Below are 121,896 nucleotides of genomic sequence, written 5' to 3'. Positions count from 1 at the left end.
TGAATGAATGGTTGCAACTCGAGGACTTACCTGCATTGATTGCCTAGCTGCTAATTCATGATTTCACTTTACAGGCGGTCCTCGACTAAACAACCAGAATTGGGACCAGAATTTCCAACCCTTTGTTTTTAGTAGCATTGTAACTTCAAACGGCTGCTGAATGAATGGCTGTATGTCAAGGACAACGTATGTTTCCACAGATTGGAAAAACAGGCATGAGAAGATGACCCCTGTACCTAGTTTCTGAGGTGCGCTGTCCAGGTCACAGGCACATGTAACAGTGGTTTACTGCAGGGCTTTTCAAACTTTTCAGCCATCGTACCACTTTTAGGATATGGCAACATCCGAGTACCACCAGTCGCCTAGCAAGGTGTCAAAAACTTGATGACCAAAAAAAAAGAAAAAAGAAAAAGGGAGTCCTCGACTTACAACAGTTTGCTTAGTGACTGTTTGAAGTTATGAGGAGGGGGCTGCGGGAGGAGGTGGGGCTGGGGCGACAGCACGCGTGCCCACAGAGAGGGCTCTGAGTGCCACCTCTGGCACGCGTGCCATAGGTTCGCCACCACTGGCCTAGAGTTTCTATATAGCCACAAACAGACTTAAGTTGAATCCCTCTGGAATTCCGGTGGCCCCGCTGACGCCAAGATAATGCATTAGTTGAGTAGATTCCTGTGAATAGGCATGATTAGCAATAAATTCATAAGTTGTTCTGTACCAGCCTGCTACCGGCCCTGCAGAAAAAGCAGGGACAACCCCTTTACAAACGGCAAGAGGCTGGAATAAAGCCTGCCAAATTTATTAACATAAAACAGAGCAAAACAAGACACCAACCATGAAACAGGAGCTAAGAAACAGGAGCTATTCAAGCGGTTGCCTTCAGCAAACCAGCCCTCCCACGCATTCCCCTTTTATACAGTTCAGGGCGTGGCTTCTCTCTGCCTCCTTCCGAGGTGCCCCATGGCCTTCCTTTGTTTACTCCTGATTGACTGCCTCCTGCGTCGGGCGTCCTTGAACAGGGCCAGCTGTGGGTCATCTTCATCCACGCTGTCAGGCTCACACAGCTGGGTCTCCGTCGTGACCAGGTGGGAGGGGCCTGGCTGAGGGCTCTGCAGAGCCTCAAGGCCATCATCAGCAAGCTCTTCAACACCCCCCTCCTCCTCCTCTGAGTCGTCCGACCCAACTGCCGAACCCACAGGCTGACCCTGAATCACAACATAAATGCAGCCCTGATCTTTCGGTCCTGATCTTACGTGCCTAACATATCCTCTCACATCCCTGATCCTCGTTCCTAGCAAATAGTATACCTAGAACTAAGGAGACATTTCCTGACAGTGAGAACAATTAACCAGTGGAACGACTTGCCTCCACAAGTTGTGGGTGCTCCATCACTGGAGGTTTTTAAGAAGAGATTGGACAGCCATTTGTCTACTATGGTGTAGAGCAGGGGTGTCAAACTCAATTTCATTGAGGGCTGCATCAGCATTGCAGTTGCCCTCAGGGGGCCGGGTGGGTGTGGCCTGGGTGGGCGTGGCCTACTGGGTGGGCATGGCTAGAGTGCGTATGGCCTACTGGGTGGGCGTGGCCAGCTCTACATCGTTCGCATCAAGGGTGCCTATGAGGGCCTGGGCAGGAGTGGGACAGATCTGAGGGTCTCTGGCAGAAGGAGGGTCTCTGGGCTAAGGCAGTGGGGGCCGTTCCCTCACTGTTTCCAGGATGGCTTCGCGGGCCACATGAAACCACTTCGCGGGCCGGATCCGGCCCCCGGGCCTTGTGTTTGACATGTCTGGTGTAGAGGGTCTCCTACTTGTGCAGGGGGTTGGATTGGAAGACCTCCAAGGTCCCTTCCAACTCTGTTATTCTGAAGTTCTCTCTTGTTCTCCAGACATCACCACGAGGCTGCATTACTGCACATTTTGATTGTTTGGAGTGTTGCAGATTTCGGGTTGTTTGGACTATTGCATATTACAATTACTGATGCCAGTATTTTTCATTTTCACTTCTTTCCCTTAACATTTTATCAGTAAAGTCTCTTTTCCCCCATCTTGTATCTTTTTTTTTCAAGTTCTCAGGTTAGCCACGTAGAGATGAAATGTACTAAGAATGCTCTTCAGTTTGCCTGCCGTACTGGTTGAACCAGATCCCCTTAACTTTCTCTGTTTACTCAGTCAGTTGGCTGCCTGGAAACGATTGATCACAAATACTATTAGTGACTGAGGGCCACAGTGAATCTATCTTGAATGATTTGTGTCTGACAAACCGACTTGGGCAGATCAGAGCAAGGAATCGGAGCCCGTAATCCTTTCTAAAAATAGGAACTGCACTAGGGAAGGAAGAATCTCCACGCCAGAGGTTGAGATCATGGTGAAACATGCAAATAATTGAGACGTCCTTTGCTCTCTTACTTTAAAGGGGTGACTTTTAATACTTCTACTATACTAAAAGAATTAAAAATTGTGTGTGTGTTGGGGGGGGGGAATTGTGTGGAAAGACCAAGGAGCTTAAAGAAAGGTGAGGGTTATTCAATTCATGTTCATAAAAAAGAACAAGTGGGTTTTCTGTACCTCCTTCCTATAGGAAATTGATTGACAGTAAATGAACGCCAATGCAATTCAAAATGAGTTCCACATTTTCCTGTTCTCCCTTCAGCCAGCTTTCCTGGAATATATATTCCTTCCTTCCTTCCTTCCTTCCTTCCTTCCTTCCTTCCTTCCTTCCTTCCTTCCTTCCTTCCTTCCTTCCTTCCTTCCTTCCTTCCTTCCTTCTTTCCTCCCTCCGTGCCATTGTAACTTCGAATGGTTGCTTATCAAACGGTTGAAAGTTGAGAACTACCTGTTGCAGCTTGTTCCACATTAGAAGACTGTGCCTTTAAAAAAAAAGTGCATGCACTTTCCATAAAGAAAACAGAACTGTAGCGTGAATTATTATTATTTTTAAAAAGGGTGAAAATATTCCTTGTAATATTTGGCTACACACACCACTTTGGCTACACACACCAGGGAATGGATGACTGTGTGCCCCAGCTATCTCTTCCATAGCATTTTTAAAAATTAATCATGTGCTGTGAAATTGCTTTTGACTCCTAGCAACCAGACTGATTTTTTTCTGCAGGATGATCGAACTCTAAGCTGTTCTTTCAAGTCTCCCAAGGGTGAAATTCATTGGCGCTCGAACTGAGTCTATCCGTCTTGTTGCTGGCTGTCCTGTTGTTCTTCTCTTTCCTTCTTCCTCTTGCAGAACTAGAATCGCCATTCTTAAAATAGAATTTCTGTTTTAAAAGTGACGTTAGGCAGAAGTTGGAGCTTTGCATTCTTTTCCCTCTCTGCATTCTCATGTCTGTTAAAAGCTGCATCTGCAAAAGAATTATGGTTGGATGAACGTAGGTGATGATTCTTTGCGCCGTAGAGAAATGTCGCCTTTCTCTAAAATATCCCTTTAAAGGACAACAGTTTCAGGGATTTATTATTATTAAGGTTGGTCGCACGTTCAGCCAGATTGTTAGACTGGATTTGGCATTTTTATCCACCTACAGGTAGTCCTCAACTTATGACCACAACCAAGCCTCAAATTTCCTAAACAAGAACAACAACAATTGTCAGTAGTAACCAACCTCCTCCTCTCCTCTTCCGAATATAAAAGTAATACCGGTATAGTTTAAAATGGATTCTGTGCTAGGAATACAGGTAGTCCTCAATTTACAACCACTTCTGAGCCCAAGATTTTTGTTGCTAAGCAGGTCAGTTGTCAGTTGGGTTCTGCCCAATTTTGCAACCTTTCTTGCCACAATTGTTAAGCAAATCACTGCAATTGATCAGTGAACCGTGATGGTTGCTAAGTGAACCTGGCTTCCCACACTGACCCTGCTTGTCGGAAGCCGGCTGAGAAGGTGACAAATGATGATCACGCGATCCCAGGACAGGGCAAACTGTCATAAATACATGCTGGCTGCCAAGGCCCCGAATTTTGATCTCATGACCTTGGGGATGCTCCAGCGGTCATTAAGTGTGAAAACCGGTCGTAAGTCACCTTTTTCAGTCCCGTTGTAAAACTTCGAACCGTCCATAAGCACTAACGTGGTGGTAAGTCAAGGACTACCTACCTACAGAGAGTTTGCCTATCAAACTACAATTCCCATGGTTCCCTTGGAAAATAGGGGCTATTTCCTATGCTTTTCCAAATCTCTTCCCGTTGGCAGTTACAGGATAGGATCTGCATGGGTTTGACTGAGACTGGAATAGTTTTATTGTTGTGTCTTCCGCCACAGCGTTATTCTCACGTTTTTCCTCCCTTCAGATGGCGGAGTATAAGCGAGCGATGTTTCAAGAAGATGAAGTCCTGGATGCCCCCGGGGACGGGAGCAACACCTCTCCGGACAGCATAGAGGTAGGGCGAATGGTGGAAGGTACAGCCTCAACTTACAACCATTCATTTAGTGATGGTTCAAAGTTGCAACGGCAGGGGAAAAAGTGACTGGTGGCTGTTTTTCACACTTAGCCCCAGTAGCCCGGTTCTCAGGGAGAGACTGTTTTATTACTAACAGTGGCGGTGCAGTGGTTAGAATGGAGTATTGCAGGCTGACTCTGGCCACAGCCTGGAGTTTGATCCTGACCAGCTCAATGTTGACTCAGCTTTCCATCCTTCTGAGGTTGGTAAAATGAGGACCCAGATGGTTGGGATCAATATGCTGATATTTATAAACCACTCAAAGAGTGCTGTAAAAACGCTATGGAGTGGCATAGAGGTAGTCCTCAATTTACAACAGTTCACTTAGTTACAACAGCCCTGAAAAAAATGACTTAGGACCGTTTTTCACAGTTACGACCATTGGAACATCCCCATAGTCAACATGAACAAAATCCAGACGCTTGGCAACTGACTCCTGTCTATGACGGTTGCAGTGTCCTGGGGTCATGTGATCCCCTTCTGTGACTTTCTGACAAGCAAAGTCAGTGGGAAGCCAGATTCACTTAACAGCATGTCACTAACCTAACAACTGCAACCGTTGCAGCCGCCCCATGGTCACGTGATCAGAACTCGGGCACTCGGCAACTGGCTGGTGTTTAGGAAAGTTGCAGCGTCCCGGGGTCACGGGATCACCCTTTGTGACCTTCCCCTCTGGCTTCCAACCAGCAAAGTCGATGAGGGGAGGCCAGATTCGTTTAACGACTGCATGATTCACTTAAGAACTGCAGGGATTCGCTTCACAACTGTGGGAAAAGGAGATCGTAAAATGGGGCTCGTTTAACGACTCTCTTGCGTAGCAATTGAAATTTTGCACTCCCTTGTGGTCGTCATGTGGTTCGAGGACTATCTGCACTTCAGGGCTTTGACCCCCTCCCCTCCCCACAGCCTGAGAGGCTGCTAGGTCTCTGCAGTGTGATCTTTATACATCCCCTGTCTTCTTAGAAGTCCCTCTGATGCTGCTTGGCAACACAATGATTGTGTCAGAATCCATTTATATCATATTCATAAATGGAATGTTTCAAACATTATTCCATGGATTCTGCCATCTCCCGAAGAGAAGAGAATGGATGTGTATTGAACCGGTATTAGGCATTTCAAAGGAAAGGAGAAGCCTTTTGAACTGGGGAATCAAAAGGGAGGGCTAGCATCTGGCTTTTGTCACAGAAGAGAGCAATAAACATGAAAGGTCCTAAGTTCCTTTTTCCCACGAGAGGGATGATACGAGAGAAAGGATGGGGGACTGACCAAATGGGGCTAAGGGGGGTTAAACCTGGAACTCTATATAAGGGTTAGTTCGTGGAATAATATTAAGTCCTGTCTCATTTCCTACAACCAAGCATGTCATAGTAAAGATTCTTTTTGGAATAGACTTGACTCCAAGAATTTTGTCTTCCTAAGACGTGGTTTGGGGTGGGTCCTGACATATTGTATTAAAGTAATAAACCCATCACTGTCTGGACTGCCAACATAATTGCAGCATTAAAAGCCTGGTAAAGCATGAATGGAAGGGGAAGAAAGAGAGTTAAGAATAGCTTGTTGAAAAAAGCTTGCATAAAGGACGGGAGCTTTGCTCAAATCCTTGACTGGCCCCTGAAGACACCCAATTTAGGACTGTGACTTTATCCTTTAGCAAGAATTGTTTTATGGGGCAGACATAATTCTCTATTGCCAGTGGCAGAAGTTTCATTTTGGATGCGGCTGGGTTCAGCATGACATGATTAAAAGGGAAGCTAAACAGATCAAGCCTTTCGCCCTTTGTGCTAAGCAGTTTAAAGGCAACAGGACAAATCATTGGAGCAGTGCTTTTTTTGTAAAAGAAAAAAAGGTGCCGGAACTCGCACACGTCATACAACCCGCCTTGCCTACCCTACAAGGTTCCATCCAAAAAAGGGGCCGGAACTCCGTTCTGAGCGTTCTATGAGAAAAAAAAGCCCTGCATTTGAGCTTAAAAAAAATGCAACCTAGAATTTCACTAAGGGTGAGAAGCCTCTCCTGAGATACAGATCGTCCTCGACTTCCGACAGTGACTGTTTGAAGCTACAAGGCCCACTGGAAAAAGTGACATATGACCATTTTTCACACTTACGACCGTTGTAGCATCTCCACGGTCCTATGATTTACATTCGGACGCTTGACAATTGCTTCATATTTATGACCGTTGCAGTGTCCCTTGGGGTGTATGTCACGTGATCCCCCTTTTGCATCCTTCTGACAAGCAAAGTCAGTGGGGGAAAAGCCAGATGCACTTAACAACCACGTTGCTAACTTAACAACTGCAGCGATTCACTTAACAACCGTGGCAAGAAAGGTCGTAAAATGGAGCAAATCTCACTTTAACAAATTTTTCACTTATAGCAACGTAAATTCTGGGGTCAGCTGTGGTCCTAAGTCAAGGACTACCTGTACTGCTTTTACAAAGCGTAAAGCTACATTTGGCAAAAACGTAGGTGGCAGCATAATACAGGTAGTCCTCAATGTGCAACCGTAATTGAGCCCAAAATTTCTGCTGCTAAGAAAAGCAGTTGTTAAATGAGTTTTGCTCCGTTTTACAATCTTTTGTGCCACAGTTGTTAAGCGAATCACTGCGGTTGTTAAGTGAATGATGCATTCATTCAGCGAATACAGCCTCCCTGTTGATTTTGCTTGCCCAAAGCCAGTTGGAAAGGTGACACATGGTGATCACATGACCCCGGGACAGTAGAACAGTCATAAATACATGCCAGTTGCCAAGCACTTGAATTTTGATCATGTGACCACAGGGATGCGGCAGTGGGCGTAAGTTTGACAATGGTCACAAGTCCCTTTTCTCATTGCTGTTGTAACTCCAAACAGTCACTAAGCAAATGGTTGTAAGTTGAGGACTACCTGTACCCTGTCAATCCCTGATCGGGTTTCTAGGTCTTAAGAAGCCCTAATAAAGCTTGTGTGATGCTTGGCTTAGCCTTAGCCTGTTATTCAGAGCTCCGATTATCAGTGATGTGTTTGGACTGGATATATTGGGAGAATACAGATTTAAATTTAAATTTAAATGCAGAACATTTCAGTCCCACAGCGATTGAAAAACAAAGAAACCACAGCTTAGCCTGGTGGATGAAGTATGTCAGTGTTTCTCAACCTGGGCAACTTTAAGGTGGGTGGGGAATTCTGGGAGCTGAAGTCCACTCGTCTGAAAGTTGCTAAGGGTGAGGAACACTGAAGCATGTTAGTAGACCGGTACTTTAATTATATATTCCATCTCTTGTTTCTTTTCTGTTTGCTCTTTGGGTCTTGTCGCTTCTTCGACTTTCGAGGTGGGCTTCCGAAAAGGTGATGGCCTTTTGCTGAGTCGCCTTGGCTCCCAAATCCAGCTGAAGTTGGTCTTCTGGGTGATTTCCCTCTTCGTGGCTGTTCTGCTTCTGAGTACAATCATAGCCATGGCCATCCAGTACAGTAAAGGTAGGTCAAGGCCAGCGGCAGCTTTGGCCACCTTACCACGGACCACATTCTCCCTTCTGCAGGCAGTCCTCGGCTTAACAACCATTCGTTTAGTTACCTGGACTGGAAAAAAAGTGCCTAATGACCACTGTTCCCCCTTTGCAGCATCCCCATGGTCACGTGATCAAAATCCAGATGCTTGGCAACTCCTATTTACGACCGTTGCAGAGTCCTGGGGCCGCGCCATCCCCTTTTGTGACCCTCGGACAAGCAAAGTCAACGGGGAAGGCGGATTCCCTGAAGAACCGTGTTGCTAATTGAACAACGGCACTAATTCACTAAACAACCGTGGCAAGAAAAGTCGTAAAGTGGGGCAGAAATGCGCTTCACCGCTGTCTCGCTTAGCAATGGGAATTTTGGGCTCGATTGTGGTCATAAGTGGAGGACTACCTGTATCTCTCCTTCAGACTGGAGCATCCAGAGCACCCAAATATTCTGATCCTGCTTAGAAGGGACGTGCCAGAGCAGGGAAGGTGCAGAACGAAAAAGACCTGGAAACTTTTTCCATTGGTAGAGTCCATTCAGCTGACCACCGATCTATGCACTGGTGAAATGGCTTGTGGATGACAGAGAAGCACAGCTAGTCCTCGACTGTCACATTTCCGTGGGCCAGCAGAGCTTTTGTCCCATTTTACAACCTTTCTTGCCACCGTGGTTAAGTGAATCACTACAGCTGCTGAGTTAGCAACGTCGTTGTTAAGTGCATCTGACTTCTCCTTTGACTTTGCTCACCAGAAGGCCGCAAAAGATGATCCCATGAGCCCAGGACACGGCAGCCGTCATAAATATGAACCAGTTGCCAAGTGTCTGAATTTTGATCACATGACTCGGGGGGGGGGATGCTGCAACGATGATCGTCTGAACAGCAGCCACGCGTGACTTTTCCCACTGCTTTGCTAACTTCGAAGGGTCGCTAAATGAACCGTTGTACGTCGAGGACTACCTGCATGCTCCTTTTCCATCAGATCTTGGCCAGGGCTGGGGTTGCTGATGGCGTAACGGGAAGCCCCCATTCGCAGTGCAGCAAAGGAGCGTTTGAGAGCCGTAGGCAGGGGAAAGCAAAAGGCTGCAAACACAATATCTGCCTGACAATGAATCTGCCTCCTTGGGGCTTCCGTTGAGGCCCTGTGCTTCAGGGCTCAGGAACAGCTTTCAAGAGGCCTTTCGAGCTGGCTGGGAACCAGTGTGGGGGACACACTCACACCGTTTTCAGTGAGGTAATAGCCTCCCAGCCATCGAAGATGAGCGGGTAATCCACACTTAATGACAAGACTGCACACAAAGAATTCTTTGTTAGGACCCCGGCTGTATTGAGCACAACCCAGCCAAGTTCTGCTTAAGCTCTTTCACACGTGTATACACACACACACACACACACACATATGTACACACACTCACACACTCACACACACAAACATCCCTTTCACTCTAACGTATTTACCCTCCCTCGACAGGAGCAGGAGAGGTGGGGGCTGTTTAGGAGACAAAATGTGGCTTCAGAAGTTGTTCGTTCACATGTCGTTTCTCCCAGGGAGCCTCTGTTGTGCCTTCACAGCACCCCTCTTCCTTTCCATCTGAGCCGTGCCTTATGGTTAGGCAGGTAGCCCTCCCACTGCAGGTGTTACGTAGTTAAGGTAATGAAATGTCTGCAAGAAAACAAGCAAGCTCAGAGAGCACCGAGGACACACACACACACACACAACCATATGTTTGGTGACCGTTCGAAGTTAGACAACAGCACTAAAAGTGACGTACGACCGTTTTTCATACTTATGACCATTGCAGCCTCCCCAAGGTCACGTGGTACAAATTCAGGCACTTGGCAACTGCCTCGTATTTGTGACGCTTGCGTTGTCCTGGGATTATGTGATCGCCATTACGGCTGTCATCCAAGGCGCATCCTGCATAATACCCCCTTTTTCTGCTCCTGTTAGCGGTAATAAGTGCTTTAAATTCAGGTTTATTTATTTATTAAATTTCAGTGCTGCCCATCTTGCAGTTCGGGGTGACTCTGAATGGCTTGCTATACCATAAAACACAGGAATATCAAAACAACTATAAAAATATCAATATAAATGTTTATTTATATATTTGAGTACAAAACATTACAAACTATTAAATCGTCCTTCTCTCATCTTTTTATAAAATTGGGGGGGGGGGCGGCTTTCTCCTATTTTACGGGACCTGTGCTAAGTTTTGAACTTTTTAGAAATATTCCCCAAGCTTCTGCTCTATGTGTTTGCAAAGATGGTAATAAAGAGGCAAGGAATAGGATAAGTTTGAAGTTTTCCTTTGTGAATGGTCTGATTTCATCATTACCTAAAGGTATCTTGAAAGCTAACCATGGTTCAGTTTTTCACACTTAGCCCCAGTAGCCCGGTTCTCAGGGAGAGACTGTTTTATTACTGACAGTGGCGGTGCAGTGGTTAGAATGGAGTATTGCAGGCTGACTCTGGCCACAGCCCAGAGTTTGATCCTGACCAGCTCAAGGTTGACTCAGCTTTCCATCCTTCTGAGGTCGGTAAAATGAGGACCCAGATGGTTGGGACCAATATGCTGATATTTATAAACCACTCAAAGAGTGCTGTAAAAACGCTATGGAGTGGCATAGAGGTAGTCCTCAATTTACAACAGTTCACTTAGTTACAACAGCCCTGGAAAAAAAATGACTTAGGACCGTTTTTCACACTTACGACTGTTGGAACATCCCCATAGTCACGTGAGCAAAATCCAGATGCTTGGCAACTGACTCCTATTTATGACGGTTGCAGTGTCCTGGAGTCATGTGATCCCCTTTTGCGACTGTCTGACAAGCAAAGTCAAAGGGGAAAGCCAGATTCACTTAACAGCATGTTACTAACCTGGCAACTGCAATAATTCACTTAACAAGTATAGCGAGAAAGGTTGTAAATTGGGGCAAAATTTGCTGAACAAATGTCTTGGTTAGCAGTAGAAATTTTTCGCTCAGTTGTGGTCGTAAGTCAAGGACTACCTGGGTAAGTCCAAGTGCTATTGCTATTGCTATTTCCTGGCCTTCCTTTTTTTGTGCAAAGCAGACTGCCCCCACCATCTATGCCTGTCTTTCTGCTTGTGAAAATCCCTGCAGCGTTTATTGTACATGGTTTCATATCTCTACAGAAAGCCAGAGCGATTGCTGGATTTTTGAAGCCTCTGCTAACAAAGGACGGTTTGTGTCTCCTGCAAGAAGCTGAAAGACAATTCCTAGTAATTAATGAATAAAGAAGCTAGCTGATTCTCTGCAGCACGACATCACTGGGCAAATAAGCAGCCTGCCTTTCTTTAGTGCTAAGTTTATCCACTGTTTGTCAGTTTGTGGACATTTTAAATTGTGTCTGTAATTTACTTGTTTGTATACATATAAACAAGTAACTCGGTTTATTTATTTGGCCAAGTGTGGTTAGACACAGAAGAAATTTGCCTCTGGTAGAGAAGTACCCCGCGTACCCGGGAAAACAGCAGAATATAATAATAATAATTATCCTAAAGTGTACAGCCCATATAATGGGGAAATAAAAAATAATAATAAAGGGGATAAATAGTAATATTGTGGCTACACACTATTGGGTTAACATACGTGCACATTAGGCAAAAAAACCCTTAGAGTCAAGTCTTTTTTGGCGTCTCTTAAGGTGGCTCAGTGGGTTAGGACGCTGAGCTTGTCGATCAGAAGGTCGGCAGTTTGGCGGGTCGAATCCCGAGTGCCGCTTAACAGAGTGAGCGCCTGTTACTCGTCCCAGCTTCTGCCAACCTAGCAGTTCGAAAGCACGTAAAAATGCAAGTAGAAAAATAGGGACCACTCCGGTGGGAAGGTAACAGCGTTCCGTGCGCCTTTGGCGTCTAGTCATGCCGGCCACATGACCACGGAGACGTCCTCGGACAAGCGCTTGCTCTTCGGCTTTGAAACGGAGATGAGCACCGGCCCCTAGAGTCGGAAACGACTAGCACGCATGTGCGGGGGAACCTTTACCTTTACCTTTAAGGTGGCATCAATTTCAGTTGTTTGCTTTTTCATCAGGCTTCTTTGTTCATCTTGAAATTATGTCTGTCTTTTAAGACACTGATGTTTGATCATGGTCAGTTAGGAGTTCTCCAAACAGAGGTTTCTTGGTTAACAAAGGTTTCATCTCCCCTTGGGCATTTTTATTTAATGCTGCAAATATATTGACAGACTTTGTTTAAAGTGGCATAAGGCCACAAATGGCTCCCTCTCTTTGGTTTTCAGACTCTACAGGTACTCCTCAATGTACAACAGTTTGTTTAGTGACCGTTCAAAGTTACGACGGCACTGAAAAAACTGACTTATGACCATTTTTCACAGTTACAACCTTTGCAGCACCCCCACGATCATGTGATCAAAATTCGGATGCTTGACAACTGATTCATATTTAGGACGGTCGCCGTGTCCCAGGGTCATGTGATCCCCTTTTGTGACCTTCTGACAAGCAACGTCAATGGGGGGGGGAAGCCAGATTCACTTGACAACCGGTTTACTAACTTATCAACCGCTTTAATTCACTTAAGAAGTGTGGCAAGGAAGGTTGTAAAATGGGGCCAAAACTCATTTAACAAATATCTCACTTTACAACAGTGACTAAAAACCTCCCTAGACATAATCTCCGTGTGTTTCTTCTAGATCCCTTACATACAACTTGCCTTACCGAAGCCTGCGTCATTGTAGCTGGTAAGATCTTGGAAGCCCTGGATCCAGATGTCAAGCCCTGTGACGATTTTTACCAGTATGCCTGTGGGGGATGGATCAAGCGGAACCCACTGCCAGATGGGCGCTCCAAGTGGAGCACCTTCAACAGTATTTGGGACCAAAACCAGGCCATCATGAAGCACCTGTTGGGTAAGATGTGGCTGCCCACAGACAGCCATCGGAGGAGGTTCCTCCCTTCCTGATTCTTAGCTTGAGCAAAAGAAGCAGGTTCTGAATCTGTGTGGCTAAAGAATCTGAAGATAACGGCCAACATTTGACACCTCAGAGCTGGAGCATTGGGAAGAAAAGAGGGGTCTTGAGTTGAAGGCAGGAAAGAACATGGAGAATGCCAGCACAACTGTTTTCTCCTCGGAGGATGAGAAGTGCAAGGCTAAATTTAGACTGAGGAAAATATGGCCATTGGATCTTATATAGTGAGGGCTTTTCATGGTCAGAGAATTGCACAGCTGTGTCCAAGTGAAGCCAGAGATGCCGACACGAACTTGTAGTTTGATGTAAATAAATATATTTTACATTTGTATTTACAGCCAATAAGATAGTCAGGCAAACAGGAGTATTGTGAGGTAAATCACAGAGCAAACACGGCACACGGAAGAAAAAAGGCGGGAAAAAAGGGAAACTCCCCCTCCGCACCCCCATCAACTAATCACAGATGGCCTCATGCAGGAGCCAGCACTCTCCAACCAATCAGCTATAACTGTGGGTTCTGGCTCACTGCACAACCTTTCACTGCTCCAGCTGCTAAATTTAAATATCTTAACAATGGGCACTGAATCTTATATGCTGAGGGCTTTTCATAGTCAGGGAATTGCGCAGCAGGTGTCCAAACGAAGTCAGAGATCCCAACAAGAAATTGGGAGTTTTATATAAATAAATAAAGAGCCTTGGTGGAGCAGTGGGCTAATGCCTCCTTAAGTAACACCAGCTGCCTGCAATTATTGCAGGTTCGCATCCCACCAGGCTCAAGGTTGACTCAGCCTTCCATCCTTCCGAGGTAGGTAAAATGAGGACCCAGATTGTTGGGGGCAATAAGCTGACTTTGTAATAATGCCGCTTGGGGGGGGTGTGAAAGCCCTAATAAGCAGGCATATACATAGAATGAAGGCTACTGCTAAGCTTGTAAGCCGCCCTGAGTCTTCGGAGAAGGGCGGGATATAAATGGAATTAAAAATATATATATATATATATTTTACATCTATATTTATAGCCAATAAGATAGTGAGGCAAACAGGAGGATCATGAGGTAAATCACAGAGCACACAGAAGAAAAAAGGCGGGGGAAAAGGGAAACGCCTCTTCCAGCCCCACAGCAACCAATCACAGTGCAGATTGCCTCACGCAGGAGCCAGCACTCTCCAACCAATCAACCACAACTGGCTTACTGCACAATCCCACTGCTCCAACTATTAGTTTAAATATCTTAACAATGGGCATTGGATCTTATATATTAAGGGCTTATATATTGAGAGCTTTTCATGGTCAGGAAAGTTGATGAGTTGCCTTGATGGGCTGTTAATCTGCTTCCAATTATAGGTGGTCTTCAATTTAACAACCACAGTTGGGACCAGAATTTCCATTGCTAAGCAAGGTGGTCATTAAGTGCCTGATTTTGTGACCTTTTTGGCCATAGTGGTTAATTAAAGGCTGCAGTTGTAAAGTGAATCCAACTTTCCCCATTGACTTTGCTTGTTAGAAGCCGGTTGGGAAGGTCACAAATGGTGATCACATGACTAAACTTCGTAAATACATGCCAGTTGCTAACTGCCCAAGGTTTGTTCACATGAGCATGAGGGGTGGTGCAGTAGTCATAAGGATGAGAACCGGTCATAAGTTATTTTTTTTTCAGTGCTGTTGTAACTTTGAATGGTCACTAAATACTGTAAGTCTTGGTAAGCTAAGGACTCCAACCATTCATTTAGTGACCATTCAAAGTTACGACAGCACCGAAAAAGTGCCATGATTGTTTTTCACACTTATGACCATTGCAGCATCCCCATGGTCACGTGATCAAAATTTTGATGTTTGGCAACTTGTGTTTATGACAGCTGCAGAGCCCCAGAGTCATGTGATCACCTTTTGCAACCTTCTGGTAAGCAAAGTCAGTGGGGAAGCCAAATTCACTTTACAACCGTTACTAACTTCACAACTGTGTTGATTCACTTAGCAACTGTGGCAGGAAAGGTCACATAATGGGGCAAAGCTCACCTAGCAGCTGTCTCACTTGCCCATGGAAATTTGGGGCTGAGTTGTGGCTATCAATCGAGGCCTACCTGGAAATGCAATCTTTAGCCATATCCCTTGAGACGGTCACATCCCTGTCTCTGACTCAATCTGTCCAGCTGTCTGACCCTTTCTTGACCCACATGTGCTCCTCTCTCCAGAAAACGCCACTTTTAACTCCAGCAGTGAAGCTGAAAGGAAGACACAGCGCTATTACTTATCCTGCCTCAGAGAACAGAAGATTGAGGAACTGGGGTCTCAGCCGCTGATTGATCTGATCCAGAAGGTGAGTTCCGGAGTCAATTGGGCACAGCAGGCCTTGTTGGGAAGGTTGGAGGGTTTGATGCAGAAAGTGAGGGCCAAACGGTTCTTGTCCCTTATTGCCTGTGTTCACCCAGCATGTTTGTCAGGACCCACCCCAATCCACGTCTTAGGAAAACAAAACTCTTGGAGTCAGTTCTAGTCCAAAGGGAATTTTTACTAGGACATGCTTGGTTGTGGAAATACAAGACAGGACTTAGTATTGTTTTACAAATTGAAATTTTATAAAGGGTACCCGGTTCAACCCCCCCCTTCCCTCAACCCCATTTGGTCAGCCCCCATCATTCTACTTCGTGTCATCCCTTTCGTGGGGGAAAAAAGGAACTTTGAATCTTTATGGTTATTGCCTTCTTCCTCTACAGAATTAAACGAAGACACAGTCCAGATGCCTTCTTCTCTAACCTTCCGTTTTGTTCCCCCAGTTCAAAAGGTTCCCTTGATCTTTGAAATAACCTAAGGCAGGCTGAATCCACATATGCTCCTCCTTCCTCGGGAGATGGCAGAATCCATGGGGTGGGGGGATAATGTTTTAAACATACATTTATGAATGTGATATAAATGGATTCTGACAATGCTTAATTTTAGGTCAACAAGGACCTGGTAACTTCATTCTCCTAATGGTAGCTCAGCTTGCTTAGTCTTAACTTCCTTCCCCCCCCCCCCGCTTTATTATGTTGCAGGAAGCCAGGCCATTTGGTTAATTTAAGGTTCAGTATTCTGCGTGGATCCCGAAATAAATTAATTCAGTCATCACGTTAAGTGGCTCTGATCAATTCAACCAGAGAATTGTAAAAGCATAAAAAATGGTCTTCTCCTCAAGAGGACTATATAATTTCAGCACCCTGGAGAGCTCTGCCCCAGTGATTTACAAGCTGGGTTGCCTCAGGCTGCAACTATTTGTGTTCAACCATCACTTTTAACATTGGTGAGGTTGGGCAATCCCCAACTTTGCCCTGGATTAATAAGGCTGACCTTTTAGATAGCTGTTTCTGAAGACTTAGATTAGTCCTGCACCTGAAGGCAGGACTAGAAGCAACGGCTGGAAACTAACCAAAGAGAAAAGCAACCTAGAACTAAGGAGAAATTTCCTGACAGTGAGAACGATTAATCAGTGGAACAACCTGCCTCCAGAAGCTGTGAATACTCCAATACTAGAAGTTTTTAAGAAGAGATTGGACACCCATTTGTCTGAAATGGTATAGGGTTTCCTGCCTGAGCAGGGGGTTGGACTAGATGACCTCCAAGGGTCCTTTCAGCTCTGTCCTATTCTATTCTATTCTATTCTATTCTATTCTATTCTATTCTATTCTATTCTATTCTATTCTATTCTATTCTATTCTATTCTATTCTATTCTATTCTATTCTATTCTATTCTATTCTATTTCTAGGTGGTGGAGAAGCTATGATACTAATGGATTGGTCATTCTCTGGGTCCAGGCATTCAGACAATGAGGAGACATATCCTCACTTAGGACAGTATAGAATTAGGTAGGCTGATGGGTTTCCTTAATGTTAGAAGGTTTACTAGCTCAGGGGCATCCAACTTTGCTGACTTTAAGACTTGTGGACTTCAACTCCCAGAATTCCCCATCCAGGCATGTTGGCTGGAGAATTCTGGGCATTGAAGTCCCCAAGTCTTAAAGTTGCAAGATTGAACACCCCTGCTCTCATGATTAGGAGAAAGAAGAAGAAAATTCACGAAGAGAAAATCTGATGTGAACAGATTTTTATTCAGGGTGGCCTGTTGCTCACAGTAGGATGCTGAAGAATGCAAATTACTTTGACACTGGACGCTAAAAAAAAAACATCCATATTATACTTCTATATTATTTCAACCTCTTCTCAGCGATTTTTTTTTGCAAGCAGGAATTGTATGAAAGTAGGTAGATGCATTGTCTAAGTACAATAAGCCGCTGCGCATAAAAGGAGTCTGCTTAGGAGTAGTTATGAAGTGTTTTGAATATTAAAAGCATCTTCCTCACATTCTCTTGAGGAGAATCTGACTTATGCCCATGGCTAGTCACTTGATTAATTCACTCATTCAAGAAAGATCTGGCTCCAATCTGGGTAGAATTGGACTAATTCTATACAACCTGTGGAGGGCAAAGTTTCTTCTTAACCAGATCCAACCTGTGTGTGTGTGTGTGTGTGTGTGTGTGTGTGTGTGTGAGAAAACTTAGCATCCAGCTTGTAAGTATCTTTTGGGGGATCTGTTGAACCTTGGAACAGTCCCTAAATGACCAGTCGTAGGTCCAGGAGTGCCTGTGTACTTCTCTTTTCAGCAATACATTTTTAGCTATAATAATTCTACCTTTTGCCTTGCCCTGGGGTGCACCCCGGATTAATTTAACAAGCTAAAAGCACCTGTGCCTTGTCCTGAAGCTTAAACCTTAATTGAATTTTTAGTGGATTTTCTTATGGGCAATTTGGGCCTTCTCGACCATTTTGATCATATTGAAACTTAGGAAAAACAGGTTGTCTGCCCACAGGATGATCAGGAGTTCATTTTACTTCAAGGACAATTCCAAGATTGTATTCCCCAATTCTGGGCGTGCGAGAATATTCAGCCAAAATCTGACCACGATCATGCCAAAAGATAGAAGAGTATCAGATATAAAACTAGCTGTCTTTTTGTTATAAAACATTATTATTAATTTATCAAAGCATAAAATACGAAGAGAAATTTAAAAAACAGAAAACTGGGGGGGGAGGGGGGGAAAAGAGAGAAAATACGATGTGAAGAGGAAAAATGAAAGAAAAAAGCACCAACTTCCAACTCTTTAGCACAGAAGAAGACAACTTCAACTTTTTACTTTTACACAACAGTATACACTAGCCATTTCTTTAGCAACAAACCTATCTAATCAGCAAAAACAAAATCAAAGTTTCATTTTTTTCCTCCGTTGCAGGCACAAAATCTGCTAAGCCATTTCCAAATAGAAACAAAATTAAATATATTGCCTTCTTTGGATGCAAGAGTCATTTTAACCATCTCTGCTTCTTCTTTCTACGGGGAATAGTATATGCTTCTGTTTATTCATTAATCTTTATAACCTGTCATAAGTTACATTAAAAGAATTTCCTATATTATTTCAAATTTTTTAACCCCGAAGGGAGAAAACACTTTTTTTCTAGTTTTGGATATTTTACAAACTTTAAAAATTATTCAAATATTCTATATAAAGGGAGAAAAAAAACCCTTCATTTTAAATCCAGAACACAAAACACAAAACTACATTAAAGCTTTCATTCAATTATATAAATCGCACCAATAAAAATCCAATTAACTCAAGTTAGCTCATTGGATTTAAAATTTATCAGTTTTAAGTTTATCAGGATGGAGTAAAATCTGTTTCTTCTCTTATTTTCAAATTTGATCAATAAAACTAAGCTGTCTTGAGGATCTGAACATTTCCTAGTCCAGGGGTAGGCAACCTTGGCTCTTTTATGACTCGTGGACTTCACCTCCCAGAATTCCTGAGCCAGCCACGCTGAGGGGAAAGGGAGAGTTTTCCAAGCTGAGCCGTGCTGGCTGAGGAATTCTGGGAGTTGAAGTCCACGAGTCATAAAAGAGCCAAGGTTGCCTACCCCTGTCCTAGACCCTGCCTGGGTTCTTACATTTTAAGATTCCAGGAAAGGGTTTGAAAATATGAGCAAACACTAACGAGAACATAAATACCAAATAAAATGTGGATTCCTGGTACACAAACAGAAAACGTTTCAAGCATCTATGCATGAATAACAGAATAACAAAGTTGGAAGCGATCTTGGAGGTCATCTAGTCCAACCCTCTGCTCATGCAGGAATACCCTATATGCCATTTCACACAAATTGCTATCCAGTCTCTTCTTAAAAACTTCCAGTACTGGAGCATTCACACCTTCTGGAGGCAGGTTGTATCACTGATTAATTGTTCTCACTGTCAGGAAATTTCTCCTTAGTTCTAGGTTGCTTCTCTCCTTGACTAGTTTCCACCCGTTGCTTCTTGTCCTGTCTTCTGGTGCTTTGGAGAAGAGCTTGACTCCCTCTTCTTTGGGGCAGCCCCTGAGATATTGGAACGCTGCTATCATGTCCCCCCTCATCCTTCTCTTCATTAAACTAGACATACCCAATTCCAGTAACCGTTCTTTATGTTTTATCATCCAGTCCCTTAATCATCTTTGTTGCTCTTCTCTGTACTCTTTCTAGAGTGTGTGACTTCACTTGACGTGGCTTGACTTTTTTTTTCCCTATGACTTCTGGCTGCAATGGATTAAAATGGATTTTAACAAAAGCCATGAGTGTTCTATGATTTTGAAATTTAAACTTGCTGCCTTCTCAGATTGGTGGCTGGAATGTCACTGGCTCCTGGAACCAGACCAACTTCATGGACATTTTGAAATTGGTCTCTGCAACGTATCGTGCTTCTCCATTCTTCACTGTTTTTGTGGGACCTGATTCTAAAAGCTCCAATAGCAACATCATCCAGGTAACCCTGTCTTCCCACCTGTTGCAATAGCAAGTCTGCATGATTTACAGAGGGAACAGCTCGCATCACTCTCAGCTTGATCTCACCAGATTTACAGTACTGTGAGTAGACTAGTGTTCTTAACCTTTGTAACAAGGGAGGGTTCCAATCTTGGCAACGTTAAGACTTGCGGGCTTCAAATCCCAGAATTTTCCAGCCAGCATGAATGGCTAGGGAATTCTGGGAGTTGAAGTCCACAAGTCTTAACATTGTCACATTTTGAACACCCCCTGCTCTGTAATTTCAATTAGGAGTAAGGATTTGAAGATGTGCTGGACTATAAGTTACGGCCATTGTTGTTACATAAGGCTGTGCCAACACATTTTAAGGATGCTAAGTCAGAAAGGCTCAGTTCTCACTGAGTTTGGGAACTCAACCTAGGCAGAAGACTCTTCCATCCTTCCTTAGATTTTTAATCCAAAGAAGGAATATGCAAAATATAACGCAGGGAATATTCATGAATTTCCACCACCGGCACCAAGGTTACAACTCAGAAACAGGTTCCCAATGAGAACCAGGTCAGGAGCTCTGAAATTGTTCTGGAGCCCTCAGATTATTTTGAAGTCCATACAGGTAGCCCTCGACGTACGACCACAGTTGAGCCCCAAATTGATCTTGCAAAGCGAGACATTTCTTAAGTGAATTTTATCCCATTATTGCCACAGTTGTTAAGTGAATCTGGCTTCCCCATTGATTTTGCTTGTCAGAAGATCACAAAAGATGATCACGTGACCCTGGGACACTGCAACTCTCATACTTATATGAGCTAGTTGCCAAGCATCCAAATTTTGATCATGTGACCATGTGGATGCTGCAATGGTTGTAAGTGTGAAAAACAGCCACAAGGAACTTTTTCCAGTGCTGTTATAACTTGGAATGGTCACTAAATGAATGGTTGTAAGTCAAGGACTACTTGTAATGCCCTTTTCTTATGTAGCTATGGGGAGCTAGGTACAGGATGTTTTTTCTGGCTGTTTTATAGTCCCGGGCTTTTCAACCAGTGGTGCAGGTACCACCTGGGGTACATGGGCACCTGGCAGGTGGTACGCGACCATCCTAGAAAAGTGGTAGCGGGGGAGGGGAATGAGCTGAACCGGTGGCAGCACCGCACAAGCCTGAGCAAGAGATGGCTGGAGCTGCAGGGCTGTCAGGGCTCAGTGGAAGCGCCGATCAGCTGGAATGTTGCAGCATCTCCAGGGTCTTCTGATTTACATTCAGATGCTTGGCAACTGATTCATATTTATGACGGTCATAATGACCCAGGGTCTTGCAAAGTGACCAAAAACTGCTGCAACCACCCAGCAGATGGGGGGAATAAAAACCAAATACCCCCACCCCACCCCCGCTGCCGATCCTCAACAGAAATGCTCACAACAATGAAAACCTCGGACAGGAGGAAGAGCGCCACTGGGCGGGGAGGCAGGTGTCTTGCTCGGCTGTGGCTTGGGGGGCACTTTTTTCAGTGCCATTGTAACTTCGAACAGTCCCTAAGCGAACTGTTGTAAGTCAAGGACTATCTGTACTTCATCACTTTTTTCCTTTTTTTTTTTGGTCATCAAGTTTTTGACACCTTGCTAGGCGACTGGTGGTACTCGGATGTTGCCATATCCTAAAAGTGGTACAATGGGTGAAAAGGTTGAAAAGCCCTGTAATATAGAGGGGTACAAGTTAGTAGAAGGACAGTCTGACTTCTAGATTGAACTTATTCCTTTTTACCTGTGGCAGGTGGATCAGTCTGGCCTATTTCTACCATCACGAGATTATTACTTGAACAAGACAGCCAACAAGAAGGTAAGGAGAGCTGGTATAGGTAATCCTCCACTGACGATCACAACGGAGTCCAAAATTTCTGCTGCTAAACATGATAGTTATTAAGTGAAGTTTGTCCCATTTTACCACCTTCTTGCCTCAGTGAAGTGCAGTTGCTGAGTTAGTAACACAGTTGTGAAGTGAATCTGACTTCCCCAACCTTGCTTGTCAGAAGGTCACCCAAAAATGACCCCAGGATAATGCAACTGTCATAAATATGAACCAGTGGCCAAGTGTCCGAATTTCAGTCATGTGACCACGGGGATGCTGCAATGGTTGTAAGTGTGAAAAACGGTCATGTGACCTTATTCAGTACTGCCGTAACTTTAAACGGTCGCTAAATGAGTGGTTGTAAGTCAAGGACTGCCTGTATAGTATCCCCAGTCACATTCCAACCCACTTCCCAACAGCAGCATCGCATCAGCAGATTTAAGTGAGGGCTGTGTGTTAAAAATGTGACTAATGTGCATCTACTAAATGTTAATGCTTCCAGTGAATTTATTGCAGTTTACCATGCACATAATAACTTTTATTATACTTTTCAGAGTCAACCAGACTTTAAGAGGCATGGACTTCAACTCCCAGAATTCTCCACCAGCATGGCTGGCTGGGGAATTCTGGGTGTTGAAATTCACACCACCTGAAGTGGCCAAGTTGAGAAACGCTGATCTAGAATGTCTAGACAGAGCAATGAATGCACCAAAGTTTGAAAAAATAGGTACTTATATAGCCATTCTTTTGATTTTGGAGGTTTTAGTCACTTTTGTCCTCATTCCTTGGCAAGGCTTTGGAACGACTGGAAAAAATTATTTGTGTTGCCCTGTTAAAAATGCCAGTCAAATATTGGCTAAATCTCTACAACACTTCAAATCTTGATGCGATTACTCCTGGTCGATTAAATAAACTACAACTAGCTGCATACAGACTCTGCTCAGTAAATGACAAATTGTGGTTTGCAAACCCACAATACTTGGGTCAAAGCTAAGCCACAGCCAAGCAAAATCAGAAATTGTCCAAACCTTGTTAAAATGTTAATATTATTAGTTCTTTCAACAGGAACCATTTGTCTAGGCAGGATGCATCATCTCCCAGGAGAGATTTACAAAGCAACACATGGACAAAACACTCCTGGTTCCTGCAGTGAGCAAGACGGGAGCATAAACAGCCTTAAATAATGAACCTTTTGCATAAAGATGCCTGCAGTTTTTTTTAAAAAAAAAGCAGAAGTGATCCTTTGCTCCTATCAGGTTACTTAATTTTTTCTCCTGATTGCTCACTGGACAGGTTAAGCAGCCCTTGCTCTGTGCTTGTTAACCAATGAAATTAAAACTTTTGATGCGTAGAAAGTGACATTTCAGGCTTCCGGGGAATACTTGACTATGATCAACAGTACTAGCAGTCCTCAACTTACAAGCACAACTCAGCCCAAAATTTCCATTGCTAAGTGAGACAATTGAGGTTTGATCCATTTTACCACCTTTCTTGCCGTAGTTGTTAAGCGAGTCACTGCACTTCGTTAAGCGAATCCTGCTTCCCCGTTGATTTTGCTTGTCAGAAGGTCGCAAAAGGCGATCACATGACCTGGGACACTGCAACCGTCATAAATACATGCCAAGCATCTGAATTTTGATCACCTGACCGCACGTATGCTGCAACAGTCATAAGTGTGGGAAAGAGCCGTACGTCACTTTTTTCATTGCTGTTGTAACTTTGAACGGTCACCAAATCAAAGGGGGTAAGTTAGGGAATAACCATACTCACCAAGCTTCAGAAACCAAGAAAGAGACGCTGAGGTTCTTCGAAGCAGTTTCTTTTATTGGTGTTCTGTACCAGCCTGCTACCGGCCCTGCAGAAAAGGCAGGGACAACCCCTTTTACAAGAAGGCAAGAGGCTGGAACTAAGCCTACCAGATTTATGGATACAAAAGCAAACAAGACACGAACCATGAAACAGGAGCTATTCAAGCGGTTGCCTTCAGCAAACCAGCCCTCCCACGCATTCCCCTTTTATACAGTTCAGGGCGTGGCTTCTCTCTGCCTCCTTCCGAGGTGCCCCATTGCCTTCCTATGTTTACTCCTGATTGACTGCCTCCTGCGTCGGGCGTCCTTGAACAGGGCCAGCTGTGGGTCATCTTCATCCACGCTGTCAGGCTCACACAGCTGGGTCTGCGTCGTGACCAGGTGGGAGGGGCCTGGCTGAGGGCTCTGCGGAGCCTCAAGGCCATCATCAGCAAGCTCTTCAACACCCCCCTCCTCCTCCTCTGAGTCGTCCGACCCAACTGCCGAACCCACAGGCTGATCCTGAATCACAACAATTGGTCTTCAGTTGTGGACAGAAATCTTGCCAAACAACCCAAATTACTTGCGTGATTAAACATGCAGTCTGGTATCCCAAAGATGCTTTTTTTTCAGGAGGCAACTGGACTTCCTTGCTTTTTCTTTGAAGATGTTTCACTTCTCATCCAAGAAGCTTCTTCAGCTCTGACTGGATGGTGGGAATTGGAAGGATTTATATTCCTTGCTGGTCATTTGCATTCTTTCAGAGAGTCGTTGAGGCCACTTGGAGGTTTATTTGTGTCCTCAGGGTCACCTGAGTAGTGCAAATGGGTGTGGAGCCTTCTTGGAACAGCTGGAAGGACTGTGTTGTACGTTGGAGGTCATATCCCTCTCCTTCTATTGAGAGAGGGCTGTTGAATTTTGAATATAAATCCTTCCATTCTCCACCATCCAATCAGAGCTGAAGAAGCTTCTTGGATGAGAAGCGAAATGTCTTCAAAGTAAAAGAAGGAAGTCCAGTTGCTTCGTGAAAAAGTACCTTAGGACAACCATGGCCTGGACGACGGAGAATGTCCATAGACATTTACACTCTGGAAACTCTTAGGAAGCAGCCATTGGTGGTTTGTTTCTACCAAACAAACCATCTGAACATTGCTGCCTTTCCCCCTTCGGGGAATCCAGACTACATTCCATCAGGGAATGTTGAGATCATCTTTGCAAGCTTTTTTTTTTGCTAGAGCTTTTATTTTTAGAGGCAAAGTGGATATGGAATCTGAAAACCAGTTTTCTTCTGTTTATCATGTACTCTGTTCTAATTTGCCTGGTATCAAATTGTTTATTTTAAACGTGAGGTCATTATAACCTGGAAATTTAATTGGACAGCCATGGTGTTGTTCTTAGCCTATGGCTGTTCTGCTTGACTTTCTGCTTCCTTCTGCTGTTTTGACCGATTTTTAAAAGTCTTTTCATTAGCTTGCATTTTGTGATCGTTATCTGTGACCTCCCGTGCAAACTTATATCCCATTTCTCCATTTGGGGAATTCTACCCAGGACAGCTCTGGGAAAAGAGAAAGACGTGGATTTTGAGTCTCCTTCCCTGAAATCCAGAGTCACAAAGCAGGCTTGAAACATAAGAAGTATCTGTAAAATAGTGCAAGGTGAGGAAGGTTTAAGTGAGAAATAAAACCGAGGAAGCTAAAAAAAAAAAGTCTTAATGGGAAAAGGGAAACGTGAGGGGAGACAAAGGCAGGCAACGCAGAGAATTCCAGATGAAATCAATACAGCCAGCTGAGCAAAACTCCCGATTGCTTTGCTGAATCAACTCTTGAACTGCAGCAGATATTCATTGCAGAGAGGATGGGGGAGAGGCAACATCTAGGCCTCCTGTGTGGATGCTCACAAGCAGAAGCTCCAGATGTTCTCTATCATCCTTTCTGCAGTTGACAAGGAGGTTATTCTTTCTTTCTTTCTTTCTTTCTTTCTTTCTTTCTTTCTTTCTTTCTTTCTTTCTTTTCTCTTTCTTTCTTTCTTTTCTCTTTCTTTCTTTCTTTCTTTCTTTCTTCCTTCCTTCCATTTTCTTTCTTTCTTTCTTTCTTTCTTTCTTTCTTTCTTTCTTTCTTTCTTTCTTTCTTTCTTTCTTTCTTTCTTTCTTCCTTCCTTCCTTCCTTCCTTCCTTCCTTCCTTCCTTCCTTCCTTCCTCCCTCCCTCCCTCCCTCCCTCTTTCTTTCTTTCTTTCTTTCTTTCTTTCTTTCTTTCTTTCTTTCTTTCTTTCTTTCTTCTCCTCCCTCCCCCCTCCCTCCCTTCCTTCCACTTTGGTTCTTTACTGTTACAGTCACAACTGGACTGGTAAACTGAATTTAGCAACTGCCCTAATTCTCTTGGAAATTAGACCACAATAGATCCATTTCCCATTTCCACTACTATTTCTTAAACTTGGCTAAAAGGGAAGGGAGGGAGAGAAGGAAGGGAGGGAGAGGAAAAACAAAGGAAAGGAGGAATAAATAGAAGAAAGAAAGAAAAAGAAAGAAAGGAAAGAAAGAAAGAAAGAAAGAAAGAAAGAAAGAAAGAAAGAAAGAAAGAAAGAAAGAAAGAAAGGAAGGAAGGAAGGAAAGGAAAGGAAATGAATTCTGAGTATATCGTGAGAGTTTGCATATCCCTTTTCGATATCCCTTTTCATCATTTTTAATTTCCCACTGGGCCTTTCTGACCAAACTCTGGAATGAACCCCGCTGCCCTCCAGCCCACTCTCGTCCCACGCTCAAGAGGAGCAGAGGGCGGGGTCACTGTTGCGGAATTGCTCCTCTATTTGGCAGGTGTTGTCTGCATATCTGGAGTACATGGTGGAGCTGGCGATGCTGTTGGGAGGAGCCAGAAGCTCAGCGGAGGAACAGATGGGGCAGGTACTGCTCCTGGAGACTCAGTTGGCCAACATCACTGTCCCCCAAGATGAACGGCGAGATGATGAGAAGATTTACCATAAGATGACCATAGCTGACTTGCAGGTGGGTCTTGTCTGGAGAAGGGCAAGAAAGGGCTTCTGGTGGAGTGGGGAACAGAAAGGAAACATATATCAGAGATATATCTGGGGGGAAAAATTAATTTGATGGCTTAAAAGCTGTACCCTAAGATGGGAGAAATTGTGGTTTTAAGTCATACTCGCGCATGTCAAACTCGTGACGTCACGTGACGTTGCGCGACGTATCGACGTATCGTGACTTTTTCCCTCATTGCCGGCAATGGGGAGGGTGCGGTTTCGTCGTGATGCATCCGGCCCGCAGGCCGGCAGTTTGACGTGCCTGTCATAGAGCTTCACTATGATTATTTTTTTTCTGAGGACAAGGGGCCAGGTTGGTGATACGATACATTATCACCGGAGAACTGAAAGTTTCAGACCTATATTTTTGGGCGATGGGGAAAGAGTTGGTGCTGTTGGGAGGGATGTGAAGTGTTAATTAGCGCCACTTTATAACGCCTTGGTAAGACCACCTTTGGAATATTGCATCCAGATTTGGCTGCCATGATATAAAAGAGATTCTAGAAAGAGTGCAGAAAAGAGCAACAAAGATGATTATTTATTTATTTATTTATTTTATTGGATTTGTATACCGCCCTATTCCCGTAGGACTCAGGGCGGTTTACAGGGCAGTTAAAACCACGAATACAAAAAATTAAAAACAATTAAAACAATTAAATTAAATTCAAGCCCCAAGAGTAAATCTAAAACCCAGTTAAATTAACAACCCCACAGTCTGGACTGGAGGACTGGAGGTTAAAACATCTGAAGACCCATTGCAAGAATTGGATATGTCTAGTTTAATTTTTTTAACAAAAGGACCAGGGGGCGACATGATAGCAGTGCTCCAATATCTAAGTAGCTTCCACAAAGAAGAAAGGATGAACCTATTCTCCAAAGCAAATGAAGGCAGAACAAGAAGTAATGGATGGAAGCTAATCAAGGAGAGGACCAACCTAGAACTAAGGAGAAATTTCCGGACAATTATTGCAATTAATCAGCAGAATGGGTTGCTTTTGGAAGTTGTGGGTGCTCCAACACTGGAGGTTTTTAAGAAGAGATTGGACATCCACTTGTCTGAAATGGTACAGGTTCTCCTGCTTGAGCAGGGGGCTGGACTAGAAGACCTCCAAAGTCCCTTCCAACTCTGTTATTCTGTTATTGGTAGGCTTTAGGGGGAAATGGTTCTGTAAACCGTAATGCTTCAAACACCCCAAATGTTTCTGTTTTCCTCTTCGTTTCCCCAACTCCAAATACACAAAAACAAATGAACATTCTGTTCACATCTACCCTGGGCAGTCTCTGGGGACATGGAGTCAGGTTTTATGGGAGGTACATAAGCCATGTGACAAATGGCCTCTAATTCTCTAAAGCAGGGGGTTTCCAAATGTGGCAACTTTAAGACTTGTAGACTTCAACCCCCAGAATTCCTCAGCCCGCCATGCAATAGGCCAAGGGTCCCCAAACCTTGGCAACTTTAAGACTTGTGGACTTCAACTCCCAGAATTCCTCAGCCAGCCATGCAATAGGCCAAGGGTCCCCAAACCTTGGCAACTTTAAGACTTGTGGACTTCAACTCCCAGAATTCCTCAGCCAGCCATGCAATAGGCCAAGGGTCCCCAAACCTTGGCAACTTTAAGACTTGTGGACTTCAACTCCCAGAATTCCTCAGCCAGCCATGCAAGAGGCCAAGGGTCCCCAAACCTTGGCAACTTTAAGACTTGTGGACTTCAACTCCCAAAATTCCTCAGCCAGCCATGCAATAGGCCAAGGGTCCCCAAACCTTGGCAACTTTAAGACTTGTGGACTTCAACTCCCAGAATTCCTCAGCCAGCCATGCAATAGGCCAAGGGTCCCCAAACCTTGGCAACTTTAAGACTTGTGGACTTCAACTCCCAGAATTCCTCAGCCAGCCATGCAAGAGGCCAAGGGTCCCCAAACCTTGGCAACTTTAAGACTTGTGGACTTCAACTCCCAGAATTCCTCAGCCAGCCATGCAATAGGCCAAGGGTCCCCAAACCTTGGCAACTTTAAGACTTGTGGACTTCAACTCCCAAAATTCCTCAGCCAGCCGGCTTAGGAATTCTGGCAGTTGAAGTCCACAAGTCTTAAAGTTGCCAAGGTTTGGGGACCTCTGCAATAGGCAACACACAGGACCCTAGTTATTGCTGAATGGCAACTCCCAGGATCCTTCATTATTAGCCCTGCTTTTTAGGGCTGCTGGGGATTGTAGTTCAGCAGCTTCTGTCATTGGCTGCTGCTGTATGGAGGAATCCCAGCCGTCAATTCTGGGCAATGTTGCAAGTAGCATCTCCTGCAAAAAAAAACCAAACCCCACCCCCCCACTCAGCTAGGCTCGCCAGTCAGTTTTTATACATCGCCATCTTGGATTTAAATGTGCCAAAATGTGATCCAAGGAGCTTCCAGTGGTGAAACAAGGAAAGGAAGGTGAGTTGAACCAAGCGCAGGTAACCTCAACTTATGACCACAATTGAGCCCCAAATTTCTGACAGTTCTTAAGTGAATTTTATCCCCTTTTGGCAACCTTCCTTGCCCTAGTTATTAAGTAACTCACTGCAGTTAATAACATGGTGGTTAGGCGAATCTGGCTTCCCCAGTAACTTTGCTTGTCAGAAGGTTGCAAAAGGATGCGAGTCACTTGCCGAGCGTCCAAATTTGGACCACGGGGACGCTGCAACGGTCCTCGGTGTGAAAAACGGTCGTAAGTCACTTTTTAGTACCGTTGTACATTTGAACAGTCACTAAAAAAAGACTGTTGTAAGCCGAGGAGTACCTGTAGGTGAGAACTGGCCTGAAACTGGACACATTTGGAATTGGATTCAGTTGGGCTTCAGCTGGACCCCAGATGGGAAAAAAAATTGAATTGCTGACGGTGGGGAGAAAGAGCCCCAAATCGTAATGGCAGATTTTCTGTGTCTTTCGTTGACATCCCTCCCCCCCCTTATTCCTTTGCCCTGGACCTTCAGTAACCCCCCCCCCATTTCTGTCTCCCCCTTACTCCTGTTTTTTGCAACCTCATAAACCAGGAAACACGGGCCTTTTGTTACGTAAACCCAGGCACCGTCTTCTGATTAGGATTCAGTGCATGTAGCCACACATTCTGAATGAAAAATCCAGCAGCTTTGCTGATCGGAATCCCAATCAGCTGCTGGGCTGCCTTAAAGCGCAATTCCGCTCTCCAAGGAAGAGAATTGTTGTGCCCACATCCTTGCTGAGGTCACACTTTCAGCAGCGGCGCGAAACACGGGGCAAAGCAATCCCAAAGGCAAACTCCAGACTTCTGAGATTCTCCGCAAACGATGCTCACTTTCTGGGTGAGGTCTGAGGCCTCCTTTTCCGATCTGGACAGAGGGAAGAGCCGTTAAGTGCTGTGGGCTGGATGGCCCCTTGCTGGGGATGACTTAATGCAATATCTCTCAAACCTGACAACGTTAAGCCCTGGGGACTTCAACTTCTTAACGTTGCCAGGTTTGATAGATACTGACTTCATGGATCCTGCACTAAGCAGGCGGATATATTAGCTACCTCTGAGGTCCCTTACCACTTACAGGTTAATCCTCTAGTTATGCCCACAGCTGAGCGCAAAATTTCTGTTGCTAAGTGAGACATTTCTTTTTTTTTTATTTAAAAAGTTTTACAATACATTTTGACTTTAATCCCCCCCTCCCCCACCCCCACCCAACCCTCCCTATCCCTCTCCCCCATTCCCTCCTCCCCCCCCGACTTCCCAGAGCTAAATACAGGGTATAAAATCAAAAAACAAACATAAGCACCCCTATGTTATCAGCAATAAACTATTAATTCTATCTCCCTCTAGCTCATATAAAATGAATACAAACAATATTAATATTACAAATAAAGTAAAAAAGAAAAAGAGGAAAACAGAAAAAGAGCTTTACTCAGAATAGATTTTCTTAATCCCAGTCCTTATTCATATTAATTTCAAAAAAAAAGAAAAAAAACCTTTCACCTACTATTTACATTCTCCAACCTTTCTCTAATTTCTAAACAAATTCTCAGTTACGCGCCAAAAGCGCCTATCTCTATTAACCTTAATAATCTCCAACCAAACTAAACTATGATCAAAAATAATTCTTGCATGTATCACGCCAAATGTCTCGCAGTTCCAAATCATCCTTGAGTTCAAATAAAAAGAGTAAAAAAAAAAAAGGTTTAAGCAGTCTGTAAGACAACTTGTTGTTAATTAGGAGCTTGCATACCCATTCTTAGTTCAACACATACTTTTAGTCCATAACTCTAATATACTTTTCTAACAAGCAAATAACATCAATCTTAAATTGTGTTAAATATTTAAAAAAAACTTTCTTTCTCCTCTATGATAAATTTAATCCATTGACATTCTAATTTAAAAATTTAATCACCAATCTTAACGCTCCAAAGCTTTTGGAGCATGTCTGTCATGACCCCCAAAACTTCTTTGGACCGTGCCCCTCCCACAGCTTCACTGTAAATACACTTTGGAGATTCCATAACTTTCTGCTGGTCTTGCTCTTGCTCTCGTCTCGCTCTTCTTAGGGCGGCACGCGTCATCCTCTGGCCTCCTGCAACATCCGATGAAACTGTATCTTGATCCCCTCCAACACCATTGTCCTCTATCTGTCTATCTGCAACATCTTGAAGCTTTCCCTCGCCGTATCCCTTTACAGCTTCCAAAAATGATAGGGGGGTTGCTTTTAACACATTGCTATAAAAATCACGTGCCTGGGCCACAGTAACCAGACAATGTCTTTTACCTTCATGCGTCACCACCAGTCCAACTGGAATCTCCCATCTAAACTTAATATCACATTTCTTAAGTTCCTGTACAAGAAATGCAAAATCTTTCCTTCTCCTTAAAATCTTCGGAGGAATCTCTTTTAAAACCAAGACTTCTTGCTCAGCCACTACCAATTTAGTATCATAAGCAGCTTGAATGACTTCATCTCTAATTACTCTCTTTGTAAAATAGACCACCACATCTCTGGGTAACTTCCTCTGTCTTGCAATCCATGAATTTACACGAAAAATTTTGTCCATATTTCCCTCAATTTCAGATGCTGGCTGGCCCAATACCCCTTCCAGAGCCTCAGAAATCAGCTGCTTTAAATCTTCTTTACAATTCTCCTTTAAACCCCTGATTCTAATAGCATACTGCATCTGATGATACTGAACAAGGCTCAATTCTCCGTCCATTTTATCCCTTATATTTTCATTTTCTAATACCTTTGCTTCTAATATAGAGTTCTTTTGACTGAGATCCTTCACTTTTACATCCAGCTGTTGCACACATTCAGCTACAGATTCAATCATAGACAACATGTCCACCCTCATTGCTCTAAACTTCTCTTCCATCTTCTTCTCCAATTTCTCCATTTTCTCCTCCAGCTTTTTCAACTTTTCATCCATCATGTCAGACAACAATTGTGAATGCTTTCCAAGAGCATCTTGTAAATCCTTAAGCGTCAATGCCGGAGGAGGTGCAGGAGGAAGCAAAGCTTGCAATGAGGTCTGTTGCACCAGGGAAGACCCCGCACTCCGAAGAGCTTTAGAAGTTTTAGCCGCCATCTTCACCCACTTTCACTTATTGCGCACTTTCACTTTAAAGCTATAAAATCCATTGAGCTAGAGAGTAAAGATAAGAGTCCACATCACCTTGACCTCCTGTACCGCTCTGCCTGCATCTTGACAATCAAAAGTATTCCTTTTGACAGGGGTGGTTGCTAATGCCTGGCTCTGCTCCATAAATCCCGGAGCAGGGGCGCTGCGCAGCTCGGAGCAACCCAGGCTTCGGGGGGGCTCAATCCTTCAGCCGCCCAAACTCTCAGCTCAGGCGGCCCCGGAGAGCTCAACCCCTACCTGGGGCCTCACCCCCTCCTCTTCTCCCGAGGAGGGGGCTTCAAATCCATCTAAACAGCTGATCGGCGCTGTTTACGATGGAAAAACACAGCTGCGGAGCGGGCAGCCCGAAAACGGCTGTCTTCGGCGTCGCGTCGCCACCGGAAGTCCGCTAAGTGAGACATTTCTTAAGTGAGTTTTGTCCCATTTTCTTTCTGGCCACAGTCATTAAGTGAATTATTGCAGTTGCTAAATTAGTAACATGGTTAAGTTAATCGGGCTTCCCCATTGAGTTTGCCTGTCAGAAGTTCACAAAAAGGGCTCAGATGATCCCAGGACGCGGCAACCGTCATAACTACGAACCAGCTACCCAGCATCCAAGTTTTGATCACGTGACCATGAGGATGCTACAACGTTTGTATGTGTGAAGTCACATTTTTCCAGTGATGTGATAATTTTGAATGGTCACTAAATGAATGGTGGTAAGTCAAGGACTAACTGTACTGACATCATTGTGATTTATATGGCTCCCCATCTCAGATTCACGAGTCTGGCAGCCAAATCACACATTCAATGAGCTTGGTGGCTCAGTTTAAAATAAACTGGATACTTGGGGTCTTTGGTGCTTTTAGAGCTTGGGGGCAATGCTCCACCAAGCACTGATGATGTTACCTAGTTGGGGTAATAAAACATCTGCAAGAAAATGACCAAGCTCAGAGGGCACAGAGAAACCCACAGTTCAACCCTGAGTTACAAATTTTTTTCCCTGTCGATAAACACAGTATCTTATGGCAGGGCTCCTTCCTTGAAATATTTAGCTGATGAGATGTATCTGCTAAATTATTCTGTTTTTAATTGTTAATTTTCTTGATTAAATTGTATACCACCCACCAGTGTCTCCCTGTCTGAGGGAGATGGCTGGTTAAGAAGTGAGATAGATAGATAGATAGATAGATAGATAGATAGATAGATAGATAGATAGATAGATAGATAGATAGATAGATAGACAGACAGACAGACAGACAGACAGACAGACAGACAGACACTTAGAAGAGAGAGAAAGGGAGATGATAGATAGATAGATAGATAGATAGATAGATAGATAGATAGATAGATAGATAGATAGATAGATAGATAGATAGATAGATAGATGATAGATACTTAGAAGAGAAAGAGGGAGATGATAGATAGATAGATAGATAGATAGATAGATAGATAGATAGATAGATAGATAGATAGATAGATGATAGATAGATAGATAGATAGATAGATAGATAGATAGATAAGAGAGATGATAGAAAGATGATATAGATAGATATAGATAGATAGACAGACAGACAGACAGACACACTTAGAAGAGAAAGAGGGAGATGATAGATAGACAGACAGGCAGACAGACAGAGACACTTAGAAGAGAGAGAAAGAGGGAGATGATAGATATAGATAGACAGATACTTAGAAGAGAAAGAGGGAGATGATAGATAGATAGACAGACAGACAGACACTTAGAAGAGAGAAAGAGGGAGATGATAGATAGATAGATATAGACAGACAGATACTTAGGGAGATGATAGATAGATAGATAGAAAGAGAGAGAGAGAGAGAGAGAGAGAGAGAGGGAAGATAGTGATGATAGATATAGATAGATAGATAGATAGATAGATAGGAGAGAGAGAGAAAAAAATCAAACATGGGGCTGTGTGGACCAAGCAGACCCCTCCCAAACAGTGGTGAAATTGGTACTCAAAAGTGTATAGTAAAACTTCCTTTCTGGAGAACACAAATTCTTCCTTTGACCTTTCAGCTGCAACTTGAAAAATGAGATCATAAAGCCATTCGCATCGTTTTAATACATTTTAATCCATACGACTTATGTTTTGAGCTAAATCAGATCAGACAGCGGTAGATTCGGCCTCCATTATCCTCCACCCACCCACGCCTCCATGCATCTTCCACACCCCACTCCATATACACTACACGCATAACTAGGTCACTGGAAGACCGGTTTTATATATTCATACAACCTTCTACCCTCGGTTACGTTTTCCAGAGCATCACATGGAGAGATCCGACTCCCTGGCTTACTTTAGAGGTCTACATTTATTTTGTAGATCCAGAAAATTAGGTTAATTCGGTAACCAAGGCGCCGTGCCAATCCACCTATCCAGTTTTTTTTTGTTTACTGTTTTATTTCGCATCACTTGGACACTGCTGCACTGTTGCCAGTAAACGTTTCCCATAATTTCTCCTGTCCCGATTGGTCTGGTTTCCATCACGCCTCTTTGCTTTCAGCCTGGCAGTTGCAAGGAGTGAGCAGCTTTTTTCCCCTCACTTATGGGTTGCCAAGCAACCTGCCACCATGGTAACTGGGAGACAAGTAAAATCCTATGTATTGAGTAGCAGTGATGCTTCAGCCTGAAAAGTGCAGTTTGGCTTATATGGGTGGGGCCAGATTGACTCCTTGGAGGAAAAAAAAAAGCGTGGGGGGGGGAAAAGGAGGAAAAAATATATCTTTGCATGAAGACAGAGCTGTTAACCGGGACAGGAACAAGAGAAAATTAAAATAAAAGCAGTCTACTCCAGAGCTCATCTTTGATGCTCTGAATATCTTTCTTTTTCTTCCAGCGAATCACAGTGCTGCACAAGAGCGAGTGGAGTGGTTTTATTTTTGTTCTCCGGAAGCCTTAATTAGGAAAATGCCCATTAAATAAAGCCAAATGACAGGGGAAGAAAGAACATCATAAAACGTTGAAGCCAGAAAAATCTGTATTTAGTCAGGAGTGGAAATTACGGAATAGGCTGTATTCATCCGCTGGCTGCTCTCAGGATTAATTAATTGGGAAATTGCTCCTCCACCAAACCCAATCTATCTTCAGAGAGAAGATGCTGCCTGGGGATAATAGGAGTTGGAGTCCGTCTATTCTCTGAAGGTGCCATGTTTGGGGAAAGGTGATCCATTTTTTTTCACCATCTCCGGTTCTAATTGCAGTTAGTTGTTCAGATGATTTACCAATTTAAGCTTGAGCCGTTTCTGAATAACCCCTTGTGCCTTTGTTATTTGCTCAGTCGCTGTCCAACTCCCTGCAACCCCAGGGTCCACAACACATCAGCCCCACCCCTGTCCTCCACTGTTCTCCGGCAGGTTTCCCCAATTCCTGTTCATTGCGCCGATGACACCGTCTAACCGTCTCCTCCTTTTGCCTTCCGTCTTTCCCAACGTTGGGAGGGTCTTTTCCCAAGGAGTCCTCACTCGGTGGCCAAAGGATTTGAGCTTCGGCGTCGGTGTCTGTCCTTCCAAAAGAGAGTCAGGATTTTTTTTATTTTTTATTTTCATTAAAGAATTTTACAAAAACAAGATTTTACAATGTATCCCCAAATCCCCCCCACCCCAAACCCGCCCACTTCCCCTCCCCCACTTCCCAGAGCTAAATACAGGATTATAGTTACAATAATCATATTCTAAATAAAAATTATGCATAATATACAATTAACCAAATTCATAATGTGCTTTAACTCCCCTTTAACATAACTACAAACAAAGTACCAATAACAATATCCCACTAAAATCTACTCATAAGCTAAATGGAACTTTTTAGTCCCATATTTGTTCTGAATATAATCTATCCATCTCCTCCAAACTGAAATATATCTTTCCTGTGAATGATCTTTCAAGTAAGCAGAAATCTTAGACATTTCTGCAAGATTCGAAACTTTAAACACCCATTCTTCTATAGTGGGCAAACTATCCTTCTTCCAATATTCTCCCACCAGTAACCGTGCTAACCATCTCCTCCTTTTGCCTTCCGTCTTTCCCAACGTTGGGAGGATCTTTTCCCAAGGAGTCCTCTCTTCTCACTCGGTGGCCAAAGGATTTGAGCTTCAGCGTTGGTGTCTGTCCTTCCAAAAGAGAGTCAGGATTGATTTCCTTTAGGATCGACTGACTGGATCTCCTTGCAGTCCAAGGGATTCTTCAAGAGTCTTCTCCAACGCCACAATTCAAAAGCATCAATTATTTAGCTTTCTCTGTGGTCCAACTCTCACAGCCATAGATCAATGTTAGGCTTTGACCATACAGACCTTCATTGGCAAGGTGTGCCTTTAGTTGGTGGGAATTCTAAATTGCGGAGTGTTGCTACCATTTTGTCATCAGTCCTCTCTTTGTCACACGTGCAAAGGGGAGAGAGGGAGGGGGAGAGAGAGAGAGAAGAAAGAGTGGAGAGAACAGAGAAGCGAGAGGAGCAAGAGGAGAGAGAAGAAAGAGAAAGAGAAGAGAGGAGACAGAAAAGAAAGAAAGAGGGGAGAGAACAAAACAGAGAAAAGAGGAGAAAGGAGAGAAGAGAGAGGAGACAGAAGAGAGAGAGAAGAGAGAGAAGGGGGGAGAACAGAGAAAAGGAGATAGAAGAGAAAGAAGAGAGAAGAAAGAAGAAAGAGAAAGATGGGAGAACAGAGAGAGGAGAAAGGAGGGAAAGAAAGAAGAGAGAAAAGAGAAGAAGGGAGAAAAAACAAAAGAGAGGAGAAAGGAGAGAGGAGACAGAAGAGAGAGAAGAAAGAACAGAACAAAGAAAAAAGAAGGGAGAGAGGAGAGAGAAAGAAAGGGAGAGAACAGAACAGAGAGAGGAGAAAGGAGAGAGAAAGAGAAGAAAGAGTGGAGAGAACAGAGAAGGGAGAGGAGCAAGAGGAGAGAGAAGAAAGAGAGAGAGAAAGAGAAGAGGAGACAGAAAAGAGAAAGAAAGAGGGGAGAGAACAAAACAGAGAAAAGAGGAGAAAGGAGAGAAGAGAGAGAAGGGGGAGAACAGAGAGAAAACAGAAGGAGATAGAAGAGAAAGAAGAGAGAAGAAAGAGAGAGAAAGATGGGAGAACAGAGAGAGGAGAAAGGAGGGAAAGAAAGAAGAGAGACAGAAAAGAGAGGAAAGGAGAGAGGAGACAGAAGAAAGAGAAGAAAGAACAGAACAGAGAAAAAAAGGGAGAGGAGAGAGAAAGAAAGAGAGTGGAGAGAACAGAAGGGAGAGGAGCAAGAGGAGAGAGAAGAAAGAGAAAGAGAGAAAGAGAAGAGAGGAGACAAAAGAAAGAAAGAGGGGAGAGAACAAAACAGAGAAAAGAGGAGAAAGGAGAGAATAGAGAGGAGACAGAAGAGAGAGAAAGGGGAGAGAACAGAGAAAAGAGAAGAAAGAAGAAAGAGAGAAAGATGGGAGAACAGAGAGAGGAGAAAGGAGGGAAAGAAAGAAGAGAGAAAAGAGAAGAAAGAAGGGAGAAAAAACAAAAGGAAGGAGAGGAGAGAGAAGAAAGAACAGAACGAAGAAAAAAAGAAGAGAGAGGAGAAAGAAAGAAAGAGGGGAGAGAACAGAACAGAGAGAGGAGAGAGAAAAGGGGACAGAAGAGAGAGAAGACAAGAAAAAGGGGAGAGAACAGAACAGAGAAAAAAGAGGAGAAAGAAGAGAGAGAGAAGATAGAAGAGAGGGGAAAGAACAGAACAGAGAGAGAGAGAGAGAAAGGAAAAAGAAGGGAGACAGAAGAGAGAGAGAGAGAGAAGAGGAGAGAGAGAGAGAATGAATTTATTAAGCGGTGAATCTCTTCCTGTCTTTCCCCCAGGTTCTTGCGCCTGCTGTTGAGTGGCTGGACTTCATCTCATACTTTCTCGCACCACTAGAACTAACAGAGGCTGAGCCGGTGGTGGTCTATGGGAGGGAATATTTGGAGCAGGTGTCACAACTCATCAATAACACTGACAAAAGGTACCTGAGAGACATTACATCCCTCCAGTGAGGACCAGGATAATGCGCATTCCAAGCTTCCTGCAATTCTGGATGGAGTCCCATCTTTGCACATTGAAAAGGAAGTGTTCTGGCATGCATGGCACAAAGATGGAGAACTTGGGGGTTGTTTAGTCCAATATTTCTCAACCTTGGCATCTTTAAGATGGGTGGACTTCAACACCATGGGTGGCTGAGGAATTCCGGGAGTTGAAGTCCATGCGTCTTAAAAGTTGCCAGGGTTGAGAAACACTGGTCTAGATGTCACTAAATGGCAGCTCAAGCTTGGCATCTTTAAGGTGGGTGGACTTCAACACCATGGGTGGCTGAGGAATTCTGGGAGTTGAAGTCCATGCATCTTAAAAGTTGCCAGGGTTGAGAAACGCTAGCCTGGCTGCTGCTGAATGACAGCTCTCCTTTCAGCCAGTTAGCATAGCCAATGATGGGAGAAGCTGAGCATCTGGAGGGCCACCACGCTCCTATAATACTGAGAGCTAGTCCCTTTAAGTAATGCATGGACCACCCCATCACCAAACATCAACACCAGTCAATTCCACTGTTCTGCGCTGAATGTTTTCAGGGCGTCAGTGACTGCTTGCAGGCGGTTACCCACCTCTAACTACGAGGTGCAGAGGAGCAACAAGGAGAGAGTTGGGCAGCTTTGATCTGCTCTTTCTGAGCTCAGATGCCTTTGGTCGGCCATCCTGAGACCGAATGCTGACCAGCTGGGCCTAGGCCTGATCTAGCATGGTGACTCCTGCGTTCTCATGTTGCTTGGAAAGGCAACTGGACTTGGTTTTTTTTTCCTTTTCTTGAAGATGTTTCGCTCCTCGTCCAAGAAGCTTCTTCAGTTCTAACTGAATGTTTCAAACTCCAGTTGCCTTTTGAAAAATATATATATATATCTTTGGGACTTCTCCCCAATGGGTCCTCAGTTTTGAAGTCAGCAGCAAGAAAAGAGGACGCCATTTTAGTTTTCTTCCCTTCCTGCATTTTTTAGCTTCTGGGCCAACTAAGCAGTCGATGTGTTGACCAGACTTGATTTAAAAACTGGAGCCTTGAGATGCCACCAGTTGTCTGTGTGGGATGGAACACGAGGGGGTTTGAAGCAGACAGATGCCAGGTACCCAGCTCAAATACAGGCCTCCGGATTAGCCTGTCCTTACACAACTTTACACCCTCTAAAATAAACAGTTGGGGAGGCCAGGGTGATCATTTAACTGGTCCTGTTCTTTTTTTTTTTTTAGTGTTTTGAACAATTATATGATTTGGAATCTGATTCAGAAAACAGCTTCCAGCCTCGATCAGCGCTTTGAAACTGCCCAGGAGAAGCTACTGGAGACTTTGTACGGTACCAAGAAGGTAAACAGGTGCTTTAGAGCAGTGATCCCCAACATCAGCAGCTTTAAGATAGGTGGGACTTCAGAGAGCGGTTGGAGGTCCAGCCGATCCGAATCCGACCGATTGCAGTTAAGAACCTTTATAAGGTCTTATCTTGCGGCGATAAGGACGGCGAAGTCTAACTACTTTGCCGCCCTTGTCGCGTCCGCAGATAATCGCCCGGCCGCCCTGTTTAGGGTGACTCGCTCCCTCCTTAACCAGGAGGTGAGAGAGGATCCCTTGCAGGGACGAGCCGAGGAGTTTAGTCATCATCTGGCGGACAAAATCGCTCGGATCCGGACCGGCCTGGACTCTGACTGGGCAGAGTCTGATGTGGAGGAATCAGGCGGTTTTGAGCATGTTATCTGGACTGAGTTCGACCCTGTTTCCCCTGATGATGTGGACAGGATCATGGGGAGACTGAGCTCCACCACCTGTTTGTTGGATCCGTGCCCCTCCTGGCTAGCTTATGCGGCTCGGGAGGGAACACGAGGCTGGTTCCATGCAGTAATAACTGCTTCTCTGAAGGAGGGTGTCTTCCCTGCCGCCTTGAAGGAGGCGGTGGTGAGACCCCTTCTCAAGAAGCCTGCTTTGGACCCGGCTGCTTTAGACAACTACCGTCCAGTCTCCAACCTTCGCTTTCTGGCGAAGGTTGTTGAGAGTGTGGTGGCGCATCAGCTCCCTCTGTTCCTGGAGGAAACTGATTATCTGGACCCGTACCAATCGGGCTTCAGGCCCGGACACAGCACGGAGACGGCATTGGTCGCGCTGGTGAATGATCTCTGGAGGGCTAGGGACAGGGGTTGCTCCTCTGTCCTGGTCCTATTAGATCTCTCAGCGGCTTTCGATACCATCGACCATGGTATCCTGCTGCGGCGTCTCAGGGGGTTGGGAGTGGGAGGCACCGTTCTACGGTGGTTCTCCTCCTACCTCCAGGGCCGCTCGCAGTCGGTGTTGACAGGAGGGCAGAGATCTGCCCCGAGGTCTCTCATTTGTGGAGTTCCTCAGGGGTCGGTTCTCTCGCCTCTCCTGTTCAACATCTACATGAAGCCGCTGGGCGAGATCATTCGTGGTTTTGGGGTGGGGTATCACCAGTACGCTGATGATACCCAACTTTTTCTTTCCACCCCGAACCAACCCAGTGATGCCCTCTCCGTGATGTCCCAGTGCCTGGAGGCGGTTCAGGTCTGGATGGGGAGAAACAGGCTTCGTCTCAATCCCGCCAAGACTGAGTGGCTGTGCATATCGGCGTCTCGGGTTAACCAAGTTATTCCACCTCTAACGATGGGGGGTGAGGTGTTACCCCCCGTTGATAGGGCTCGCAACTTGGGCGTCCTCCTGGATTCACGGCTCAATTTTGAAGATCACATAGGAGCCGTGACCAGGGGGGCTTTTGCACAGGTTCGACTGGTGTGCCAGTTGCGTCCCTATCTGGACCGAGACGCCCTACGCACAGTCACTCATGCGCTTGTGACCTCCCGTTTGGACTACTGTAACGCTCTCTACATGGGGCTGCCCTTGAAGACCACTCGGAGGCTTCAACTGGTGCAGAATGCGGCCGCGCGAGTTGTAATGGGGGTTTCCCGATACTCCCATGTAACACCGCGAGCTGCATTGGCTTCCGGTTGCCCTCCGGGTGAAATTCAAGGTGCTGGTTATCACCTATAAAGCCCTACATGGCCTGGGTCCGGGTTATTTGAGGGAACACCTGCTGCCGGCATCAAACGCCCTTCGCCCAGTGCGCTCCCACAGGGAGGGTCTGCTCAGGGTTCCGCCGGTGAGAGATTGCCGGCGGGTGACACCCAGGGATAGGGCCTTCTCAGTGGGAGCGCCTGCCCTCTGGAACCAGCTGCCGGTGGAGCTGAGGACTGCCCCCGACCTCCGATCATTCCGCCGGGGCCTGAAGACCTGGCTCTTTGAGCTCCCGGGCCCAGGCTGAGGAGAAAATTTTAACTGGGGTTTTTAAGTGTACAGGGTGAATTTAATATTTTTTAACTGGTTTTTAACTTTTGTATGTTTTGATTTTTAATTCCCTGTAAACCGCCCTCAGTCCTCAGGGAAAGGGCGGTATACAAATGTGATAAAATAAATAAATAAATAAATAAACTCCCAGAATTCCTCAGCCAGCCATTCTGGCTGGGGAATTCTGGGAATTGACATCCACCCATCTTAAAGCTGGCAAGGTTGGGAAACACGGCTTTAGAGCAGGGGTTTCCAAACATGGTAACTTTTAAGACTTGTGGCCTTCAACTCCCAGAATGGAATTCTGGGAGTTGAAATCCGCAAGTCTTACAGTTGCCATGTTTGGAGACTGCTGTTCAGGGGAATGAAAGAGACAATTGGGAGTGCCTTCTTCTGGACAGGACCAGAAACAGCTTCCAGTTTGCAGACCAGTGGAGATCTTGCTACCTGAAGTCCATTAGCTGGGTGATCTGAAAACTAACCACTTCCAACCCATCCTGAGATCTTCTGCATGTTGGGAGGAATCTTGGACGGGGATCCACCATTGTGTAGTTTCTTCAAAAAGCATGGATCCTTCACTCACTTGTCCTCTAAAATTCCATTGCTCTACTTTCCGTTGGGCCTCACTCTCTTTCTTTCTTTCTTTCTTTCTCTTTTTCTGGAGTCCTGTACACCTCGCTGGCAAACCTGCATTTCTAACACAGATGACACCTTGGGTTTTGCCCTTGGAGCCCTTTTTGTAAAAGCCACGTTCGACCGACACAGCAAGGAGATTGTGAGTATTTTCAGCCAGGTTGGTGACATCCCACTCGTAGATTACTGCCCTTCTCTAGGTAGCCCCACCACAAATGCTCAGATTGAAAACTGCCCTGTGGTCTCTGTTAGACTCTCTGCTGATGTGTTTGGAAAGCAGCAGGGAAGGAGGAGGCTGAGTTGACATCAAGAAGGGAAGGGATAAGACAGCCCTTCCTTCAATAGTAGCCGATTTATTTACAAGTGGTGTGATTCAGCGTCAGCCTGTGGTACCGGCAGCTGAGTCTGATGATTCTGAAGAGGAGGAGGAGGAGGGGTTTGGAGAGCCTTTGGTGTCAGAGGGAGGCTCTGATGCACTGCAGGACTCTCAACCTAGCCCCTCCTGTCATGTTCCTCATCAGACTCAGCAGTGTGAGCATGAGGTATTGGACGTAGATGATTCACTGCTGGATCTATTCAGGGACTCTAGGAGCAGGAGGCAATCCAGCAGAGCAGAACAGAGAAAGGCAATGAGGCAACTCGGTGAGAGGAGGAGAAGGCAATGAGAAGCCACGCCTTGGGACTGCTGATAAAAGGGGAAGGTGTGGGAGGTGCTGGTTGCTGAAGGCAACCGTTTGAAAATCTTCTGCTAGAGTCCTGGTCTGTTATTCCTGTTTAACTCTTGTTTGAACTTTTGGTTTAACTCTTGTTTGAACTTTTGATTTCTTTGTAAATAAATTTGGTTGGGTTTTTCCAGCCTATTGACTATAAAAGGGGGTTGTCCCTGACATTCAAACAGGGCCGGTCATAGGCTGGAACAGAACAAGTGAGACAGGGAACACATGTGCACACAAGCAATACCATGGGATTAATTTTAATTCTCCGCACTTCTACGGGTAGACCTCTACGCAAGCGAGCCCAAAGTTAAGGGGAACAGTTGTTAAGTGGAACAGTTGTTAAGTGGAAGTTGCCCCCACTTTACGACTTTTCTCGCCAAAATTCTCAAGTGAATCATTGCAGTTGTTACATTAGTTACACAGCTGTGAATTTTTTATTTTTTATTTTAATCCCATTTATATCCCGCCCTTCTCCGAAGACTCAGGGCGGCTTACAATTTAAGCACAAACCAATGTGCTTAGCAATAGCCTTCATTCTATGTATATGCCTGCTTATTAGGGCTTTCGGGGGCCCCCAAGAGGCATTATTACAAAGTCAGCTTAATTGCCCCCAACAATTTGGCTTCCCCCGTTTATGCTAGTCAGAAGATCACAAAAGGGGAAATCGCGTTACACCCCCCCCCCCAGCACATTCCGGTTGCCTAGTGTTTGAATTTTGATCGCGTGACCCTGGGGGTGGTGGAATGCTGCAACAGGTTTAGGGGGAAAAAAATGGTCATGTCCCTTTTTTCCAATGCTGTTGTAACTTTGAATGATCACTAAATGGATTGTTATAAGTCGAGGACCACCTGTGTTTTGTGTATTTCTGGGGTAAAGAATTTGATCTACCAACAGTTTGGTCTGTCAACAGTTTGACTAACTCAAGAAAACGGTGAAATGTAGGCTGAATTCTACAGGTAGTCCTTGACTTAAAACCATCATTTAGAGACCATTTGAAGTTACAACCAGGGACCAATGAAAAAAAGCGACCTACAACCAGTCCTCACTTTTGTGGCCATCGCAGCCTCCCCAGGGTCACATAAACAACGTTCAGATGTTTGGCAACTGCAATGTATTTTCAGGGACTGCAGCATCCTGGGGTCACTTGAACCTCCTATGCCAACCTTCCCAGCCAGCTTCTAACAAGCATGGTCATTGGGAAAAGCCAGATTCGCTTAATCAGGGTTCACTTAACAACTGCAGTGATTCGCTTAATGAATGTTTGGTTTACTTTCTTTACAATTGGAGATTGTCGCATATACCTGCGGTAAAAAAAGAGTCATAAAATTAGGTACAACTCCCAACAAACACCTTGCTTAGCAACAGACATTTTTGTCCTGTTTGTGGTTGTAAGTCAAAGACTACCTATATCGATGTGTAGCAGATAAGATGTTCATTTTGTGTCAGTAACCAGCAGCTTGAGTCACCCAAAATGTTAGAATAGGATAAAATAGGGTTGGATAGTTTGTAGTTCAAGTCCCCATGGCAACCCACAGTTGACCTCAAAAGATAAATAGGGTTAGACCTGATTAGTATTTGTTGTTGTTAGCTGCGAAGTTGTGTCCGACCCATCGCAACCCTATGGACAACGTTCCTCCAGGCCTTCCTGTCCTCTACCATCTTCTGGAGTCCATTTAGGCTCACGCCTCCTGCTTCAGTGACTCCATCCAGCCACCTCATTCTCCGTCGTCCCCTTCTTCTCTCGCCCTCAACCTTTCCCAGCATTAGGCTCTTCTCCAGTGAGTATTTAGAAGGCATTAGTACTTAAGGAGTCTCAAAGCTAGCCTGAAAAATGATAAAAAACAATATAGAATAAGGAATGGCATTGGACAATCTTTGTTTTATTGCTACAAAGTCAGTATTCCTGTGTAGTTACAGGAATTGAACCCCGATGAGATCTTTAATGTTATTGGAAACAAATCATTGTCTTAACATGACAATGATATAAAGGAGACCACCCTAGCAAGCTCTAGCATAGTTTATTTGTTTGGGCCTAGCATTTTTATATTTTATGTTTTATTGATTTTATTGAAATTTCTTTGATTGTTATGAACTGCCTGGAGTCACTGAGAGTAAAGTGGCATACAAGTTTAATTTATTATTATCGTTATTATTAGTAGCATTTTGTTAACTGGGTTTTTTAATCTTTTATTTTACTATGTTAAATGAACAAATCTGTCTATCTATCTATCTATCTATCTATCTATCTATCTATCTATTGTCTGTCTGTCTGTCTATCTATCTACTGTATATCATCTATCTATCTATCATCCATTCATTTATCTATCATCCATCCGTCTGTCTATTTATCTATCTATATCTATATATCTCATCCATCCGTCTATCAATCTATCATCCATCTATCTACCATCCATCCATATCTATCTATCTATCTATCTATCTATCTATCTATCTATCTATTATCTATCTATCTATCTATCTATCTATCTATCTATCTATCTATCTATCATCTATCTATCTATCAATCTATCTATCTATCTTCCATCCATATCTATCATCTGTCTGTTTCTATCTATCTATCTATCTATCTATCTATCTATCTATCTATCTATCTATCCATCCATCCATCCATCCATCCATCCATCCATCCATCCATCCATCCATGACAAGGGTAGTACTGTAAGCTTTGGCTCCCAAATGTTGATCATGTGATCATGGGGGTGCCCCAAGGTCATAAGTGTGAAAAACGGTCATAAGCCACTTTTTCCAGTGCCAGTCACTAAATGAAAGGTTGTAAGTTGAGGACCACCTGAATTAACTCCCTCACATCCAGACCTCTTGACGTGTTTTCTTGCTTTTCTGTAGAGGAACAATAACCAATGAATGAAAAGGAACAGTTGGGTGGTGGAACGAACTGTAGAGGCTGCTGAGATTTTTAAGCTGAGGCTGCAATGGGGAAGATAGAACATCAAAGCATTGAGCTTTGGAAAGATGACCAGGGGACTGGAGGCTAAAACATATAAAGAGTAGTTGCTGGAATTGGATACATCTAGTTCAATGATAAGGGACGTGGTGGCTCAGTGGGTTAGGATGCTGAGCTTGTCGATCAGGTGGTCGGCAGTTTGGCGGGTCGAATCCCGAGTGCCGCGTAGCAGAGTGAGCGCCTGTTACTCGTCCCAGCTTCTGCCAACCTAGCCGTTTGAAAGCACGTAAAAATGCAAGTAGAAAAATAGGGATCACTACGGTGGGAAGGTAACAGCATTCCGTGCACCTTTGGCATCTAGTCATGCCAGCCACATGACCACGGAGACGTCCTCGGACAAGCGCTGGCTCTTTGGCTTTGAAACGGAGATGAGCACCGGCCCCTAGAGTCGGAAACGACTAGCACGCATGTGCGGGGGAACCTTTACCTTTACCTTTAGTTCAATGAAAAGAAGGACTAGGGGTGACATGATAACAATCTTCAGGGGTTGCCACAAAGAAGAGGGAGTCAACCTATTCTCCAAAGCCCCTGAAGGAAGGACAAGAAGCAACAGATGGAAACTAATCAAAGAGAGAAGCAACGTAGAACTAAGGAGAAATTTCCTGACAGTTAGAACAATTAATCAGTAGAACAACCTGCCTCCAGAAGTTGTGAACGCTGCAACACTGGAAGTTTTTAAGAAGAGATTGGATAACCATTTGTCTGAAATGGTATAGGGTTTCCTGCCTGAGCAGGGGGTTGAACTAGAGGACCTCCAAGGTCCCTTCCAACTCTGTTGATCTATTCCATTGGAAATGGGTTAAAACAGTGTTTCTCAACTTTGGCTAAGTGAAGATGTGTGGATTTCAACTCCCACATTTCTCCAGCCAGCCATGTTGGGAGTTATAGTCCAGACATCTTCAAATTGCCAAGATTGAGATACCCTGGATTAGATGGGTCTCTAAAGTCATAACACTTGGATGGCACAAACCTGTTATTCCTCTCCATCCTTACCTTCAGGCCGAGAACATGATTGCCGACATCCGTGCTGCCTTTGAAGACTCACTAAACAATCTTGACTGGATGGACCAGAAGACAAAACAAGTTGCTAAGGAGAAGGTGATTCTGATATGTATTTACGTCAGAGTTTGGATGCTGAGAATGGTCTTCTCATTGTGAAACATTTGTCGAATAATAATAATAATAATAATAATTTAATTTCTATACTGCCCTTCTCCCGAAGGACTCAGGGCGGTGTACAGGGCAAATACAATAAAAATACAGTGTACAAAAGTTTAAAAAGAATTAAATAATGCAGCCCAATTACAATAAAATTAATACAATAATATTAAAATACCCCAAACCCATCAGACCAGGCCGGCTTGTTCAAATAAGTATGTTTTTAGGTCACGGCGGAAGGAGCGAAGGTCGGGAGCCATCCCGTCAATGATTCCAAAGGTCCGGCGCGCCCACAGAGAACGCCCTCCCGCTGGGGGTCGCCAGTCGACACTCTTTGACCGGCGGCACCCTGAGGAGGCCCTCTCTGTGGGAGCGCACTGGACGAAGGGAAGTTGATTCCGGCAGCATGTGCTCTCGTAAGTAATCCGGACCCATGCCATTTAGGGCTTTGTAGGTCATCACCAGCACCTTGAATCTCACCCGGAGGGCAACCGGAAGCCAATGCAGCTCGCGGAGTAGAGGTGTTACATGGGAGTATCGGGAAACCCCCACCAGCACTCGCGCGGCTGCATTCTGCACCAGCTGAAGCCTCCGAGTGGTCCTCAAGGGCAGCCCCATGTTTAGAGAATAAACTGTACCTTTTGGGATCTTTTTTTAAAGTATTACTTCTCTGCAGGGCGTTTTGACTAATTGTGACCATCGGTCAGAATTCTTTTACCTGTACTTGCTCAATGGAAGCCTGTGTTTGCTTGTTATTCATCTGTTCATTTGTTTATCTAGCAAATGAAGTCCTACTGGTTAAGCACCAGACAAGAAAGCAGGAGATCATGAGTTCTCGTCGCACCTTAGGCGTTAAAGCCAGCTGTCACCGCTTCCATGTCTTCCCCTTTTATTTGCCAGAAAAGGATGACACTGTATGTCAAAAATCTTAGGGTTTTTTTTAGTGTTGAATTTCAAGCCAACTTGAAAGTCAGCTAATCTACAGGTGAAACTCGAAAAATTAGAATATCGTGCAAAAGTTCATTTATTTCAGTAATGCAACTTAAAAGGGGAAACTAATATATGAGATAGACTCATTACATGCAAAGCAAGATAGTTCAAGCCGTGATTTGTCATAATTGTGATGATTATGGCTTACAGCTCATGAAAACCCCAAATCCACAATCTCAGAAAATTAGAATATTGTGAGAAGGTGCAATATTCTAGGCTCAAAGTGTCCCACTCTAATCAGCTAATTAAGCCATCACACCTGCAAAGGGTTCCTGAGCCTTTAAATGGTCTCTCAGTCTGGTTCAGTAGGAATCACAATCATGGGGAAGACTGCTGACCTGACAGTTGTGCAGAAAACCATCATTGACTCCCTCCATAAGGAGGGAAAGCCTCAAAAGGTAATTGCAAAAGAAGTTGGATGTTCTCAAAGTGCTGTATCAAAGCACATTAATAGAAAGTTATGTGGAAGGGAAAAGTGTGGAAGAAAAAGGTGCACAAGCAGCAGGGATGACCGCAGCCTGGAGAGGATTGTCAGGAAAAGGCCATTCAAAAGTGTTGGGGACTTTCACAAGGAGTGGACTGTGGCCGGAGTCAGTGCATCAAGAGCCACCACACACAGACGGATCCTGGACATGGGCTTCAAATGTCGTATTCCTCTTGTCAAGCCGCTCCTGAACAACAAACAACGTCAGAAGCGTTTTACCTGGGCTAAAGAAAAACAGACCTGGTCTGTTGCTCAGTGGTCCAAAGTCCTCTTTTATGATGAGAGCAACTTTTGCATCTCATTTGGTAACCAAGGACTCAGAGTCTGGAGGAAGAATGGAGAGGCACACACTGCAAGATGTTTGAAGTCCAGTGTGAAGTTTCCACAGTCTGTGTTGATTTGGGGAGCCATGTCATCTGCTGGTGTTGGTCCACTGTGCTTCATTAAGTCCAGGGTCAACGCAGCCGTCTAGCAGGAGATTTTGGAGCACTTCATGCTTCCTTCCGCAGATGAGCTTTATGGGGATGCTGACTTCATTTTCCAGCAGGACTTGGCACCTGCCCACACTGCCAAAAGCACCAAAACCTGGTTCAATGACCGTGGGATTACTGTGCTTGATTGGCCAGCAAACTCGCCTGACCTGAACCCCATAGAGAATCTATGGGGCATTGCCAAGAGAAAGATGAGAGACATGAGACCGAACAATGCAGAAGAGCTGAAGGCCGCTATTGAAGCCTCCTGGTCTTCCATAACACCTCAGCAGTGCCATAGGCTGATAGCTTCCATGCCACGCCGCATTGAGGCAGTAATTGCTGCAAAAGGGGCCCAAACCAAGTACTGAGTACATACGCATGCTTATACTTTTCAGAGGTCCGATATTGTTCTATGTACACTCCTTGTTTTATTGATTGCATGCAATATTCTAATTTTCTGAGATTGTGGATTTGGGGTTTTCATGAGCTGTACGCCATAATCATCACAATTATGACAAATCACAGCTTGAACTATTTTGCTTTGCATGTAATGAGTCTACTGTATCTCTTCTGGGTGAGATTCAAGGTACTGGTAATGGTGTTCAAAGCCCTTCATGGCATGGGGCCGGAGTACCTTAGGGAACATCTGCTGCCGGCATCAAGCTCCCTGCGCCCTGTGCGTTCCCACAGAGAGGGCCTCCTCAGGGTGCCACCGATCAGAGAATGTCGATTGGTGGCCCCCAGGGGGAGATCCTTCTCTGTGGGCGCTCCGGAGCTGTGGAATCAGCTACCGGTAGAGCTCCGGATGGCGCCCGATCTTCGCTCCTTTCGTCGCGATCTCAAGACGTTTTTGTTTGTACAAGCCGGCCTAGCCTGATGGGGATTGGTGGGGTTTTTTTTATTTTTTGGTTTCTTAATTTTATTTTGGGGTTTTATAATTGTATACCAATTGTTTTAACTTGGGCAATCATTTAATCTTTTTTAATGTTTGTATTTAGTATTTTACTCTGCCCTGTGAACCGCCCTGAGTCCTCAGGGAGAAGGGCGGTATAGAAATATTATTAAATTAAATTAAATTAAATATATTAGTTTCCCCTTTTAAGTTGCATTACTGAAATAAATGAACTTTTGCACGATATTCTAATTTTTCAAGTTTCACCTGTAGTCAAATACATAACATAAAAATAAACACTGCTTTTGTACTGCTTCTCAGTATTCACTTTGTCTGATTCCAGGGTTCTATATAGCTTCAAAACCTGGCCTTAGCACATTTTAAGGATTGGTTGTGGGGCCCTAGGTGCTCTCCAAGCTTGGTTGTTTTCTTGCAGACATTTGATTGCCCAATTAGGTCACATCATCAGTGCTAGAAAGGAGTGGTGTTTGCTCTCTCTTTATATACAACAGGGGTCTTCAAAGTTGGCCCTTTTATGACTTGTGGACTTCAACTCCCAGAATTCCTCAGCCAGGCACACTGGCTGAGGAAGTCTGGGAGTTGAAGTCCACAAGTCATAAAAGGGCCGAGTTTGAAGACCCTTGGTTTAAGGTAATGACTTGGGCCAGTTTAAGATGATGACCTGGATAAAAACATGGCTGACTGAGGAATTCTGGGAGTTGAAGTCCACAACTCATAAAAGGGCCAGGTTTGAAGGCCCCTGATATACAAGCAACTTCCTCTGCCAGTATTGCTGGAAGCATTCTTGGTGTTTCTTTGATCGTGCTGTTGCTTACAGTTGGTTTAGTTGCATTCAAATCTACAGCCTCTTTCTTTCTTTCTTTCTTTCTTTCTTTCTTTCTTTCTTTCTTTCTTTCTTTCTTTCTTTCTGTCTTTCCTTCCTTCCTTCCTTCCTTCCTTCCTTCCTTCCTTCCTTCCTTCCTTCCTTCCTTCCTTCCTTCCTTCCTTTCTTTCTTTCTTTCTTTCTTCCTTCCTTCCTTCCTTCCTTCCTTCCTTCCTTCCTTCCTTCCTTCCTTCCTTTCTGATTTTTTTTTAAATGTTGAGACTGGAAAAAATGCAGAGAAGAGCAACAAAGATGATTAAGGGACTGAGGGCTAAAACATATAAAGAACAGTTGTAGGAATAGGGTTTATTTAATCTGATGAAAAGAAGGACTAGGGGTGACACGATAGCAGTCTTACAATATGTGAGGGGCTGCCACAAAGAAGAGAGAGTCAAGCTATTCTCCAAAGCAGCAGAAGACAGAACAAGAAGCAACAGGTGGAAACTAATCAAGGAGAGAATCAACCTAGAAATAAGTGAAATTTCCTGACACTTGGAACAATTAATCAGTGGAGGGACTTTCCTCCAGAAGTTGTGGGTGCTCCAACACTGGAGGTTTTTAAAAGACTGGATGGCCATTTGTCCATTTGCCTGAGCAGTGGGTTGGACTAGAAGACCTCCAAGGAGCCTTCCAAATTCTGAAATTCCTCTTCACTGGGGTTCCTTGCATTCTTGCAAACTGAGAGTCTCAGAAAATGCTTTTTTTTTCTATGCAGGCTGATGCCATCTATGACATGATTGGCTTCCCTGAGTTCATCCTGGACAACAAGGAGTTGGATGATGTCTATGATGGGGTGAGAACCTAAGACAGCAGCAGGAAAGGCATGGAAATGGTTCAGGGCCTGGTTGGCTCAGAGAAAGAAGGGAAGCTGCTCCAGTTTTCCCTGGCATGGTCCCGGGGGTCCAAACATTGGATCATATGTGGTTGATTCAGCTTGTTGCTTCGTACACTGTGTGTGAAGCCAGGCTTTGTGGCGTGTTCACTGTTGCATGCCTTAATGGTGTTTTTGCACAACGCAGAAGACTAAACTCTAAAATGGTTTGGGGCTAGTTTGTGGATCAGCGTGTTATAAGAAAACAGCTACTGCGGGGATGTCCAATCTTGGCCACTTTTAAGACTTGCGAACTTCAACTCCCAGAATTCCTCAGCCAGCAAGGCTGGCTGCGGAATTCTGGGAGTTGAAGTCCACACGTCTTAAAGTGACCAAGGTTGGACACCCCTGAGCTATTGTTTTAGCAAGCTGCGTGGACCAAGCCATCTCCTGGCCAATTTCTTAAGGCCAAGACGACGTGTGAATAATTTGTGCTTTTGTCTTCAGATTGCGTTAACTGGAAATGCTAGATTTTCTGCATGAAAGGTACGTCCTTATCGCCACTGTAAGGCTGAAATGTGTTTGTCTTTCATCTTCTTCTTTCCAGTATGAGGTCTCAGAAGACTCTTTCTTTCAGAACATGTTGAATTTCTACAACTTCTCTGCCAGGTTTATGGCAGACCAACTGAGGAAGCCTCCCAACCGAGACCAGTAAGGATTCCCTTTTCCCCAGTCATGGCATATGGTAGAGTTAGGAAGTGAGGATGAATACCCTCAGTTTGACACCACGATGCAAGAGGAAGAGGTAGACAACCCCTAGGTCAAAGTCCAACACAGAAGTCAATAGTAAGACCGGGATTCAAGAAAAAGTTCCAGGATCTGTATTAAGATTCAGAGAACGAGACACTTAAGCATGAATCAAGTCCTGGCAGAAGTGAGTTCGTTCATTCGTTCATTCATTTTCATTCTATCTGTCTGTCTGTCTATCTATTTATATCTATCTATATCATCTTTCTATCATCTCTCTTATCTATCTATCTATCTATCTATCTATCTATCATCTATCTATCTATCTATCTATCTATCTATCTATCTATCTATCTATCTATCTCTTTTTTTTTAATCCCATTTATATCCCGCCCTTCTCCGAAGACTCAGGGCGGCTTACAATTTAAGCACAAACCAATGTGCTTAGCAACAGCCTTCATTCTATGTATATGCCTGCTTATTAGGGCTTTGCCCCCCCCCCCAATGCGGCATTATTACAAAGTCAGCTTAATTGCCCCCAACAATCTGGGTCCTCATTTTACCTACCTCGGAAGGATGGAAGGCTGAGTCAACCTTGAGCCTGGTGGGATGCGAACCTGAAATAATTGCAGGCAGCTGGTGTTACTTAAGGAGGCATTAGCCCACTGCTCCACCAAGATCTATCTATCTATCTATCTATCCATCTATCATCTATCTATCTATCTATCTATCTATCTATCTATCTATCTATCTATCTATCAATATACCATCCTCACTAACCAGATTACTAGGTTAGTGAGATCCTTCCTTCCTTCCTTCCTTCCTTCCTTCCTTCCTTCCTTCCTTCCTTCCTTCCTTCCCTCCCTCCCTCCCTCCCTCCCTCCCTCCTATCATTATCCAGACTACTAGGTTAGCCCCACCTGGGGTTGTGTTCATGACAGAAAGAAAACCGTCGCTGATTTTATTTCAGCACTGATGACTCCTGGACAGAGGCTTTTACTCTAGAACAGGCATGTCAAACTCGCAACGTCCCGTGACGTCGCGCGACGTATCGGAACTTTTTCCCATTGCCGAAAATGAGATGGGCGCGTTTTCTCCGTGACGCTCCGGCCCGCGGGCCGGCAGTTTGACACCCCTGCTCTAGAAGTCTCCATGAAAGCCAGCTGGATGATTTGGGGCGTCACCATGAGGTTTTGAATTCTAGTCCCACCTTAGACACAGTAGCTGGCTGGGTGACTTTGGGCCAATCACCAGGAGTTTATGAATTCTAGTCTCACCTTAGGCTTGAAAGCTGTCTGGATGACTTTAGGCCCATCACCAGGAGGCTGTGAGTTCTAGTTCCACCTTAGGCATGAAAGCCAGCTGGATGAGTTTGGGCCAGTCACTCTCTTTGAGCCCATCCCACCCAACAGGGCTGTTGTTTAATGGGGAGAGGAGGAAGGAGCATTAGCTGTGTTGTCCGCCTTAAGCTATTTATTTTATTTTTATTTTTATTTTAATTCCATTTATATCCCGCCCTTCTCCAAAGACTCAGGGCGGCTTACAAGCTTAGCAGTATTTATAAAGTAATAAAGGTGGGATAGAAATCTTAACAAACCAATAAAAATAACACACATAGAAAGTTAGCAGATTTCCATCGGGAGCTTAAGTCTAACCCAGGGGTAGGCAACCTCGGCTCTTTTATGATGCATGGACTTCAACTCCCAGAATTCCTGAGTCAGCATAGCTGACTCAGGAATTCTGGGAGTTGAAGTCCATGCGTCATAAAAGAGCCGAGGTTGCCTACCCCTGGTTTAACCCCTTTTTAAGATGCCAATGATGAAGGAGTTTGGTGTGTCCCCTCTCCCCAAGAAGAAGGCCAGACTTTAAAGTAGAAACTGGCATTAAGGTGTCCTCCAGAGACACGTCACCATTTTGCTAAGCGTAGGTCTGCCTAAACAGGGCCGGCTCCCCCAATTGTTGATTTTTTTTGTGTGGTGCTTTTCCAGGTGGAGCATGACCCCCCAGACCGTCAACGCTTATTATCTGCCTACCAAGAATGGCATCGTCTTTCCCGCGGGCATCCTCCAGGCTCCGTTCTATGCTCACAACCATCCCAAGTGCGTTGGGGTGCGGTGGGGATTGGTGGGAAGAAGAGACTTGGGGCACGGTAGCCTACAGGCACGCTCAGTTTGGTCCTTCTGATTAAATGCTCAGGTTGTGCAGAGAAGCAACAAGGTGTGTCCACAGGAAGGTGGGCTCAAAACGTTAATATGAGTCTGATGGGAAGGTAATGTGTAGGTCTCCCTTCCCTGTTGTAGAATGGAGAACGATTTTTTCTTTCTTTCTTGCCAGTTTAGCTATTCGATCTAAAATCGTCATCTTTTATTCAGTAGATTTCCCCCCCCCCCGGGAGAATCTAGGAATTGGTGCAATTTATGTCGTAAAAATAAATTGTCCCTGTGCGTGCTCTGCAGTTTGGAACAGTTGTAGCTTCCAACTTGTCTTCAAGGGCCGCACGGCGTAGAGTGCATTGCAGTAATCCAGATAGGAAGCGACCAAGGCACGAGTGACCTTGAGGCAAACATTTGTTGCAATATGTAAGAGAGAGAGGGAACTGACCTTCTGCTTTGGGTTCTGGGTGCCTTATTTAACGTGCCTTATTTAAAAGACTGGCCCTTTTCGGCTGTCTCTGATAGGCAAAGCCTGGCCTATTGCTTCACATGTTTTATTTCCTTTTCTCTCTTGAGGGCCCTCAACTTTGGAGGCATCGGCGTTGTGATGGGGCATGAGCTCACCCATGCTTTTGACGATCAAGGTAACAGCCAGTTATTCCACCTGGGGCTTGGATGCTTGCAGCTCACCTTTGCCTTTAGGTAAAGGTAAAGGTTCCCCCGCACATGCGTGCTAGTCGTTTCCGACTCTAGGGGCCGGTGCTCATCTCCGTTTCAAAGCCGAAGAGCCAGCGCTTGTCCGAGGACGTCTCCGTGGTCATGTGGCCGGCATGAATAGACGCCAAAGGCGCACGGAACGCTGTTACCTTCCCACCGTAGTGGTCCCTATTTTTCTACTTGCATTTTTACGTGCTTTCAAACTGCTAGGTTGGCAGAAGCTGGGACGAGTAACAGGCGCTCACTCTGTTACGGGGCACTCGGGATTCGACCCGCCAAACTGCCAACCTTCATTTCATTTCATTTCATTTATTTGATTTCTATACCGCCCTTCTCCCTAGGGACTCAGGGCGGTTCACAGGGCATATATAAATAGCTATACAAAAATTAAAAAAGAATTAAACCATGCCCAATTAAAATACAGCAATAATTGAATAATAAAAAACCAATTAAAAAACCCATATTCCCCATCAGGCCAGACCAGCTAACTCAAACAAATGGGTTTTCAACCCGCGACGGAAGGATCGGAGGTCCGATGCCATCCGGAGCTCAACCGGCAGTTGGTTCCATAATGCCGGAGCACCCACAGAGAAGGCCCTCCCCCTGGGGGCCACCAGTCGACATTCCCTGACCGGAGGCACCCTGAGGAGGCCCTCTCTGTGGGCACGCACAGGGCGGAGGGGAGTTGACGCCGGCAGCAGGTGGTCCTCAAGGTATCCCGGACCCATGCCATGTAAGGACTTAAAGATCATAACCAAGACCTTACCTTCCAGGGTAAGTCGTGAATCTAGGAGGACTCCCAAGTTGCGAGCCCTATCCACAGGGGGTAAGAGCTCACCCCCCATAGAAAGCGATGGAACATTTTGAATGTCCCGGGATGCCGGAATGTACAGCCACTCAGTCTTGTCAGGGTTGAGTTGAAGTCTGTTCCTCCCCATCCAGACCCGAACCGCCTCCAGGCAACGGGACATCACAGCGAGGGCATCACTGGGGTGGTTTGGGGTCGAAATGTAAAGTTGGGTATCATCGGCGTATTGATGATACCCAACTCCAAAACCACGAATGATCTCACCCAGCGGTTTCATGTAGATGTTGAACAGGAGAGGCGAGAGAACCGACCCCTGAGGAACTCCACAAACGAGAGACCTAGGGGCCGATCTCTGCCCCCCTGCCAACACCGACTGCGAGCGTCCCAGGAGATAGGAGGAGAACCACTGAAGAACTGTGCCTCCCACTCCCAATCCCCTGAGACGCTGCAGCAAGATACCATGGTCGATGGTATCGAAAGCCGCCAAGAGGTCTAATAGGACTAGGACAGAGGAATATCCCCTATCCCGAGCCCTCCAGAGATCATTCACCAGAGCGACCAATGCCGTCTCCGTGCTGTACCCGGGCCTGAAACCCGATTGGTAAGGGTCCAAATAATCCGCTTCATCCAGGACCAGAGGGAGCTGATGCGCCACCACACTCTCAACAACCTTCGCAAGAAAGCGAAGGTTGGAGACTGGACGAAAGTTGTTCAATACAGCTGGGTCCAAAGCAGGCTTCTTGAGGAGAGGTCTCACCACCGCCTCCTTCAAGACGGTGGGGAAATAACCCTCACTCAAGGAAGCAGATATAACCGCCTGGAGCCAGCCTCGTGTCCTCTCCCTAGCTGCATAAACCAGCCAGGAAGGGCACGGGTCCAATAAACATGTGGTGGAGCTCAGCCTCCCCATAATCCTGTCCACTTCATCAGGGGTCACAGAATCAAACTCCTCCCAAATAACATTGACAAGACCGCCCGTGTCCTGATCGCCAGACTCTGCCCAGCTGGAGTCCAAACCGGTCCGAATCCGAGCGATTTTATCCGACAGATGTTGACTAAATTCCTCGGCACGATCCTGCAAGGGATCCTCCCTCACCTCCTGATTAAGAAGGGAGCGAGTCACCCTAAACAGGGCGGCCGGGCGATTATCTGCGGACGTGATGAGGGTAGAGAAGTAATTACACCTTGCCACCCTCATCGCTGCGAGATAAGACCTAATATGGGTTCTTTTTTTTTTATTTTTTTTTATTTTTTTTTTTATTGAAAAGTTTTAAAAATACAGTTTTCCTTTAAAAAACCCCCTTCCCCCTCCCTCCTCCCCTCCCTACCTCCCCCCTTCCCCCCCCCTCCCCCCCTCCCTCCTCCCCCCCCACCTCCCCCTAACCCCCCTCCCCCCCCCGGACTTCCCAGAGCTAAATACAAGGTATATATATATAAAAAGGCAATCATAAACAACCATATACTAACAACTATAAATTCTAAAATCCATCACTCTCTAACTTATATAGGATCAAACAAAACTTAGCATTATTAAATATATATAGAAGACAAAATAAAAAAAGAAAAAAGAAAACGAAAGAAGACTTATTCAAATGCTAGATAAAACTTCTTGACCCTATACTTATTCTGGATAAACTCAATCCATTTTCTCCATTCCATAATATAATGTTCTTGCGAGTAATCTTTCAAATAGGCCGAAATCTTCGCCATCTCTGCCAAGTCGGAAACCTTTAAAATCCACTCTTGTATAGTCGGCAGTTCCTCTTTCTTCCAATATTGACCTATCAAAAGTCTTGCTGCCGTAACTAAATTCAACATCAACTTAGAGTCCACAACTGTAGCGTCAACAATTATTCCCAACAAAAAAAATTGCGGACAAAACTTTATCCTCCGTTTAAAAATCTTCTGCATATTCCACCAGACTTTTATCCAAAAAGCCTTGACCTTTTTACATGTCCACCATATGTGAAAATATGTTGCCTCTTCATCACCACACCTCCAACATTTAGGCTGATAATTCGGATACATACTTGCAAGCTTTTTAGGATCTAGATGCCATCTATAAAACATTTTGTAAAAGTTCTCTCTTAAACTTTGAGCTTGAGTGAATTTTACATTCCTCACCCAGATCTTTTCCCACGTGTCCATTGTAATAACTTCCTGAATGTTTTGGGCCCATTTTATCATACAATCCTTAACAAGCTCTGTTTCTGAATCGATCTCTATCAATGCAAGATATATCCGTTTAATATGTGCTGGTCCTTGATTTCTAATTTGCTTTATCAAATTTTCATCAGTCGTTGCAAATCCATTTTTTTGATCTTCTTTCCACCTGGCCTGTAACTGAATATATTGAAACCAAGTCTGAACAACCTTCTCTTCTCGCAAGAAACTATATGATTTCAAGCACCAAATATTCCTTTCCAAACTTAAAATTTCCTTGTAAGTAGTCTCATCATGTTTGAAACCAGCATGTATATTTTCTATTGCGTGTTTTGGGATTGCCCACAATGGTATCTTGCTGCTTAACTTATGTCTATACTTCTTCCAAACTCTCAGCAATGCCTGTCTTAAAATATGCATCCTAAACACAGTATCTACCTTCTTATCATACAGCAAATATGCATGCCAGCCAAACAACAGATCATGGCCCTCAAGATTTAATAACCTCGATTGTGTCAAATTAATCCAATCACTTATTCCTACTAGTGCAGAAGCTTCATAATATAATTTAAAATTAGGCATTTTAAGGCCACCTCTCTCACGAGTATCCTGCATAATCTTAAGTTTAACTCGTGGCTTTTTCCCTGCCCACACAAATTTATTGATACCACGCTGCCATTCCTCCAAGTTAGAGTCTTTCTTAAGAATCGGTATCATTTGAAATAAGAATAAAAATTTGGGCAGGACATTCATTTTCACTGCTGCAATCCGTCCCAACAAAGACAATTGCAATTTTTCCCAACTCTCCAGTTCTTTTTGAATTTTCCCCCATAACTTTTCATAATTATTTTTATATAGCTTTGTATTAGAGGGCGACAAAATCACCCCCAAATATTTAACCCTTTTAACAATCTCAAATCCAGTTAATCCTTCTAGGAGAGCCTTCTGCGAAACTGTCATATTTCTAGCCAAAATTTTAGTTTTCTGTATATTTACTTTAAATCCAGAAACCTTCCCATATTGTGTTATTATCTCCATCAGGTCCACAACAGAGTTCTCTGGCTGGGTCACTGTAACAACCAGATCATCTGCAAATGCTCTCAATCTGTAATCCTGATCTCCAACTTGTATCCCCTTAATTTTTTCCGAATTCCGAATCTTAACCAATAGTATCTCTAATGTTAATATAAATAACAAGGGCGATAGCGGACAGCCTTGCCTTGTGCCCTTCTCAATATTACATACTGTTGTCAAACTATTGTTAACTATAATTTGGGCAGTTTGTTTTTGGTATAATGCCCTAATCGGTTGTAAAAATTTTTCCCCAAAATCCATTTTGTCTAAAACTTTCAACAAAAATTGCCAGTTCAATTGATCAAAAGCCTTTTCAGCATCTAAAAAGATTAGCGCAGCAGAGATCTGGTTGTGCCTTTCCAAAAACTCTAACACATCAACTATATGTCTCACATTGGTTTTCATTTGTCTTCCACTAATAAACCCCGTTTGGTCCCCATGAATCACCTGTTGCAGAACCCTCATCAGTCTATTAGCCAAAACCTTAGCAAATATCTTATAATCTGTATTTAAAAGCGATATCGGTCTGTAATTTTTAACTAAAGTAGCATCCTGGTCTTCCTTCGGAATCAAAGAGATAAAAGCTGTTCTCCAAGACGGGGGCACCTTTCCCCCCCTCTGGATTGTCTGGAACAGTTCCTTTAATGGTTTTATCATCTCTAATTGTAAGTTTTTATAATAGGCCGCAGTCAAGCCATCAGTGCCTGGTGCTTTATCCACCTTCAGTTCCTTAATAGCTGTAAAAATTTCTTCTTCTGTAATCAGTTGGTTAATCCCCTCTTTTTGTACTTGCGTAAGAACCGGGATGCTAGCCTTCTCCAAATACGTATCAATATCTTTTGCATTAATGTCCTCTTTAGTATATAATTTCGAATAAAAATCCACAAAGGCATCCTTAATAAGATTCTGTTGATACACAACCCTTCCTTTATGCTCAATCTTATCTATATTAGATGCCCTTTGTTTTTTCCTCAGTCTATAAGCCAACCATCTGCCTGGCTTATTAGCATTGCAAAAAGTATTATGCCTAGCAAACCGCAGATTGGTCGCCACTTGATCAGCCATTAATTTATCAAATTGTCCTCGTAACAGTCTAATAGCCTCCTTGATCTTCACCTCCTCTGGGTTCAAAATCAAAGCCTTTTCTTTTTCCTTTATTTCATTCTCCAGTTCTTTCCTTCTAGTTTCCACTGCACGTCTATGTCTATTATTCATATATATCAACACCCCTCTCATATAGGCCTTGCTAGCATCCCAAACCATATCCATAGAGGTACCCTTATTCATATTCATCTCAAAAAAATCCTTCATCCGCTGTTTGCATTCTTCCACATTTCTCTGATTTCTAAACAAATTCTCATTTACGCGCCATGAGCGTCTATCTCCTCTTTCCTTATCAATCTCCAACCACACTGGACTGTGATCAGAGATAATTCTTGCGCAGATTTTCACCTTTTTAGTTCTCAAAAGAAGATCATTAGTCAACAAAATAAAATCAATCCTCGAAAAAGATTGGTGTCTATCAGAATAAAATGTATAATCCTTCTCCCGCAAATGTCTCTCACGCCAAATATCTCGCAATTCCAGGTCATCCTTCATTTCAAAAAAAGATTTAGGCAGTCTAGCGTGACTTGGAATGCGTTTAAAGGCTCCAGCCTTATCCAACTGTACATCCATAACTCCATTCCAGTCCCCCATAAAAATAAAGGATTTATAATCCAACTGGGTAAGCTTTGTATGAAGTAAACTAAAAAAGTCAGCTTGTTGTTGATTTGGAGCATATAATCCAACTAAAAGCGTCTTTTTACCTTCAAACAACAGCTCGATCATAACATATCTTCCATGCTTATCTGCTTCAATTAGGTCCGCTGTTAAGGCACTTTTAACATAAACAACCACTCCATTTTTCTTATTCTCTGCAGAAGCAACAAATTGCGTACCCAGCCTCGAGTTCAATAAATACTTTTGATCCAAAACTCTAATATGCGTTTCTTGCAGGCATATAACATCTATCTTAAATTGTTTTAAATATTGAAAAACTTTCTTCCTCTTCTGCGGTGAGTTTAGTCCATTAACATTCCAGGTTAAAAATTTAGTTGCCATGTATATCCTCGAGAAGCTCTTGGACCACAGCTTTGATAGGACTGGTTACTTTAGGCCGTGCTCCTCCCACAGCTTGGCTATGAATGCGATGTGAAGAATCTGAAGACTTTTGCTGATCTTGTTCTTTTATTTTCTTTGCTCGTTTTAAAGCAGCACGCGTCACTCTTTGCTCTCTAGGATCATCCAAAGAGATTGTAGCTTGATCTCCTCCAGCACCATTTTCCTCTGTTTCCTCCTCTTGTTGTTCTTCTTCTCCAGATCCCTTTCCAGCTTCCAGGAGCGTTAATGGGGTTGCTTTTAAGACATTATTGTAGAAATCACGTGCTTGTTTCACAGTAGTCAGCCTATACCTTTTACCTTCATACATCACCATCAGCCCCTCTGGAATCTCCCATCTGAACCTTATATCTCTTTGCTTGAGCTCTTGCACAAGAAATGTATAGTCCTTTCTTCCCCTTAAAATCCTTGGAGGAATTTCTTTTAAAACCAAGACTTCTTGTTCAGCAATCACAACCTTAGCATCATAGGCAGCTTGTATAACTTGATCTCTAATTTCTCTTTTTGCAAAATAAACCACCACATCTCTAGGCAACTTTCTCTGTCTGGCAATCCATGAATTCACCCGAAACACTTTATCCATAGCTGCTCTTATTTCAGATGCTGGCTGGTTCAATACCCCTTCGAGAGCCTCAGAGATCAGCTGCTTTAAATCTTCTTTAACATTCTCTTTTAAGCCTCTAATTCTGACAGCAAACTGCATCTGGTAATATTGGGCATGGCTTAACTCCCTTTCCAACTTGCCTCTTTCAATTTCATTCTCCCGTGCTTTTACTTCTAGTATAGCATTCCTTTGAGCCAAATCATCCACTTTTTCATCTAAATCTTCCACACATTCCGCCACTTTATGCACTGAAGTCAAAATGTCTACCTTCATCACGCTGTACTTCTGTTCCATCCTCTCTTCCATTCTTTCCTCAAATTTCTCCAATTTCTCCTCCATCTGTGCAAATTTATCAGCAATTGATTGATTAATTGATTCCAAAAGTACCTGGGCATGTTTATCCAAGGCATCTCGCAAATCCTTCGATGTCAGCACTTCAGGAGGGTGCAATGCCTGTAGTGATGATTGTTGCACCGGCGAGGATCCTCCACTCCGAAGAGTTTTAGAGGGAGGTTTAGCCGCCATCTTTTAATCCTCAATTATGACGCACTTTCAATTAAAGTTTAAAAAGTCCAACAAGTTAGAGAGTACAGTAAAATAGTCCTCTTCACCTTTTCCTCTTGTACCGCTCTGCCTGCTCCTTTAAATCATAGTCCTTTCATCAGGCAGGGCTGGTTCGCAGACGCCTGGCTCTGCTCCAGGAAGTTCGGAGCAGAGACGACGGCCAGCTGGGAGCAACCCAGGCTTCGGGGGAGTTCGATCCTTCAGCCGCCCAAGCTCAAAGCTCAGGCGGCCTCGGAGAACTTTACCCCTACCTGGGGCCTCACCCCCTCCTCTTCTCCCGAGGAGGGGGCTTCAATTTCGCCCGAACAGCTGATCGGCGCTGTTTCGGGCAAAAAAACAAACAGCTGAGCCGCGGGCAGCCAGGGGAGGCTGTCTTCAGCGCCGCGCCGCCAGCGGAAGTTCCTAATATGGGTTCTTAACCGCAACCGGTCGGATTCAGATCGGCTAGACCTCCAGCAGCTCTCTAGGCCCCGTTTCCGACGCTTCATCTCCCGGAGCTCCGCGGAGAACCATGGAGCTCATTGGGATCTGCACCGGGTCAGGGGCCGCAAGGGTACAACCCGGTCAAGTGCCTCAGTGGCTGCCCTTTCCCAGGCTTCCACTAAGGCATCCGCCGAGTTGTGAGCAATGGAGGCAGGTGGGGACTCCAGCGCCGCTTGGAATCTATCAGGATCCATTAGGCGTCTGGGGCGGTACCATCTAATTGGCTCTGTACCCCCACGGCGGGGGGTGGCAAAACGGAAGACCAGCCGCAGGAGGTGATGATCGGTCCATGACAGGGGCATAATAAATGGAGAGCCCCCACCAAGATCATCCAACCACCGTCCAGATAAAAAAATCAGGTCAAGGGTGTGGCCTCCCTCATGAGTTGGTTCAGAAATTACTTGCGTCAGGTCCATGGCCGTCATGGAAGCCATGAACTCCCGAGCTAGCTCAGATGAGCCTCCCAGGGATGGTAGATTGAAGTCTCCCAAAACTATAAGTTTGGGGAACTCAACCACCAACCCCGAGAGGATATCGAGCAGCTCGGGCAGGGCTGCCGCTGCGCGACTAGGCGAAATGTACACCAGCAGCAAGCCCAACTGCGCCCCCGAACCAAATCTCACAAAGAGAGACTCACACCCAACTATCTGAGGAACGGTGGTCTCCCGCGGACATAAGGTCTCCCTAATAGTCACTGCCACACCCCCACCCCTACCATGAGCTCGTGGCCGGTGTAGCACCCGGAAGCCTGGTGGGCAAAGGTCAACCAAAGGGACCCCACCCTCTGGGCCCAACCAAGTCTCCGTGATGCAAGCCAGGTCCGCGTGCTCACCCTCAACTAAATCCCTAACGAGGGGAGCTTTGTTAACCACGGACCTGGCATTCAGGTACACCAGATCGACAAGCTCAGTGTCCTAACCCACTGAGCCACCACGTCCCACCTTTACCTTCTCTAAATAGGAGACCTTTAATTATGCCTTCCCTCATGGGCCTTTAGGTCCATCACAGACCACGAGAAGCTAATAAGCGCCTCTGTTGGATCTTGTGAATGTCAAGCTTCTTCTTTTTCTTCTTCCGATGTTCTCCCCGTTCCATAACACTTCGAAACGCCTTATCGGTGGTCCTCAACCTACGACCACAACTGAGCCTCAAGTTTCCATTGATGAGCGAGACAGTTGCTAAGTGAGCTTTGCCCCATTTGGCGACCTCTCTTGCCACAGTTGATAAGCGAATCGCTGCCATTGTCAAGTTAGTAACGGGGTTGTTAAGTGGATCTGGCTTCCCCTATTGGCTTTGTTCGTCAGAAGGTCACAAAAGGGGATTCCCGTGACCCCGGGACACTGCAACCGTCATAAATATGAGTCGGTTGCCAAGCATCTGAAGTTTGATCACGTGATGCTGCGGTGGTCCTGTGTGTGAAAAATGGTCGTCAGTCGCTTTTTCCAGGGCCATTTCATCCCCATTATCTTGCACTTTTTTTCACCTAGTCAAGGAGCTTCTATACACCCATACCCATCAAGACACCCTCGCCTTTCTGCATGGCACAGGAAGTCCTTGACTTAGAACAATTCATTTAGTGAATGCTTGAAAACAGTGGCTTAGGCAGGCCTCGAATTGCAAGCGAAAATGGGGACCAAAATTTCCACTGCTAAGCAAGGCAGTTAATAAAGGCGTTGTGCCTGATTTTATGAACTTCCTGACCACGGGCTGTTAAGTGAATCATGTGGTCGTTAAGCGAATCTGGATTCCTCCCATTGACTTTGCTTGCCAGAAGCCGACTGGGAAGGTTGCAGATGGCGATCATATGAAGCCGGGACATGGCAACCATTGTGAATTTACACGAGTTGCTAAGCGCCTAAATTTTGATCGTATGACTGTAGGGATGCTGTGTTGGTCATAAGTGCGAGGACTGGCTGTAAGTCATTTTTTTTTGCAGGGCCGTTGTCCCTTTGAATGATCACTAAATGAATTTTCGGAAGTCAAGGACTACCTGTGTTTAGAACTAGTGAACATCTCTCTTCCTCCAAAACTTCTGAAGTTATCGCGGGAGGAAGAACACCCACTTTGCTGTTATTAAAACTATGTGGTACGCAAGTAGTCTTATAACCATTCATTTAGTGACTGTTCAATGTTACAACCACACTGAAAAAAGGGACCTATGGCTACTTTTCACACTTAGGACCATTGCACCACCCCTATGGTCACCTGATCAAAATTCAGACGCTTAGCAACGGGATCATTTTTGTTTATGGTTGCAGCGTCCTGAGTTCATGGGATCCCTTCTGACAAGTAAGTCGGTGAGGAAGCCAGATTCACTTAACAACGGTGTTACTAATTTAGCCTCTGTAGTGATTCACTTAACAACCGTGGCAAAAAAAACAAAGTTTGTAAAATGGAGCAAGGCCCACTTAACAACTGTCTCGCTTAGCATCGGAAATTGTGGGGCTCAGTTGTGGTCGTAAGTCGAGGACTACCTGTACTAGATGGATACTAGATGGTCCAACAAAACCATTTTATTCCTTTCAGGCCGAGAGTACGACAAAGAAGGCAACCTGCGTCCTTGGTGGCAAAATTCATCCCTCGAAGCCTTCAAGAACCGGACGGAATGCATGGAGGAACAATATAGCAACTACCTCGTCAATGGGGAGCATGTCAATGGCAAACAGACATTGGGGGAGAACATTGCCGACAACGGGGGACTGAAAGCCGCTTACAATGTGAGTAAGCCCTGGGGGAAAATTGTGTACCCCACCAGAACACATAATGCAGCACGGGGAGCAATCTGGTGAACCTCAAAACCTCTTCGTCTGAGGTCCCAATTCCTGGAGGGAAGGGGAAGGATTCACACACTTCCTGAGCCTCGGAGTACTAATGTCCCTGTTGTTGGTTTCACAGGCTTACAAATCTTGGCTGAAGAAGAACGGGGAGGAGAAACACCTCCCCTCGGTGGGTCTTACAAGCCACCAGCTCTTCTTTTTAGGATTTGCACAGGTAAGCCCATCGGGATGTTCTTGCTCTCCCTACTTTTTGTGCCTATTTTCCTGACCAGAGTCTTAAACCTGGTGCCTTCCTCTTAACCCTTTAGCCACCATCTAACCATCAGATTGCAAAAACCCAAGTGAGTGGTCAGATCAAGCCACTGAAACTCATTGGTAGTCTCACATTGCAGTGAACAAAGACATACATTCAATTTTGCTCCTGCTAAGATTGTTGGCCGAGCAGGCTCAAGAACAGTCAGGGAAATTATTGAAGCCTAGGAAATGGCCCCTTGTCAGTCAACAGCAGTGCGGATTTACCACTAGCTTATCAGGTACTTAGGAGCCATTAACACACCAATAAACCAATAGAAGGCACCACACAAATATGATGCATAGAATAGCCCAAAGCATTCATTCCAGTAGAGAGAGACGTTCCCTGAGGATGGGCTCAGAGGACTAAAGCTCTGGTCCCAGTGACTGACCCAGATTGGATCTTGCAATATTATCCTGGATCCTGCAACATTGCCTTCATTTGTGATGATGGGGGATCCATTCAGTCATGCCCAACTCCTGGCGATATTATGGGCAAGGTCTCTCCACATCTTCTGATCTTTCACTACTTCTTTGAGTGGTTCTTTGCTCCGGCTGGTATCAGCTTTGATGGTGACCATAACTTAATGGAACAGATCCCTGGTGCCCGTCATAACTGAACACTCGCTTTGAGCCACTGTTCTGCCCCCGTGACTTTTCTTTTGAATAAGCAGGACCAGGGCCCAGTTTGCCCTAAAACACTTGGTACTGGAATTCTGGAATTAAAGAGCGCACACGTTCCTCTGGGTAGCAAGCAAAGACCACACGCAGCTACGTCTGGATGGGGCTTGAAACCTAAGTCAGCTAGACTTAGTCAGCTTTTTAACCTTTTCACCCATTGTACCACTTTTAGGATATGACAACATCCGAGTACCACCAGTTGCCTAGCAAGGTGTCAAAAACTTGATGACCCCCCCAAAAAAGGGAAAAAAGTGATGAAGTACAGATAGTCCTCGACTTACAACAGTTTGCTTAGTGACTGTTCGAAGTTAACAATGACACTGAAAAAAGTGCCCCCCAAGCCACAGCCGAGCAAGACACCTGCTTGGCCGCCCGGCGGAGCTCTTCCTCCTGTCCGAGGTTTTCATTGTTGTGAGCATTTCTGTTGAGGATTGGCAGTGGGGGTCGGGTAGGGGTGTGTTTGGTTTTTATTTCCCCCCGTCTGCTGGGTGGTTGCAGCAGGTTTTGGTCACTTCACATGACCCTGGGACACTGTGACCGTCATAAATATGAATCAGTTGCCAAGCATCGGAATGTAAATCACAAGACCCTGGAGATGCTGCAAGATTCCAGCTGATCGGCGCTTCTTCTGGGCTCAGCAGAAGCGCCAGGATCAGTGCTGCTTTCCAGATGATCGGTGCTTCTTCAGGGCTCAGCAGAAGCACCAGGATCCGCGCCGAGCTCCAGCTGACAGTCCCGAAGAAGCGCCGATCAGCTGGAAAGCAGCACTGATCCTGGCACTTCCACTGAGCCCTGACAACCCCAAAGAAGCGCTGATCCTGGCGCTTCCACTGAGCCCTGACAGCCCTGCAGCTCCAGCCGTCTCTCGCTCAGGCTTGTCCGGTGCTGCCACCGGTTCAGCTCATTCCCCTCCCCCGCTACCACTTTTCTAGGATGGTCGTGTACCACCTGCCAGGTGCCAAGGTACCACAAGTGGTACCCGTACCGCTGGTTGAAAAGCCCTGTGCTAGACAAAGGAGAGTTTGGGTGAATGGCATCAAGTCACAGCTGTCCCACCTTCCCTCTCCAGCTGCTCTTCCAAAACATAGTAACCGCTCAACCCAGAAGATGGCGCACTACAGGCAGCCCTTGACTTATGACCACAATTGAGCCCAAATATTTTTGTTGCCAGGCAAAACACTTGTTAAGTGAATGTTGTCCCATTTTATGACCTTTTTTGCCCTGGTTGTTAAGCGAATCGCGGCAGTTGTCAAATTAGTAAGGGCAACCTGGCTTCCCCGTTGACTTTGCTTGTCAGAAGGTCGCAAAAGGGGATCGCGTGGACCCCCCCCCGGGACACTGCGACCGTCATAAATGTGAGTCAGTTGCCAAGGGAATTTTGATCACGTGACCATGAGGATGTTGCAATGGTTGTAAGTGTGAAAAACGCTCATAGGTCACTTTTTTCCCCAGTGCTGTTGTAACTTTGAATGGTCACTAAACGAACAGTCTCTAAGTCGAGGACTACCTAGCAGAAATAACAAGAATCAGTGTCTTGTGCTGGCCCAAATCTGGCTCACCTAAAGCAAACAAATCAGAATAACAGAACAACAGAGTTGGAAGGGACCTTGGAGGTCATCTAGTCCAACCCCCTGCTCTCAGGCAGGAGACCCTATACTATTTCAGACAAGTGGCTGTCCAGTCTCTTCTTAAAACCCTCCAGTGTTGGAGCATTCACAGCTTCTGGAGACAGGTCGTTCCGCTGATTAAGTGTTCTGACCGTCAGGAAATTTCTCCTTAATTTGCCAAGTCATTCTGAAGATACAACACAATTTTTTTTTGAAAAAAGCAAAACGCTGGGCTCCTAGCAAGGATTGGCAGTACGTTGGGCAGCCTTGAGCAAAGGCAGTAACCGAGCTTAGATACCCTTGGCTCAATTTTTTCCAAAGGCAAAACAAAGAAGGCCGACAACAGTGTAAAATACAGCGTGACACAGAATGTCGTTGACGCTGCAGCGCGACCTTATTATTTATCCCTTCTTACTAGGTCAGCATGACAGCTGTATTAAATCTGAGCTATAGTCAGCGGATAGAAACAATTGGGATGAGATTAATTACTGGGTGCATAAAATCTACACCTATTCACTGGCTACCAGTTCTTAGCCATATACTCCGCCCGCACTTACGACGACAGGAAGCTCTTATTCGGGAGTATAGTAAGATCCTGCTAAACTCCTCTACCTATTCATGGTTATACCTCTGTTCTTTTAAGAGGTCGACTAAAGTCAAGAAACCCACCACTCCTTACAGCGCTTAAGCTGCTGGCCGAACATCAGAGCACCACACAAAAGTGGATGGAAGTATGGAATAGCTATGCCTCCCAAGATATTTTCGAGCATATTAATCCTAATAATATACCTCCAGGGTTCAACTTACCCCAACACATATGGGTGACATACAATAGAATTAAAACGACTCGTGGGGTGTGTGCGCCGATTCTTTGTATAAATGGGGGAAGACATCTTTAGCGCAATGTGATTGCGGGGCTTCCCGACAGACTATCCAACATATAGTGAGAGAATGCATTAATAGAAAATACCCAGGAGATTTTAAGGACTTCCTCTGTGTAACAACGGCAGCTACTGACTGGATTTCCAAACTCGACATCAAACTCTGAAATGTTATTTCTGGTTTCCTCTTAGGTTTTTTTTACTGCTTCTTTTTAATTGTTTTAAACTGTTTTAACTTGTAAATATGAAATGTTTTTAATATTGTGTGTGACCAGCCATACGCTAAATAAAATAAATTGGGATTATTGGGCCACAGGTTCCTGTCTGATTCCCACCCCTGTCACCACTCAAGGTCACTTCAGCTTGGCTGTGAATGTTTCCTTACAAGGGCATTTTGTGCCATTCCTACCTATGGGGTGCATCTCGTAGGTTTGGTAGTGAATTTAGCTGACATGCGCACGGGGGAATGTATCTTTTCTACCTGCACCCGGCGGCTTCGAATGTTGAACGAAGCTCAATATCAAATAAGGAAGAGCCAGTTTGGTCTAGTGCAGGGGTAGGCAACCTTGGCTCTTTTATGACTCGTGGACTTCAACTCCCAGAATTCCTGAGCCAGCCACGCTGAGGGGAAAGGGAGAGGTTTCCAACCTGAGCCGTGCTGGCTCAGGAATTCTGGGAGTTGAAGTCCACGAGTCATAAAAGAGCCAAGGTTGCCTACCCCTGGTCTAGCGGCAAAGGCACCAGGCTAGAAAACCAGAAGATTGTGAGTTCTAGTCCCGCTTTAGGCATGCAAGCCAGCCAGGTGACTTTGGGCCAATCCTTAAGAGGCTGGGACTTCTAGTTCCAATTTAGCCATGAAAATCAACTGGCTGACTTTGGGCCGGTCACTTTCCCTCAGCCCAATTCCCTTCACAGGGTTGTTGCTGAGGGGGGAATAGTACAGTAGGAGGAGGAAAAGGTATTAGATCCGTTTGCCGCCTGGAGTTATTTGTAAAAAATAATAACAAAGGTGGGATGAAAAATAAATAAATAATTCTTCTGCCCCGCCCCCCCCCAGTCCTCAACTTAAGACTGGTTTCTTTGTTCAAAGTTACGGCAGATTCTGAAAAAGCTATTTATGAGCTGGTTTTGGCCACCACCCCTCCCAGGGCCATGTGACCGTATTTTGGGTGCTGTAGTTACAGGGGGGATATTATTTTACTCTGTGACAGAGTAAAAAAAAAAAGAGAGAGACGCCAGAGGTTCTTATGACAAAATAAACATTTATTCAGGAATTAATCACAGCCTTCTGGAAGTCCCTCTAAACAGACGCTGCCTTCCCCCCCCCCCCAATAAATGTATAATTCCTCACAATGAACAAATCTTCTGAGTAAGAGGTCCCGCCCCTCACGGCAGCCAACAACCAAAGAAGGAAGATTCACACAGAGTCTCGTTCATCATGGTTGCTGCCAGCAAAAAGGGTTAAGTGGCAGTTTTAGTTGAAAACAAAGTACAAAAACAACACTAGGCTTAGTTTATTAGTGAGCACCTTAAGGAAGGGTCTCCGTCTCACATTCAAAGTGACAATAAAGTTATTATTCTGTCCTGTTCTGTCCTATCCTAGTCTGTGGTCACAGGACATTGCACTTTACGTCTGCTTCACTTAAAACGATCACAAGCCTGGTCCCAATAGCAGTTGTAACCTGAGGACTACCTGCACATCCTTACAGAGAGCCAGAGTATTGTACACGGTAGTCCTCAACCTACCACCACAATGGAGCCCAAAATTTCCGTCGCTAAGCAAGACGGTTGTTCAGTGATTCTTCCCCCATTTTACAACCTTTCTTTGGCACCACAGCTGTTAAGGGAATCGCTGCCGTTAAGTTAGCAGCACGGTTGTTAAGTGAATCTGGCTTCCCCGTTGACGTGGCTCGTCAGAAGGTGGCAAAAAATGATCACGTGACCCCCGAGACGCTGCCACCGTCAGAAATGCAAGCCAATTGCCAACAGTCTAAATTTCGATCACGTGGCCGCGTGGACGCTGCAACGGCCGTATGAAAAATGGCGATTAGTCACTTTTTCCAGTGCTTTTGTAACTTTGAACAGTCATTAAATGAACTGTTGTTAAGTCGAGGACTACCCATACATCTTTACCCCCAAGTCAACTTGGTTGAAATTTGGCTACTTCTGACCAAACAAACCCTGTTCTTGCTACGCTTCAGGCGTGCGACTCAACGCCTTTGACCTCCTCGGCACCCTTAACCCTCTGCTCATCCTCTTCCTTCCAATGCAGGTTTGGTGCTCTGTGCGGACCCCGGAGAGCTCGCACGAGGGCCTGATGACGGATCCCCACAGCCCCGACAAGTTCCGGGTCATCGGCACTCTCAGCAACTCGCGGGAATTTTTAGAGCATTTTGACTGCCCAAAAGGCTCTTTTATGAACCCTGGGAAATACTGTGAGGTGTGGTAGGGAAAAGGAAGGAAGGAAGGAAGGAAGGAAGGAAGGAAGGAAGGAAGGAAGGAAGGAAGGAAGGAAGGAAGGAAGGAAATAAGTTGAATCTCTGGCAGTTCCTGTACATACATCTGTCCAACTGTCCCCTGCACAGTCCTGCTCACTTGGAAGCACTCGGCAACCCTGCCTGGATATCTTCAGTTGGTGCAAATTCTCCTCCTTTAGCACCGGGACAAGGAAAAACAGGAGCTCTGCCTTCCTTCCAAGACTACTTTTCTTAGGAAGGAGCAAACGCACCGCTTCCTTCTCTTAACTAAGCCCCTCACTTCTTCCTCCGTGAGATCCGCGGAGAAGAATCTCCAACTCAACTCGTTTAGCTTTTCTTCTCATCTCCAGCTAATTCAGGGGGCCTCGGCAATCCTTTGCGGAGCCCTGGTGCCACCATCCTTCTGCTTCTCTAGGTCAGCTCTGCAGCTTTGCTGTTGGGGGCGGGAGGGGGGAAGGGGGAGGGGGGTCTAGGGACCACACCGAGGAGGATGCTTTTCCCCTTTGAATCTCCAGGTTGGAAGGTGGCTCTCTGGATTCCGTGGGGGAATTCCAACCACAGCTTCCTAGGTTTATGGAAATTACAGATTCGTCAGGGAACCCCTTGAAACTTGACCCTAGAGCCGTGGTGGCGAACCTATGGCACGCGTGCCACAGGTGGCACGCAGAGCCCTCTCTGTGGGTACGCACACCGTCGCCCCAATCAGCTGGATTTTATAAAACCTTTTCATTTCAGGCCTCCGCCGCCGTGTGCCAAAAAAACCAAAGGTTCAGTCAATCAGTCAATTTCAACTTCTCGTGGGGGAAAAAAAAGATCTTGCAAAGTTGGACTTGATTGATTGAACTTTTTAGTCCCATCCAGTCTGCCGTTACCACTGCAGCCACACCTACCCAATGGGCCACGCCCACCCAATGGGCCACACCCACCCAATGGGCCACGCCTACCTGGCACCTGACAATACATAAGTGGGTTTTGGGTTGCAGTTTGGGCACTTGGTCTCTAAAAGGTTCGCCATCACTGCCCTAGAGCATGGATCCAGAGAACCCTACTAGATAGAATCAGAGCAGAATCCATCCCGTTTCGATGGAAATTCTCCATCACCCAGGTCATGGTTGTCCCAAAAGCGCTTTTTCCAGAGGAAAGTGGACTTAACTTGTTTTTGTTTTGTTTTTAATTATTTGAAAACATTTCACTTCTCATCCAAGAAGCTTTTTCGGTTGTGAGGAAGCTGAAGAAGCTTCTTGGATGACAAGCGAAATGCTTTCCAATGGAAAAAATAAATAAAATAAAATGAGAAAGTCCAATTGCCTTTTGGAAAAAGCACCTTTGGGAACAAGCCGTCCGGTTTTACAGATCTGTTCCCAACGACACCAGAAGCATACTTCCGAGAAGCTTGCGGGGAGAACAGGGAAGTGTAATCCTCCTGGATCAGAGCAGAATCCCCCCCAGTTTAGCAGATTTCTTCCCAACAGGCCAGCAAGATACCTGTAAGAAGCTTCTTCCACGGAGAACAGGAAGGTTGCAGTGACCCATGATTACAGGTGTAATCAGGAACCTGAAGGCATCCTATATAGCTAATTGCCAGGATTCAGATGTGCCTCTCGTGCTGTATGTTTCATAAGCCATCTCAGTTAGTTGCTGTCGAGATCTCCTGCAGGGCTAAAGGGTTACAGCAGGGTTTCTCAAATGGGGTTGTGTGAACGCTCGAATGGGTGCCTCCAAAGCAAAGGAGGAAAGAAAAAAAAAAGATCTGCCTACAAAAGGTTTGGAGAAAAAGAAAGTCCTTGCAAGCAACATTCCCCTGCAAGGTGGAATGTGAAGAGGGTTTTCCCTCCCTTAGTCACTAAACCAAAATGCAGCGTTTCTCCGTCTCTGCCGCTTTGAGCTGGGCGGACTTCAACTCCCAGAATTCCCCTGCCAGGGGGAATTCTGGGAGTTGAAGTCCGCCCAGCTCAAAGCGGCAGAGACGGAGGAACGCTGGTTGGAGGAAAAAAAGGGAGGAATAGGGCTTGTCAGCTGACCTAGGCGCTGCGCGAATTTTCCTTTATTTTATTTTAACTGAATAGGTTCCACAGCTTGGAAAGAAAAGAAAAAAAGTTTTGAAAAACTCCTGGTTCGCTGCCTGGCTAGGATTGGCAGCATTTCTCCCTGGTGTCAGGGTGTAATAAAATAAAGGGACCGACTATATTTTTTTCCTGCCAATCAAGCATCCAAAGAAGAAAACAACGGTTGGGCAGAGAGTATTCCCTTGTCGTGCTTCTTTCGAATTGGGCGCAAAGTCATTTCTGTTGCATAGAAGAAAGGAGAGTAAAGGTTGTACACCTCGCCAAAGCACAATCCCACCCAATCACTGTGGAAAGACAAACTGCCTTCTTTTCCCCGCTAGCGTCGCATCTCCTCAAGCTTTGTACCCTTTTTTCACAAAACAGAGGTGCCCCCCCCCCACCGATCGGTTGCTAGAAATCCCGTGCAGATGCAGATCGCCCTCTTCAAAGCACACACACACACACACACACACAAATAAAACATACCCCAAAGAAGTCTTTGGAGTCTGTCAAGGAGAACGGGAGAAGTGAGAAATGAATTCGAACTCGCTTCCGACGCGGTTTCATTTTAATCCTTTTCCAAGCTGGTGATCGAATCCCCAATTAGCTTGGCTGAGAAATTCCAAACTCGCTCCCATCTTAATTGAGCTTGGTGGAGATTAGTGCCTTGGATTAGTGCGTGCGTGCGTGCGTGTGTGTGTATGTATAACTGGGGTGGGGAGGGAGGGCTGCTGTTGATGTCTTTACTATTAAAAGCACTTTCCGCTTGACTGTTTCAAAGTGGACTTCAAAACTGTGTGACGGAATTAAAAAAAAAAGTGGAAAAATCCATTTGAGACTGCGGCACTTTCCTCTTTTCAGCCTAATGGGCAACAAATCAGGAGTGACTCCCGATTGGCAGTTTAGTTACAGGAGGGCCAGTTGTAAATTTGTCCTGAATTGGGGCTATTTAAAGGTAAAGGTAAAGGTTCCCCCCGCACACGCGTGCTAGTCATTTCCGACTCTAGGGGCCGGTGCTCATCTCCATTCCAAAGCCGAAGAGCCAGCGTTTGTCCGAGGACGTCTCCATGGTCATGTGGCCGGCATGACTAGACGCCAAAGGCGCATGGAACGCTGTTACCTTCCCGCCGTAGTGGTCCCTATTTTTCTACTTGCATTTTTACGTGCTTTCGAACTGCTAGGTTGGCAGAAGCTGGGACGAGTAACAGGCGCTCACTCTGGTACGCGGCACTCAGGATTTGACCCACCAAACTGCCGACCATCTGATCGACAAGCTCAGCGTCCTAACCCACTGAGCCACCATGTCCGTTTTGGGACTATTTAAGACCTGCTGATATTTCCATACTGTCCCGGAGCAATGATTTTAGACTCCAGACACAGGCTGATATCGCATTGTTTATTTTCATTAAAATATTTTTTAAAAAAAAGAACAATGAAACCTGAAAGTAGGAAATAATATATTAGAAAGTAGAATGTAGGTAGTCCTCGACTTACGACCACAACCGAGCCCAGAATTTATGTTGCTAAGTGAGAAATTGGTGAAATGAATCTTTCCCCATTTTACGACTTCTCTTGCCACATTTGTTCAGTGAATCACTGCCGTTGTTAAATTGGTAACCCGGTTCTTAAGTGGATCTGGCTTCCCAGATTCTGAATTTGCTGGTGAAAAGGTCACAAAAGAGGATCACATGGCCTCGGGAAACTGCAACCGTCGTAAATATGAACCAGTTGTCAAGCATCTGATTGTAAATCACGTGACCATGGGGAATGCTGCAATGGTCATAAGTGTAAAAAAATGGGTTATAAGTCACTTTTTTCAATGCTGTCGTAACTTTGGATGGTCACTAAATGAATTGTTGTAAGTCAAGGACTACCTGTGTTAGGGCTGGAAAGGACCTTGGAGGTCTTCTAGTCCAAACCCCTGCCCAAACTCCTATACTAGGGGTTTTCAAACTTGGCAACTTTACGACTTGTGGACTTCAACTCCCAGAATTCCTCAGCCAGAGTAACAAGAACAGAATGACAGAAGGGAACCCAGAGGTCTTCTAGTCCAACCCTCTGCTCAAGCAGGAGACCCTATGCCATTTCAGACAAATGGCTGTTCAATCTCTTCTTAAAAAGCTTCAATGATGGAGCACCCACAACCTCTGAAGTCACGCCGGTCCACTGGTATTATCTATTTATATTGAGGAAAAACAGTTCTACGTTAGGGGTCGACTGATACATAAGTGTCCTTTGAGCAGAGAACTCTTTTCCTACTCTGTCTTTCAGAAATGAGGTTAAAACCATTGCAAGAATGAAAACGGGCCTTTCTTTCAGTGACCCTGTTATATCTTCAGTTCGTTAGGCATCGAACCAGGCAGTGTTGAAACAGCAAACAAGTTTATTAACTCAGAACGGAAGCAGCCCTAATGCCTGCTGCAGTTATTTATACGGTTAGCCTCTAGGTGGCAACCAATAGGTTTAAAGTAACAGTTTCCCCGCCCCAAACCTCATTATCAGCTTGGAGACAGCCAGTCTGGCTTCCAGTAACAGCAACCTGTTAAACAATACAGCAATGTAGGTCAGACGGTAAGCAAGTGATTTAAAACAGTTGTGGCCAATACATTACAGACCCTATCCAAATCACAATCTCTCTGTTGAAGTTGACAAGCTGGTTTCTGTGGAAGGACAAATATCGGTATTCAAAGAAAGGTCAGCCTAGTGAGAAAGGCCACGCTCAGTGTGCACAAAAATTAAATTCTGCCCGTTCCACCTGCAAACCTCTGAATGAAACCACCTCATTTCAGTCGTGTTGAGGATAGAATAGAATAGACCTGGAGGTCTTCTAGTCCAGCCCCCTGCTCAAGCAAGAGAACCTATGCTTTCATAAATGTGACCATACCTTCCTGGTCCTTTCAGAGTTTATTCCAGTCCAGACTCTACATGGCTAGTTTCAGCTAAGACCTGATGGATTATATGGAACAGATCTCCCCTAAATTGCAAATGTGAGAATGGCCCTGTAAGCTTTCAGACTTTGATTTCTTCAGAGAAACGCCTGCAAGTGGAATGAACAAGTACCTTTAACAAGGTGGCAATGCTTAACAGAATAACAGCGGGAAGGGACCTTGGAGGTCTTCTAGTCCAACCCCCTCCTCAGGCAGGAAACCCTATACCATTTCAGACAAATGGTTGTCCAGTCTCTTCTTAAAAACTTCCAGTGATGGAGCACCCATAATTTTTGGAGGCAAATCATTGCACTGATTAATTTTTCTAGGTGTCCAGAAATTTCCAGTGTTGCAGCATCCACAACTTTCCACTGGTTAATTGTCCTCGCCAGTGCTTTTTTTGTAAAAGAAAAAGGTGCCGGAACTCACACATGTCATACAACCCGCATTGCCTACCCTACAAGGTTCTATCCAAAAAAGGTGCCGGAACTCCGTTCTGAGCGTTCTATGAGAAAAAAGGCCCTGGTCCTCACTATCAGAAATTCCTCCTTAGTTCTAGGCTGCTTCACTCCTTCATTAGTTTCTATCTGTTGCTTCTTGTCTTGCCCTCAGGTGCTTTGGAGAATAGCTTGACTCCCTCTACTTTGTGGCAACCCCTGAGATATTGGAATGCTGCTATCATGTCACCCTTATTGTGCTGTTCTTTAATGGGGTCTTAGCAGCAACATCGGGATGAACTACACCAAAGAGTCTCCAGACCTCTGACATGGAGCTGTTATTTCCTTGAGGATCTTTGTGGTTTGAAGATTGCAAAGAATCGCACAGATTTTAGTTTTATGTGATTGTTTAAGTGTACATGCTTAGCAGGTTATGTGAATTCAGCCTGTTAGGTCACACTACTGTTCATTGTAGTGTACTTTCAGGGTACAGTATTTTACAACTTATATATTTTACCACTTATATTTTTATTGTTTTCATCGTTTTATAACTTTTATAACTTTCACAGGTAGTCCTCAACCTAAGACCATAATTGAGCCTAATATTTCTGTTGCTAAGTGAGACAGCTGCTAAGTGAGTTTTGCCCCATTTTACAACCTTTCTTGCCAAGGTTGTGAAGTGAATCACTGCAGTTGTTAAGTTAGCAACACGGTTGTGAAGTGAATCTGATTGTTGTTGTTGTTGTTATAAGTCCACCAGTCTTAAATTTGCCAAGTTTGAAGACCCCGGGCCTACAGTACTTGGTTCTCTCGATAGCCGGAGATTGGAGAAAAAAAAACTTGGCCCCGAGGCCTGATGGGATTCGTAGTTCTCAACGAGGGCAAATGCTTATAGTCCCCGCTGCACTGAATCGCGAGACTGAGCGTAGTTCCTCGCCAGAACTATAAAGAGGAAGAAGGCATGCCGGGAGTTGTGGTTTTCAAAGCAAGAAGGCATAGAGAAGGAAAGCTGGCTTTAACGGGCCTAGGAACTTTATTTCCCATGCGTCTTTGCGTCACCATCTTCGGTCGACAAAGCTCCGGTACTGCTGTTTGGTTCGAAAGCGAAAGAGGAAACAAGCTTCGGGTCGCCGATGGCCATTAAGTCACCTTTTTCCCAGGGAACAACGTTGAGCTTTGTAGCAGCCTGGTAAGTAGGACTGCCGCCTCTGGCAATCTTTAAAACAAAGGTGCTTCTGAGCATGTGCAGAGAGTGCTGATGGATTAGGCTCCAGGCAGACGCCGGGGTGGGAGGAAGACCTCTGTTTCCCCAAACTTTTAATTTCTCCTTGGTTTTAAATCAAGGGTCTTCAAACTTGGCCCTTTTATGACTTGTGGACTTCAACTCCCAGAATTCCTCAGTCAGCATGGCTGGTTCAGGAATTCTGGGAGTTGAAGTCCACAAGTCATAAAAGGGCCAGGTTTGAAGACCCCTGTAATTTAAATAAACTGACTTCGCTGGCGTTATTGTCCTTATTTTTCTTTTTCTTTTTTTCTTGATTGTTCTTCTGAGCTGCCTTCTCTGTGCTTTTGTCAGCAGAAAGGTCAAATTTAGTAGCACACGTACATTGCAGAAAACTGAATACTAAATGTCTATTGCTGAAAATTAAGGGCTTTTTCTAGCAAACCTTGCCAAGTTTAAGATGGGTGGACTTTCACTCCGTGCTGGCTGGGGAGTTCTGGGAGTTACAAAGTCCACCCCTCTCTTAAAACGTGCCAAGCTTGAGAAACACCACTTGTATCATCGCTGCAGAGCTCTCCCGAGACATGAAACCTATTTTATAAGGGCAGCCCAAAAATGCCTTGAAAGGCAAAAGAGCAGCCTCAGAATTCAGAGAGAGGATATGAATCGAAAGAGATTTTGCAGAGACAGCTGAAAAACACCCCGAAAGGCAAAAGAAGAAATCTCAGACTTCACAGAGGGGATTTCCACACACACACACACACACACACACAAAAAAGCTGGAAGTCAGCTGGGAATAGTTACAAGCCATGGGCTGGAAAGGAAATGACAAATGAAAGTTTGTAGAATATGGGAAGTCGGTTGACAAATGAGGCTATTATCCGGAAATGAGAACAAATTAAGAAGCGACTGAACAGCCGCTTGTTTGAAATGCTGCAGGCAGGGTATCCTGTCTGAGCAGTGGCTTGGACTAGAAGACAAATAAAGGCCCTTATTCTGAACTGAAAAATACCGTCCAAATGCATTGTACAAATAGATATATTTTAGCCCCTCAGTCTCCAGTTTAAGTTGTTAAATGGAAACTAGATGGAAAAGGAAGATTTCTCTTAGTATAATATAAAAAAAGGTCCAGCAACCTGAGTGGTCCCCCCCCCCCAAAAATGGGCTTGAGACTTCCTGTTCCTCAAGGGAACATTTGACTCATGATTCAAACACAGAGCGGTAATGCAGAGGTAGTCCTCAACCTACGACCACAATTGAGCCCAAAATTTCTGTTGCTAAGTGAGGCAGTTAAGTTTTGCTTCGTTTGACAAGGAATCGCCGCAGTTTTTAAATTAGTAACATTCTTGTTAAGTGAATCTGGCTTCCCCCTTGGCCTTGCTTGTCAGGAGGTCGGGAAAAATGAGGACTTGACGCTGGAAGCGTCGTAAATATGACTCCGTTGCCAGGCTTTCACATTTTGATCACATGACCACGGGGATGCTGCATGAAAAGCAGCCACGTCGCCTTTTTTCAGTGCCATTGCGATTTCAGACAGTCATTAAATGAATAGTTGTAAGTCGAGAGAAACCCAGCCTGAACTAGGGTGTTTATCTGTTTAATATAAGCTCCGGATGGCTCCCGACCTTCGCTCCTTTCGCCGCGACCTGAAAACTTGGTTATTTGAGCTTGCCGGCCTGGACTGAGGGTTTGGGATTTTAAATTTTTAGAATGTGATTTACTTGTTGGGGCTAATTTAATTTAATTTATTTTAACCTGGTATATTGTGTTTTAACTGCCCTGTACACCACCCCGAGTCCTTCGGGAGAAGGGCGGTATATAAATCCAATAAAATAAATAAATATTCCGAGTTGTTTTTAGACTCTTGATAATGTGCTTTCTTTAAAGGTCGTTAAATTCAAAGAAGAGACAGCAGTTATAACATACTCCAGGCAAAATAATTGAGCTCTATGGAAAGATCAGTCTGGACCTACCTTACTGCTTGCTAAGACTTGGTATGCTAATGTATTGGTTCTCCATCTTCCAATTCTTCTTTTGTTTTGGCAAGGGGCTAATGGACTGTGAGACGTCTTGCCATTCCTGGATGGTAGTTGAGTTCTTCTGTGGGTTTATTTGTCTTTCTCCTTCCAGCTTGAGCTTCGATGGATAATTTTCCCTTTACGATAGGAGAAGCAATCTGTTTGGGGTCAAGCCTGGCCTTCTCTGGCCTCTTTTATTACCTGCACAGGAAGAAGGCCAAGGTGGTGTCCAAAATCCAGGTGTGAAATTTATCTATTATTTTAGTTAAACTTGGCAATCTTAAGATCTGTGGACTTCAGTATCCAGAATTCCCTAGCCAGCATGCGGGAAGTCGAAGTCCACACGTCTTTAAGGTTGCCAAGTTGAAAAACATTGTTTTGAAGGATTTCTGATGTGTTCGTTGGTTTATTGAAAGAATTGTTCTCAAGCATTGCGACTCCAAGCAGCATGCCATAAACTAAACCACCCAACACAGTGTAAAAATTCCAATTAAAATCCATCCAGGTATTGTATAATTGTCTTTCCCTTGTTCTTGAGAAAGCAAGAATGGTGTTTGTAGTATAATGTTTATATTTTACAGCACTTTTAATTATTGTTCTGATGAAAGGTACAACATCTTGTAACATCAGCATTATCTTGCATCCTGGTGATTGGCCCAAACCTATCCATCTAGCTTTCATGCCTAAGGCAGGACTAGAACTCAGTGTCTCCTGGTGATTGGCCCAATATCACTAGCCAACTTTCAAGTCTAAGGGGTGGGGGGACTAGATGTCACTGTCTTCTTGTATTTGGCCCAAAGTCACCTAGCCAGTTTTCCTATTAATGAAGGACCAGAACCCACAGTCTCCTGGTGATTGGCCCACCCAGCCAGCTTTCATGCCTAAGGCAAGACTAGAACTCAAAGTCTCCTGGTGATTGGCCCAAAGTCACCCAGCCAGCTTTCATGCCTAAGGCAAGACTAGAACTCACAGTCTCCTGGTGATTGGCCCAAAGTCACCCAGCCAGCTTTCATGCCTAAGGCAAGACTAGAACTCACAGTCTCCTGGTGATTGGCCCAAAGTCACCCAGCCAGCTTTCATGCCTAAGGCAAGACTAGAACTCACAGTCTCCTGGTGATTGGCCCAAAGTCACCCAGCTACCTTTCATGCCTAAGGCAGGTCTAGAATTCACTGTCCCCTGGTTTCTAGGCCAGCACCCCAACCAGTTCGCCAAAGTGGCTCTCGCATCACTGCTTGAGCTTGAGTGGTCTTAATTCAGAACAGGAAAAATGAAACAGCTTCAGGCAATGTGCAGTTCTAGTCCTTGGCCCATGACTTGTGCCATTTGCTGAACAATTGGGTGTTTCATCTGATGTACGTCTTAAGTTCGTGCAGCGTCTTAAGTTCGTGCAAGGCAGTGGTTTGGGTGTGTCCTTGGTAAAGACGTGAATAAGAGCCTTGGTGGAGCAGTGGGCTAATGCCTCCTTAAGTAACACCAGCTGCCTGCAATTAGTGCAGGTTCGCATCCCACCAGGCTCAAGGTTGACTCAGCCTTCCATCCTTCCGAGGTAGGTAAAATGAGGACCCAGATTGTTGGGGGCAATTAAGCTGACTTTGTAATAATGCCGCTTGGGGTGTGTGTGAAAGCCCTAATAAGTAGGCATATACATAGAATGAAGGCTACTGCTAAGTTTGTAAGCCGCCCTGAGTCTTCGGAGAAGGGAGGGATATAAATGGAATTAAAATAATAAATAAATAAATAAGCAAAATGTCTGAGATCCCAAGTCACCTTGGTTCTGGCATTGCCTCTTCTGTTTTCATTTTTCTCCCCCCCCCTCCCCCCCACCTTCTTGCAGGGGGCTCCGAAGCTCCAGGTGGGTTCAGATCTTCCCAGTCTTCTGTCTGCCGCAGGCGGTAACTGCCTCCCCTACGTTGTCATTGAAGGTAAGAATCCAGCATAAAGGTTTGCCAAGATTTGAACAGTGGAACCAGCACTCCAATTGTCCCAAAGGGGTGCTTTTTCAAAGGGCAACTGGACTTTCTCGTTGTTTTGTTTTGTTTGCTTTTTTCTTTGAAGACTTTTTGCTGTGGTAGATTCTTGGACGGGAAGCGAAACGTCTTCAAAGTGGCCCTAAGTTCAATAAATAATAAAACAAAGGAAGTCCAGTTGCCTCGTGAAAAAAAACACCTTTGGGATAACCGTGACCTGGATGATGGAAAAATCTCCATAGACCTTCACCACTCCAATTTCTCAGTCCCTTCTTTTTCCATCTGTCATTGTGAATTCGACACCAGTTATCCTTGCTAGATGCCCACCAAGGAATCAACAAGAATTTACAGTAGGAAAATACTGCCCATTTGAAAAGACCTCGTTTTTCAGTAAATCTTTGGGGACTGGATGTATTTCACTCTGATCCCTCCTGCAGTAGTCTGTTGCAAGTCAGAGCTCCATACCTGGTGATAGGGAAACATTAGAATGGAACGGAACAGAACAGAACAGAATACAGGGAATAGACTAGACTAGAATAGAACAGAACAGAACAGGAATAGAATATTAGGATAGAATATAATACAATAGAATACAATATTAGGAATAGAATAGAAGGATAGAATACAATAGAATACAATAGAATAGAATAGAATATTAGGATAGAATAGAATAGAATAGAATAGAATAGAATAGAATAGAATAGAATAGAATAGAATAGAATAGAATATTAGGATAGAATAGAATAGAATAGAATATTAGGATAGAATAGAATAGAATAGAATATTAGGATAGAATAGAATAGAATATTAGGATAGAATAGAATAGAATAGAATAGAATAGAATAGAATAGAATAATAGGATAGGATAGGATAGGATAGAAATAGAATAGTAATAGAATTAGAGTAGAATAGGATAGGATAGGACACGACACGACAGGACCTTGGAGTCTTCTAGTCCACCCCTGCTCATGCAGGAGAACCTATCCCATACCATCTCAAACAGGTGATTGTCTGAAAAGAAAGTTATCAGCTTACTATATACCTGCCCTGAAGCTGGGAGGCTCAGGAGATGCTTTTTCCAAGCCTTCTTCTCTGTCTCTCTTTCATTTTTGGCTTCAGAGTACAGGAAGTCCTCAGTTTACAACAGTTCATTTAGTCACCGTTCAAAGTAGCAAAAAAAAGTGATTTAGGACCGTTTTTTACACTTAAGACCACTGCGGCATCCTCATGGTCGTGTGAAGAAAATTCAAATGCTTGACTCATATTTATGATGGCTGCAGTGCCGTGTGTGTGTGTGTGTGTGTGTGTGTGTATGTGATATGATCCCCTTTTGGGACCTCCTGACAAGCCAAGTCAATGGGGGAAGCCAGATTTGCTTTACGACCGTGTTACTCATTTAACAACTGCAGTTATTCACTTAACAGCTGTGGCGAGATATATGAGCTGTCCAGTGTGACTACTGCCTGTTCGATGGCCTTCAAGATAGGCTGAAACAGGAAATAAAGATTTGCCCCATCTTTGGGGCCTAGCAAGGTAATCTAAATAGTTAACAGGTATTTGACACATATCTCCCCTTGCAGAAGCTAACAAAGCGAGAGAGATCCTGTGGCTCAAGAGGTAAAAACAACTGCCTAATGTGCAATCAGCCCAGGTTCGAATCTCAGAAGGGTATGGCTGACTGATGAAAACTAATAAGTTTGAAATGCATTTCAGTCTCCCTTAATTCTTTGTTAGTAATTTACATATATATATATATATATATATATACATATATATATAAAGGTAAAGGTTCCCCCGCACATGCGTGCTAGTCGTTTCCGACTCTAGGGGCCGGTGCTCATCTCCGTTTCAAAGCCGAAGAGCCAGTGCTTGTCCGAGGACGTCTCCGTGGTCATGTGGCCGGCATGACTAGACGCCAAAGGCGCACGGAACGCTGTTACCTTCCCACCGGAGTGGTCCCTATTTTTCTACTTTCATTTTTACGTGCTTTCGAACTGCTAGGTTGGCAGAAGCTGGGACGAGTAACAGGCGCTCACTCTGTATATATGTATATATGTATATATGTATATATGTGTGTGTGTGTGTGTGTATGTATATATGTATATATATATATACATATACACATATACACATACACACACACACACACACACACACACACACACACACACACACATATATATATATATATATATATATATATATATATATATATATATATATATATATATATATATATATATATATATATATATATATATATATATAATATCCAGAGTTTTTCATACTACAGTAAAACCCATTTTTTAATTTGCTTGCTTAGAGCTATTTGTATATGCCACTTCTGTCTCAACGGATTCCAAGCAACATACAGACCCAGTTGTTAAGGTTATAACAATACATAGACATTCATAATCTTAACTCCTCTGGCCACAGCTAAACAATTAAATCTCTATAAATACTTCCTTTGCAGGAGGGATCAGAGTGAGATACATCCAGTCCCCAGAGATTTACTGAAAAAAGCTTCATCCCTTTCCAAACCCTGAAGCCTGGGCTGATCTGATCTCCGGCGAGAGAACGAGCTAGTTCAAAAAGAGGGAGAGGGACTGGGAATTTAATGGTGCTCTCCTACCTTTAAACTTTCATTTCTCTTCCCAATTCCCATATCAGCAACCTTTTTCGGCATTAAGCCACAACTGTAGGACCTGCTGAGAATGCTTTTAGCCAAAGTCCCTTCACTTCATTTGTCGTGGCTGATCACACGACCGTGGCGGTCCCGTTTCCCTTGTTGTGGTTTCCTGAAGGTGGGAGAAAAAAATAATAATCGGGGACCGCCGTTCTTCTTTTCCACTTGTTCTCAAGAAAGCCACCCGCTTTCTAGAAGGATTGCAAACATTTGGGGGGGGTCGAAATGAGTCGCTCTGAGCTCACCGGAAGGGTGCTGGGGCCATTTCAACCCACTTAAGGGTGTTCTGGACTTGAAACGGACCGCTCTCAAGTGCAAGGGCTGGCCGATCGTAACCCTTTTGCCTGCCTGTCGTTTAGGAGTGGTCCAGCCAGTTGAAGCAGCTCTCACCAGCCCATACCACAAGGAGCTCCAGGGAGTGATTGAGAGACTGATCCTGAAGGAGCATCGATTGATCTGGAACAGCCTAGCCCGAAGCTGGTGAGCAACCTCTTGGAGAAGCAGGAGGGCTAGGGAAGTAGGCGGTATCCTTGGTTCCTCACATTTATTCCCTCAAGGAAGACAAGAGGGTGGCTTCTCACCAGGGGCCTGGAGACTAAAAACATACGAAGAACGGCTGTGGGACTTGGGTTTGGCTAGCCCAGGGGTAGGCGATCTTGGCTCTTTTATGACTGGTGGACTTCAACTCCCAGAATTCCTGAGCCAGCACGACTCAGCTTGGAAACCTCTCCCTTTCCCCTCAGCGTGGCTGGCTCAGGAATTCTGGGAGTTGAAGTCCACGAATCATAAAAGAGCCAAGGTTGCCTACCCCTGCTTTAGGCCATGTTTCTCAAAGGTGGTCCCTTGAAAATATGTGATCTTGAACTCCCAGAATTCCTGAGCCAACACGGCTCAGCTTGGAAACCTCTCCCTTTTCCCTCAACGTGGTTGGCTCAGGAATTCTGGGAGTTGGAGTCCACGAGTCATAAAAGACCCAAGGTTGCCTACCCCTGCTTTAGGCCATGTTTCTCAAAGGTGGTCCCTTGAAAATATGTGAACTTCAACTCCCAGAATTCCTGAGCCAACATGGCTCAGCTTGGAAACCTCTCCCTTTTCCCTCAGCGTGGCTGGCTCAGGAATTCTGGGAGTTGGAGTCCACGAGTCATAAAAGAGCCAAGGTTGCCTACCCCTGCATTAGGCCATGTTTCTCAAAGGTGGTCCCTTGAAAATGTGTGATCTTGAACTCCCAGAATTCCTGAGCCAACACGGCTCAGCTTGGAAACCTCTCCCTTTTCCCTCAGCGTGGCTGGCTCAGGAATTCTGGGAGTTGAAGTCCACGAGTCATAAAAGAGCCAAGGTTGCCTACCCCTGCATTAGGCCATGTTTCTCAAAGGTGGTCCCTTGAAAATGTGTGATCTTGAACTCCCAGAATTCCTGAGCCAACACGGCTCAGCTTGGAAACCTCTCCCTTTTCCCTCAACGTGGCTGGCTCAGGAATTCTGGGAGTTGGAGTCCACAAGTCATAAAAGAGCCAAGATTGCCTACCCCTGGGCCAGTCTAAAGAAAAGAAGAAATAGGAGAGAGATGATAGCAGTGTTCCGGTATCTGAGGGGCTGCCACAAGGCAGAGGGGGTCAGGTTGTTCACCAGAGGACGAGAAACAATGGTTGGAAACTGATCAAAGAGAGAAGCAACCTGGAATTAAGGAGAAACTTCTTGACAGTGAGGACAATCAACCAGTGGAATAGCTTGCCCCCAAGAAATCGTGGGCGCTCCATCACTGGAGGTTTTTAAGAAGAGACTAGACATTCACCTGTCTGAGATAGTATAGGTTCTTCTGCTTGAGCAAGGGGCTGGACTAGAAGACCTCCAAGGTCCCTTCCGGCTCTACTCTATTCTATTCTAACGTCAAGAAGACACAGGGGTAGTTTTTGCTGACCAGGTTTCTGTGGTCTGTGTTAATTCTGACCTGGTTAATGTTTCCTATGTCTTGTCATCCTAAAGCCGAGGGTAAATATGGGTGCTTGCAGGTCTAGGAGCTCAGGCAGCCCTTGATCTGATTTCAAAGATCAGCGTAAGCTGCAACAGGTGGGTGGATGTATTAAAACAAGGGTAGGCAACTGTGGCCCCTTGATTTGTGGACTTCAACACCCAGAATTCCTGAGCCAGCCATGGCTCAGGCGTTGGAAGTCCACGAGTCATAAAGGGAGCCACAGTTCCCCACCTCTATATCAGAATGATCTAAAAGGAGAAAGAAAGTAAAAGATTAAAAGACAACTCATTTCGATGTTCAATCTGCAAGAAAGGATCAGGAAGTCTCCAAAACAAAATTTGTCAAGGAATGTGAGAGCCAGTTTGGTCTAGTGCAGGGGTAGGCAACCTTGGCTCTTTTATGACTCGTGGACTTCAACTCCCAGAATTCCTTGAGCCAGCATGGCTCAGCTTGGAAAACTTTCCCTTTCCCCTCAGCATGGCTGGCTCAGGAATTCTGGGAGTTGAAGTCCACGAGTCATAAAAGAGCCAAGATTGCCTACCCCTGGTCTAATGGTTCAGGCCCCAGGCTAGAAAGTTGAAAACTGAGTCTGAGCTTTAGGCTTGAAAACTGAGCTTTAGGCTTGAAAATTGGCTGGGTGACTTTGGGCCAATCACTAGCAGGCTGTGAGTTCTAGTTCTGCCCTAGGCATGAAAGCTGGTTGTTTGATTTTGGACCAATCACCAGGAGGTGATGAATTCTAATCCCGTCTTATGCATGAAAGGCAGTTGGGTGATTTTTGGGGCCAATTGCTAAGAGGCTAGTTCTAGTCCCACCTTAGGGATGAAAGCCGGTTGGGTGACTTGGGCCAATCATCAGGAGGCTGTGAGCTCTTGTTGTTGTTAGCTGCGAAGTCGTGTCCAACCCATGGCGACCCCATGGACAAGGTTCCTCCAGGCCTTCCTGTCCTCTACCATCTTCTGGAGTCCATTTAAGCTCACACCTCCTGCTTCAGTGACTCCATCCAGCCACCTCATTCTCTATCATCCCCTTCTTCTCTCGCCCTCAACCTTTCCCAGCATTAGGCTCTTCTCCAGTGAGTCCTTCCTTCTCATTAGGTGGCCAAAGTATTTGAGTTTTAGCTTCAGGATCTGGCCTTCTAAAGAGCAGTCAGGGTTGATCTCCTCTAGGACTGACCGGTTTGATCGCCTTGCAGTCCAAGGGACTCGCAGGAGTCTTCTCCAGCACCATAGTTCAAAGGCCTCGATTCTTTGGCGCTCAGCCTTTCTTACGCTCCAACTTTCACTGCCATACATTGCAACTGGGAAGACCATAGCCTTGACTATATGCACTTTTGTTGGCAGGGTGATGTCTCTGCTTTTTAGTGTGCTGTCTAGATTTGCCATGGCTTTCCTCCCAAGGAGCAAGCGTCTTTTAATTTCTTGGCTACAGTCCCCATCTGTGGTGATCTTGGAGCCCAGGAAAATAAAATCTGTCGCTACCTCCATTTCTTCCCCATCTATTTGCCAAGAATTGAGAGGGCCAGATGCCATGATCTTGGCTTTCTTAAAGTTAAGCTCCTGAGCTCTAGTCCCACCTTAAGCGTGAAAGCCAGCTGGTTGACTGTGATCTAGTTCCTCCCTCTCAGCCCAACCCACTTCACAGAATTCTTGTGGGGTAAATAGGAAGGACGAGTGCTAGATATACGTTCTGCCTTGAGTTATTTATAAAAAATAATAAAGGTGGGATGTAAAGAAGCAAATAAGCTACATGAGAACATGGAAGTGTGGGTCTACTGTGCACAGTGCCTTCCCCTACCTGGCGCTCAGCCCTGTGCTCCTGTTGCAGCTGTCTTTGGACAGGGTAAATCTGGACTCCTTTTGTACACATTTTTATTAATTTTTACAATCACAAGTGCTTAATATTTTATCAGCAACATACTGTCTGGGTTCCAACATTTAACTTAACTAATACATATTAAGCTCCTTTCTCTCTACCTCGTTTTTTTCTGGCCAGTGATAAAAGGTATGCCATGTTCTAAAACAGATGTGTCAAACTTGTGACGTCGCGCAATGTATTGGGATGGTTTTGCCGTTGCCGGCAATGGAGTTGGGCGTGGCTTCCGCGTGACGCATCCGGCCTGCGGGGCCCGGCAGTTTGACATCCCTGTTCTAAAATAAGCTGAATCTTCTTTCTCTTTCATTTTCAATGTCAATCGATCCGTTTCTGCCCACTCTTAAGATTTTTTTTAATTAACTCCTCCGTTGGTAAATCTTCATTTTTTCCCAATGTCGAGCGAATACAATTCTTGTTGCAGTTAAGATATGTAAAATTAAATACATGCACCCTTTCTCGTAATTTCCTCCAATTGTGCCTAGCAAAAATAATCCTGGCTTGAAATCTATAGGTTTTTTAATCATTTTATTTATTGATTGATTATGGGACTTATATGCCGCCCTATCTCCCGAAGGACTCAGGGCGGCTAACAACAATAAAATACAAAATACAAATATTTTTTTTAAAAAATTAAAACTATCACAAAACCCCACTAAAACCAATTAAAACATTTAAAACATAATTAAAAACCCTTATCATCAGTCCAGGTTGGCCTGTTGGAAAAGGTATGTCTTGAGGTCACGACGAAAGGACCGGAGTTCTGGGGCCATCCGTAGCTCCCACGGGAGCTGATTCCACAAGGCAGGTGCCCCCACAGAGAAGGCCCTCCCCCTGGGGGTCACCAGCCGACCTTGTCTGGCGGACGGCACCCTGAGGAGGCCCTCTCTGTGTGAGCGCACAGGGCGATGGGAAGTCGTTCCTGGCAGCAGACGGTCCTGCAAGTAACCCGGGCCTAAGCCATGTAGGGCTTTATAGGTAAGAACTTTGTATGTCTTCTCAACCGGAATCTTCCTGATCAGGAGAGACTCAGTGGGGCTTTGCTGCGGCCTCCCCTCCCATTGCGTTCCTGTCTTTGTAGGACCGACAGTGAGCGGGTGGTGCTGGAACAGCTGCACACGGTCCCTTTTGTCCTCACTTCCGCCACCGACAAAGCGGCTGGATGGGTGAGTGTGGAATTGCCCCTCCAGGCGGTTGACCTGCCCCTGGAGACCGTCTACGAACGCTTCCAGCAGACCTCCCATGGCTTCAAAGACCTCCTCAGCCACTACCTGAGCGGGGAGAAGCCCAAAGGCTTCCTGGAGACGGAAGAGATGCTTTTGGTGGGCAGCAGCGTAACCGGCATTGGTGAGCTGACCCAGCGCCTGGATGGGACCCTCTGCCTACAGCCCCCTTCGAACGGAGCGGACTATTTCCTCTGCCTGGAGGATTGGCAGACCCTGCTATCCGGTTTGCAGTCGGCCAGCAGCTTCTGGAAATGGACAGCCTTGCTGTGCGGCCTTGTGGCCGCGGCGGTGGTCCTGCGGGTCCTTCGTCGAGCGCACCGGAACCGCCGGCTGAATCGGGAGCGGGAGGCGCAGCGGCGGGAATTTGAAGACTACCTCCAGAATCACAACCAGGACGAAGAGCTGCCCGCCAACGCCTGCGTGGTTTGCTTGACCAATCCACGCCAGTGTGTCGTGCTGCCCTGTGGCCACATCTGCTTGTGCTTCCCCTGTTTCCAGGTCTTGCCCAACCCTTCCTGCCCCATCTGCCGGGGCCTCATAGACCGTGTGGTTCCCCTCTATCAGGCCTAAGGAAGTGGCCTGCTACGTAGTCAGCTGCCCCTCGCCCGAGAAATGAGGACCCCGTTCGCTGGTTGTAGTAGAGCAGTGTCTCAGTTGCGGCCGCTTTAAGATGAGTGGACAGCAACGCCCAGAATTCCCCAGCCAGCCATGCTCGCTGGGGAATTCTGGGGGTTGAAGTTGACCCGCCTTAAAAGTGGCCAAGGTTGAGACACACCATTAGAAACGAGCATCCCAGTTGTGGGTTGAAGGACATCCGATCTCCCTGAGGCTTGTGATCTTGGAGGATCTCTCTGGACACAGCCCCCAAGTTCTTACTATTGGGAAGCATGTCCAAAGTTGATGTCTCAGCAAAGGCTGCCTTGATCACTCTTCCAGCTTCGCTCTGCTGGAAGAGATATTAAAGCAGGGGTCTTCAAACCTGGCCCTTTCGTGACTTGTGGACTTGAACTCCCAGAATGCCTCAGCCAGGCACGCGTGCCTGGCTGAGGAATTCTGGGAGTTGAAGTCCACAAGTCACGAAAGGGCCAGGTTTGAAGACCCCTGTATCAAAGAGTCCTTCTCATTGCTCTCCTATGGTGTTGAGACTGCAATGCCAGAATTCTGGGGGAATTCTGGGACTTGTAATCCAAAGACATTTGGAGAGCATGGGTTTGGGAAAGGCTGAATTCATCTGTTGTCCAGGGAGATGCCAGGTTCCTAAGCCTGCTTGCTGGCTTGCAAACTTAAAGCAATAATCACTATACAAGCAGAGCATCTTATCTCAATGGTAGTAGCTGGGGTTTTTTTAAAAAAAAAATAATATTAGAACTCAGTTATTAGTTGTCTACAAACCAGACTGGGCAGCCTTTGCTTCAGGATTTGACCTCTTGAATGCCAGGGCACAGGGATACAGGACATTAAATGACCAAGCCAATTTTGGGTCTCCATTGACAATGTTTTGGCCACGTTTACAATATCTTTTAGATGTTTCAAATCACCTGCTTCCGGGTGGCCTTGAAGCTAAAGGTTCTAGCTATGAGTTTATACTTCAAATTGGCATGAAGCTGGCTGTGTTGAATTACCTACCTTAATTTAGAATACTGTTTCTCAGCTTCAGCAACTTCAAGGGGAATGCTGGGAGTTGAAGCCCGCAGATCTTAAAAAGTTGCCATTTTAAATCCCACACGTCTTAAACACTGTGTAGTCCACACATCTTAAAACTGAGCAGGGTCTAGATCAGGGGTAGGCAACCTCGGCTCTTTTTATGACTCATGGACTTCAACTCCCAGAATTCCTGAATCAGATATGCTGATTCAGGAATTCTGGGAGTTGAAGTCCATGAGTCATAAAAAGAGCCGAGGTTGCCTACCCCTGGCCTAGATATTTAACTGGCATACAAATAGGCCCAGGAGCCAGGATGGGGGTTCAATAAAGGAAACACCTTGGTGCGGAGACATTTCTAGCCGATGCCAGCTGAGAACCGTTCCTTTCAAATTGGCCCCGTACCGAACGGCAGATGGTGTCTAATCGTACAAGATTATGATTGGTGTTAATGGCTGGTTCTGCGCTCATTTTGGAACGGCTGAGACCTCGCCTCTTGACGTACAGGTTTTGGAGGTAGAAGGTCAACCCCAGAGAGGGTGACCGCCAAGAAAGCTAGCATATTCGGCTGACGGCTTCCTTGCCGAGCGGGCGGCTGGCCAACCCTAATTTCCTTAGCGTCAAGTTTGGGATTGAGCTGCGGACGCCGTCATTCCCGGTTTGCCCAGTCCAGCGAATCTGTGCTCCGCCTCTTGCGACGAACCGAGCGTTGGATGGTGTTTAGCAGTCCTGCACGCCGGGAATATGAAATCAGGAATTATTGATAAATCGGCAAATCCATCAAGGCTTGTCTTGTCTCTCTTAATTTAAATACCAACAGCGGAGTTTGAATAGGGGAGGAAAGGGGAAGAGGAAGTCCTGGAGGGCTACTGCTTTATTTTTTGGGGGGGGGCAGGGACGTTAAAAAGAAGTCAGGTGAGGGTTGGAGAAGAAAAGAGCAAGGTTGGTTCTTCCAGATGTGCCGGGAGGTGTTTGCGGCTTTAGAATGGACTTCTGCTCTGTTGAAAGTTCAAGATGCAAAGCAGGTGGGAATTGCTATGGAAAAACAAAGGGTAAAGTGAGGAAGCTGTCACAAGGACATGGTGATTTTAGCCAATTGAGTGTAGTAGTTAAGGCACCAGGCTAGAAACCAAGAAACTGTGGGGTCTTCCATCCTGCCCTACAGTAGGTACAAAGCCACCTGTGACCTTGAGCCAATCACCAGGAGACAGTGAGTTCTAGTCCCGCCTCAGGCACAAAGCCAACTGGGTGACTCGGCCAATCGCCAGAAGACTCGTTCTAGTCCCGGCCTTAGGCATGAAAGCCACCTGGGTGGACTTTGGACCAATCACCAGCAGACTAATTAAAAGAGTTCTGGTCCTGCCTTATGGACAAAGCCAACTGGATGATCTTGGGCCAGTCATGAGGAAACGAGTTCTAGTCCGGCTTCGGGGACAAAGCCAACTGGGTGACCAGGCCAGTCGCCGGGAGGCTGTGTGTTCTAGTCCTGCCTTCGGCATTAAAGCTGGCCGAGTGACATTGGGCTAATCATGAGGAGGCTGTGAGTTTTAGTCCCGCCTTAGACATTAAAGCGGGCTGACACATTGGGCTAATGAAAGAGGAGGCTGTGAGTTCTAGTCCCGCCTTAGGCACAAAGCCAACTAAGTGACCTTCGGTCAGTCATTTTCTCTTGGCCCTAGGAAAGAGGCAGTGGTAGACCTCTTCTGGGGAAAAAAAACCTTCCCAAGAAAATTTCAAGGATTTATCCGGATAGTTGCCAGGAGTCAATACTGAGTTGAAGTCAAAAAGTGGAAGAAGAGACGGAGGAGGAGACTTGAGTTTTCCCCAGTGGTATGTTTCCAGGTGTTTGTAGAACAGAATTAAATAAAACTGTATAAACTAGCAGCCATGGGGGCTGTCCCCCTCCATCACCACCAGCGATAGCGTATAAATGGAGCACAAGAAAGCAGATTAAATGATCACACTGGTCTACATCAGGCCTGAATAACTGGTAAAGGGTAAAAAAAAACACACACCCAGATTTATACATTTAAAATTATTGCAGGCCACCGAGCAGTACCTGGCCTGTGAACCAGCTATTTGGCAGCAAACCGAGTAGCAACAGGTGGTGTGGTGGTAAAGCTAGTGTTATACAACAGCATGGGGTTGTTTTTTTTTAAGGAAGGAAGGGGGTTGTTGGCAGCTGTGAATTTATTTTTCAAAAAAGGGCCAGCAGACCGCACAAAGCTGCTTTGGCAAGCCGCACATTCATTCTGCATACTCCGTTGTGCAGGCCTGCTCCTTATGCTTCAATCGCTGAACACCACATAGTTGGCTAAGCTAAAGCTACTTCTCCTGTTCTGGAAGCTTTTGACCACTGAGCAGGTAAGGTTAGATTTGTAAAATCTTTGGGTAAAGGTGGTCCTCGGGGTAAAAGCCCAAAATTGAACCCAACATTTTTTGTTGCGAAGCGAGAGCGACACGTTGTGACTTTTGCCCCTGTTTTATACGACTTTTCTTGCCATGGTTGTTAAGTGAATCTCCCTGTCATGGTTCCGACAGATGAAACTCTTCAAAAGAACTTCGAGGCATTGTTTACCTTAAAGGATCTTTTATTTTGAGGAACAAAGTATCGGCACTACATAGTCGAAACCAAAAGCTAAATTCCCTGGATACAAAGTAACAAAGCACAATTCCCTCCTCCAATAGTCATAAATCACATTCCACAATTAGCTTGAAGCACGGGCTTTCCCCCCAGCTCTCCAGCCCGCCAAAACTCTTACCAACTCTGAGCCCAATGACCTTGGGTTCCCACGGCTGAGTTATTATTGTTATGACTAGCTGGACTCTCATCCACATTCCCCCTCCCAGCATCGACTAACTCTAAAAGCAATAGAGAAAAATGGCTGCATTTCCATCTGTTATCAAAGCAAGAACATCCAATGTTAGCAGCGTTGACACACCACAGATATTAAGCTAAGATATTTAAGTAAGTAGCCGCAGAAAGTACCCGATATTAAGTAAGTAACATGGTCGTAAAGGGAATCTGGCTTCCCCCTTGACTGCTTGTCAGTAAAGTCACAAAATATAATCACACGACCCTGGGGCCCTGTGACCGTCATAAATATGAGTGAGTTGCCAAATGTCTGGATTTTGATCCTGCCATGGTCCTAAATATGAAAAACAACAATTACATCACTTTTTTTCAGCGTCGGTATAATGTCGAAACAGTCGCTAGACGAATGGTTGTAACTCATGGACTACCTGTAGTTAAGAGACAATATGGATTTTTTTACTCAGCAAGTAAAGCCCTTGTCCATTAACAACTCAAAATACTGGACCGACTCTGGTCACATCCCAATCATATCTCATATAACAGGGCTTTTCAACCTTTTCACCCATTGTACCACTTTCAGGATATGGCAACATCCGAGTACCACCAGTCGCCTAGCAAGGTGTCAAAAACTTGATGACCTCCCTCCCCCCAAAAAAAGGAAAAAAGTGATCAGGTACAGATAGTCCTTGACACAACAGTTCGCTTAGTGACTGTTCGAAGTTACAATGGCACTGAAAAAAGTGCCCCCCAAGCCACAGCCGAGCAAGACACCTGCCTGCCCGCCCGGCGGTGCTCTTCCTCCTGTCCGAGGTTTTCATTGTTGTGAACATTTCTGTTCAGGATTGGCAGTGGGGGTGGGGTGGGGTGTTTGGTTTTTATTCCCCCCATCTGGTGGGTGGTTGCAGAAGGTTTTGGTCACTTCACATGACCCTGGGACTGTAACCATCATAAATATGAATCAGTTGCCAAGCATCTGAATGTAAATCACAAGACCCTGGAGATGCTGCAAGATTCCAGCTGATCGGTGCTTCTTCAGGGCTCAGAAGCGCCAGGATCAGTGCCGAGCTTCATCTGGAGTCTGGCACTGATCCTGGCACTTCCACTGAGCCCTGACAGCCCCGAAGAAGCGCTGATTGTGGCACTTCCCCTGATCCCTGACAGCCCTGCAGCTCCAGCCGTCTGTCAGGACCCACCTCAATCCACATCTTAGGAAATAAGAACTCTTGGATGAAAGTTTAGTCCAAAAGGAAATGTTTACTAGGATGGAATCGATTGTGGCAATACAAGACGGAATCTAACAAAGTTACATTTCAATCCTATATAAAGCATTCCCATTTCAGCCCCTCCCCTCATCCATTTGGTCAGGCTCTCATCATTTGCTAGGATGGTCGCGTACCACCTACCAGGTGCCAATGTACCACAGGTAGTACCCGTACCACTGGTTGAAAAGCCCTGCCCTATAAAACGTCCAAGGGCAATACAGGTAGTCCTCAACTTACGACCACACAATTGAGCCCAAAATTTATGTCGTTAAGTGAGGAATGCTTAGGTGAGCTTGGCCCCCTTTTGTGACCTTTCCTGCCACGGCTGTTAAGTGAACCAGTGCAGTTGTTAAATTAGTCACACGGTTGTTAAGTGAATCTGGCTTCCCCGTGGACTTTGCTGGTCGGAAAGTCGCAAAAGGGGGATCACACAACCCTGGGACCAGTGGGTGGGATTCAGCCGGTTCCCACCACTTCAGCAGAACCAGTACCTAATTTTTTGTTGCCCAGGCCCAGAATGGACTTTGGGAAATGGCATCCACACAGAGAACCGGTTGTATTTGAATCCCGCCACTGCCCTGGACACTGCAAGCTTCACAAATACAGGCCAGTTGCCAAATGTCTGAATTTTGATCCTGTGACACTGGGGTGATGCTGCAACAGTCCCGTGTGTGAAAGACGGGCATAATCACTTTTTTTTTTTGCAGCGCCGTCGTAACTTTGAACGGTCACTAAACAAATGGTTGTAAGCCAAGGACTTAATCTGCACCAACCTGGAATTGCAGCTGCAGAGATTTTCCTGCCCAGCCACTGAGCTTTCTACTTGGGGGTGGGGGGAAGGAGAGAAAAACACTGCTTAATTTTTATTTGAGGTTTCATTCACTTTGGGGGACCCAATTTAGCCCTTTAAGGCAACCAGAGGCAAGATTGAGCAGCATTATGCAGCAGGCTTTGATGGTGATGTTACAAAAAAAAAAGAAAAAGAAAGAAAGAAAGAAAAAGCAGTCAAAATGAAAAGCAGTTTGAAGGAGCCGGTGACTCAGCTTTCCGGTGGGTGGGCGCTGCTGCCCCCGGCTAGCTATGAACCAAGCATCCAGCGCAGAGTTGACTCAGCATTTAACCCATCTTGGTTTCTGCAAAAGAACAACCCCCTCTCCCGTCTGCAGCTTTGCACAGACAGTCGATTTCCACGGTGGGGGAAAAAAAAAAAGTCAGCTTTTCCTTTCATTATTCTAATCTGCGCACATTTCAGAAAACCTCTCCAATCAGTTGGAAGAAAGACGAGACCCGTTTGTGCACGCAACCCAGGGGCCAAACCTCAAAAAGACTTTTCCCCAAGCAAGGACAGACAAGCGCTTATCGTCGTGAAGACGGCGTCCCCACAACACGCTTCACCTGATTGCAGAATTAACCCATTTTCCGAGATGCATGTACAGTTTGACCTATGTACTAAGTGGCTTCAGTTTGCACTGCATTCCTAAAGAGATCAACACACAGATAATAGACTCGGCTGTTACAAACCAGCCAGTCCCTTTACTTCTGAATGCTGACCTTCTGGTCAGAGGCAGCACATTTCAGCAAACTCAATTATTTCCTCCCTATTTTGATGGGGAGCTTGGTTGCAGGAGAAGGGGGGTGGTGGGGGTGCCAGCCAATTTTGGCTCTGCCAAGCAGCCCACCAGCAGTGGCTTAATAATAATAATAATAAGTTGGAAGGGACCTTGGAGGTCATCTAGTCCAACCCCCTGCTCAGGCAGGAAACCCTATACCATTTCAGACAAGTGGCTGTCCAGTCTCTTCTTAAAAACCTCCAGTGTTGGAGCATTCACCGCCTCTGGAGGCAGGTTGTTCCACTGGTTAATTGTTCTGTCAGGAAGTTTCTCCTTAGTTCTAGGTTGCTTCTCTCCTTGACTAGTTTCCATCCGTTGCTTCTTGTCCTGCCCTCAGGTGCTTTGGAGAATAGCTTGGCTCCCTCTTCTTTGTGGCAGCCCTTGAGATATTGGAACGCTGCTATCATGTCACCCCTCACCCTTCTCTTCATTAAACTACACATACCCAATTCCAGCTACCGTTCTCTATATGTTTTAGCCTCCAATCCCCCAATCATCTTTGTTGCTCTTCTCTGTACTCTTTCTAGAGTCTCGACATCTTTTTTACATCGTGGTGACCAAAACTGGATGCAGTATTCCAGGTGTGGCCTTACCAAGGCATTATAAAGTGGTATTAGTATTTCATGCGATCTTGATTCTATCCCTCTGTTAATGCAGCCTAGCACTGTGTTGGCTTTTTTGGCAGCTGCAGCACACTGCTGGCTCATATTGTCCACTAGGACTCCGAGATCTCTCTCACAGTTGCTACTATTGAGCAAGGTACCACCTATACTATACCTGTGCATTTGATTTTTCCTGCCTAAATGTAGAACCTTACTTTTTTCACCATTGAATTTCATTTTGTTAGATAGTGCCCAGTGTTCGAGTCTGTCCAGATCCTCCTGTATCTTTGGCTTTGGTGGGAAAAGACACCTGGGGGAATTAAGTAAGTCCATTGATGTGGGAATCACATTCAGTGGCTGACTGATGGACAGGGCAGAACAGAACACCTGAATTGAACAGCAGATCTTCAAAGCTCACCTAGGCTCCCTAACCCCACTAAAAGTGCAGCTGAGATTTCCTGGGGTAGATTTGGGAGAAAGGAGCTGAATGCAGTCTCTTCAGCACGACAAAAAATGATTTGCAAATTCATAAGTCCTTCGCAGGCTAAAGTTAGGACGGGCTTTTTAAATGTGTTTCTATATCTGGGCTTCCCGATTCCCAGCAGGATGTCTTTGGACAAGCTGCTGGCTGAAAACAGAATTGGGAGGTTTGTGGAGCTGCAGGCTGGGGCGAGCCAGGCTCAAGTCTTAGCAAGTTGTGTGAACTTAGGGGCTACCACAAAGAAGAGGGGGCGGGGGTGTCAACCTATTCTCCAAAGCGCCTGAGGGCAGAACAAGAAGCAACGGGTGGAAACTCATCAAGGAAAGAAGCAACCTAGAACTAAGGAGAAAATTTCTTGATAGTGAGAACAATCAGTGCAGCTGTTTGCCTTCAGAAGTTTTTTTTTTAAAATTAGATTTATATACTGCCCTTTCCCGAAGGACTCAGGGCGGTTTACAGGGCATTTTAAAATCATACCAATACAAAATACAAAGTTAAAAGACAAATAAAAGATTAAATTATCCCTGAAAATAAAACCCCAGTTAAAATTCTCAGCCTGGGCCAGAGAGCTCAAAGAGCCAAGTCTTCAGGTCCCGGCGGAATGAACGTAGGTCAGGGGTAGTCCTGAGCTCCACGGGCAGCTGGTTCCAGAGGGCAGGTGCACCCACAGAAAAGGCCCTCCCCCTGGGTGTTATCCGCTGGCAATCTTTTACCGGCGGCACCCTGAGAAGACCCTCCCTCTGCGAGCGCACTGGACGAAGGGAACTTGATGCTGGCAGCAGGTGTTCCCTCAAATATCCCGGACCCAAGCCATTTAGGGCTTTATAGGTCATCACCAGCACCTTGAATCTCACCCGGAGGGCAACCGGAAGCCAATGCAGCTCACGGAGTAGAGGTGTTACATGGGAGTATCGGGAAACCCCCATCACAACTCGCGCGGCTGCATTCTGCACCAGTTGAAGCCTCCGAGTGGTCCTCAAGGGCAGCCCAGAAGTTGTGGGTGCCCCAACACTGGAGGTTTTTAAGAAGAGATCGGACAACCGTTTTATCTGAAATGGTATAGGGCTTCCTGTCCGGGCAGGGGGGTTGGACTAAATGACCTCCAAGGTCCCTTCCATCTCTGTTATTCTGTTATTCTGAACCAGGATGTCAGGTGAAATCACAGTTATTTCTTTGGGCCTTACCTGTTATGTGAACCCAGCCATTTTATTATTTATTTATTTAGATTTTTTATTCACCTTGCGTTTAGAGTTCAATTGCAAATAATGTTTTCCAAAATGTCCAACAGGTAACCCTGTTGATCTGTAGGGACAAAGACTGCTATGTTAGGATAAATTAAAATAATTGAAAGTTTAATATATTCCAAGCTCATTTTCAGGTGGATGCAATCCAAAATAGCTTATGCCACTGTAGTTTTCCTTTTGCTTTTTTAACTGCCAGGTTATGTTCACTGGTTCCACTTAACCAGGTTAAGCATTCACACAACCTGAGAAGCTCGATTAGGGCTTGCCTTGCACAGCTTGTTTTTCTTTTGTTTTTGTTCGAGTTTAATATGTTGCCCAAACCCACCCTTTTTGTTTGGCTTATGGTTCAATATTGTTACTTTTGGGATGTTTGAAAACGGAGGGGACTAGCACCATCAGTAGACCAACGTGGTAATGTCACTTACCTCCAGCAGGGAGAGCCTGTGAGATGCATTTGGTAGAAAAAAAGGAAGGGGCTAAGGCAGGGGCCTTCAAACCTGGCCCTTTTATGATTTGTGGACTTCAACTCCCAGAATTCCTCAGCCAGACACGCTGGCTGAGGAATTCTGGGAGTTGAAGTCCACAAGTCATAAAAGGGCCAAGTTTGAAGGCCCCTGATCTAGTGTTGCTCAACTTGGGCCACTTTAAGATGTGTGGACTTCAGCTCCCAGAATTCCCCAGCCAGCAATGCTAGCTGGGGAATTCTGGGAGTTGACGTCCACGCATCTTAGAATATAGAATAACAGAGTTGGAAGGGACCTTGGAGGTCTTCTAGTCCAACTCCCTGCTCAGGCAACAGACCCTATACCATTTCACACAAAGCGTCGTCCAATCTCTTCTTAAAAACCTCCAGTGATGGAGCACCCACAACTTCTGATGGCAACCAGTTCCATTGGTTGATCGCTCTCTCACTGTTGGGGAACGTTCTCCGTCGTTCTGGGCTGCTTCTCTCCTTGGTTAGTTTCTATCCATTGTTTCTTGTCTTGTCTTTTGGTGCTTTGGAAAATAGTTTGAGCTCCTCATCTTTATAAGGTAAAAGGTAAAGGTTCCCCCACACATGCGTGCTAGTCGTTTCCGACTCTAGGGGCCGGTGCTCATCTCCGTTTCAAAGCCGAAGAGCCAGCGCATGTCCGAGGACGTCTCCGTGGTCATGTGGCCAGCATGACTAGACGCCAAAGGTGCACGGAACGCTGTTCAAATATTGGAGCACTGCTATGAGGTAGATCTCCCCTAGTTAGTCCTATGAGGTCTCCCTTATCTTATAGTGTCCCAAAGTTAAAAAACTCTGATCTGGTGCTTGTTTGTAACTCTGCAGCCCAGAATGCCAGCCTCTGTTTTATTATTCATTTAAACCACTGGCTCAAGCCAACCGACTTGAAGTTGCGGGCGGAGGGGTGTGGGGGAGAACAGGATGGGAGCAGACAAAAATGGACTTGACCGAATTGAAATGGGTTCACCCAGTGGTGCTAAGTCTGAACTAACAAGCTACAGTTGGTCTGCATTAATTAAAAATGCTAGAACTTAAGGGGTCTTCAAACTTGGTCCTTTTATGACTTGTGGACTTCAGTTCCCAGAATTCCTCATAAAAGTGTCATAAAAGTGTCCACAAGTCATAAAAGAGCCAAGTTTGAAGACCCCTGGTTCACATCATAAGCTGAGACACCAGAAGGAACACACACACACACACAGAGACACACAAACACAGAGAGAGAGAGAGAGAGACAGAGACAGAGAGAGAGACAGAGAGAGAGAGAGAGAGAGAGAGAGAGAGAGAGAGAGAGAGAGAGAGAGAGAGAGAGAGAGAGAGAGAGAGATCCCAAGGATTTGTTGTTAGTTGTGAAGTCGTGTCTGACCCATTGCGACCCCGTGGACAATGTTCCTCCAGGCCTTCCTGTCCTCTACCATCTTCTGGAGTCCCTTTAAGCTCACGCCTACTGCTTCAGTGACTCCATCCAGCCACCTCATTCTGTGTAGTCCCCTTCTTCTCTTGCCCTCAATCTTTCCCAGCATTAGGCTCTTCTCCAGCGAGTCCTTCCTTCTCATTAGGTGGCCAAAGTGTTTGAGTTTCAACTTCAGGATCTGGCCTTCTAAAGAGCAGTCAGGGTTGATCTCCTCTAGGACTGACCGGTTTGATCGCCTTGCAGTCCAAGGGACTCGCAGGAGTCTTCTCCAGCACCACAGTTCAAAGGCCTCAATTCGTTGGCGCTCAGCCTTTCTTATGGTCCAACTTTCAATCCCAAGGATAAGATTCACCAAAATCAGTACCTTTTGTATGCTAACCTTAAGGTTTCTAGCTAATATATGAGCATCTCCCTCACATTCCTTCAACTTCTGAGGTGCCATATGTGCCCTTGGGATATTTTTCCCAGCAGTCTGGAACAGCCTTCAGTAATGTGCATTGCCAATTTCAATTTTACAGAACCTGTAGATTAGTCACCACCAGTAACAGAATTGCAGCAGCAGGACCAAGCAGCAGGACCAGCTAAGCCTCACTGAGGTCCATGAATTTGTTGATGAGAATAATCAGGGCTGCCGCCTGCAAGAAGCTTGCATTGGTTCTAGGTGTCAATGCTGCCAACATCCGATGTTTTTGCATTGACAACAGATGGAAATGTAGCCATCTTTTTCCCTTTCGCTTTTAGAGTTAGATGATGCTGGGAAGGGGGGATGCGAATGAGAGTCCAGCTAAACATAACAACACTAAACGTAGCGTGAGAATCAAGGTTACTGAGCCCAGAGCTGATAAAGAATTGGCAGGCTGGAGACCTGGAGAGGAAGCCCCCGCTTCAAGCTAATTGGGGAATGTGATTTATGACTGTTAATTGGAGGAGGGAATTGTGCTTTGATACTAGGTGCCCAGGGGAGGGGAATTCAGTTTTTTGGCTTCGATTATGTAAGTGCCAATATTATGCTACTCGAATAAAAGATCCTTTAAGGTAAACAATGCCTCAAAGTTCTTTTGAAGAGTTTCATCTGTCGGAACCATGACACCAGGGCAGATACAAGTGCAGGTAGTCCTTGACTTACAACAGTTTGTTTAATGACTGTTCGAAGTTACCACGACACTGAAAATAGTGACTTATGACCGTTTTTCACACTTATGACCGTTGCAGCATCCCCGCGGTCACATGATCACAATTTGGATGTTTGGCAACTGGCATGTACTTACGACAGTTGCAGCATTCCCACGGCCACGTGGTCCAAATTCAGACGCCAGCACCGCCGCCACCAGGGCACACCGTAAGGCTGTCCATTTCCGGAACTGACTCATATTTATGACGGTTGCCGGGTCCTCGCAAGCAAAATCAGTGGGGGAGCCAGGTCCCCTTAACAAGCACAGTGATTCACTTAGCACGTCTGGCAAGAAAGGTCGCAAAATGGGACGAAACCTACTTAAGAAATGTCTCGCTGAGCAACAGAAATTTAGGGCTTAATTGTGATCAAAATTCAGACCCTTGGCAGCTGACTCATCTTTATGACGCTTGCTGTATCCCAGGTTCACGTGATCGCCTTTGGGCAGCCTTCTGACAAGCAAAGTCAATGGGGAAGCCAGGTTGACCTAACAACCAGGCCACTTAATTTAACAACGCGGCAATTCACTTAACCACCATTAAAAAAGAAAAGTCGTAAAATGGGGCAAAAGTCCCTTAACAAAGGTTTCACTTTGCGAGATGAATTTTGGGCTCAATGGTGTTCGTTCATACATTGAGGGCTAACCTGTACATTGGGCAAACAGGTAGCGGTTTTTTTCACTTCAGTCCTGGAACGTATAATTATCCGCTTTTCAGACTATTGAAATGGCTAGAATGCCCTGGACCAGTGATGGCAAACCTTTTAGAGACCGAGTGCCCAAACTGCAACCCCAAACCCACTTATGTATCATTGGGTGCTGGGTGGGTGTGGCCCATTGGGTGGGCGTGGCTGCGGTGGTAATGGCAGACTGGGTGAGAGTAAAAAGTTCAATTAATCAATCAATTCCAACTTTGCGAGATCTTTTTTTTTCCCCCGGGAGAACTTGAAATTAATTGATTGATTGAACCTTTTTTTTTTTTTTGCAAACGGCGGCGGAGCCCTAAAGCAAAATGGTTTTATAAAACCCAGCTGAAGGCCTAGGACTGGGGCGACGGCGCAATTGCCCACAGAGAGGGCTCTGCGTGCCACCTGTGGCACCCGTGCCATAGGTCCGCCACCACGGCCCTGGACTGTTTATGAAAAATTTGGGCTTGAGAGCTGGCAAAAAAACAGCCCCGTCTTTTGGCTTCCTTGTATCGTCCCATCTTGTTGTCAAAAGGCAAATCAAATTAAAAAAATAAAGACTTTCCCTTGAGACTAGCAAAACATTATGCAGGTTTTGTTCGTTCTGCCAAGTGGTATTCCTCAGCCATCTTCTGGGACAGAGGTGGTCCATTCATTTAGTGACCATTCAAAATTACAACAGCACTGGGGCAAAAAAAGGGGACTCAGGACCATCTTTCACCCTTACGACCCCTGCCGCATCCCCATGGTCACATGATCAAAATTTGGACACTTTTGCAATTGATTCCTATTTAGGTCGGTTGCACTGTCCCAGTGGCGTAGCGTGGGGGGTGCAGGGGGGGCCGGCCGCACCGGGCGCAACATCTGGGGGGGACGCGCTCGCACTGAGCTGCTCAGGGAGCCCCAAGGGCTGCACAGAGTCGGCTTGGCTCCGCTCTCGTGCTGCTCTTTCTTGCAAAGCGAAACGAGTCCGGCAGGTGAGATGGGCGGCCACATAAACTGAATAAAATAAATAGAAGCGCCCAACTCTCCGCCCAGGCTCAGGCCAACCGCAAGCGCCCCGCAGGCGCCCCGGCAGGCTTGGCCGAGCGAAGACGGACCCGCCGGCCGGCTGGCCTAGCTTCGTGCGCATGCGTGGCTTTATTTAGCGGGGCTCACGTGCGAGCTTGAATGCAGCGGCTCTTGCAGGTCGGAGCCCCGCCCAGCCGCCCTCGAGAGGGACCCGGAAGCATCCCACATGCGCGCGACTCTTCTTGGAAAGTCTACGCCGCTGCGGGGCGCGTCTTTTCGGCGGTGCCATGACATCACCGGGTTAGGGGGCGCAAATTGCCCTGGGTGCTGACAACCCATGCTACGCCACTGCACTGTCCCGGGGGTGGGTGGGTCTTGTGATCACCTTTGGCGACCTTTTGACAAAATCGATTCACTCAACAACCAAGTCACTAACTTAACAGCTGCAGTGATTCAACTTGGGAAGAAAGCGGGGCAAAATTCATTGAACAACCCTCTTGCTTAGCAATAGAAATTTTGAGTTCATTTGCAGTCATAAGCTGAGGACTACCTGTACTTTTTATTTTTTTTAACTTCTCAGCTAGTCCACAACTGAGGAATATCTCACCTGCCCAAGTACTATAACTGGATTTGACCTCCTTCAGCTTTTTGACATCACCAGATGCTGCCCTGATGTAAATGAAGGTTAGTTTTTTTTTCCTAACAATTCTCCTGCACAACTCGGAGAATAGAATAGAATAGAATAGAATAGAATAGAATAGAATAGAATAGAATAGAATAGAATAGAATAGAATAGAATAGAATAGAATAGAATAGAATAGAATAGAATAGAATAGAATAGAATAGAATAGAATCTGGAAGGGACCTTGGAGGTCTTCTAGTCCAGCCCCCTGCTCAAGCAGGAGAACCTATACCATCTCAGACAGTTGATTGTGCAATCTCTTCTTAAAAATCTCCAGTGATGGAGCACCCACAATTTCTGGGGGGTAAGCTGTTCCACTAGTTGATTGTCCTCACTTTAGGAAGTATATTCTAAGAAGCGTGGATGTCAACTCCCAGAATTCCCCAGCTAGCATTGCTGGCTTGGGAATTCTGGGAGCTGACGTCCACACATCTTAAAGTGGCCCAGGTTGAGCAACACTAGATCAGGGGCCTTCAAACTTGGCCCTTTTATGACTTGTGGACTTCAACTCCCAGAATTCCTCAGCCAGGCACACGTGCCTGGCTGAGGAATTCTGGGAGTTGAAGTCCACAAGTCATAAAAGGGCCAAGTCTGAAGACCGCTGCGCTAGATCCTTGCAGCCCAGATCCTGAGATCCCTGGGATGCAGCTTTGTTTTGAGGGAATAAAACTCAGTCCTCCTGATGTAAAGGGATAGTGGGTGCCCTGCGCTACATTTCCCAAAGGCCAGTTTTCTGTTTGATGTTTCTCAGCCAAGTTCCCAGTTTGTGGACCTAGACGTTTGGTTCCCAAAGCCCAGTCGGGATGGGTTGGCATTCTGAATCCAAGCCCATGTTCTTTCTGCCCTGCTGCTTTGGCTTGGCTTGGCTTGGCTTGGCTTGGCTGGGATGGGAGGATCTGCCTTCTCTCTCCGCCACCCCCCCTGCCCCCAGCTGCCAACAAGGACTTGTGTTCTTCAGCAACAAGGCTCAACTGCAGGGCTCATTCTCTGGGTTTCTATGGCAACCACACACTCCCCATCGGGTGCTGTGCTCCTTGAACAGTCACATTGCTTTGGCACCTTGGTTGCCTTGGCGACGCATTCCTGGGTGTGTTGCATAGCCACAGCTCACGTGGGCTTTTGTTTTGTCGGGGAAGGGAAGGGAATCGATCTTGGGAAGGCCTGTGGAGGGGGGGGGAAGAGGGGGGATGGGCTGAGGGGAGCCGAGGAAAGGCTTCCTGCAGGACAAGCCAAAGTCACCGCAACAGGCTTCCTCTCTTTTCATTGAAAGAGGATGCACACTTGTACGATCATGTTAGAGCTTCGTATCTTGGTTCCTGCCCTCTCCTCTCCTCCTGCCCTCTCTGTGGAGCTGCACACCTAGCAGAGTGACTTTGGAAGAGGGACCATAGTTGGGTAACCACATCTAAGAAACTGAAGAGAGAATGACAGAATAACAGATTTTGAAGGGACCTGGAAGGTTCCTGCCCTCTCCTCTCTGTGGAGCTGCACACCTAGCAGAGTGACTTTGGAAGAGGGACCATAGTTGGGTAACCACATCTAAGAAACTGAAGAGAGAATGACAGAATAACAGATTTTGAAGGGACCTGGAAGGTCTTTTAGTCCAGAGGTCCCCAACCCACCCACCCTCCGATCCATGGACCTGTACCAGGCCACAGCATGCCAGCAACCGGTCCACACAAACAAGCAAAGCCCCATCCGTGGGATGCGGGCAGCACACAAAACTGCGCACCCTCCAGTCTGCGGAAGAAACACTCTCCGCAGAACCAGTCCCCGGTGCCCCAAAAGTTGGGTTCCTCTCTTTTACTCCAGTCGCCTGCTTAAGCTGGAGATACTCTGGATAAATAGTTGTCCAATCTCTTCTTGAAAACTTCTAGCATTGGAGCGCCCACAACTTCTGGAGGCAAGGGTTTCCACTGGTTAATTGTTCTCACTCTTGGGAAATTTCTCCTTAGTTTAGGTTGGGTCTTTCCTTGATAAGTTTCCATCCATTCTTTTCTTGTCCTGCCCTCCGGTGCTTTGGAGAATAAGTCAAGCTCTCTTCTCCATGACAGCTCCTCAATTAATTGGAAGACTGCTGTATCACGTCACCCCTGGTCTTCCCTTCATTAGACTAGACATACCCAGTTTTTGCGACCATTCATCAAATAATAATAATATAACAACAACAACAACAACAATAGCAATAATAACAACAATAATAAGTAAATAATAATAAAGTTGGAAGGGATCTTGGAGGTCATCTAGCCCAACCCCCTGCTCAGGCAGGAAACCTTATGGTTGTCTAGTCTCTTCTTAAAAACTTCCAGTGTTGGAGCATTCACCACTTCTGGAGGCAGGTGATTAATTGTTCTAACTGTCAGAAAATATGGTTTACAACACAGTGAATGGTCATGGGAATCATTAACGTGCTTTTGCAAAGCACACTTATGTCGATGAATAATTATTTATTTGCATCCGGCCTTTATGATTTTTACAAATAACTCAAGGTGGTGAACGTATCCCACCCATCCTCCTCCTTCGTATTTTCCCCAGAACAATCAATCAGAATAGAGCTGGAAGGCCCCCTCCCCAAGCAGGAGACCCTATACCATCTCAGACAGGTGACTGTCTAGTCTCTTCTTAAAAACCTCCAGTAATGGAGCACCCACAACATCTGGAGGCAAGCAGTTCCACTGGTTAATTGTCCTCACTGTCAGCAAGCTTCTCCTTAATTCCAGGTTGCTTCTCTGCTTGATTACTTTCCATCCATTGTTTCTTGTTCTGCCCACTGGTGGCTTTGGAAAAAGGTTGAGTCTCTATTCTTTATGGCAGCCCCTCAAATACTGGAATACTGCTATCTATCATGTCCCACCCAGTCCTTCTTTTCTCTAGACTTTCGGTCTGAGACTAGCCATACCCAAATCCTGCCACAGTTCTTCATTTGTTTTTGTCTCCGGGCCCTGAATCATCTTAGTTGCTCTCCTTCACACTTTTTCCAAAGTCCCAACATTGTTTTTGTAACGTGTGACCAAAAGTGGATGCAGTATTCCGGATGTGGCCTTCCTAAGGCTTTATAGAGGTAAAGGTAAAGGTTCCCCTGCACGTGCGTGCTAGTCGTTTCCGACTCTAGGGGCCGGCGCTCATCCCCGTTTCAAAGCCGAAGAGCCAGTGCTTGTCCAAGGATGTCTCCGTGGTCATGTGGCCGGCATGACTAGATGCCAAAGGTGCACGGAATGCTGTTACCTTCCCACTGTAGTGGTCCCTATTTTTCTACTTGCATTTTTACGTGCTTTCAAACTGCTAGGTTGGCAGAAGCTGGGACGAGTAACAGGCGCTCACTCTGTTACGCGGCACTCGGGATTCGACCCGCCAAACTGCCGACCTTCTGATCGACAAGCTCAGCGTCCTAACCCACTGAGCCACCACGTCCCAAGGCTTTATAAAGCGATACTAATGCTTGGCGTGATCTTGATTCTGTGCCTCTGTTTATACAACCCAGGATTGCATTAGCTTTTTTTTGGCGGCGGCTGGCTCATAGTCAAATGATCGCCCTCTAGGACTCCAAGGTCCCTCTCACAGTTACTGTTTTTGAGCCAGGTTTCACCTAATCTGTACTTGTACCTTTGGTTCCAAACAGAAAACCTTTAGGCTGTCGTGCCTAATTCATGACTCGATGTCTTGCGCAAATCTAGAAGACAGTTTAAAAGGGTTCTGGAAATCCAGCCTAGAATTGAGAGCCACCTTTAAAAGCCCCATCTAAAACACTGCAGTGTTTCTCAGCCTTGACCATTTCAAGATGCGTGGACTTCAACTCCCAGGATTCCACATTTCAATTCAATTCTGGGAGTTGAAGTCCACCCATCTTAAAGTTGCCAAGGTTGAGAAACACTGCTCTACTAGATTGATGAAAAGACGCAGCATAGACGGCTATGGCAATGGAAGTTTGTGTGGGAAGTGTAATGTATTGGGCCTTTTACTTGAACTGTTTTCACGTGTCTTTGAATGCTGCTTGAGATTGCCTAATTAGGGTGTCTGTGTAACGGTTGCTGGTTGCCCAGACATGCAGTCTCCAGGACGATCATTGGTTGGCTCTGGGGCGGGAATAGGTCTCTTTAAACCTATTGGCCACCGCCTAGTGGCCAACCGTATAAGTAGCTGCGTAGAAGCCTCTGTTCTCAGTTCTGTTCCTGTTACTTCAATAAAGCAATGTTCCTGTTTGAACCCTCTGGTCTCGCCTCCTGCTTCCAATGAATCCACTACACAACAGGAAGAATCCAGAGAAAGAAATATTTTGGGAAATATTAAAAAAGGCAGAATATATTTCCCCAAAGGAATAATGGAGAAGATCTTTAAAAAAGACAGTAACCAACCCCAGCCCCTCTCCCCCAAGCAGAAACTAGGCAGAGGTCAGCTTTTAGAAATGCAAATTCAATAATCCTTTCAGAAAGGTTTGAGTCTTCCAGCTAGAAACTGAAGAGGTTAGGAAGACAAAGACCCCTAAAATCTACATAAAGGTAAAGGTAAAGGTTCCCCCGCACATGCGTGCTAGTCATTTCCAACTCTAGGGGGCCGGTGCTCATCTCCGTTTCAAAGCCGAAGAGCCAGCGCTTGTCCAAGGACGTCTCCGTGGTCATGTGGCCGGCATGACTGGACGCCAGAGGCACACAGAATGCTGTTACCTTCCCACCATAGTGGTCCCTATTTTTCTACTTGCATTTTTACGTGCTTTCGAACTGCTAGGTTGGCAGAAGCTGGGACGAGTAACAGGCGCTCACTCTGTTACGCGGCACTCGGGATTCGACCCGCCAAACTGCCGACCTTCTGATCGACAAGCTCAGCGTCCTAATGCACTGAGGCACCGTGTCCCCTAAAATCTACATACTCCTACCCAAATTCTAAGGACAGGATATAAACTTTGAGACATAATGGGATTAACCCACCACCATCAGAATACCAGAAAGGACACACTCAGACTCAGGTCAAAGTACATAACGCAGGAAATACAAAGCCTCAAACAGGAAGAAATACAAAGCCCAAAGGAGGTATAAAAGCCCACCACTCCTGGCTACGTGTGGTCAGTTTTCTCAGAGCCACATTTCTGTCTGGCTCTCCTCTTCAATAAACTACCTTCTTTCTAAAGCAAATCTCCATTTTGATTATTCCCGGCTTGGACTTGGAACCTGGTGAAGATTTTCCCCTCAACACTTGCTTGAAAATATATAAATCACTTGGGGTGATGTTAAAGCCGGGTGACCCTCGTGCCGGTCACTTTCTGTCAGCTCCAGGAAGGAGGCAATGGAATCCAGTTCTACCAAGGAAACGGCAGTCGCTAAGAGTCAGCACTGCCCGGAAGGCGTGCGCGCACCCATCCGAAGCAGATACAGATCTACAAGATTAGATCGTTGCGAGTGTTAAAATAATAATAATAATAATAATAATAATAATAATAATAATAATAATAATAATAATAATAATAATAATAATCAGTGCTTTTTTTGTAAAAGAAAAAGGTGCCAGAACTCACACATGTCATTCAACCCACCTTGTCTACCCTACAAGGTTCCATCCAAAAAGGGTGCCGGAACTCCGTTCTGAGCGTTCTATGAGAAAAAAAGCAATAATAATAATAATAATAATAATAATAATAATAATAATAATAATAATAATAATAATAATAATAATGAATTCCTTGATTTAAGCAGTATTAGCATCCTGCTGGTCACAAGTGGCTTTGGAAACCCTCCAGCCGATTTGTGGCGAGAGAGAAATTGGGGGAAAGATTACTCCAGGGGGAATTTTTCTTCTCCTCGGCGGAAATTCTTGTAACCTAATTCTCCGGCCTCCAGTGGAAAAGAAAAAAAGGAGAAGGTGGGGGAATCTCAGGAGGTTTTTCTCTGCCGGCACAACATCAGCATCAATTAAGCCACCATGCGGAGAAGCCCAAAAGAATCAAATTATGTCTTTCCTATGGAAATTGTGTGCTGCCTCTGAGAAACAAAAGGAAACAGCTGGGTTGAGCCTCTCTGCAAGCTTAAACATTCCCACAAAAATTACTAATCCATCCAAAAGTCACTGAAAGAGAGGGAAGGCAACCTTCCCCCCCCCAAAAAAAAAAATCCTCAGCGATATTATTACAGTACAGGTAATCCTCGACTTAGAACGGTTCATTTAATGACTGTTTGACGTTACAGCAGCACTGGAAAAAGTGACTTTTGATGGTTTCTTACAGTTATGGCCATTTGCAGCGTCCCCGTGATCACCTGGCCAAAATTTGGGCTCTTAAGCAGCTGACTCACATTTATGATGGTAGCAGCGTCCCGGGGGGAGGGAGGATGTCACGTGATCCCCTCTTGCGACCTTCCGACAAGCAAAGTCAATGGGGAAGCCGGATTCACTTAACAACCGTGTTGCTAACTTGAGGTCAGTGATTCACTTAACAGCTGGGGCAAGGAAGGTCGTAAGATGCGGCAAAACTCACTTAACAAATTTCTCGCTTAGCAACAGGAATCTTGGGCTCGGTTGTGGCCATAAGTTGAGGACTACCTGTAATGCTTCGTCCCTGAGACCCTTACCCTCTAACTTCAAAATAACCTTTTAAAAATGCCCCTTCCTCAGATTTGCCAATCTCACACCTTCCAATGGCAGCAACCACAGAGGTTGGGAAGAGTACCTTGTGACCCACCTAAAACAGAACAGAACAGAACAGAATTAGACTAGACTAGACTAGACTAGAACAGAACAAAAGTAGACTAGGCTAGGCTAGGCTAGGCTAGGCTAGGCTAGGCTAGGCTAGGCTAGACTAGACTAGACTAGACTAGACTAGAATAGACTAGAATAGACTAGAATAGAATAGACTAGAATAGAATAGACTAGAATAGAATAGAATAGGAGCTGGAAGGGACCTTGGAGGTCTTCTAGTCTAGCCCCCTGCTCAAGCAGGAGAACCTATACCATCTCAGACAGGTGATTGTCTAGTCTCTTCTTCAGTCTAGTCTCTTCAATCTTCAGTGATGGAGTATCCACGATTTCTGGTGGCAGGCTGTTCCACTGGTTGATTGTCCTCACTGTCAGGAAGTTTCTCCTTAATTCCAGGTTGCTTCTCTCTTTGATCAGTTTCCAACCATTGTTTCTCATCCTGCCCTCTGGTGCTTTTGAGAATAACAAGACCCATCCTTCTTTGTGGCAGCCCCTCAGATACTAGAACACTGCTATCAAGTCTCCCCTATTTCTTCTTTTCTTTAGACTGGCCAAACCCAAGTCCTGCAACCATTCTTAAAATGTTTTAGTCTTCAGGCCTTCGATCATCTTAGTTGCTCTTCTCTGAATTTTTTTTTCCAAACTCTCAACATCCTTTTTGGATACGGTGACCAAAATTGGCTGCAGTATTCCAGGTGTGGTCTTACTAGGGCTTTGTAAAGCGGTACTAATACTTTGAGTGATCTTGATTCTATATCCTCTGTTTATACAACACAGGATTGTATTGGCTTTTTTGGCTGCTGCTGCACGCTGCTGGCTCACGGTCAAGTGATCGTCCGCTAGGACTCCAAGGTCCCTCTTACAATTGCTGTTTTTAAGCCAGGTCTCGCCCAATCTGTATTTGTTCCTTTAGTTTTTCCTGCCCAGGTTTAAGACTAAGTGTTAGTAAAGGATCAAGTTCAGCCCCTGATTTCCTAATCTGATCCTTTCCTGGCTTGTAATTCTTAGAATAACAGAATAAGAGTTGGAACCGGGTCTTCTAGTCCAGGGGTAGGCAACCTCGGCTCTTTTATGACTCATGGACTTCAACTCCCAGAATTCCTGAGCCAGCCGTGCTGAGGGAAAAGGAGAGGTTTCCAAGCTGAGTCATGCTGGCTCAGGAATTCTGGGAGTTGAAGTCCACGAGTCATAAAAGAGCCAAGGTTGCCTATCCCTGCCCTATACCATTTCAGACAAATGGTGGTCCATTCATTGCTTCTTATCCGGAGTTCAGGTGCTGTGGAGAATAGGTTGACCCCCCTCTTCTTTGTGGCAGCCTCTCAAATGTTGAAAGACTGCTGTCATGTCACCCCTAGTTTTTCTTTTCACCAGACTAAACATACCCAATTCCTGCCACCATTCTTCGTATGTTTTAGACCGGGGGGGGCGGTGTCTTCAAACTTGGCAACTTTAAGACTTGTGGACTTCCTCTTTTAGACTCCAGCCCCCTAATCATCTTTGATGCTCTTCTCTGCACTCTTTCTGGTGTGTCTCCACATCTTTTTTTTTAACATTGCGGCGACAAAAAGATGCCCAGCAAATGCAGCTAGCTAAACACTGAAACAATTTTCCTGAGTACACTGGAGTATAAATGTTAAAATGGACACATGGTCAAATCCCAAAGGAGAAGAAATCCCCAGGGCACTGTATTTATTTATTTATTTCACAGGTGGTTTTATTTATTTTTTAATAATCCACTCTAATCCCAAAGGTGTCCAGGCACCTAAGAAAGGCATCCAGCAAAAAAAACAACATATTAAAAAATAGAAATAGAAAGGGTTAAAAAAAAAAACCCAAGAACCCAGCACTAATGCAGTAGCAAAAATCTGTGATGGCTATCCTTAATCATCCCTGGCCAATGGCATGTTGAAAGAAAAGTCTTTAATTTAGCCATTTTGGAAGGAGACTTGATGATATTTATTTTGATAAATATGGAGTTGAGGAAGCAGTTCTCTAAAAGAGCAGCCTGACTGTCTCGGAGAAGAAGGAATTACATTCCATAAGGAAATGTTTTTCAGAGAAACAGTGTTGTGATTTGTTTGGTGCCATTTTGTATTGATTGCTTGATTAGCACTATATTTTAAAGCTTCTGCACTTAAACGATGACTAAAGTAGCGCAACAAAGACAAGAAACAGAATCTCGCTGTGCCAAAAGGCAGCAATGTCTTTGAATCAATGAAAGCACGCACACATGAGAAGCAGGCAAGCAAAGTCTGAACGTTTTCAGACCGGAGGAAAAAAAAAGGCAGCTCACTCCTCCAATCCATGTGAATCACCCTCTTCTCAAATCCATCTGCTTCTTCCCTTGATTAAATCAAAAATGGGAGACCCAGATGTTCAGAGCAAATGCTAGCCAGGCTGCAGGACTCTGGCTGAAGACTGCTGGAAAACTTGGGTTAAAATCAGAAAGCCGGGGTTCTCTTTGCTTCCCAGGCCAGACTTTTGGTAAAGAGAGAAAACCATTCCAGCACTGTTGAAGGAAAACTCTTCATCTGGGTCCAATCCAAGCCGGAAATAAACAAACATGGAGACTGCTTTAGGAAGAAGGTTTTAATTTTAATTTTTATTTTAATTCCATTTATATCCCGCCCTTCTCCGAAGACTCAGGGCGGCTTACAAGCTTAGCAGTAGCCTTCATTCTATGTATATGCCTGCTTGTTAGGGCTTTCACACACACACACCCCAAGCGGCATTATTACAAAGTCAGCTTAATTGCCCCCAACAATCTGGGTCCTCATTTTACCTACCTCGGAAGGATGGAAGGCTGAGTCAACCTTGAGCCTGGTGGGACTCGAACCTGCACTAATTGCAGGCAGCTGGTGTTACTTAAGGAGGCATTAGCCCACTGCTCCACCAAGGCTCCACCAAGGTTGCAGTTTATTGAAGAGGAGAGGCCAGACAGAAAGATGTCTCTGGGAAAAAAAGAGTGAGCACATGAAGAAGGGAGTGGGTTTTATACCCTCGTGAGCAGACATGTCAAACTCGTGACATCACGTGACATCACACGACATATCGGAACTTTTTCCCCGTTGCCGGCAATGGGGTGGGCGCGGTTTCCTGATGAAGCGTTCAGCCCGCGGGCCGGCAATTTGACACCCCTTGGGCTTTGGTTTGGAGTTGTTTCCTGTTGCTGTTTGAGGCTTTGTATTTCCTGTGTCATGTACTTTGACCTGAGTCTGAGTGTGCCCCTTTGGCATATGTGGGTTAATCCTATTATGTCCTGTCTTAGAGTTGGGGTGGGGTATGCAGCTTTTAGGTGTCTTTGTTGTCAAGTTTCCGACCTATGGGCTTTTCAAGTGACTCTGAGGCATTGTTTACCTTAAAAGTCCTTTATTAGCCTAATACACCGGCAAATGCTTGCTTGAAGGAATCTGGAATCTGAAATCTCCGCCCCTTGCACCATATATTAAAACACAATTCTCCACCTTTCTAATTTTGTCATTAATCATATTCTCCAATTAATTTAAAGAATCAATTTCCCTTCCGTTAGAAAACCCGCCAAGGTCTTATCTTCTTTAGTTAGAGATGGCCTTGAAGGTACAATCCTACTCGTCCCCCCTCCCAACCTTAAACTAAATCTCTTAAAGCAATATACAAGTTTAACATATGAAATGGCTACTTCTTCATCTCTTGTCAAGCAAGAACATTCGATGTTAGCAGCATTGACATTTTTTCTTCCTAAGCTTCTAGCTGGAGAGCTCCAACCTTCCTGAATGGATTATTACATCTGCATTTCTACAGAGCTGGTTTTGGCTTGAGGGAGGGAGACTTGGGGCTATTAAGAAAAACTGGGCTTGCTTTTCTGTGTCTTTAAGATCCTTTGAGTAGATATAATATTCTGCCCTTTTAATATTTTCTTCTCTGGGGGGTGCTGGTTTCCCACAAGCACTTTATGGGGAAGTTCTCCCTGACTGTCAGGAATGGGCAGGAATGTCTCATTTGTGAAAGGACGAGGAAGGCGTGAGGGGGAGAAAAAGCTAAGAATGCTTTTACTTTCCACTAGTTTTGTCCACCTGCCTTCAATAGCAGCAGTTAAGTCTAGTGGTTAAGGCACCAGGCTAGAAACCAGGAGTCTGTGAGTTCTAGTCACCGCTTAGATATGAGAGCCAGAACTGGTATATACCAGGGGTCTTCAAACCTGGCCCTTTCATGACTTGTGGACTTCAACTCCCAGAATTCCTCAGCCAGGCTGGCTGAGGAATTCTGGGAGTTGAAGTCCACAAGTCATGAAAGGGCCAGGTTTGAAGACCCCTGGTATATAAGCTCTGGTTCTGCCTTTGCTCAGGACCACCCAACAAACTGCCAATCCTTTGCTAGGAGCCCAGCATTTTGCATCTTAAGTATCTTCAAAATGATTCAGACAACTAAGGAGAAATTTCCTAACAGTTAGAACAATTAACCAGTGGAACCACCTGCCTCCAGAAGCTGTGAATGTGCCAACACTGGAAGTATTTAAGAAGAGACTAGACAGCCATTTGTCTGAAATGGTGTAGGGTTTCCTGCCTGAGCAGGGGGTTGGACTAGAACAGGGGTCCCCAACTCCTGGTTCGTGGATCAGTAGCAGTCCGCGGCGTGCCAGTAACTGGTCCGCACAAATAAGGAAAGCCCTATCCATGAGATGCAGGCAGCACACAAAACCACACACTCTCTGCACAGAACCTGGTGCCCAAAAGACCCTTGGTGGAGCAGTGGGCTAATGCCTCCTTAAGTAACACCAGCTGCCTGCAATTAGTGCAGGTTCGAGTCCCACCAGGCTCAAGGTTGACTCAGCCTTCCATCCTTCCGAGGTAGGTAAAATGAGGACCTAGATTGTTGGGGGCAATAAGCTGACTTTGTAATAATGCCGCTGGGGTGTGTGTGAAAGCCCTAATAAGCAGGCATATACATAGAATGAAGGCTACTGCTAAGCTTGTAAGCCGCCCTGAGTCTTCGGAGAAGGGCGGGATATAAATGGAATATAAATAAATAAATAAATAAATAAATAAATAAATAAATAAATAAATAAATAAATAAATAAATAAATAAATAAATAAAAGGTTGGGAACCTCTGGACTAGAAGACTTCCAAGGTCCCTTCCAACTCTGTTATTCTATTCTATTCCATTCCATTGCATATTTTTAATTATTCTATTCTATTATTCTACTGTACTCTACTCTATTTGAAGACAAACTCAGGATCCAAAAAGATCTTGACAAACTTGAACAATGGGCCCTATCCAACAAAATGAGTTTTAATATGGAGAAAAGCAAAGTATTACATTTCAGCAGGAAAAGTCAAATATTTAAGACCTGGTTTAAAAACAGTAACTGTGAGAGGGACCTTGGAGTCCTAGTGGACAATCACTTAACTATGAGGCAACAGTGTGCAGCAGCAACCACAAAAGCTAATACAATCTTGGTTGTATAAACAGGGACATAGAATCAAGAACACACAAAGTATTAGTTCCGCTTTATAAAATCCTAGTAAGACCACACCTGGAATACTGCAGCCAATTTTGGTTACCATATCACAAAAAAGATGTTGAGAGTTTGGAAAAAAAATTCAGAGAAGAGCAACTAAGATGATCGAAGGCCTGGAGACCAAAACATACGAAGAACGGCTGCGAAACTTGGGTTTGGCCAGTCTAAAGAAAAGAAGAAATAGGGGAGACACGATAGCAGTATTCCAGTTTCTGAGGGGCTGCCACAAGGCAGAAGGGGTCACATTATTCACCAGAGCACCAGAGGGAAGGAGGAGAAACAGTGGATGGAAGCTGAACAAAGAAAGAAGCAGCCTGGAATTAAGGAGAAACTTCCTGACAGTGAGGACAATCAACCAGTGGAACAGCTTACCCTCCAGAAATCGTGGATGCTCAATCACTGAAGATTTTTAAGAAGAGAGTAGACAATCACCTGTCCGAGATGGTATAGGTTCTCCTGTTTGAGCAGGGGGCTGGACTAGAAGACCTCCAAGGTCCCTTCCAGTTCTATTCTATTCTATTCTATTCTATTCTATTCTATTCTATTCTATTCTATTCTATTCTATTCTATTCTATTCTATTCTATTCTATTCTATTCTATTCTATTCTATTCTATTCTCTATTCCAGTGATGGTGAACCTTTTAGAGACCGAGTGCCCAAACGGCAACCCAAACCCCACTTATTTATTGCTGGGTGCCGTGTGGGCATGGCCCACTGGGTGGGCGTAGCTGTGCTGGTCATGGCAGACTGGGTGGGTGTGGCCAAGGTGGGCATGGTCACCTCGATGTTGCTCGTGGGGAGGGATGCCTATGGGGGCCAGGCAGAGTTGGGAGAGATCCAGGGGGTTTCTGGCAGGTGGGGTGGTGGGCAGGAGGCTCGTCCTGCAGGGCGAGGCGAGGTGAGGTAGGGCGGGGGTGCCATTGCCGCGGGGCAAGGTGTGGCAGGGGCAGCTGCTGCCTGACACCATTGGTCCCTGCACACAGAGGCCAGCGAGTATATAGGGGCCGACGTTGTCCGTCAGCAGCCACAGCCTGCCGGCTCCTCGACCAGTGCACTCTGGGGCTCTGTAGCCCTCCGCCAGCAGTTCAGACAAGCCACCTCTGAGCTGGACAGCTGGCTGACAGCTGAGGAGGCGATGCAGTGGGTCATGCCTGGGAAAAGGAGAGCATGAGAAGTCAGGAGGGACGGGACCGGGGGTGGGGAGGGAAGCCAGCTGTGCCGGGATGCATCTGGCCATGTGGGCCCTCGGACGGTTGGTTGAAGAGGGACGGCTGCCATCTCCAGGGCATGGCCCACAAAGAGGGCTCTGAGTGCCGACTCTGGCACCCGTGCCATAGGTTCGCCACCACTGCTCTATTCTATTCTATTCTATTCTATTCTATTCTATTCTTCTACTCTACTCTCTTATTCTATTCTATTCTATTCTATTCTATTCTATTCTATTCTATTCTATTCTATTCTATTCTATTCTATTCTATTCTATTCTATTCTATTCTGTTCTGTTCTGTTCTGTTCTGTTCTGTTCTGTTCTGTTCTACTCTACCCTCTTATTCTATTCTATTCTATTCTATTCTATTCTATTCTATTCTATTCTGTTCTGTTCTGTTCTGTTCTGTTCTATTCTATTCTTCTACTCTACTCTCTTATTCTGTTCTGTTCTGTTCTGTTCTGTTCTATTCTTTACTCTACTCTTCTATTCTATTCTATTCTATTCTATTCTATTCTATTCTATTCTATTCTATTCTATTCTATTCTATTCTATTCTATTCTATTCTATTCTATTCTATTCTATTCTATTCTATTCTATTCTATTCTATTCTATTCTATTCTTATTGGCAGTGTCCCCTTCCCTCTGCCAAGGAGATTTTCTTGGCCAAGTGCAGTTTCTATCTGCATATTTTTCACTTGAGGCCTTTCCCACTAACTAACTGATGACTCACACATGTGTGAATCTAAGCTCAGAATGCAGTGTTTCTCAGTCCCATCTGTTCACACATTCTCCTTAGTGCCACCGAGGGTAGAGAAATCGAGTGATGTATGAGGCATGTGTGAACTGCCGCACGTTAGACCTCGTCTGGCTCAGTGGAGGGCAGAGCTCGTCTTTAAGCAGGAGAGTCTTTGATTTTGATTTATTTTTAGCAGCCTAACTGGCTCTGAAGGCTTCACCCCGTCCTGACTCCTTGCACACCTACTCCCCCTTCTTCACACTTGTGCAAGCACCAGCCTACTTCTCTCCTTCTACTTTGCAACCCCCAGTGCATCTGGCTGTTTGCAAGCTCTCCGGCCCTCAGTTGCCAGGGCGACAATAGTTATGGTGACAGACAAGAGAGAGAGGTTGGCTGATGAATATGAAAGAGTCGCACAGGTGAAAGGTTTCAGAGCAGAAACATAACTTGATCCGTAGGGAGGTTTTGAGACGGCTCTGGGTGCAGAGTTGGGTTACTCTTTTGAAGGAGTGACTTTACAAGGCTGGTATCTCACTTGCAGGTATAAGGTGAACTGTGGGTCAGTTCAGGTAAGTGTGACATCTCCTGCTGGGTCACTAATCTTGATAGCTAATGACTCATTAACAAAGGTACAAAGTCGTCTGGCTGACCTCTTTGCATTTGAAATGAACACAAGGCCTTCCCCTGTTAGGAACGGGGAAATTCATTGACTGGGTTCACACAACATGCTTCCACATGTCAGGGAAAGAAGGAACATATGCATTAACAGAGTAGGCTAATTTTAGGGCCAAACTTTAATTAGTATTTTTGGAGACTTCGCTGGAAGAGCCCACTCCCTTTAGCTAGCTTATAGTTCAGAGTGATGGGCTAACCCAGAAAATGAGTTAATTTAGTAAGCATCTTAAACACGGTTGTGTGAATGCCTGTCTTGGATGCTATTAACACCAATGTTCCGATTTTGGTCTGAACCTACCCAGTAATGGTCAGAAAGAACAATTACTCTAAAGTAATCTTGTGGCATTTGGACATTTCAGGAAGACCAGCTATGAGCCTCTTCTCTGACCAAGATTCACGAGCTTTGGATAAGGTGACCGGCTTTCTCTCAGCCCTTATAGACTTTCCGAAGATTTACAAGGTAGCCTTCCTCTTTGGATTCAGGAACGTAGCAAAGCCTTCCTTTTTGATCACCTTTTTAGTTCCAGCTGAATGGCTTAGAGGCATTCCTCTGTATTTGTACATTGCAATGGGATTTTGAATTGATATTTTATTTTTGAAGTATTTGTGGACTGTTTTACTATGTTGTAACTGGGGCAGTTGTAGGAAGGAAGGAAGGAAGGAAGGAAGGAAGGAAGGAAGGAAGGAAAGAAGGAAAGAAGGAAAGGAAAGAAGGAAAGAAGGAAGGAAGGAAGGAAGGAGGGAAGGAAGGAAGGAAGATAGGCAGATGGAAGGGAGAGAGGGAGGAAAGAAGGAAGGAAGATATGTAAATGGGAGGGAGGGAAGAAAGGAAGGAAGGTAGGTATAAGGTTTCCTGCCTGAGCAGGGGGTTGGACTAGATGACCTCCAAGGTCCCTTCCAACATCATCATCAACATCACCACCACCACCACCATCATCATTATCATTATTATTAGCGAAAGAAAGAGAAAGAAAAAGAAAGAAGAAAGAAAGAAAGGAAGGAAGGAAGGAAGGAAGGGAGAAAGGAAGGAAGGAAGGAAGGAAGGAAGGAAGGAAGGAAGGAAGGAAGGAAGGAAGGAAGGAAGGAAGGAAGGAAGATAGGCAGATGGAAGGGAGAGAGGGAGGAAAGAAGGAAGGAAGATATGTAAATGGGAGGGAGGGAGGGAAGGAAGGAAGGAAGGTAGGTATAGGGTTTCCTGCCTGAGCAGGAGGTTGGACTAGATGACCTCCAAGATCCCTTCCAACATCATCATCATTAGCAGCAGCAGCAGCAGCAAAAGAAAGAGAAAGAAAGAAAAAGAGAAAGGAAGGAAAGAAGGAAGGAAGGAAGGAAGGAAGGAAGGAAGGAAGGAAGGAAGGAAGGAAGGAAGGAAGGAAGGAAGGAAGGAAGGAAATTCCTAGGGTATGCATGTAAAATCAACCACCAGTGGAAAAAAAGTACTGAAACAATATTTATGATCTGAGAAGTTGAAGCATCCAGGAGCATCTTAAGAGAGTACAAAAATTAGGGCCTGGTCAAGGTGTACAAAAAAAAAGAAGGAAAATGGGAACACAATTTCCAATCTGAACCATATTTGTTGGGGTGCAGCCAGGCCACCCCAAATCAGAGAGTGTGCAGCTATAGTGGACCCTGGGGGTTCCTTAGCTTGCAGTGGGGAATATTCTGGAATAACTAAGGACGGGGTGAACATTTCTCCTGGGCCAGTGAGCCTATTCAGAATACTGAGGCGTGTCGGAGAGGATTTCACAAAATGGCTGCCACAGGGACGTGCTTATTTTCAAGATGGCTGTTATGGGGGAAGACATTGGTGATCACATGTTTCCCCTCCCCTCCAAAAGGCATTTATTATAAGGCAACTCCTAACTATTTTTAGGAGCAAAGCATGCTAGAGGATTTTATGTGGTAACCAGAGGCGTTTTTGTAAATAAAGACAATATTAAGGGGCTGCACACTGCTTCGCCAAGACTCGAAAAACTAATAAAGGTCAAGTGGAACAGACAGCTTAGCAGGTGTTAAGGGAGGGATCCCCAGAGCATCAAAGCAACATTAAATTACGCTATTACATTTCTGGAAGAGCAGTGTAAGATTTGACAGTTCACCATGATTGGGGCAGGACGGACAGAAAGTACACTATCATTCCCCTT

General features: G+C 45.3%; 2 protein-coding genes and 1 long non-coding RNA gene across 4 annotated transcripts in view; all 3 read left to right on the top strand.

Moving 5' to 3' along the window:
• Positions 1-4,290: 4,290 nt before the first annotated feature.
• ECE2 (endothelin converting enzyme 2) lies at positions 4,291-71,801 on the top strand (the record flags this gene model as incomplete). The annotated part of the gene is made up of 18 exons (XM_081329151.1): positions 4,291-4,380; positions 7,752-7,896; positions 12,590-12,805; positions 15,058-15,182; positions 19,539-19,685; positions 21,450-21,515; positions 26,122-26,310; positions 37,767-37,909; positions 39,175-39,289; positions 41,934-42,044; positions 46,601-46,699; positions 51,197-51,274; positions 51,900-52,003; positions 54,028-54,138; positions 54,769-54,836; positions 65,292-65,482; positions 65,661-65,756; positions 71,275-71,801. The coding sequence occupies 18 exons, from the start codon at positions 4,291-4,293 to the stop codon at positions 71,449-71,451; spliced, it is 2,271 nt and encodes a 756-aa protein (XP_081185277.1). The 3' UTR covers positions 71,452-71,801.
• Positions 71,802-77,982: 6,181 nt separating this feature from the next.
• LOC308668904 (mitochondrial ubiquitin ligase activator of nfkb 1-A-like) lies at positions 77,983-92,272 on the top strand. 2 transcript variants are annotated; one of them, XM_081329171.1, is made up of 6 exons: positions 77,983-78,077; positions 79,998-80,104; positions 80,241-80,368; positions 81,964-82,051; positions 85,142-85,262; positions 89,707-92,272. In XM_081329171.1, the coding sequence occupies exons 3-6, from the start codon at positions 80,252-80,254 to the stop codon at positions 90,419-90,421; spliced, it is 1,041 nt and encodes a 346-aa protein (XP_081185297.1). In that variant the 5' UTR covers positions 77,983-78,077; positions 79,998-80,104; positions 80,241-80,251; the 3' UTR covers positions 90,422-92,272. The 2 variants fall into 2 exon arrangements, with proteins under 2 accessions (XP_081185297.1, XP_081185298.1); XM_081329172.1 differs by lacking the exon at positions 79,998-80,104 and having other exon boundaries at positions 78,005-78,077.
• Positions 92,273-104,854: 12,582 nt separating this feature from the next.
• The window catches only part of LOC308668906, a 45,658-nt gene continuing 28,616 nt past the window's right edge, over positions 104,855-121,896 (top strand). The window contains exons 1-3 of the long non-coding RNA XR_014026612.1: positions 104,855-104,957; positions 119,619-119,646; positions 120,112-120,212. This is a non-coding gene — a long non-coding RNA (uncharacterized lncRNA). The remainder of the gene's footprint in view (positions 104,958-119,618; positions 119,647-120,111; positions 120,213-121,896) is intronic.

This window comes from Vipera berus (genome assembly GCF_964194415.1).
Source record: "Vipera berus genome assembly, chromosome: 5".
Lineage (NCBI taxonomy): Eukaryota > Metazoa > Chordata > Lepidosauria > Squamata > Viperidae > Vipera > Vipera berus.
The sequence above is the reverse complement of the archived record's forward strand: the minus strand, read 5'-3'. Positions and strand labels throughout refer to the sequence as shown.

Coding starts and splice junctions, on each gene's coding strand:
- LOC308668904 (XM_081329171.1), top strand. CDS start 80,252: ATGGATAATTTTCCCTTTACGATAGGAGAAGCAATCTGTTTGGGGTCA. Junction 82,052..85,141: donor CCCCTACGTTGTCATTGAAG/GTAAGAATCCAG, acceptor CCTGTCGTTTAG/GAGTGGTCCAGCCAGTTGAA. Junction 85,263..89,706: donor AACAGCCTAGCCCGAAGCTG/GTGAGCAACCTC, acceptor CTGTCTTTGTAG/GACCGACAGTGAGCGGGTGG.